Source organism: Cynocephalus volans, chromosome 18 (assembly GCF_027409185.1).
Source record: "Cynocephalus volans isolate mCynVol1 chromosome 18, mCynVol1.pri, whole genome shotgun sequence".
Lineage (NCBI taxonomy): Eukaryota > Metazoa > Chordata > Mammalia > Dermoptera > Cynocephalidae > Cynocephalus > Cynocephalus volans.
In genome coordinates this window covers 17,492,319-17,633,541 of record NC_084477.1, presented here as the reverse complement: position 1 = coordinate 17,633,541, position 141,223 = coordinate 17,492,319, and the positions used below count along the sequence as shown (strand labels likewise).

Here is a 141,223-nt window from a genome sequence, read left to right as displayed (position 1 = left end):
TGTCCCTCCTGGGATTATGTGATGTTGCGTAAGACTCTTTTTGCTGATCAGAGAGGAAGACTCTCCCCCTGGCCTTGAAGAAGTGAAGAGCTTCTTGCCCACCTCTGTGGACAGTGTCAGGCAGCAGGGAGCTGCAGATGGCCTCCAGTCACAGGCAGAATACAGTCATACAGGTGTGAGGAAAGGAACTCTGCCAACAGTCTGAGTGTGTTTGGAAGCAGGGGCTTCCCCAGTTGAACCTGCCGATGAGAACACAGCCCAGCCGACACCTTCATTTCCGCTGTGCATGAGACCTTGAGCAGAAGGCCCAGTGGAGCTGTGCCTGGACTCCTGACATTCAGAATGGTGAGATAATGAGCACGTGTCCTTCAGAACTGCTTAGCATGTGGTTATTTGTTACACAGTAACAGAACATGAACATGGCAAATCCAGGTCCTGGAGCACACAGTGTTGAAAGGTGGGGCAGTTCAGGAGAAGCCAGCATAGAGGACCACGGCAGAAAACAAAGGCAGAGCTAGAAGCTAAGCGAACTAAACACAGTGTTTCAAGAAACAGGAGGGACCGCTGTGTCAATTAGAACTGACAGGTTGAGCAGTTTGAGGTCTGAGGATTAACTGTTGAATTTGGCAATGTGGTGGTTATTAGTGACCTTGACAAACAGCTGTCTCAGTGTGATAGTGGGACTAGAAGCCTGGCGGCAGTATCTGAGATTTAAAAAACATGCCAGAGTTTGGATTCAGATGGGAACAGTCGTCAAGTCTGAGTTCTGATTTGGAGGTAAAATCAATAGGCTTTGCTGACAGATTAGACATGGGGATAGGGAGTGGGAGAAATCACCCCGAGGGTCGAGCTGTGGCCACAGGTAGGTGGGATGCATTTGCAGAGACGGGGAAGACGGAGATGAGCAGGTTAAGGAGTGAGCTGGTTAGGGATGATGTTAAAATCAGGTGCCTCTCACATATTCATGCAGAGAAATTCCGTAGGCCGTTGGATGTATGAGTGTAAGCTCAACAGGCATGTCAGGGTGGGAGATCTAACTTCAGGACCTTACACTGTAGAAAGCACCTAAATCAAAGACCCAGATGGAATCATCCAGAGCAGTGATTCTTAAACTGGAGTGTGGAGGCACAGAGGAAGTGGTGGTCTTGCTTCTAGGGCACATTGGGCAGTGTCAGGACACATTGTTGGTTGTCACCACTGGGGGAAGGGATGCTATTGGCAATTAGTGATAGAGGCCAGGGATGCTACAGTGCACAGGACAGCCCCACGACAAAGAATAATTCAGCCCAAAATGTCAATTTTGCCAAGATGAAGAAACACTGACCTAGAAAGAATAGAATCAAGCTCTAAGGTATTTAAAAATGTAGAGATCAGTTAAGGAAGGGCCGATCCTTAAAGGAGGCTCAGACTAGGGGTCCAGAATGGTAGCAAGAAAACCCACATGACTAGGTCAACCCAAGAAAATAGCAGGAAATGAGAGCTAGAGATCAGGGAGCACACTGCTGGTGCAGACGGTTTTGTTCACTCACTACCCTAATAGATTTTATGTACCCCCATGAACATTTTAAGTTGACACCTAACATTTTTCAACATAAGTTTATATAGATTTTTAAAACTAGTTGTAGAAAATTAGGCATTTCTAAAGAGACAATACAGAAGAAGACTGACTTAATTGGACTCAAATTTTCCTGATACAATTTGATTTTTTAAAAAAGAAAACAATGACCTGGGTTTCAATTATTTCATGAACTAAACCACACCGAATCTGGAAAAAAACCACACTGAATCTGGAGAAAACCTGTGCCTCCACCTTCCAGTTTAAAAAAAATGCTTTTTCCCCCCCTATTGTATCTGGAAATCTTTGGTAGTCCCTCAAAACAATTTAATTTAATGTCACTGACACTGATCCTTGTACAAACCCAAGTGATTCTGCTTTTCTGAGTACAGAGCATTTCCACATCAGCCCAAATATTCTTTTTTAATGCTAAACTTCAATCTTAACAAGAAAGAGAGACAGCTCTAAGACTTGAAGGTCTCAAGATTGACCGCTGAAGGAGATTATGAGTGAAATCAGTGTTTCCACTTATCCCTTGGTAGCACCCCAAGGCGTGCATTTTAACAAGACTTCAGAGGGGAGGAGTATTGTGAACTCTGACTCATTCTGGGCACATCAATTTTACTAAAGAGCATCTACAAAAGTAGAGGATCAGGAAAGGACTTACAACATTATCTGTGCATCAGATTTGCTAGAGCACTTTCAGGCATCTCCAGGGGCATGATAACCCTGCTGGGCAACTGTGGTGCTGACGATCAGGGACAAGATCCTGAGGCACCGATAAAGCATCAGAGAGTTTAATGTGAGCCAATAGGTGTGACTGCAGCCCAGGAAAATGCCACCAAGATTCCCTGGGAAGTGTTTTCCAAAGGACCAGCAGACCTTGAGTATTTTCATAATCACAGAAAAGTGAGGAATGAAGGGGTTAAAGAGGAACAGTCCCTGAATCAGCACCTCAGTTTTCCTCCTGGTGACACAGCATCACGTGGTTCGTGAGGGGCCCTTGGTTACGTGTCACATCCTACGCACAGATGTATGAGTCTGGGTCACAAGATACATTTTTAGCACTTCTCAGGTGATAGGCAGCCTCTTTAGGTACCGGTAGGTCTGGTTTTAGGTTAAATAGTCTTGTGGAAACAATTCCAGAATGTAGCAGAATGCCTGTTGCCCCAAGGATTTTAGAACCCCAAGGATTCCGGGAGTTTAGCTGACCTGAGTCAGGGCAGAGTTCGGGTTTATCAGCACAGTCTGGTATCTTAGAAGTTATACTGTGACTGAGGGGGAGAGACACACACGCAGAGGCTGCTGGGGGAAGACGTAGCTTTAAAAAAGCTTTTTTTTTTTTTCTTTTTTTTCTTTTTTTTTTAAGACGGGAGGTGCTAAAGCTTGTTTGGCTTTCGTATGATGAAGGGGATAGTCCATGAGAAAGGAGAGGCTGATTCCAGGGTGGAATCCTCGCCAGGGCTGCAGAGGATGAATCCAGCACCTGTGGGGGGACCTGTGACAGGTTCTCACGGCTCTTCTCAGCACCTCTGCTTAATGTTCAGTGAACCTTTTACTTTTATTAGTTCATCGTGCATCTGCTCCTCTACAAGCTACACTCCATGACGACAGGGACATCTCTGTAAGGCTCACCGCTGAATCGTCAACACTCACACAGGTGCTTTGTCAATACATGTTCAAGAAATGATATTGATGAATAGACAGGGACTCAGGTGCAGGTACAGATTTGATTTGATGGTGGGAAGATAAGGGGATTCCTGTCTCATTTCCTTTTAATTTCCCGACACAATGAGACACTGGGGCACGAGCCAAGAGTGAGGGGGTGTTGTGGGGAAGAGGAGGGGTGCAGAGGCAAGGCTTGGAGGTGTGATGTGGCCGTACCCATCAGAGGGAAAGCAAGCCACTGCAGACACAAAGGGGTCTGTGGCCAGTGCTGAGCGCCCACCTGAGGTTTGCGGTTGAGTATCTTAAAGTGCAACAGGTTGGCTCAGTTGTGGGATTGGTTCCTGGGTTTCTGGCACGTGCAGCTGGTGATGGGTGGAGCCGTTTATCAAGAAACAAAATGAAGGAGGGTACAGAGGCCTTTCAGGAAGGATAACGAGTTAACTTCTGGACATGCTGACTTTGAGGCACCAGAGGAATGTGGAAGTGAGCAGTCCTAGGGGACTTGTAAAAGTTCGTGGAAAATGCGTACTAGGAAAAAACAATGCGTGGATTTCAAAATGTTTTGCATCGGAATAAACTTGTACTCACTTGTTATAGCATGTCTGAACAGGATCTAGTTGCAGGCACTAAGAAGGATAAGACATCAGTTTGAAAAGAGCCCCTATCAGAGCAGCACAGATTCTGCTAAAATTGAAGCAAGAGCAAACATTAAATTTACAGCAAAGCTTGGGTGGAAGAATGGAGAAATCACTGGTGCTCTACAAAAACTGCACGGGGACAACGCCCCAAAGAAATCAGCAGTTTACAAATGGATGACTCCTTTTAAGAAGGGACGAGAGGATGTTGAAGATTAAACCCATATTGGCAGACCATCCCTCTCCATTTACAAAGAAGACATTAATCTTATCTGTGCCCTAATTGAAGAGGACTGATGAGTGACAGCAGAAACAACAGCCAACACCACAAGCATCTCGCTGGTGCAGCTGACACGATTCTGATTGAAAAACTACAGTTGAGCAAACCTTCCACTCGATGGGTGCCAAAGTGTTTGCACCCAGACCAGCTGCAGACGAGGGCAGAGCTTTCCATGGAAACTTAAACAAGTAACAGCAAGATCCTGATGCATTTCTTTTAAGAATTGTGACAGGAGATGAAACTTGGCTTCAGCAGTATGACCCTGAAGACACAGCACAGTCAAGGCCGTGGCGACCTGGAGGTGGAAGTGGTCCAGTCAAAACAAAAATGGACCAGTCAGGAGCAGAGGTCATGGCAGCAGTTTTTTGGGACGCTCAAGGCATTTTGCTTGTTGACTTTCTGAAGGGCCAGAGAACGATAACATCTGCTTCTCATGAGTGTTTGGAGAAAGTCAGCCAAAGCTTCAGCAGAAAAGCACCCGGGAAAGCTTCACCAGAGAGTCCTTCTACACCAGGACAGGCTCCTGCTCATTTCCTCATCAAACACTTTTGAAGGGAAATCATTAGGCATCCACCTTGCAATCCTAAATTGGCTCCTTCTGACTTTTTTTCATTTCCTAATCTTAAAAAATCTTTAAGAGATATCTATTTTTCTTCAGTTAATAATGTAAAAAAGACTGCATGGACATGGTTCCCAGGACCCTCAGTTCTTTAGGGATTGACTAAATGGCTGTCATCATCACTTACAAAAGTCTTCGACTTGATGGAGCTTATGTTGAAAAATACAGTTTATATTTGTCAAGCTCTTTTACCTGCCCATAATCCTGCCGACCAGGCCAATTGTTGAGCTAGGGCTGGGTCTGGAGCTCACAGACCCCTCAAGCCCATTCACAGACTGGGTCACAAACCCTTCACCTGCCAGGCTGGGTCCCCAGACCCCTCACACACCAGGCCGGGTCACCAGACCCTTCACACACAGGTCTATGAGTGAGGTAACCAGCAAGCAGGTCCTTGGAAGCCATAGGTTGGAAAGCATGGCGCGCGTGGCAGCCACCCGAGGCGGACACCAGCCAAGTCGCATGATCAATGTGTGGGCCTACTGAATGTGCATTGAACTTCCCATCAGTGTGACTGCAGGATTCCCATGGAGGATCACACCAATGATGACTGCTAACCGGACATATGTGGCTAATAGTTAAAAGGACAGAACTACAAGCCTTGAGGCGTATTGAATGGACAATAGATTATGTAAATGTAAGGGTCATTTATTCTCGCTAAGGGAACATCGGGGAAGATTCTGAATGCGTAGATTGTACAGTGAGGGACCCTGAAGGGGTGGATTGTTGGGAAAATAGAATAATTTAATCAGGCCCCTCACCTTATGGACGGTTGGGGGTGGTGCGGTGCATTCTTTGTAAATAAGTTGTTTGTGGGTGGAATTAGTGCACCTGCCCAGCAGCCCCGGTTTGGCTGGTGTTGACTGCCTCGGGTGTCCACCCCACATGGCCATGCTCTCCATCCTATGGCTCCAAGGACCTGTTTGCCAGCTATGTAGCTCATAGACCTGTGTGTGAGGGGTCTGGTGACCCAGCTTGGCATGTGAGGGGTCTGGTGACCCAGTCTGTGAATGGGCTTGAGGGGTCTGTGAGCTCCAGACCTAGCCCTAGCTCAGCAATTGGTGTCATCGGCAGGATTACAGGCAGGTAAAAGAGCTGGACAATATTTTCATCTTTTAATTCCATTTTTCCATGAAACTCCAAGTCCCCTTACACAAATGCATGGCAGGTTGTGTGGGTCTCATGGGGAGGAAAGACGCTTGTGGTGTAGATGCAATGAGAATTGTTAGCATGTGGACAGACGGGAGCTGAAACAGAGCATGTGGCTGAGCTGCTGCAGGAGAGAGTGGCATGGAAGAGAAAGGTTGACAGAACCCGAGGAACACAATGCGGAACAGTCACATTCGTCATGCATGGAGGTCTTGTCTCTGTAGGCAGATTCAGAGCTCCTCAGGGTGAGAGGCCAGGACTGGCGCGTTGTCCGTGCTTAGCCTCTGGCGTACTGCTGGCCACACAGAAGACAGTTCTAAAATTCACTCTGATCTGATTACCCTGCACATTCATTTATCAGAACCCTGGTATAATGCATTACTTGAAATGCTGCTAAGGGATAATTTTAAAAAATCACGACTTTCATACAATATAAAAAGAACCCATGTAAAGATTTTATTTAACTCATTAATTAACCAGGGAACCGGTAAGAAGTTACCACCATTTCAAAGGCAAATACAGAGCAGACACATATAAAATCAGGAATGCACAAATGAATTAGCTTAATGGATGCAAAAACTGGCTTCGGAAACAAAGGGAGGGAGGGTCAATTGTACTTCCATTGGACAAAACTCATTTGCATGTCTATAAACAAATATTATTTGCATTGGTATCAATTATCTACACTTTACAGAGTTATAAAATAGCTCAGAATCAGGAAGGACACAGAATTCCCCATAGGATCACGTAACTGCACCAGGCAATGCCTATGTTTCCTTTGAAGACCTGTAATTTTTTCAGTTTTTTTCAAAGTGATGATTTTCCCTATAACGCTAAAAAGAAAAGGATATGACCGCCCGCATTCTATTCGTTGGGTCTGTTTCGAAACACACCAAGAAGTATATTTGGGCACTACCATGATATTCACTAATTGATTACGGAGATGAGGCAGAATTTGGGACCCGCTAACACTCATCTGTTTTCTAACTGGAATGGGAAATGTTCAGGAATCAAACCAAACCACCTCGGATCCACTCTGGAGTGAAGATGCTGGAACGGCCCTGTTGGTTCATTGCTGTGAGTTTGCCAAGTCCAAGCGGAGGCTCCGAACGTGAAGACTGTCTCTGCTGCTCCCTCCTGGTCCCCACGCCCATGCCTGCCTCCCTCTTGGAACACAGGCCTGTCAGACTGTGGACTCAGCCCTCCCTGTAAGCACGTGGTTCATTGAAAAATGGAAACCCTCCTATCCTTCAGCAGTGAACAAGGCTGCCTCTGGTTGCTGCGGGAACATCTGGCTGCTTTTGTGCAGCGGTTCAGGAGAGGATCAGAATGAGCTGACACTGACGGTCACCAGGGAAAGCGCCCATCTGGGTTTCCTGCGCATAGGATTTCTCTTTGCGATTTTTGAGCGTTCTGCAGCAAACCTGCCGCAAATGTGAAACCTGTAAATAGGAGAGAGTGGGAAGATAAAATGGGGCCTGTCACCAGGCCACCGAAAGCAGGGAATGGAGGATTTTCCAGAGATGCAAAGTCAAAGGGGGGATTCATATTTACTTAGAAATGAGGTAGCAGCGCGTGCTTGATAAGGAAATGAAGACAAGCACGCATGAAATTGGGTAATATAAGACAGGGCCTCAAAAAGATGGAAAAATGTGTCAACTTGAAGTCTCATCCTGCAGAGGGGTATAGATCAGAGAAGCGGGAAGAAGATACTGACGGGTGATTGATTGTTGATCGGTTGCACTCACTGGGTACTTTATATCCACGTGTTAATTACTCTTCTCCCAAATACTATGAAATAGGTATCTGTTTTTTTTATTGTAACATAGTCGATTGTACATACTTATGGGGTGAAATAGGTATCATTACCAGACATGATATTCAAACATTCAACAGCAGACAAATACTTAAAGCACAGGCACGAGCCCACCAGAAGCTGGCCAGAGCACCCCTGCTGAGCCAGGCACAGGCACCCTAATGGCTGGATCCTGAGGCCAAGGCAAGGGCTGAAGCAGCAGCTGTGGGCAGCAGGCTCTGGACAGGGGCTGCTCACCGACCTCTGAGGTGTTGCAATATTTAGCAAGTAGCACTGGATTGGTGAGTGCCCATGGAATATCAGCTCTGAGTGGAAACCCAGCGTCATGCCCTCTGGGCAGGTCTGGGCTTCCCCCCTTGCCTGTGTAGCTAGTTGAGTCTTCCCTGCTGCTCCAGGCCATGGGAGGCTGCACGGCCTCTGGTTCCAATCACAGCCCTTGTGACGACAGGGTCCTGCGGCTCCCTGCTGAATCTTGGGAGGCGAGCAGGCAGCAGGGACCCTCATTGCCCCTCCACACTGTATCCCTTCAGCATCCCCAAGATCAGCACACCTTGCTGCACTAACTAGGTCAATTCTATACTAAAGGACTGGGAATAAGGTCAGAGGGAATTTCAGGCAAGGAAGGAAAGTGTCCAAGTTGTAGTTCATTGGGACGTCCTTTGGAACCACGAAGGAAAAGACAGGTTTCCCAGACATGTTTGTTTCGTCTGCCCGGCATCGTCTCCCCTCCCGGGTGCCGGCTTTGGAGCCAGGCTGCCTGGGCTTGGAACTTGCCACCCATTGACAGCGTGACTTTGGGCTGAAAACCAGGCCCCTCAGAGCAGTGTGGATTGGTTATCAGAACTGTTAATTTTGTTAAATGAGATGAGGACATCAGGAGTTAGCAAATGTCTCTTTTTTCCTTTTTTTTTTTGACATGTAAACTGAGGTACTGGGGAGCAGCAAATGAAGTGATGTTTGGAATTTGCTTCCAGATATATTCTGACAAAAAAAGAGGGTGGTGGTGCAGACAGGACAGAGGAGACCGGGTGATGACCACATGGCTGGGGGTGGGGAGGGCCTCAAGCTCTGTGGACTTCTGTGCCTCTTAGGAAATTTTCATGATGATAACTAAAAAAATCTGCTCTGACCCGGTCAGCTAAAGTACAGTGCCTTGGGAAATCTGGGATGAGTCAGTAGTCAAGTCCCATGTCCTGGAAAACACTATCATAAGACCATTTTGACTAAGAAGCACATGCACTGGCCCCGGACAAGTTATAAGATAACCTGGAACGCTTCTTGTCACCCTAACCCTAGATCCCTGCATGTAGGATGTAACCCAGTAACAATCCCAAATCTATATGCCAGTAGGAAACCTGACGCAGTGACCACGTGGGCTGTCCCCTCTGGTCCCTCCTTCGATGCTGAGCTCTGCTGGCCTGCACAGTGCCTGGAGGACAAACAGGAGAGGCTGGCATCCCCGTCCGAGGGCCACTCACAGCTGGAGGGACGTGGGGGAGGCCGTCCGGGAAACTGGGGTCTCTCCAGCACTGGCCTCAGCACTCAACGTGTCCAGTCCTGGCTGCCACCACGAATGAGCACGACGTGCGTCTGTGAGTCCGCGGTGTCTTGGCTTCGCAGGTAGCGGGGCAGCGCTCCGAGGACCTCGCCCGAGGGTGCGTGAGGCGACTGCACCTGACGCTCCGGGAGCCGGCCGCGCGGCTGCAGCGCCGCCCTCCGCCGCAGAGGGGCAGCAGCGCCCGGCGAGCGCGGCTTCTGCGGCCCCGGCGCCCCTCTTGGCGGCGCGCCCGCGTCTCTGCGCCGTCGCTCATTGGCCGCGCGCAGGGCCGTGTGGGCGGAAGCGGCGACACCCGCTGGGACACGGCCGCGCGGAGCGCCTGCGTCGTTGCCGTGGCAGGCCTGGGCCTGGGCGGTGGTCGGCGGCATGGAGGGGACTGCGACCAACCTGCCCCGCGGGCCGGACTCGCTCTGCTTTGACAAGGACGAGTTCATGAAGGTGCGCGCGGCCGCAGCTCCCGGAGCCGGCCGGGGCCCGCCCTGCGCCCTCGGCCCCTCGTCATCTTGTTCCTCGGCCCCTCGTCCCCTCCGCCCTGCGCCCTCGGCTCCTTGTCACCTTGTCCCTCGACCCCTCGTCTCCTCCGCCCTGTGCCCTCGGCCCTCCGTCACCTTGTCCCTAGTTCTCTCCGCTCTGCGCCCATCGGCCACTCGTCACCTTGTCCCTAGTTCTCTCTGCCCTGCGCCCCTCGTCCCCTCCGCCCTGCGCCCCTCGTCCCCTCGTCCCCTCCGCTCTCGGCCCCTCGTCCCCTCCCCCCTGCGTCCCTCGGACCCTCCGCCCTGCGCCCTCGGCCCCTCGGCTCTCGTCTCCTCGTCTCCTCCGCTCTCGGCCCCTCGTCCCCTTGCCCCTCGTCCCCTCCCCCCTCCGCCCCTCGTCCCCTCCGCCCTGCTCCCCTCGTCCTCTCTGCCCCTGCGCCCTTGTCCCCTCTACTCCTCGCCCCCTCGCCCTTTCTGCCCCTGCGCCCCTCCTGAACCCCTCCACCCCTGCACCCCTCGTTCCCTCCGCTCCTTCTTTGGCCCTCGCCCCTGCGCCTCTCGTCCCCTCTGCCCTGTGCCCCTCGTCCCCTCATTCCCTCCGTCCCTCCTCGTTCCCTCTGTCCCTGCGCCCCTTGTCCCCTCATTCCCTCCGTCCCTCCTCGTTCCCTCTGTCCCTGAGCCCCTCGTTCCCTGCATCTTCGTCCCCTGCACCCTCGTCCCCTCTGCCCCTGCGCCCTCGGGCCGCTGCTCTTCCTCCCGCTCTCTGTCCGCCCTGCGCCGCCGGTCCCCTCGCCACGGCCCCCTCGCCACGGCCCTCGCTGCCCTGCGCAGTGAGTGAGACCCTCGGCCTCGGGTCTGGCAGGTGCAGCCTGGAGAAGGCACTGCTGTAAAATCGTGCGTGTTCAGTGGAAAGGCCCGAGAGTGCTGGGCAGGTGGCTTTGAATCAAATGTAAGAGGCCCTGTGAACTCCGGCCTGTTAGCAGGCAGTGCAGTGCAGTCAGGGTGCCAGTCCTTTGTCAGAGAGAAGCTTGTCCACCGGTGCCGCGGAGCTCCATAAGTGTGATGGCTTCCCTCTACCTACCTACCTAGGGGTCGGGTCCGGGAAAAAAAAGCATTTAAACTTATTGGCGAGCGTTCATCTGAAGCTTCTGGAGTGAGGTGTTTAGAAGCCTGGAACATTCTTACTGGTTTATTGCTGCACAACAAAGCAAAGCATTCCTCTTTCCTAAACTTGTCCTACTTTTTATAAGGTGAGCTTGATGTTGGCTTGCAGACAATTGTAGGACATAAACTTACAGAAGGGAAGTAAAAAGTGAAACGTTTCACTGATGATAAAGATTCATCAAGCACGGTCTTGAAAATGTGCAGGCACTGAGTCAGAGCTGGGAGGAGCTTTGCCTGTCTGTGTGGTGCATCCCTCTAGGTCTGCACTTAAACCATCCAAAAAATGTTTATATTTAATTTCTTAAGGATTGGGATTTTTGGCACCCGTTAGTAGCTGTTTCAGTGTTAAAAAGTTAGGTTTTGGCGAATTAGTTGACACCTAAAATTTTGAGCAATTGAGTTTAAATCTTATTATTCTGCCTTTTTTGGATGACTTTTCAAGTTGTGATATGTTTTTTTTTTTTTTTCTTTTCCTAGGTTAGCCTATCTCTTTTTGATGATTGCATTCAGATCACATCTACAAAGCTGTGTTTTTTTAAAAAAGTACTGCTATCTGGATACTCTCCAGCGCAACCATATTTTTAGTGGATGAGACTTGTCTAGACCCAGGAATAATGTACTTTGTTCTTGTACGGTACTGTTCCTGCTAAACCACTGTAATGAAAGGTGTAACTTGAATGAGGTGGCTGAAAGTGTACAGTCAACTCACTGATCCAGAAACCCTTTGTCCCACACCCTGGCTAAGAGCTCCCCAGAAACAAGGGTAGAAAGAAGGAGCTGAGGATCCGTTATGGGAGAGGTGGGTGTGCTGGCAGAAGAAAGGGCACACGCAGAGATTGCGCTTTCTGACCTCAAGGATCTTGATGCACAGGGAAATCTTCACTTGCCCATCTCTTGCCTTCTTCAGGCCCAACACCAGCCTCCTTTCTGACTCACTAGCCCTGCCGTCTTTCTCACTGAGCCAACAGGATGCTTTTGGCAAATGCAGCTTCAGGAAGTAGAAATCACACAATATAAGTTTTAAAATAGAACTTAGACACAGGAGAGAGCTCTGGGGAGGGACTGGAATGCTGGCAATTCCACATTCTTTCATGGCTCTTAAACCTCTGAATGTCCCATGCAGTTTGTAGCACTAATAAGTGTGACTGACTCATATGCAGAAGAAGATACATAGAACAACTGTTCTTGTGAAATGTTGATTTTCTAGGTGGAACCTGAAAATAAAGGTTATTTACAATTTGTGTGTCCTTCTAAGAGACGTTTTACAAGTTATAGTTCCGTGACAGAAAGGACAGGTGGAGCACTTCCTGTCCAGGTTATATTTCTGCATTTCTCACTGAACACGTTGTATAACTGGCTTTGTGCATGTGGAAAGGTTAGGATGTCAGCTTTGCATTAGGAGAGTTGAGATTTCTTGAAATCCAGTCAGTTGATTGGAAACTGTGTCATGTGTGTGCCTGCTGGTGTAATGGTAGCAATTGTTCATTCAATCAGTGAGCGTTCATTTATCATGTCTGTATGCCAGCCAGCGGTCTAGACAGAAGTGGAAGTACAAGGATACATAAGACATGGTTTTGGCTCTAGAGCATGGTGGGTAGGAAGAGCATGCATGTCAAAAAACTGCATAGTCCAGAGTGGCTGGAGCACGGAAGAAGGGCCCTGAATGAGACTGGGAAGGTAGAAAGGCAGGTGGGCTGGGGTTGCAGGTTGTCATGAGCCTCGTGCACTTATACTGAAGGGTTTGTGCTTGATGCAGTATTCACGGTGGAGTGACAGTCACGTTTAAATCAGGAAATTATAAGGTCATATCTGTAGCCTTGGAGCTGACTGGTGGCAGGAGGCTATTTAAAAAGTTATTTCTGTGATCTTTATGAGATCTACTGAGAAATACAGAGGAGAGGACAGGTTTGTGAAAGACCTAAGTGATCAAAAGGCAGGGGTGGGAGATGGAAGAATCACTTGGGTCCGGGTGGTGGTGGCGTCATACTGTTAGTGTTGTCGGCTTGAAGAAAGTACACACATGGTTAGAGAGGCTGACAGCCAGCTGGTGGAGGAAAGGGGACCTACGATACTGGTAGTGGGGGAGAGGTGGTGTGCTAACAAGGATGCGCTAGAGCCCTTCTCTAGCTGGTGTGCTGTTGGAATCACACCTTTCTCTTCCCAAGTCAGCGTGTGACTCCATCCCGTGTTACAGAAGAAACAGAGGACCTCACACGGGAACTCTTCCATCTTGCACACAACGGTCCTGCTCTTGTGTCTATGCTTGTTCTTTCTCCTGCTTGCCTGTCGTGCAGGGGTCTTCCTTCCTCCCCAGGTCCACCACCGTGCCTGGATCCTGCGCCCTGACTCGCGCCTTCATGCGCCTTCCCGTCGGCTTTCCAGCACACACCTGCACTTGCTGCCCTGTTGCTCACTCCCATATCACAGCCAGATGCTCAAGAGCTGTCTTTCCTTTCTCACTTTTCACTCTTAAACTCACCTCATTCTGGCTGTGGCCCTGTCATTGCACTAGAGGGCCCTTACCGAAGTCAAGTGCATGTCAGTCAGTCCAGAAGACCCTTTTCTGTCTCCTCCCTGGGCCTCTCAGCAGACCACATGCTCTCTTTGTTGGCTTTCTGGTTTCTTTCTGCCTCTCTGGCCTCCTTGTCTGTCTGTGTAATCACTGTCCTCCTCTAGTGGTTAAGGTGGCTGCTCATGGGCTCAAGTGCAGGTCCCCCCCTTTCACACGGTGTATGCCTTTCCTGTATGATCCGCTCTATGCAGCTTCAGGGACCACCTGTAGGCAGGAGACACAGATTCATGTCTCTGGCCCAAAGATCTCCTGTCCTCCAGTCCCACATGCTCAACTCTCTGACGCCTCTTCTTGGGCATGTCTGTGGCCCCTCAGACTCAGCATATTCAAAGCTGAGCTTGTGGGCACCTCCTCCCCTCGACCCAAGCTCTCCCCAGTGCTGCCCCCTCAGTAAGTGCCCCACCGTCCTCCTGGTCAGGCGTCGGCCCGGACAGTGGCTCTCTCCTTTGTGTTTCCAGACTCCCGTCTGCTACCAGGCCCTGAGATTTCACTTCCCGAGTCTCTCCTGAACTCATCCTCTGCTTCTCTCCATCTCCTCTTCCCACCTTCCACGGACTGTTCTCTCAGGCCGCAACGCTGGTCTCCTTGTGTGTGTTTTTCCTGTTTCTTGTCCGCGTCCCGTCTTGCACTCTGGATGCCCTTTTTGCATCCATGTCAGATCTTGTCTGTAACAGGTCAGTCTCTGCCTGGTGATGAGAAAACACTTTATGAGACATTTGAAAGTATTTCAGAGCAGCTTAGTTCACTGATGGTGTTTACGGGTATGCGGTTTCTGTGCCGTGTCAAAATCTGCCTGCATCAGTCTCCTACACGTAAATTGCTTTCTAGAACCGCACCTCTGGGCAGCCTTGTGGGCCCTTTGGGATGGCAAACGATGCCTCTCGAATGAAAAGTCAGACGGGACCCTCCTGGTGACTGTCAGCATCTACAGCTTGGTAGTGAGCCGGGAGGAGACGGGTGGCTAGTGAGGCTCCTCCCTGTTCTAATTGGACGAATTGGGGACACCGAGGCAGGACTTGCATGCAAGATAAGAATGAGCAGCTGCTCAGACCTCTCTGTGTTGTGGTGCTGATTGAATGACAGTGACCGGGGATGTTCCTGCAAATTGCTGGCCTCTGGGGTTTCAGGTGCCTCGTAGTACGATGGGGCGGTGCTTATCTAAGTTATCTTTGCAGTCTCTTCCAGCTCTAGACATCTTATGTCTCTGTAAAAAAGAAACTGGTAGATTTTTTCAGTTTGCAGATAAGAAACTCAGTCCCAGAGATGTCATGAGTCCCTCTAAAGTCACACAGCTAGTAGGGGCAAACCAGGGCCCTTATCTCCTGACTCCCAAGCTTCAGTACTGGAAAAATACTAGTGTAACGCTTTCCTCTCTGGGTGGTGGGAACTTTGGGAAGTGTGCACTCGGCCTGTAATCAAGAACAGCCGAAAAGGTGTCACCGTCGACATGTTGATGCTCCTGTGTTTTCTCAGTAGGGACAAAATTAAGGGCCATCTCTCATTTTGGAAGAAGCTGTAACACGTGTAGTGACTGGACTTTTGCCTGTAGATCAGGTACAATCAATCTGCAGGGGAAGGGTGGGCTGTTTGAGGTAGGCCAGGGACAGCAGTAAGAGATGGTGGAAAAGGAGAAGAGGGAAAGGACGGAAGGAGGTGTCAGCGTGAAAGCAGCACAGTCTGGCGTGGCCGAGCGTCCCGTCAGTGTGTGGCAGTGTTACTGTGCAGCGGCCTCAGTGCTCACTGTGTGGGCTCACAATGTGACTCTCAGTCTTTCTGGAAAGCCTGAATTCTCTTCAGCCTCCTATTGAGACAAGTAATACAATTGCAACTGACTTCCACAAAAAATTCCTATTACCCGTATATGAACCTTAGGCTACACTTCATTTTATGGAAAAAAGTTTCCTTATGTGAAGTACTTTTCTTGATGAGATAAGTAACATTGGACACACACAGTTTATTTAGTTGGCACATGGTAAAAGAAGTTGTTTGCAAAAAAAGTTCTTTGGTCTGTCCTTGCTTTTGATTTCCCAGTTCACTTCTTGCAATGTTATAGAACTTACCACTTGACTAAAATTTTGAATTTACAGACCTTGAGTTATTGGTTGTTACCTGTGATATTTCTTTGTTCAAAATTAGATAGCAAGAAGCATGATGTAAATAGATCTTTTTTGTGGTTTACTTAGTCTTAACATCATATTTCTTTGAATATTTAAAGTTAATCACAGACTAGGTCTTGGGCTTCCTCAGGTGATTCTAATACACATTCTGAGTTGAGCATGTCAAGAATAGATCGTTTTGGTAAATAGCTCAAGAAATTATGTTGGAAAAGTAAACTACACCACCACATTGTTAGTGTTAAGTTGGGGTAAGAGGGAAAAAGAGAAGAAATAGCTGGAGCCGAGCTCAAACATTTGTTAAATGGATGTTGCAGGATGTAGGTTTTCTCTGCCTTTTTGTAAATATGTCACATGCAGGTATAACATCGACCAAAGGAGTTAGCCCTGAAATGGATCCATCCATTCAAACGTAAGCCTTAGAGTTTAAGTGTTATTGTCTCATAATACTTTTAGATCATCTGTCCATCAATGGTGGACAACTCTTCAGCATACCTTTTGAATTTCTCAACCTGGAATAATTTGGTAACTAAGTAAAGGTTTCGAATGAGCTGTGGGGGACACAAGTTCCCGTCCAGCTCTCCTGTGCCAGTGGTCCACCCTCGCTGGAGCCAGGACTAGATTCGAGGGCAGGGGCTGGAGGGTGGAGCTCGGGGACGTTTGTGCACACATGCATCCTATGAGGCAGAGGCTCCCCGCACAGCCTTTTCCGTGGCCAGCTCCTCTGCGTCACTCAGGTTTCAGCTCAGGTGCCTCTTCGCAAGGGTCTTGCCTGGTGGTCTGCGTCACAGTGCTGCCTCTTCATCACGCCTCATCCCGGTGCCCCATTGCGTTTTCCTTGTACAGGTCCTCACTCTTCATTAGTGTCATGTTTGCTTGTTTACGTGTTTAGTTGCTCATTTCTCCATTAGAACATATGCTCCTTGAGGACGGGGCTCTGTCTGCTGTTCATTGCTGCATCCCCAGAACTTAGAGCAGTGCCTGAGTCACGTGGTGAAAATGTAAGTAGTGTTCATTGACTATACAGGGCATTTATTCACCTCTGTTGTCCTTTGGTCTTCAAGAATGGTTTGAAACACACAGACACACACGAGCGCATACTGATCTTCGGTGATTTTCAACCCTCAGTTTATTTGGTGCACAGTGTGGCACTTAATAGTCTGTTATTAGTTCTTGTCCCAGTGAGGTTGAACATGTTTTGAGAGCAGTGGTCATGTCTTCAGTGAGGTGTTCCGTCTTTGTACTACCTCCCATCGTTATGATGGGGGGGTTTGAGTTCTGTCATGGCTGCGGTAGCTAGTGATTTTATAATTCCGTATATTTGGGGAACGTTTTACTTCTTGGCATTCAGCATGAGACAGCTTGGAGAATTTTGATCTTCTGTTGAAAGTGCTATGAAATTCTCTCAGTGTTAGAGATAGTGATGCTTGGGTCTTAGGCAAGCTCTAGATGATTAATTCCCCAGTTCTCTTGTAGTCCTGTGCGTCCTCCCTGAGTGCACCTAATTATTCAAGTAGCTAGACTTCTAAACTACATTTGGTTTTAAATTTGATTGTCACTGCTATTCTAGTTAATGGTTCTTAAATTGTCTGCAGCTGACCTATTTTGCTGACTTATTTCCCTGTATTCCAATACCTCTTGTGATTAGTTGATCACCTTCTAGTTTTTTGAGGAAAAAGTGTGTGTTACCTGACTTCAAGTCAGAAATACCTGAGTATAAAGTTAAAACTGTTCTTCTTATTTCTGGGCTTATAGAGCATAACTCTTGATTCCTTCCATCTTTTCAGACATAGGAGGAAGCATATATTTTTAACAAGAGAAAGAAAAGTCCACTTTTAAAGAATTGCTTTTTAATTAAAATAGTGTATTTTCAAAAAGCTAGTTCTATTCCATTCAGGAAAAGGAAGTTCATCTGTCTTAGAATTTTTGTTTATTAATAGAGTATTTTTAGAGCAGATTTAGTTTTATAGAAAAATTGAGCAGGAAGCACGCAGGTCCCGCATCGCCTCTCTTCCCCACCCTCCCTCAGTTTCCCCTGTTACTAATGTCTTGCATCAGTGAGGTGGGTTTTTTATGATTGGTGTCACTCTGTGTGTTCTACAGTCTCTGGGTCTTGACAAATGCATAGAGCTGTGTATCCACCTTTGCAGCATTGTGCAGGATAGCCTCACAGCCTTAAAATCCCAAGTGCTCCTTTCCTCCCCATCCCAGCACCTCTCTACCCCCTAGCCCCTGGCAACCACTGATTTTTTTTTTTTTTAACTTTCTCCATGGTTTTGCCTTTTCCAGAATATCATTTAGTTGGAAACAGTATATCTAGCCTTTTTAGATTGGCCTGTTTCACTTAGAAATATACATATAGGAGTTCTCCTTGTCTTTGTGGCTCGATAGAGCTCGTTTCTTCTTATTGCTGAGTAGTATTCCGTTGTACGGACGTACCACAGTTTGTCTATTCACCTAGTGAAGGAAGTCAAGGTTGCTTCCAAGTGTGGCAGTTAGAATAAAGCTGCTATAAAGACTGGCATACAGGTTTTTGTGTGGACATAACATCTTCACCCCATTTGGGAAAATACCAAGGGGCACAGTTGGTTTTGTGAACTGCCGAGCAGCCTTCCAAAGCTGCTGTACCCCCTTGTGTTTGCACCAGCAAAGGATAAGCTCCTGTTGGTCCACATCCTCACCAGCGTGTGGAGGTGTCGGTGATAGGTGTGTAGTGCTGTCTTGTTTTAATTTGCCATTCCCTAATGACATAACGCTGTCGAGCATCTTTTCAGATCTTTTGTCCACTTTTGTTAGGTTGGTTTCTTACTGCTTTTTTCCCCCCAGCTTTATTGAGCTATGGTTGACAAATAAAAAATTGTTTGTATTTAAGGGGCACAACGTGATGATTTGCTGTAGGTATATACTGTGAAATGATTACCATAATCAAGCTAATATATCCATCGCCTCACATAGGTGGGAACACTGAAGATCTACTGCCTTAGCAAATTTCAAGTATACGAAACATTATTTTTAACTGTAGTCGTTATGCTATACGTTAGATTTCCAGAATTTATCTTATAACTGCAAGCTGGTACCCTTTGACCAGTGCCTCCCCACTACCCCCATTCCACCAACCTCCCGGCTCCTGGTAAGCACCACTCTGTTCTCTGTTTCAGTGAGTTCAAATTTTTTAGATTCTACATATACATGATATCGTGCAGTATTTATATTTCTGTATCTGACTTGTTTTACTTAGCATAATGTTCTCCAAGTTCATCCATGTTGTTGCAAAAAATAAGGATTTCTTTCTCTTTTAAGGCTGAATTGTATGAATACACCACATCATCTTTATCCATTCATCCGTCGATGGACACTTAGATTGTTGTCACGTCTAAGCTGTTGTGGATAGTTCTGTAATAAACACGGGAGTGCAGCTACCTCTTCGAGACGGTGATTTGATTTTCTTTGGGTAAATACCCAGCAGTGGGATGGCTGGGTCATGTGGTAGCTCTATTTTTAATTTTTCGAGGAACCTTCGTGCTGTTTTCCCCGACAGCAGTGTGATTTCTTGTCGTTTTTAATTGTTCTCCCGGACTCCCGTCCTTGTCAGGTGCGTGCTCCACAGACATTTCTCTCAGCCTGTGGCTCGCTTTTCCATCCTCTTAACAGCATCTTTCACAGAGCAGAAGTTTTTTTTTTTTTTTTTTTTTTTTTTTTGTCATTTTTGTGACCGGCCGCACAGCCCTCAGCCAGCGAGCGCACCGGCCATCCTTATATAGGATCCGAACCCGCGGTGGGAGCACTGCTGCGCTGCCAGCACCGCACTCTCCCGAGTGTGCCACGGGGTCGGCCCCAGAGCAGAAGTTTTTAATGAAGTCAGCTTATGAGTTTTTTCTGTCATAGATCGTGCTTTTGGCATTGTATCTAAAAAACGATTACCAAATCCAAGGTCACCGAGATTTTTTTTTTCTATGTTCTGGAAATTTCATAGTTTCGGCTTTTAAGTTGAAGTCTGTGCTCCACTTTGAGCTGATCTTTGTGAAAGATCTGAAAGGTCTGTGTCTGCGTTTTTTTGCATGTGGATGTCCAGTTGTTCCAGCACATTTGTGGAAGACTGTCTCTTCTCCATCGTGCTGCCTCTGCTCCTTTGTCAGAAATCAGCTTCCCGTGTTTGTGCGGATCTGTTTCTGGGCTCTCTTCTGTTCCAGTGGTCTGTCTGTCTGTTTACCAGTGCACTCTGTCCTAGTTACTGTGGCTCTGGCAGTCAGCCTTGAGGGTGGGCTGTGTCAGTCCTCTGAGTTTGCTTTGCTTCTTCCATGTAGTGTTGGATGTTCTGGGTCTTTGCCTTTCCAAATGAACTTTAAAATCAGTTTGTTGATATCCACAAAATAACTTCCTGAGATTTTAACTGGAATTGCATCGAATCTGTAGATCAGGTTGGGAAGAACTGACATCTTGACAGCGTTGAGTCTTCCCATCCGTGAACATGTGGCATCTTTGCATTTTTTAAGGTCTTACGTTGTTCTCTTTCATTAGAATTTTGTAGTTTTCCTCATGTAGATCTTGTACATATTTTGTTAGATTAGTACCTAAATATTTCAGTTTTGTGTGTACTAATGTAAATGGTAGTGTGTCTTTAATTTCAAATTCCTCTTGTTCATTGCTGGTCTGTAAGAAAGCAGTTAACTTTGTATATTACCCTTGTATCCTCCAACCTTGCTATAATCGCTTATTAGTTCCAGGAGGCTTTTTTGTTGATTTGTGGGGATTTTTTACACCGTCATGTCATCCGAGAACAAAGACAGTTTTATTTCTTCCTTCTCAATCAATATACCTTTTATCTTGTTTTTCCTTATGTCTTACTTCATTAGTTTAGACTTCAGTACCGTGTTGATCAGGAGTGGTGAGAGAGAACATTTTGCCTTGTTCCCGGTATTAGTCTGTTTCTTGTAACAAAATACCTGGAACGGTGACTTATGAAGAAAACAAAATTTATTTGCTTACAGTTTCTGAGGCTGGGAAGTCTATCTGGTGGTGGCAACAGTGACCCAGGGGTCTCACATTGCACGATACTTGAAGCAGAGAGAGAGAGACAGACTCTCTTGTCTCTTCTTTTATAGCCCTCAGAACCAGGCCCCTGACCACCATTATCAATCCATTCACTACTGCACGGTCCTACAGTCTAATCACCTCTTCAAGGCTCCATCTTTCAATGACCATAATAGGATTTCCCACCCTCTTAACAGTCAGAGTGGGGCTAAGTTTCTAATACATAAAAGTTGGGGGACACAATTCAAGCTTCAGTGAGTTGGGGGAGGACATAATTTACCACATTCCTCATCTTGGGGAAAGCTTCTAGTTTTTCACCATTAACATTATGTTAGCTATTTTTTGTAGACGTTCTTTGTCGAGTTGAGGAAGTTCCCCTCTATTCCTAATTTTCTGAAGGTTTTTATCATGCGTGGTATGGATTTTGTCAAGTGCTTTTTCTGCGTCTATGAATAGGATCATATTTTCCTGTTGATGTGGTGGATTACATTAAGAGATTTTCTAATGTCGAGCCAGCTTTGCACGTCTGGTTGTTTGTGGGAATGAATCCCACATGGTTGTGGTGTTTGACGTTTTTATGCGTTGTTGGATTTGATTTGCTCATATTTTGTTGAAGATTTTTGCATCTGTGTCCATGAGTGACACTGTTTGTAGCTTTCCTCTCGCAGTATCTGTGTTTGGTCTTGGTATCAGGGTAATGCTGGCCTCATGGAGTGAGTTAGGAAGTATTCCCTCTGCTTCTCTTTTGTGGAAGAGATTCTAGAGAATTGTATTATTTCTTGTAATTGTATAATTTCTTCCTTAAATGTTCAGTTAAATTCACCAGTGACTGTAGGATCAGTAGTGATGGCCCCTTTTTCATCCGATGTTAGTGGTTACGTCTTTTCTCTTTTTTTCTTGGCTCTCCTGGTTAGAGGTTTGTCAATTTTATTGCTCCTTTCAAAGAACCAGGTTTTGGTCTCATTGATTTTTCCTAATTAATTTTCTCTTATTAATGTCATTGATTATGTTCTGTTTTTAATTTTTTCTTTTCTTCTGCTTGCTTTTAGATTTAATTTGCTCTTCTTTTTCTCGTTTCCTAAGGTGGGAGCTTAGTTTATTGATTTTTATATCTTCTTTTCTAATATTTGCATGGGGTGCAGTTTTTTCCCTTTAAGCATTATTTTTTTGCTGTACCCCACAAATTTTGCTAAGTCGTATTTTTATTTTCATTTGGTTCAAAATGTCTTTTATTGTCTCTTGAGACTTCTTTGTCTCGTGTTATTTAGAAGTGTGTTTCAGTGAGTATTTGGTGATCTTCAGCTGTCTTTCTCTTGGTGGTTTCTAGTTTAATTCTACTTGGTCTGAGAGCATACTCTGTATGACTTCTATTTTTAAGAATCTGTTAAAGTGTGTTTTATGGCCCACGATGTGATGTATCTTGGTGAATGTTCCATGTGAGCTTGAGAAAAAAGTGTGTCCTGCTGCTGTTAGGTGAAACAGTCTAGACATTCATTATATCCAGTTGAGTGGTGGTGCTGTTGAGCTCAGCTCTTTCCCTACTGAGTTTCTGCCTGCTGCAGAAAATAGGGGGTGTTGAGGTCTCCAACCATGACAGTGTATTCATCTGTTTCTCCCTGCAGATTTTGCCCGTGTATTTTGATGCTTTGTTATTAGGCACATATACATTAAGGATCGTATTTCTTCTTGAAGGACTGACGCTTTCAGTATAATGTAATGCTCCTCTGTATCTTTAATGATTTTCCTTGCTCCAAAATCTGCTTTGTCTGAAATTAATATAGCTACTCTAGCTTTTCAATTACTGTTATATGTTTTTAATATATCTGAACATTTTACTTGGTGATATTTAAGTTTTTTCTCATTTAAAAAATGGAGATACAATTCACATAACATAAAATTCGCCATTTTAAAATGTGCACTTCACTGGTTTTTAGTATGTTCACCGTGCTGTGCAATCATCCCCACTGTCTAATTCCAGCACATTTTCCTCGTTCCAAAAGGAAACCTCATAGCTATTAGCAGTGAGTTCCACTTCTCCCTCTCTTCATCCCCTGGCCACTGCTCGTCCACTTTGTCTTCATGGCTTTGCCTGTTTACAATATGTGTGTGGTTTCCTTCACTTAGTGTAGTGTTTTCACGTTCATCCGTGGTGAAGCATGAGATAGTGCTCTATTCCTTTTATGGCTGAATAATATTCCATTGTGTGGATGAACCACATTTTGCTTATCCGTTCATCTGTTGGACACGTGGGTTGTTTGCACTTTTTGGCTTTAGGACTAATACTGCTGTGAACATTCATGTGCAAGTTTTTGCGTGGACATCAGTTTTCAACTCTGTCAGGTGTACGTCTAGGAGCGCAGTTGCTTGGTCATTCAGTAATCCTGGGTTTAACTGTTTGAGGAGCTGCCAGATTGTTTTCCACGTGTACCATTTTACACGTTGACAGCAGTGTATCAGGGCTCCAGATTCTCCATATCCTCATCAACACTTGTTTCCTGTTTTTCGTCCCTCTTATGTTTTATAATAGCGATCCTAGTGGTGTAAAGTGGTACCTCATTGCAGTTTTGATTTGCATTTTTTGATGACTAGTGAGGCTGAACATTTTCTCATGTACTTTTTGGCCACTCACAAATATTCTTTGGAGAAATGTCTGTTCAAATCCTTTGCTCATTTTTAAATTTGTTTTGTTTTGTCTTGTCTTTTTGTCATAGAGTTGTAAGAGTTCTTTGATATTCTGGGTGTTAGGCCCTTGTCAGATTTATAATTTGCAAATATTTTCTCCCATCCTGTGGGTTGTCTTTTCACTTTCTTAATAGTGTCCTTTAATACGCAGAAATTTTTAAGTTCAGTTTATCTGTTGTATTGCTTGTGCTTTTGGTGTTGTATCTAAGAAACCATAGCCTAATCTGAGGGCATGTAGATTTTCATCTCTGTTTTCTTCTTAGAGTTTTATAGTTTTACCTCTTATATTTAAGTCTTTCGTCCATTTTGAGTTAAATTTTGTATGTGGTGTGAGGTTGGTGCCCAGATTCACTCTCTTGTACGTAGAGATCCTCTCGTCCCCTCACCATTTCTTTTCCCATTGAGTGGTCTTGGCACCCTTGTCAGAAATCATTGCATGTGTGGGTTCTAGGTCCTTTTTAAATGTTTAATAAATCTATAATATAAAGTAAAAATGTTTATGACAAATGAAATAAGTGTCTGTTGTTATAAGCTATGGGAGTTTGGGGTTGTTTTTTGTCATAGCAGAAGCTGCCTGAGGCAGTATTCACAGATGTTCTAAGTAGCGTAGTTCTTGTGCTGTGCAGTGTTTGTTTATCCGAGAACAGATACATAAGGGACAAGTCCAACACTAATACTACCTAATAGCATTTGTTCATTGGAGCTGGGTTATACAATTTAAAAAGGCTTCCTGAAGTTCAGATCTGGACAGAATGTCAAAGAATATTTAACAAAGGCAGGTAAAGTAGTCTTGCTTAAAGTCATACAACTGACCAGTGTCAAGGCTGGGACCACAAGCTGAGTCCTGCTCCAGCATTGCCTCTGTGATGTGCTGCATATCTGTGAATGTAGGGTGTTGTTTGAGGTGCTGTCCTCAAGTGCAGTGTCCGGGCTGGTGCTGCCCCAGGTACGGAAGCAGGTGGTTTTTCAGTAGGTTGTTGTGAAACTGTGGAAGGTTGCTGTAGGAAGTCCCTCTTATCTGACACTATCTGGGCTGGCACTGTTTAACTTAAAAATGTTAAACAAACAAGGGTAAAGAGTGGTGCATACAGACCTTAATATTTTAAAACATTTATGTATGTGTTTATTCTCCGTTGATGTGGTGGTGCCAAGCTCTCTGAAAAATTGATCCGCTGATTAGATTTCCCTGTTGTCTTTTTTGTATTCAGTTTCTGTTTGAGTTGAGTGAGAGCCCCAAGGCATTTCCAGAGAACCTGGGTATAGAGTCCCTGTAGATTTTGTGTGATCCTCCTGCCTGGTCCTCCTCCCACGTTCACAGCTGTCTCACCCATATCTAGTCCAACAGAAATTTTCTCAGCAATTTGCCTGTATCAGGTCTTTCCAAAGCATCTGCCTTAGTTTTCATAAAAATAGTCTTTTTTCACCCATGTTTTGTTGATTTACACAATGTTTAGTACACTTATGTAATTATGATAATAAGTTTAAATGGCCTTACAAGTGCGGGCATCATCACATATGACTCTTGGTGACTGAACAGCTCAGCTAGTTGGAGTCAAGGTCACAGGTGAAGTAGACAGTAACCTGCTAGCTGTCAGCATGTCAGCCTGCCAGGGGCATCTGGATGCTCTAAAGGGGAGGCGGAAAGCATGGCCAGTCCTGTGAGACCAGTGCTTGGAAATCACCTAAGCAAGCCTCTGAACATCTTTTAAGTGGAATACTCAACATCTGTACAAAATGTTAGTACAAATTTGTATGTATTATGAGAAGACGTCCAAGTCATATTGCTACATGGGAAAAGCAGTTTACATGACAGCATGTGTTACGGTGCTGCATGTATGTGCGCGCGTGTAGAAAAAGGCCTGGGAGGATGTGAATCACAATGTTAAGTAGTGAAAAAATATTGGTAGTGTTTAGCTCTACAGCATGAGAGTTTAGGTGATTTTTGACTATCTTTTTTACATAATTTTTTGTTGCTGAAAGTTTTACATTGAGCATTCATTACTTTTAAAATACAGGGGGAAAATTTATTTCTATTTGGAGAACAGCCTTATTGAAATGTGTCATTTTATTTTATTTTATTTTATTTTTTGGTGGCTGGCCAGTAGGAGGATCCAAACCCTTGACCTTTGGTGTTAGAACACCATGAACTAACCCAGCTAATTGGCCAGCTCCAAAATGTGTCATTTTAAAAAATAATTTCTCTTGTACAATTTAGGCAACAGGAGAGAATGTTCTTGGTCAGGAGCCACCCTTCTTGGCATCTTTTATAAAGCGAACAAGCACTTTTATGTCATCATGTATAATCAAAGTAACCTTCTCCTGCAGCAACATATCCTTGTAAATGACGGAATGCTATTTTTTTTTTAATTTAGCTGTTATATGTAAATGTGATATTGTAGTAATTTTTCTGTCTTCTGGTTTTGCTTTTCAGGACGATTTCGATGTCGATCATTTTGTGTCGGACTGCAGGAAGCGGGTCCAGCTGGAAGAGCTGAGAGATGACCTGGAGCTCTACTACAAGCTTCTGAAAACGGCCATGGTGGAGCTCATCAACAAGGACTATGCCGATTTCGTCAACCTGTCCACCAACCTGGTAAACGTCACATCCACGCTCCCTGTCGGCCACTGCATTCACACACACAATCTCTCTCTCACTCGTATGTGTTCTGAAAAGTGCCAAGTGGTTTTAGAACCGTTTAGTTCATTCTCCCTAGAAATTTGAAGAGGTCACTAATATCGTTAATAAAAGGAGCAGACTTTCTCGGTACACATTTTTGTTTCGAGTTGTCACTCACATGAGACTGTGCTAGCTAGACTGTGTTTTGAATTAGGCATTAATTGTTAAGAGAAGGTAAAGAGTCGTGGCAGCAGAGTGGCTGTTTCTGTTGGCTCCTGGCTGACTGCCGCGACATCTCACTGGTTTAGGCTAATTTGCAAAACCAAATATTAACTGCTCTTAAGGAAACCTTAAATTTACTTCTGGGTGTATATGCTAGCCAGAGCTAGGCTGAGGGAACACTGGTCAGTATTGATCTTCAGGAGGCTTGGTTTTATAAAATGTAAGAATGGTTTGGAATGAGCCTATCCAGCTGTTTGCAGAAGTACTTTAGATTTGCTTGAGTTTTGAAACTCCCAAAGTTCGCCTTTTAGCCTCCTTCTTCCTATTTTATTTTGATTTTAAATCTGTTTGTCTAAAGAAATACAGGAAGTAGCCATCTCCATGGGACGTTTAAGAAGCATGAAAATTAATGGGCCACATCTGCTTGTGGGAAATGCACTAAGATAAATGTTCTAATAGGATTAGAAACCCAGAAAATTTTATTTCCATTCTATTCAGTTTGGATTTTTCTCAAGCGTTGTGATGTTCAGGAGAGATGTAGTCCTTCAGATTTTCATATCAGCTGGTTCAACATCATTGTCAACAAGTTTTTTCATATTCTATCAACAATATTTATGGCGAAATAACATTTCTGTTATTTAGTTGCTTAGCAATGTGTGGTTGTCCATTTTTTTGTACAGAAAGAACAACCTAAGTCTAATACTGCATTGATCATTATTAAATAGATACTTGGCAGTTACCCTGGTTTGTAATGTGTTTGTGCCAACAAGATTTTTGCTTTTAGGTTGGCATGGACAAAGCCCTCAACCAGCTTTCTGTGCCTTTGGGACAGTTACGAGAAGAGGTTCTGGTAAGTCCCCCAAATGATATTAAACAGTCTACCACAAGGCATGATAAGCTTGTTTGCCTCCTCCAAGAAGAATTCCTTTAGTCTATTGTATTTTTTGCTGCTTGAATGGTCGGTGATTACAGTACTCACCCTTGAAACTATTGTAAATGGTTCTCTGGTTTTTTCGCACATGTTGCTGCAACCTAAGAAACAACTTTGATTTGAAGAAGACAGGTTCACAGAGTAGAGCTTTAAGACATGGGGGGAGGAGAAGAAAGCCGTCTGAAAATCCAGCGTGTTAGTGCCATATCTCTCTCACGTGGGTAGTCACCAACTTATAAATGTCTTATATTTTTAAAATTTGTAACTTCGCCAATATTTTCCCAAACAATATTTTACATGTGGTTGGCTTCCTAGACCAGTCCGCAGAAGCTATTTCAACCCTAATGTAACTAGGGTAATGTAAAATCTATGCAGTACCTACTAAATGTTGTATTGTAGTGTTTCTCTGAGATAATGTCTGCTGTGGGAATGGGGCTCCCTATCTCCAAGCCTTTGGGGACAGGGACTCCATCTGGATGAACAGTAGAGGGAGTTCTGGCACCCCTTGCAATGAGAAACTGTGCTTACCTGGTCCTTTCCCTGGCAGATTCCCCCCCTCACCCCCACATCTCTGTCACACACCCCGACCTCCAGTTCCCCCAGCATCACTGAACGTCATGAGCTTGGCACACTGTATCATCATTGCCTGTGTGTGTCCCACTAGATCATGCACAGCTCAATGGCCTGCTGCACCTGCCCCTGAGGCCATGCCTGGCATGTCGCGGGTGCTCAGCAGATAACATGAAGTGAACATACGATACAGAAAAAAGTGCAGGCAACGGGAGAGTCCAGAGGAGGGAGGGCAAGAAAGAATGCACGAAAGAAAAATCTCGACCTGAGCCTTGGACTAGCAGCTGTTTTTTAGCATTTACATCTTGTTTGGTTTTTTAAAAAGCTTGTTAAAGTGCTTTTCCTGAGAATGGAAGGGAAATGGTTTTGTGGTCTGCGTTGGACTCTGCACAGGGCTCTGTGTGAGCCTCCTGTCTTCCCTGCGGGCACCCCAGTCTTCATTCAGCCTCCTGCGCTTCTCCCTGCACTCTCTCCCTGGAGGCAGATTCGCTCTCCTGCTCCTGCTGACCAGGCACTGCACTGCTCTCCCACACCAGGCTCTTGTCCTTCCTGCCCCTGCCCCTGCCACTCAAGCCCCCGCTCTGCCCACAGCTGTCTTTACAGCCGCCTCTCCACTCTCTGGAATAGCCATAGACCTGTCCTTCCAGAAGCTGCACCGAGAGACTCTGTGACACTGTTTCCGTCTTGTTTATCACTGTGGCCTCACTTTCTGTACAGCAGCTGTCATTTGATAGGAATTTCATAACATTTGTTCAGTGAATGAGCTCACTTTTCTGTGGAATTTTTGTGATTTGTCCAGTTTATTCCGTCACCTTCATTTTGGCCCTAATTCCAACTTATCTCATACTAGGCTTAATTCATCAGCTTCTGGACATGTTCACCTCTCCCTTCACCTGGCCATCCTGTTCCTGACTTCTTGATTCCTACTTTTCCCAAAACAACATTTTCATTATCATATATCAGTGCTTAAAATGTCCGGAATCAAGTCTAAAGACCTATCTGGACAAAGTGCTCCTAAATTAACTCCGTCCCTTTTTATCATTCTCTCCAAAATGAGGCCTGCAGAGCACCCGGAGGTGTGCCTCGCCAGCTCTGAGTATGGGGTGTCCATTCTGTCGTCCTGGCTTTTGTCTTCTGGTAGTCTCCTCTATGCTGGTCCACATATCCCGATTTTCACAGTCAGCCTCCGGTCCCATCCCCTCCTGCAGACGCCTGGGCACTTGGACTCAGGTCATCCTTTCTCTATTCTGACCACGTCTTGGCAATTAATCCAGTGTGACCTGGACTTTATATGTCATTTTATCCTAAATCTTGAGTACCCTAATCAGTAATTGCGTCTAATATTTTATAATTTTGTCAATATCTACGTAATGCTGATGTGTAGACATTAAGTCCCATGGAATTGCATTAAATGTGCAAATTTCTTAACGTTACAAGACAATTTCTGCAGTACGTTTTCTTTACTCTTCTAGAGTCTCAGATCCTCTGTCAGTGAAGGAATTCGGGCCGTCGATGAACGAATGTCTAAACAGGAAGACATTAGAGAAAAGAAGGTATACTCAAGTGTCGTAGCGTCAGAGTGACATCAGTGTAGCTGGCTCACTCCAGCACCCTGCAGTTACAAGCGCTTTCAGGCGTGTGGTCTGATTTGCTCCTCCTGGTACCTTTGCAGGGGAGCGTGACGTCTCCTTTCGTATTGAGGGATTGGTAGCTCAGCAAGGCTAGCAAGGGGCAGAGCCCAGGCCTTCTCTCTCCTGGTCTGATTAAAGTGCGGTAGGATAATTAATATTTTGTAAAAGGCAAAGAGATAGCCTATTCTTTGTGTGCTAATTTAATTTATTCATGGTAGCATTAACGTTTTTAAAGACAGCTATAGATTTCTGTGTTACCTGTCAGCCAGAGGCCCCCCCTCGTGTCTTCTCGTACTTCTCAGGCAATTTGTCTGTTTGAAATAAGAAGACAATTTTAGAGGCACCCGAGTGTTCACTGAATAGAAAATTCCTCATTTTTTCAAAAGAAGACACAGTTATAACTGATAGTGAGGCCTTTAAAGTTTAATAAGCAAAGAGGGTGCCCTCATGCACGCGTTAGAGACCAGGGAGGAGGTGGGCGTTGTGAAGCAGGCTCTGTCGGCATCCTGCCGTGGGTACAGCGGTCTGGAGGGACAGCCGTGTGTCTCTCCTCCTCCTGCCTGCGTGCCCGTCTTTTGATCCCCTTCAAATACGCCTCCACAGGCACAGCCTTTGCCTTTCAGTGGTCCCACGTTTTAATTTTATTTTCTGATTTTTTTTGTAATCATGATTATATCGTGGCAGGATTGGCATTAGAGTTCAAGACTTCTGACTTGAGCCTGGTGCTCTATCCAGTGTTTTCTAAACTTATCTATTACTCTTCTTTTTTAAAATGTCAAGGGAGACAAGCCTGTCTCAAAGGCCTTGTTTTGTTTCTTTGTAGACAGCTTCTCAGCTTCTGTCCAGAGATTCAAGAGTGTAGTGCATTTCCAGAAACGTCGTAAACTTCGTGAGAGCAGGGGCATTGTCTAGAAGAACGTTTGGCTCTTAACAGATGCTTAGTAACTATTTGTTTAATGGACGACTTTGTATCTTTTTGATAATGTTTGCCTTGTATGATAAATGTCTTTACTGAATGGACACTTAGGTATATAGGTGTTTTATGCACATGTAGATGGCGAGGACAAAGATGATTGGAAACTAGAAACATGAGGAAAGGGTCTTGAGAAAATAAATGTAGTGCCCAAAGAAAGGGTAAGTTCAGATGGGGAGAAAGATGTGAGAGAGTGCAGAGTTTGAGGAAGCTGAAAAGTCTGGGTTTGTTTGGGTTTTTTAACTTGTAGCTTGCGACAGAATATTGAAATATGTTTGTTCTGGAAAGCCAAAATTAAGATGTGCATTCTTGGGAATTCAATATTATGTAGAAATATTCAAAACACAGAGCGCTCTAAGCATTTTTCATTGACCATTGGTTCTGTGTGTGCCTGCATTTAGGATGAGGAGATGAGATAATTAAGATCAAACATCATGACATTTTTTTGCTTAATTTTCATTTTTATAGATGTGCGTGTTGAGACTTATTCAAGTGATTCGATCAGTTGAGAAAATTGAAAAAATCTTAAACTCTCAAAGTTCTAAAGAGTCATCTGCACTAGAAGTAAGTAGGTGAGTATTTTCACTAAATAACACGTAAATTAACACTTCATACCCAGGCTAGACAATTTTTCATTAGAACTCATTTCTGAAATGAAAGCACATGTCTGTGGCTTAGTGTCTTCAGATGCAGCTCAAGAACAGCGGGGTGCGTGGGGTGGTGACGTTGAGGACACGTGTCATAAAGCCCTGCCGGTGGCTCCAGCCACGGTTCCAGCACACCACTTTTGGGAATCCGTGACAGTGTGCCTCCTGTGGAAGGTTTTTATCTTCGAAACTGCCTTACCCGTGGACTGGCAAAATCATTATTGATCTTTAAGATGTGGAATAGAATTTATCCTAGACTGTGTAGACAGGCCCAGAGTATTAGAGTTGGTGTATCTTGAGATTAAAAATGCATTAGCATTATATCATCACGAAACAGTACAGGACACATCTAGCTGAAATTCATAAACAGCAAAGAAGCCACTTATGAAGTAGGAAGAAGACACCGTGTCCTTTGTTACACGTAACAGCCTGATTGTCTTCATGCTCCAAATTTAAGGCCAGCCAGGCAGCGGAACGAGTCAGGAGTGTATCGGGTGGATTGCGTCCACAGCAGCGGGAGGTCCCGCGCTGCGGGGCGGGCACAGGCTTTTGCGCACGGGCTGCAAGCAGCCTGCCTCGGGTTATCAGCTCGGTGTCTCAATGCTGTCGTCTGTAGCGCAGGTCTGATAGGAACTGCACAAAGCGGGGTTTGACAGTCCACCAAGCACTGTCAGCCAGCACCTGGCATATCGTGGGCCCTCACACATGTGCAGGCTGACAAAAGCATCTCCTAAGTCCTATCAACAGCTCTTCTGTTCCTTCATCTGCAGTTACCAGAGTCACCGTCAGTGTCCGTTCTGAGGGGTCTGATGGGCCCTGCTGCGCTCCCAGCCCTCCCCGCTGTGTCCTCACTCTGTGCCCCAGCATGAAATGGCCCCTGTTTTTTTTTCCCCATCGTGTCTATTCCTGCTCTGTTCCTTCCATGGACTCTGCTGCTCCCTTAATGCCAGCTGTCCCCTGTGCTCTACTCTGATTCACACTCTCTGGGTTACCATCCAATCTCGTGGCTGTAACTGCCCCTGCCCCGGATGCTTCGTCTCCAGTCCACATCAGTCTGCGTCCTGAGCCTGGCAGGCTGTGGGTGTGCTGCAGGCACCTCGCGTGGGTCTCGTTGGAGACTGGACTCATCTTCTCTCCCAACCCTCTCCATTCGCTGCTCCCTTCCATCCCTGTTTTAGGAAATCTCCCTCCAGTTTCCCAGTACCCAGGCGAGGAGTCGTGAGGGAGTCATTTTCTCTTTTTTCCCCACGTATCTCCTCCCATTCCCTAGGCAAGCCCTGGAGAGTCTGCTCTGTGACATCTCTGACATCAGGGGACGTCTGCCTCCTCCTCTCTGCTGTTTCCCTTGCCCCGCTTCAGGCAGTGGCCTCCGACAGACTGTACTCTGCTGCGCTGACTCTGCAGCTGCCAGACTCTCTTTCACGTTGTCTGATCACATTGCACCCTTGCTTAAAGCCTTTCAACAGTTTCCCAAAGTTTTCAGGATGCATTTTAAAGTCCTCAGCTGCTCTTGTCACTTCTCCTGGGCTCCTCACTAAAGCTGTTTGGAGCTGCTTGTGGTGCCCTGGCTGCTGTAACCGTTGCTGACTTCTATCGCCATCTTCTTACCTGCGGCCACCATCTCTTCTGAAAGCCCTTTTTTCCCACTTCCAAGTCCTCTTCATCTGCCTAATTCCTTTTTGTTCCTTCCAAGTCCAGCTCAAAACATACTTAAATTTTGGAAAGGAGATTATTGGAGACACTGTGCTAAGTGAAAACAAAAGCAGATCATAAAACAATATGTGTATGTTTTTGTATAATTTATTCTTCTCTATTGCATTGGAAACTGTTGACCCTCCTGGTTTCTTTAGACTCTGTCCCACCCAGTTCTGTAATAGAATGTACAAAGAAGGCACTACAGAAGTCACCTGTGATAAAATGTGGTTACAGGACACCTCCTCCAGGAAGTCTTTCCTCCAGGAAGTCTTCTGATTTAGATGCTCCCTCTCTGTGCTCCATCAAGCCTCCAGGCTGTCTACCAGAGAACTCACATGTGGGCCTGGAGCCGCTGATGGACTCGTGTGCCTTTCCCATCAGACCGTCAGGTCCCCAACACCAGGGCCAGGTCTTGCTCCTTATACCTGTAGTATCTGGAACTAGTAGGTGCCTGAAGAAAGGTACCAAACGTCACTCACTGGCGTGGAGTGGGCTTCTGTGACCTCAGTGATTTCTGTTTTGATACACACCCCTCCTGTGGAGTGTCCCATCTTCCCTACGGTGGACATCGCATACTTCCTTGCTCCAGACCAACTCGGAGGAGCTTCTCTTTAAATCACATCAGCAGTCTTGACCTGTCGAGAAGGTTAAACCAGGGTAATGTTAGTGAATATATCATGCTTGTTAGGCCAAGAAACGCTTAGATAATCTGCAAACAATCAATTCACACTCGGTCAGGACAGAATCAGCCTTGGGGTTGGTGGTGCTGGGCCTCCCCCCACCTCCCCGCACTAGTTTAGAGGCTGCACATGTGGGGCCGAGCAGACCCCTCATGACGTGGATGTTTCTCTCACCATTTCTCAGCATCAGGACAGGATGCCTCAGTAAAGCCCAGCAGGGGTTTTCCTGTTGTATGTCCTTTTGAGTGGTGTTGACACTTACGATGTGTCTTAGGGAAAATGTGCAATTTATTACACTTTGTGGCAGATACACAATGAATGTCCTCTCACTAGGACCAGCACGTATAGGTTGATGACTCCTTCAGCTGTTTCGTGAACATAATTTTAAGTTGAGCTATTGCTATTTAACTTTAAAGTAGTAAGGCTGGCCGGTCAGCTCACTTGGTTAAAGTGTAGTGATGATAACACCAGTGTCCAGGGTTCTATCCGTGTACCAGCCAGCCACAAAAAAAGGATGAATTTCAAGTAAGCTACTGTGAGATACTGTATTTATTGCCACTGGAGGGCCAGTCTTACGTACTGAGGAGACAAAAGTATTCAGCGTTTTGGAAATACTAGTGGTGTTTGCGAAGAAGGGAGAGTGAGGCAAGCAGAGAGATTAGAAGAGGACTCAGGTATAAGCTATGGGATGGGGAGTGTTAGGTGGCCAAAGGGGAGAAACGCGGCCACGAACGGGAGCGTGGAGAACGTGGTGGACCTGTGCAGCTGCCAGTGTCTGGCCCTGTGGCTCTAGTCCCGCAGCATCGTAACATGTCCTGAGCTGATGCCCACCACACCCAGGCCTTGTGGGCCTGTGGCTCACAGGGAGGATCAGCCGATGGCAGGGAAGACGCTTTAGCTTCCACCTGGTGGCATGGTGGCCATAGGACAGCCTTCTCTGGTGCAGTTAAGGGGCAGCAGGTGTTGCAGTGTCACATTGCTGATGGCACGAAGTGTTCTCTTGGAAACAAAAGCCCCAGGAACTGAATTTCTATGATTGTCTCTGCCAGCCCACTTTTGACGGGGCAGGTTTTGGAGAGAATCGCCACGGAGTTCAACCAGCTGCAGTCTCACGTCGTCCAGAGCAAGGGCCTGCCTCTGCTGCACAAAGTGAGGCCGGTAAGTGCCGCTCTGGATTTTCACAGCAAGGTGCCTAGGGTTGGTGCACAGTTTTGGTTTAACCAGTAATGGCCTCTTGTTGATCTGCGAGACTTTGAGGCTGGCCTTGGATTTTCCTCCGTTCTTGCCTTGGGGGCCCCTGCTTCCTAAGCGTCACATGTTACGCATTTCGTGTAGAGACTCGATCCCATTCTCCCCATTGTGAGAGTAAAATGAATTCTGAGTGTCATATAATTGGACATGTTGTATGATGTGGACAGATGTGACTTATCAAATCCCTCAACCAGGCTTTGAATCCGTGGTGTTTCAATCCATGATGGATAGTAAACGTAAGAGGAAAATAACTTTTTTCTCATTCTGTAATTCTGTCAAAATTCTTTGATGAAGCAGAGGTTTTCTTATAAAGAGATCATGGAAAGGAGGAGGGGCTCATTGCTGACCTCCAGGAAGTGCTAATATTTTACTCTTACGTATGTTATCTTCTGTCGGGATCAGAGACTTGTTGTGTATGTATCTGAATTTCGAGAAAGAGTTCCGGCCAGAGCTGCCTTTGCTTACCCGCCTTTTCTTGCAGCGTATAGCTGGCATCACGGCCATGCTCCAGCAGTCACTAGAAGGTCTCCTGTTAGAAGGCCTTCAGACTTCCGACGTCACCATCATACGCCACTGCCTGCGGACCTACGCCACCATCGACAAGACGCAGGATGCGGAGGCCTTAGTCGGTCAAGTGCTGGTGAAACCATACATACATGAGGTCTGTGCGCCTTGTCCAGCTGGTGTCGCAGAGCGTCCACTCTGTCTTGGACTCTTTACTGGGTGTGAGGGTAAAAGGAGGTGCCACAGAGATCTTCCTGTGAAGATCCTCCTGGTTACTGCAGGATCGACTGTACGAAAGCATGGTCTCTAGTGTGTTCTAGCCATGCCATGGCTCATGTGTCACCTTGGGTTAGTGGGAGTGGCAGTCTCGCCCAGGAAAGCACATGCAGCAGGACTTTTGTAGGTCAGTTTTATGGTATGTTAATTGTACCTCAGTGAAGTCATTAGGAAAACGTTTTTGAGTCACTGGTCTTGTGGGTGGGGTAAAACAGTTGAGCACATGACAGCACTGCAGTGTAACATGCGGAGGGGAGACGGCGGTGTCCCCACGGGGCTGCAGGCCATAGATGACATTTGGCCTGAGTCTCGGAGAACACAGTGGAGTTTGCTGGGCCAGGAAGCTGAGGGGGGATGACTCAGAGTTGAAGGAGTTCAGAACGTGGCTATCCAGTATCCTTCATCGATGAGGATACATTTGCAATATAGGACAGAGGGACGCGCTGCCTCTGCACAGCACGGGGTTGTGCTGTGTGAAGCGCCGGTACTCAGCAGTTTCTGACATATGACAGCGGCAGGTTCCTGTGGCTCACAGCGTGGAAGTCACAGGGCCATCCGCAGAATCTGGAGGCTGTCCTCCTGGTCCTGAGAGTGTGAATGTGCTTCCCGTCCAGTAGCAACAAAGATTATACCCACCGCGACTTCAGGTCTTCAGTGTCGTAAAGGGGAAAACTGAATGTCAGTGAAGAAAGTAAAAATTACGGATTAATTTCAGCAATCCTGTTGGCTCTGTTAGGCTAACTAAAAATAAAAAAGACCTTGCAGTTCCCTCTGTTTGTATGTTATATTCATAATATTAACGTCCCTGCTATATTCCATAGCTATCTCTGTAGAGTCAAAAAAGACTATTATGTACATTATTTCTTTATCAGTAAGTGAAAATATTTTACTGACTAATTTATTTATGCCTTTGTAATTTTCATTGAACTGAATCCAATGTGCTAAATTAAAGAGATATTTGAAGTTTTAGTGGCAGGTTAAATAAACCATAGCCACATTTTATTTTCCTTAAACTCCTGTTCTTATCCTGTCGTACCAACTCTCAGCTCCCAGCCTTATCACAAGAAACAAAACACGAAGGTGAAGTGTGTTTCCGTCTGCTGGTCTGCGTGCGGGGCCAGGGTGCGGGCGGTGAGGGGCTGTGGAGGGCAGTCGTCAGCTGCGACTGAGTCTTTCAAGAGGAGGGTGCTATTTTACTTCCACACGCAGAAGCAAAGCAGGTGACTGTGCGTGGCTTATCACGTGGGGCCAGTCTCTGTTGCCTGGACTGTGTCCCCCATGGTCAGTACTGCGCAGCTGCCTGCTAAGAGCGTGGCCTGTCACCTCACGTCACTGCTGGGGAGGGCAGGGTGTGAGGAAGTGTACTTTTAAGGTTTTCTTTGTCTTCCATGTAGTGTATCATTCATACTTCTTTAAATGCTTTTTTAAAACGATGTTCCTTTCACCAGGTGATTGCCGAGCACTCTGCAGAGTCCCACCCCGACGGCCTTCGGGTCATGTACAGTAAACTGCTGGAGTTCGTTCCTCACCATTGCCGCCTCCTTCGGGAAGTCACAGGAGGCGCCATCTCCAGGTGACCACATGGCTCTGGCTGGACCCGTGTCTGTGCGAGGCGGTACCGGCAGCCCTGTCCTGGACAAGGACACCGAGAGGAGCTGACACTGAGGCGGCGTCTCTGAGCCCGGAGCCCGTCCTTCTGTCCTCTCTGCTCTGTCCTTTTCCCCAGTCTAGCATGAAGTCAGAGTTGCTTTCCTTCCGTGATTCTAACATCATAATCTGTCTGTACGTGAATTCAGTTTAATTCAACAAGTTTTACACTTGTGGTGAAGTCGTCTGCAATTTTGCCTCCTTGTATTTGGTTTCCATGACTTCCCAGTTCTCTTTCATAAACACCCCATTCCTTGTCACCAGTGCCACCGTCCCAGTCCAGGCCACGTCGTCCAGAATCACAGGATCTCCCCTCCTCTCTCCCTGCCCCGGTCTCTCCTCCCCAGTCCAGCTTTGGACTGTCACATTTACCCAGAACTCTGGGATTTGTAGACTGCCTTCTGCGTGGCTCTACAGTGGCTTCTCGGTGCTCGTGGAGGAAGACCCAGGCTTGCTGATGCAGTGCACACGGCCCTCGGTGGTCTGCCCTGGCGGCTCTGCGCTCCACAGCTTGCACCGTGAGAGCTCCTGTGCACCCCTCGGTGGCCGGCCACATACCCTGCCCTCATGTGCCCTTGTTTTCCTCCTGTGGCCCTGCCATTCCCGTTTCCTTCCGACAAAGGAAACTGGTCACCTGAGCTGCACACAGAGCCCCAGCTCAGATGCCGCTTCCTTCAAGAGGCTGTTCTCTGTCCTGTGGACTGCGTGGTGCCCTTTCCTTCAAGAGGCTGTCCTCTGTCCTGTGGATTGCGTGGTGCGGGCTTCTGCCTCTGCTGAGGACGGGTGCCTCCTCGCAGTGAGACCCCTCCTGTGTGGCCCATACCTTCCCCTCCTCTGCACACAGTGCCTTAAGACAGCAGCCACCCAGTCAGTTTGCAAGATGAGGAACTGAGCCGTTTTCAGTGACAGGAAGGCAGAGAGGCCCCTGTCTTCATGGAACAAGCAGTATATTTGATCTTGGATTTCTTTTCTTTAAAAAAAAAAAAAAAAAAAACTGGCAGAAGAAATATGCTGCTCAACCTTTGATGTACCCTCTCTGTGTCCACTGTCGCATGTCAGATGAAGCCTCATTTTAGCACTTTGGTATCATGAGCGTGTAGTGGTATCTGGATTTGGGGATGAAAATTTAGTAGAAGCCATGATATAAAACTGAAGAAACACAGTTGAGAAACAGATGGTCAGGGGGCCAGACAAGTCTAGTCTTGGTCCTGACATGTTGAGTTCCAGGGTTCTAGAAGTTTTCTTCCACAGGTTTCAGTGTGGCAGCATTCGCGGGGAAGCCTCAGAACATGAGGAGTCTAAGCTGCACCTCTCCAGGTCAGCTCCACCTGCTTCCAGCCCCTCGCTGTGCTCTCGCAGGGTCAGCATGTCCCTGACCCCTGCTCGAGCCCCGGTGTCAGGTCTGCAGAACCCTGGTGCTCCTCGTCTGTCCCTCTTCCACGTGTCCCCCTTCGTGCCAACACAGCGACATTCAGATTTACCCTCCAAAGTGCAGATCAGCTGTTGTAATCAGCCGTCTGTGTCAACGGTTAACCTTGCAGGTCTCAGATTTTCTCTTGGGGCTTTAATTAGACATTTACTTTGGGAATGAAATGTTGTCATTTTATATTGATTATATTATGTGTGTCTGTGGTTGAAACTCCCCAGTTTTGTTCTTTTTGTGGAGTTGGATATGTGGAAGTAGCACCTCTCTTCCATCCCCCTGGCCTCCTTCACTGCCACCAGTAATTTCTTATCAATACTTAGGTGAAACTGTAATGAGATTACTTGATAGCTCTTCCTTGACTTGAAGCAAAGCTTCCTGGATAACCTATCTATCTTGATAATTTTTGCTGAGCAGGAAGATTATGAAAACTTTTTTTTGTTTATTTTGATACTTACCAGAATGTTAAATCCCAATTTGATATGACAGCTTAGCTATAAAACTCTGTTTTGCCAAAATAAGACCATACTTTAAATTGCTTTCCATTTTTAAAAAATATTACCTTAAAATAGAGTATATTACTCAGTGTACAGCAATCAGAGTGGGAAGATCAGTGAGATGTGTTTGATTAGAAGATATTTACAGGTCTTTAAGCTCAAGAGAAACTAAGGAATCCGCCTTGCTTATTTGTTTATGTACTTATTTAGCCATTACTAACACAGGACTTTTGCTGTGTGCTAGGCATTATCCTAAATGCTTTACAAATATTAATCCTTATAATGACCCTTTGAGGTTGGTACTGTCACCACCCGCATTTTAAAGATGAAGAACCAGAGCACAGAAGAGATGGATGATTTGCCTGAGGCCCAGGGTTTGGACTCAAGTATGCTGGCCTGGAAGTTCATGCTTTTATCTCAATGCCACCTCCAATCTAAGTTTGCGAAGTAGAATCCAAAGTCCAGTGCTAAAAAAAGGACAAAATATGCACACGCAGGGAACATTAGTCTGTTACCAGTTTTTCGTATCAAGATTTGTGATCAAGATCACATGAAATCGTCAGAGAATTTTAGAACTGCGGGTAATCTTAGAGGAAGCTTAATAAGAACAAGGCTGTTGGTAGTTGATAAATCAGCATAATCTACAGTACTTTAGGGCTTAGTGGTGTTCAGGTAGAATGCAAAGATTACTTTTCTATGGTATTACCCTACTTCTTCTCCGAGATGAGTGTAAAGGTGGCAGCCTGTTTTACAGGGAAGGTTGTACCACCGCGTATGTGGTTTGCCTTTTCCTTGGGAGCAGGTTCAGGAGTTGTGATCCAGAAGACCTGTCAGGTGCAAGGTGGGACTGCAATCAAGGAGTGAAGTAGGCACTTGAGTCTAGAAACAAAATGAAAAATATGGTTTAAAAAAAAGTTTGAAATAAGGTTTAGTAGAAGCAACACAGTGGAAATGTGCTCTTTGTGAGTAGAAGATTCGGTGTATTTGCCTGAATTTCCACTCCTGTCTTGCAGTGAAAAAGGCAGTGCTGTTCCTGGATATGACTTTCTGGTGAATTCTGTCTGGCTGGAAATAGTACGAGGATTAGAAGAACAGTTGCCTTCACTTTTTAATCCTGGGGATCCAGATGCATTTCACGAGGTAACTTCTCCTGCATCATCTTGATTCTTAACCTGAGACTTTAGAGAAATTGTGTTCTCTTCTACGGTCTTGGTTCTGTGGTTTATTGAAAGTAAAAATTTGAGTTGCTAAGTGAACATTTACCTTAAAACACAGACGTTGTTTTATTCAAGCTGTAGTCTATGATACTTTGAGGAGTAAGGACATTTTCATTTTAGAGGTAAAGTATAATTCAGTCTAGATACAGATGTGACCAGATATGTAGCACATTTTCTAACTTTCTAAAAAAAGTCTTAACGACCATAAAAAGCCAGTATCTTCCCAGGTGTTTTTCAGGAAAAATTAATTTTGTATTTCTCTACTTTAAAAATCTGAAGGAAAACAAAAATTAGTGATTAGATTTAAAACGTGCTATACAAGGGTACTTCAAAAAGCTCATGGAGAAATTGAATTAAAAGATAATACAAATCCTGGGGTCCTGCCTCGCTGCTTCCTGGCTTTGTCTTTTGGGCAGGTTCTGAGTCTAAACAGAAGAGGAAATGTCATCTGTAAGACTACCTTGTAAGGTAGTCTGTGGGTTAAATTAAATACTACAGTCGTAAGCACAGTGTATAGACAGTAAATGCCCAGGAAGTATTGGCTGCCACTCTGAACAGGGCTGGAAGATCCCCTGTCGGCTTTCATGGCATCTCATCCATAGAATTGATGTGGTTACTCACATAGGCCGATTCTCTCTCTCTCTCTCTCTCTCTCTCCTTCCTTTCAAAAAATGTTGCCCTCCTCTTCCTCCTGGAGAGGCAGTGATGAATTCCAGCGGGCTGGGTGAGGTCGCCCTGCGGCATCAAAGGGCAGTGGACGCAGAACACCCGGGTCTCTGAGGGGCTGTGCGGCTTGCAACCCTGAGCGTGCAGCACAGCCGCCCGGGGACTGCCTCGTTTTCACGTGGGACCCCGGGAGCAAGGTCTGGAAAGGGCCCGGCCGGTGGGCTCCAGCACGGCTGAGCTTCTGTGTGCCGGCCTTCTGCATCTTGACTGTGGTTTGCAGTGTGTGCCCCCAGTTCCGATTAGTTCGCTGGTGATGAAAATGCCACCTGTTTGTTCTTATTTTAGAAATACACCATAAGTATGGATTTTGTAAGAAGATTTGAACGGCAGTGTGGATCACAGGCCAGTGTAAAAAGATTAAGAGCACATCCCGCCTATCATAGCTTCAATAATAAGTGGAACTTGCCTGTTTATTTTCAAATCAGGTTAGTCATTTACCCACCCTCACCTCCACCCTTCTAAAATAGAATTGGGACGCCAGTTAAGGGTGTTGCTCCCAGTGAACAGCTCCTCCTCTGTGATCGTCATGCTGTTCTCGGGAGACCCCACCAACAGCGGAAATGTACAACAAGTACTGTGGTGGCCAGAGGCTCTCTTGCATGACAAAAAGATAACGTTTCACTTTTGGTAACTGAGAGCCCAGAACACTTGACTTGGATCGAGCTGGACCCCAGCGTCCGCTTCTGTCACTTGCTGTGTCTTTGTCCACTGTGGAGAGAGAGGACACAGGAGTCACGCAGTGGACCTCTCCCCTGCCTGTTGTTTCTGCTCCTCTGCAGCATCCCCAGAGAGAGTGGGGAAGCCTGGCTCCGAGCGCTCTTTGCAGCCGTCCATCGATCAGTTTGTTAGAATCCTTGTCATGATTTTGGCTCCCCTTATAATAGTCTTTGTGACATTTGTTCTCCGTGTTCTGGAAAACAATGACGCTGCTCTTCCACATTTCATGGTGATGTCATCTATGTTAGTATGTGGCTCTCTAAGATACTTGGGGAAATTTTAGGATAAGGCCTAAACAGTGTATGTGCACCAGAACAGTTCATGATAATAGCCATTTTTGCAGATTCTCTTGAATGAGGTCATGGTAGGTTCCTCTGTAGAATGGCATTAACTTAAGCATTTTAGTTTAAATACTCTTTGAACAGTTAGTTGTAGGCTTTTTGCTGAAGTTGCCCGGTGCTTTCATTAATTATGATGCTGTCCTCTCTCACGGAGCTGTGAGGAAAAACTGCAGAGAGGGAGATGTATCATGGACCAGGCAGCTTGATTGTGGTTGCCTGACGCGGTTGAGAATGTGCATAGTCATCTGATAATGAAATCACATCTCTCAGCACGCAGCAGCAAGGAGCCCTCTCACAGCACTGCTTTACGCTCAATTTTCCAAGGTTACGGCATCATGCGGTTTGTCTTTTAGTGGGAAATTAAGGATTTGTTCATCTACTGTATTCATGGACGGCACTAAAAATGGTTTTTGTATGATAATCAAGATCAAGCCAGGGCAGGAAGCCTTTTTGATTCTTGAGCAGAATTTAAAATAGCGGAGCATCATTTTATAGAAAAACACTGTGAAAGAGATACAGTGTTTAGATTTCCCCATTTCTTTTGTAGTCCAGGTTTGGAGTTCGATTGCTTCAGTCACCTGATGCTGTCGCGTGCAGACACACTCCTCTGTTCTCCTGAAACCCTGTGACCACACTCAGTGACCCCCACCCTGCCAAGCACACCGTCCCTCCTGGAGCCCCCAGGCCTGGGCTCTGCGGGCTGGGCCCCAGCGGCATCGTGTCCTGGCCTCAGCCTCGTGTCCTCCACCCCAGTCTCTCGCAGAGCTGGTGATCAGGCCTGCAACTGTATCAGCCCGTTCCCTGAAAGATGTTTTCACCTTCCCCAGACTTGAGCCTTAAGCATTCAAAGGAGCTGGTTATGTCCTTCGTAAACTATTTTATCTAAGATTTATGAAATTTTTGAAAATTAGGTTTGAGTTACGAAGTGTGGAAATTGTTTTTAGTATATTTGTTTTTCCATCTAAAAAGTAAGTTCAAAATAAGACTGTGTGGAACTTTCTATTGATTTTTATCAGGTGTTGGATTGTTTGCTCCAAGGGGATGACAGAAAGTTCTGCAAACACAGTCAGGGACAGGGTTGTGCTGCCGTCGGGGTTACTGCAGGGTCGTGTAAAGTAAACCTGGAGACAGTGGGGTGGTGATGTTTTGACATTTTCCTAAGAAGACATAGTAATGTTGCACTGCCAGTGACAGATTTGCACTCCTGGAGCTGACTGTGTGCCTGCACCCCGCCCAGCGGCCCCCTTTCTCATGGACACATTCATGTCTCCTCACTGTCCCTGGGGCCCTGCGGTGTCTGTGCTTCATCTGCTGGCCTGGGCCTGTTGGGAAGTAGGTTTAGGACTGGATTTCTCACAGGAGGAAAGTAAACGCAAATGTGACCAAAGTAGCCCGTGCTTGAGCGCTTGGTGGCTACCTGGAGACTGGGATGGACGCTAGCCCTTTAGATGCCAAAGGCTAAGTTCTAGCTTGTTGAATGTTTTTTAATTGAAGTCTTTCTAGAATGTTATGTACTCCCAGAACATTCACAAGTTCATACTGCATGTGTTATATTCAGTATGTGCTGAACATAATAGATCTCATCTTTTTTTGGCAGCTGGCTGGTATGGGGATTCAAACCCTCGACCTTGGTGTTATCAGCACCAGCACCGCGCTCTACTGAGTGAGCTAACTAGCCAGACGGCCCCGATAGATCTCCTCTCATGATGTAGGATCTGTATACACATAGCACAGTCATGCATCACTTAACAATGGGGATGCATGCTGAGAAAGGCATCATTAGGCAATTTCGTCACCGTGCAAGTGTCATAGTGTCCTTACACTCTGAGACATTGTACCTGCTGCACACCTAGGCTGTATGGTACAGCCACCGCAATCTTATGGGACCACTGTCACATATGCGGTCCATCCTTGACCAAAACGTTGTTATGCAGCGTGTGGCTATGTTCAGGTGCAGGGGGCTCTTTGCTTCTCTGTCCCTGTTCACTCCCCACACATGCACACCCACAGTAGAGACAGGCTTTACGGTGTGTCTGATGCCAGGCAGAGACAAGAGCAGCACCCGTCTCTGCTGTTACTGCCATCGCTATTTCATGTAAGTTACGCTATCACAGACGTGTGCCCTTCATGCAGGAGTATGTCTAGAGATCTTCCCCAAACCCACTTGTAAGAATTCAGGAGTGTTTGTGTTTGGGTCTGCCTTTCTCACGCATGTCCTGCTGAGAGCAGAGTGGCATTCCCGATGCGTATGAGAACATAGCATGGCTCTTCAGGTTTCACCCGAGCACTCTCTCTCGCTTCTTGCCGTTTTCCAAGGAGACACACAATCTGTTGCTTCCCTCCTGGAAGTTACTCACAGCAAAGCCCCATGGGTGCAGGCCCTGGGCCCCTGACCAGGGAGGCGCGGCCACGTTGGGTGCTGTGGGCAGCCTCAGTGTCACGCATCTCTGCACTCGCTTACAGACGGAGACTCTGCTGTGCTTGTTTCCTGTTCTTTTCATTTGTATGCTTTTCAGAACTATCCTAAATGTGCACATAAGTTTGTATCCCGTGTCTTTGCCTAACACAAAATGATATCTGCTTTTCCTTATCGCTTTACAGTGTCAGGCTTTCTGCTGTCACTCTGCATACATCTCAGAGTCCCCTGAGTGCCACCATTGCATAACCCTGTCCTCTCCTGTGGCCTGTCAGGTTTCTTCCAGTCTTCCCCTGTTACAGACAGTGCTGTGCCAGCTTTCAGGCCTTTCCTGTCCTGGGGCTGAGGCTGAGCTCTGGGTGCTGGTCGGCCCACCTGGCTGCAGAGCCAGGCTCTCTCCTCTGGTCGTCATGCTCAGGGCCACTGTTTCCTTTGCTGCTATTCTTGGCTGAGCCCACAGTGCCTTATCCCCCTTTCCTGTCACTCTTCTGTGCCACTCAGTTGCGGTGTGGAAAGACTGGCTTTTTGCAAGCTTCATGAGGCAGGTAGAGACTTCCTTTCCTTCTGTGGACAGGCAGGAGAGCTGCCGGACACTGCCGGCTGCAATGGCCCAGTCCTGGAGTCTCAGTGCTTAGCTGTGCCGTAAAGGGCTGCTCTGTCTGAAGTGCTGTTCTGTTTACTCTTCAGACAATTTTCTTTAGCTCAGTGTCTGCACCGCTTTGTACAAGCACATGTATACTATCAAGAAACCTAAATTATCACTTAGATAAATTGATCTTAGGCATGTGTCAGAATTTATTGCCAGCAAGGAAGTTAGCAGGTGACAAAAGAATGTGCTGGTGCAGAGAGGTTTGAAAGTGGAAGAGTTATATAGTTGGAAGACCGAATGTCCACGTAAGCGAGCTAGTTAGAAGATAAATAAAATGAACACATCACACAGTTACATTTCACAGTTCTGAAGACCCGTCCACATGCTATAAAAACAGAAGTCTGTGACAGGATGCTCTGAACTGCCAGTGACTGGCTGTCATCAGGGAGAAAGGAAGGCACATCGAGGGGGCAGTGGTGTCAGCAGGGCAGTAGTGACCAGCAGGGTGAGGGACCCAAAAGCAGGAGAGCGGGCCAGCAGAGAGTGGCGGGGCGCTGGGCAGTGGGTGCTGGTTTTCACTGGCTGCTGCTGGTGGTTTTTCTCAAGCTGTAGCACAGGTGCAGAGCACAGCTTCCCCACTTCTTAGTGTGCGGATGTTTACTTTCCGAGGCCGGCTGGCATCTCTCAGGACGCTGGGCTTCTCGAGCGAGGGGCGGGAGGCAGTGCCTGTGACACAGGAAAGAGGGGGTGTGCAGGGGAGACATGGAGCAGTCACAATGCTGATGTGTGTTCTCCTTTTGTCTCAGATTTAGCGAAATCGCAGGGTCCTTAGAAGCAGCACTCACAGATGTACTGGAAGATGCCCCAGGTAACTTCCTTAACCTGAGAAATGACAGTGAGTTAATTAAGCTCACCAAGTTGTCTAGACCTCGAAACCCCAAGGGTGCTTTTGCCTTTTCCTATCATGTAGCAATTGGACCTTAAAGATGCTCAGTTTAACTTTTTTTTTTTGGTGGCTGGCGGGTGTATGGATTTGAACCCTTGACCTTGGTGTTGTAACACTGGGCTGTAACCAAGTGAGCCAACCGGCCAGCCCCTTAACTTCTTTTTTTATAAGGTAAAGAGAGACCAAATTTTTTATAGAGATAACAAAAGGGGTGCTTTAAGAATACAGGAAGCAGACCTTATCCTCGTTCCTGATATAACATGGCGAGGGGCGGTAGCCCCTGGCGTGATGATCAGTTCTTTCCACAGCGCGTCGGCAATGCTCTGCCTCCTCCCAGGCTGAGAACCGGTCTGCGTGGTGAAGGGTCAGGAGACTCCTGTCCTTCTCTGAGGAGATGCACAGCTGGAGCAGGCCGGCCCCCGGTCCTGGCTCACATGCCCTGGCCCCTGTCTGGGACACTGGGCAGGTCACAGGTGGAGGTGTGCAGACTTACAGTGCATGTGTGCCTGCCCCGTGCTGTATTCATCACTTGTGACTGCTGCAGGGTCTGGGTTCCTCGACTTAGATGTCGTCTCTTTGGTATGCATCTAAGCCCACTGTCCATCTGAACCACACAAAACAGTGGTCAGAGTGAGTTTTCATCTGTCTTTATCAGACACGGCCCTGTGTATTTGACCTCCCCTGTGTCAGTATGTCGAGGAAGGGAAGACAGGAAAGCTAATGAAACAGGACAGATTCGAAACTAATGTTAAACCCTGGCAAGTGACTGCCACTCGGCTCAGGTTGGTGGATTTGGTGTAAAGCACCTATTAAAAAATGGTTTCTGAGGGCCATGTGTGTTTGGTTTTTATCCAGACACCGGGGAGGTGGTGTCACATAAAATTATAAAATACGAGGCATGGAGGAGGTTGTAGAACATGGTGCGACTGTGTGGTCACAGAGCTGGCCACGTGCCGTCCTCCAGGGCACCACTGTCTTTGCCTTTGAATCACACATTGCAAGTCGACAATTAGATGTCCGCCCGTGATTGACCGGCGTTCCTTACACGTGTGGTCTGTTCCCAGCTGAAAGCCCGTTCTGCCTGCTGGCCTCCCTGGGGGTGTGGCGCAGCCTGGAGCGCTGCTGGTCCGATGCGCTGTTCGCGCCGGCGCTGGCACCCCGCCTGTGGAGGCTCACGCTGCAGATCCTGGCGCGCTTCTCTACCTTCATCCGAGAGGTGAGGGCCCCACGTGGGTGGCAGCCGTCGGTGCCTGGGAAGGCTAAAGAGGCGCTGGGCCAAGCATGCGAGTGAGCTTTTAAGTTCTGCACGCTGTCGTGGGATGGGGGTGACTGCAGGCTGGCCTGGCAGGAGCACACCCTGTTCCGTTTCCGTGTCCTCTCTTACTCTGGCGAGCGTCGCCGTCAGTGGCACCTGCGTGGACGACACCCTGACAGGCTCATTTCCTTTTCTCAAAACCAGAGTCTTTGCAGGGCTCCAGATTAAAACAGATGCTCATTTTAATGAACATGATTAGAAATCAAGATCTATGTATTTTTATACTTATTATCTGGACATTTAAAACAATCATATGATATTGAGATAAAAAGGTAGCAAAATTAATTAACCTTTTCTACTTAGAATATCCTGCATTTTCCCTTTTCAAATAAGCAGAGATATTAAAAATCCACGTGCTGCTGATGGCTTATTAATGTCGCAGTAAAGTCAGAACCTCTCGATCCCAGAGCCTGGGTGCAGCTTGGCGCCGAGCACCAGCCTCGCCAGGGCCTCCAGGAACAGCCCGAGTGACAGACACGCCCGTAAACTGTCATTGCACGATGAGGAGCATGACAAGGGTTAAGACAGTGTGACGAAGGTAGCACACGTTGAAAGGGATAAAGCCTGTGCTATCTGGAGTGGGAGAGAAACCCGGTCGCCCGCGGCAGCGTGTCTTCATGGCAGGAGCGTGGGCTGGGGAGGCAGACACAATCCAGCCTCAGCTCTGCCACTCCTTATTCCGTGGCCGTGGGGAGGTGAAGGTCTGTGAGTCTCAGAGCCTCTGTCTGAAAGTGGGAACACGGCGTGGCTGCTGCGGCGCTGGGCTGCCGGCAGTGCTGCTCCTGGTGCGTGTCTGGTGACGGCAGTGCCTCGCACGCTCACCCCCTGTGCTTTTCTCAGTGCTCCCGCGCTTCCGCTGGGTTCTTCTCTTGTAACAGTACTGTACACAAGGACACTTTTTGTTATTTGAACCATAACAAGGTTTGGATTTTTATTTTTTTACCCTTATTATTAGTTCATTAACTATTTTGGTAAGTTATTACCTAATACAGTTAGTTAATTTTTTTAAGGCTGTGATGTTCCAGAGGTTAGTTTTCCTATGGTTTGGGGATGTATTTATTGTTTATTTCTGCACGTTACCTTCCATCCCAGAAACGAGACATGGGTTCGGGGAGGGTGGGTATACACGGGGTTGTAGTTCGTCTTCTCGCCTGCCTGGAGAGACACGATCTGCTGTGCTTTCAGCAGCTAATTTTTACTGACTGCTTTGCACACAGCCAGCATTTTATGGTGAGTTGTTGACCCACATATGTAGATACGTATCTGCTAAGGTCAAAATGTTTAATCACTGAAATCCCTTTTCAAGCTTTCACTCAGGCCCATTTCCAATGAAAGTGCCAAGGAGATCAGAAAGCCTTTGGTGACTGGTAGCAAAGACCCTTCTGTTAGCCAAGGAAACAGTGACAACGCAGGTGGCCCGCCAGAAGCCAGGCCTGCAGCCTCCATCTCCAGCACGCAGCTCGCGTACGCGGTCGCAGACCTGGATAGGCTTCAGGAGCAGGTGAGCCGTGTCCCAGGAGGCTTTTCACAGATGGAGTGTGGCCTCCTGGCGCTTAGAATTGGGGCCCCTGGGTCTTGCTTGTCTCCCATGCCGGGTGTTTCTCCAGCTGGCCCTGACAGACCACCTCCGTGTGAGGTTCTGAGGCTTTGTTCTCGCCCCCCTTGCTCATGAGTGCACCCCCGGGTTCTACCCACCGTCGCCTCCGCTGCCCGTTCAGCGGTGAGGGCACGAGCTGGGAGCGAGGTCAGGCCCCTCTCTTTTTCGTTAGCTCAGTGTATTCTGCTCAGGCCTGGTCTTTAGCGGGTTGGCTTAGTTCACTTACCGAAATATTTTCTGTTAATGTTTAGTCTTCAGTTGTACCTCAAAAGTGCTGAAATATGAAAACTTTTTCCTTTGTTTTCTCCATATAGGCCCTGTGTTTTTCCTTTTAGTGTTAGAACTTTGTGTGATGAATTTAGAGTTAAGTCCTCTGATACGTAATTCTGCTTTCCTTGACTTTAAATATTCCGTGGTGCTTGGGTAAATACAGTGGTATGTTTTAAGCAAGGATATGGTCTTTACTGTGAGCCTCTTTTGCATCATGGAGAACCACAGAAGAGAAGATGTTTTTGCTGATTCCTTGGGCCTGTGAGCAGCCAACAGGCTGTGTGGTTTCCCATGTTGTCAAAACCTTTTACGGTGAAACCAGTAAGACTACTGCTTTCCTACGACAAACTTACTGAAAGTTCTGATTTTAGTTTCGCCGTTCATTAACAACATTCCAGAGTTTTTAAATGCACATAGAATTGCCTTTTTCTTTGATTAATAAAAAGTAGCTGAATATGTAAAATGCATATTTATTTCAGCTTCCAGAACTCTTGGAAACAATCAGGCCAAAACTCGAAATGATTGGCTTTAAGAATTTTTCTTCGCTCTCAGGTAAAAATGAATCTTTAGACTCAGCAAATCTTTGAATAAGAAATAATTTAAAATAATATTTCAGAGACTGTAGTATATATTTAAATTAATGTTTCCCTAGTTGTAAATCCTTGGTTGTTTCTGTACTCTGTTCTGTGATTATAATTTCCCTGAATAAGATATTTTATTTAATTCTAATAATTTGATTTGATTTATTATAGTACACACTCTAAATACTGCCAGTTTTTAAAATGAGGTTTACATCTACTCACAAACAGAGTGGATGAGTCCAGTCCTTCTATCTCAACAGCAGCCCTCGAGGACTCCCGGAGCTCTCTGTCGGCCTGTGTGCCCTCCCTGAGCCACAGGATCGTCCAGGACTTGAGTGAGTCCTGCTTCAGTTACCTGAGGAGTGCCCTGGAGGTTCCCAGGCTTTACCGGAGGACCAATAAGGTCAGCACCGTGCACCAAAGGAATGTGGAGACGGGAAAGTGTGTTAGGAAAGCCAGAGAGGTGGGAGGGAGGGACAGGGACGGGTCCCCAGGGGGAGCCTGAGACAGACTGGACCCACGCCGTCCCAGGATCGTGCTGTGAAGAGGGGCTTCTGCAGGTGGGGGTGTTCAGACGATCCTGTGCACGCGTTTTACAGAGCAGCAACTTAGGACACTCACTTTTAGCAGTTTTTAGTTGTCTCTGTTTAACTCTCATTCTCATGCATTTATTCTCCTTTCGTTCTTGCTAGATGTCACATAATTCTGCCTCTGATTTCCTTTTTTTCTTCCCAGTTGTGGAGTTAAGATTTTAGACTTAGTTTAAAATCCTTTAGTTAGTTTACCACCAAAAATTATTCTCAGAAACTGTGAAGACGTCCTCAGGCGTGGCGCTATTTTGGAACATCTCTGGGGCTCCCATACGCAGAGCTGGTTTGGGGCCGGCCATTTGCTGGTGGCTGAGTGTGGGGCCCTGTCTGCTGTCCCTCCCTCTTCCCGTCTCACATGGGCTTTGGCTGCAGTCGGGGCTCTTCATAGCTGAGCTGAGATCAGTGCTGAGCTCCTCTCTGGCTCTTCTCTTTTTAAGACCTGGGACATGTGATAGAATTACCACTTCTAGCAAAAGTACCTTGTCTCATCTGCTTTCTGGTCTGCTTGAAGCTCTCTCACTCGGAAGTGAGGAAGAGAGAAACCTCTTTTGTACTGGCCAGTACACTGTTTCTCTTAGTAATCTACAGCTCTGTCTTTCTGTCCAGCTGGCTGGACAGAAAGACACGTTTATTGAGAGTTTGTGTTGTGAGCCAGACACTGGGTGCTCTGTGCCGTCTCTGCTCCTCCTGTGAAGTGGGCGCTAGTGTCTTTACTTAAAGATGAAGAAGTCAGAGCTGAAAATGGTTAAATCCCCAGATCCTTGCTGCTCCAGCAGTGGTCTGTGGACTGGCAGCATTAGGAATGCAGTCTCAGAGCTCAGCCCTCCCCTCACCCACACAGACTCTGAACCTGCGTGTAAGGAGGTCGCCAGGTGATGAGCGTGGACGTGGCCCTGGGTCCCTGAGCTGTGGGGCTGGGCCACACTTGACCACAGCCTGCACCTCTGCTCGCTCTCACTCCCTCCCCCAGCGTCTCTCTCTTTTTGGGAGGGACGGAGGTTGCAGGCGAGTCAGAACAGGAACACCAGTAGTACCTTTTGAGCTTGAGGTTTGAGTAACTTATTCTCTCTTTTCTTTCTTTCCCTTTTCTCCCCCCTGCATCTCTAATCCCTAAAATCATTATCCCAGGAGGTCCCGACTGCTGCTTCCTCCTATGTGGACAGTGCTCTGAAGCCTTTGTACCAGCTTCAGAGCAGACACAAGGAGAAGCTGAAGCCAGCGCTGGTGCAGCAGTGGCTGGCGGGGGCACTCTCAGAGAGCACGCACAGGTGAGCACCTCCCGGTCAGCCCAGGGGCTTTGCCGGGGAGGGCCCAAGGCAGATCCCTGAGGCCATTGCAGGGCTGCATGCAGATGAGGTGGTGACAGTGTCATAGCACGTCGTATCCTCCCCTCCCACCCCTACCTGTGCTCAGGGTGCACCTGCCTCTCCCAGGCCACACCTGCCTTCACTGACGGTACACATCTCCCAAATCAAGGTGCCGCTCTCCCAAATCCAGCCTGTTCCCCTTCAGGGCCCCGCCCCTCCCCAGGTTCCTGCTGTGCAGAACGGCTCTAACCATGCGGGTGGTCAAGGGCTAGAAAACATGATTCTAAAGGGACAAGGAATTGGTTTCTAAACCCTGAAACCCTTGAATATCTCTTCATTCCTAGTTACCAGCATTGAGTTACATTAAAATCTGTATTCTTCAGTTTTATTATCGATTTTAATTAATTACTAATAATTATTTATTTGCGGTAGTGTTTTGTTATTTCCATTACTTATGAGCTAAGCAACTTGCTTGTGGGTGAGTTTAGGACATCACGACGTGTGATGTGTTTTTCTGGGCAAATGTATTGCAAAAGCCAAGAAACCAGCCAACAGACAAAGCTTTGAAATATAAACTCATTTATAATTTGAAAATTATGTCGAGACTATTTTGAAGGCAATGAGTTTTATTTCAAATTCTGAGATACTTTTACACGTTAGAAGATGAACCACTCGTCTCTAGAACTGGTGGGGAATGAGCTACAGATATCCAGCCTCGGTACGTAAAATACAGACTGGCCTGTGGCTTTCTCTTAGTGTTTAGGCTTAAAATTGTAAACAGAGTCTGTGCACATATTTCTTAAGTTCTGTGGGAGTGCCACGCTGGAGACTTAAGACCCTGTTTTCTTTCACAGTCTTAAGAAACACTGAATACTTACCATGGCTGGATTTTTTACTAGAAATGAATTTTTATCTTAAAAGTCTTTGTTATTCTCTTTGGTGCCACACACACGCCTCTGTTTCACCCATGCACGTGTCTTGTGCTCAAGGTACTACGAGACTGTGTCGGACGTGCTGAGCTCCGTGAAGAAGATGGAGGAAAGTCTGAAGAGGCTGAAACAGGCCAGGAAGTCCACTGCCACCACCCCTGCCGGCCCCAGCGGTGGCACAAGTGACGATGACAAGATCAGGCTGCAGCTGGCCCTGGACGTGGCGTACTTAGGAGAGCAGGTAACCCCTCGTGCCGGCAGCTTCTGGGCTGAAGAGGGGGAGTCAGGGCCCAAGTGACCGTGAGGATGAGGGTTTGCACCCAGAACTATGAGAAAGCGGAGGCGGAGCACCAAGCAGTCCTTCTGGAAGCCCGATGGATGGATCTGCTCCCCGGCTCCTGCTAACGGAGCCTGCTGCACGGGAGCTCCGCAGAGGCCGTGTCCTTGTGGCCCGCTGCCTGGAAAGTGCTGAACGGAGTCTGCTGAGGCAGGACAACTGTGGAAGCGTCACCTTCCCATGCTGCGTGTAGATCGTCGGGGCACACCTTCCCTGCCTGGGACTTATAGGCTTTCTATAAAGCACAGGTTTCAGAGCCCTGACCCTGGCCAGATATGAGCGTGACAGTGGGTACCACCTTCTCATTCACGCTGAGCCAACGTGCTTGTGGCGTCCTAGAACTTTCAGACGCTCAGAACCGGCTTCGGAACTGCTCAGGTTTTCCACATGGCAGCAGGTCCTCGAGGAAGACCTTTGCCAGAGAAAGAGAAGGGAAATCGTAAATTCCCAGCAGAAGGCGCCCGGTTTTGTAGCTGATCAGGAATTTATTTTACGTATCCGGGTCTTCACTGAAAATCAAAGTTTTTCTTGTTTAGAAGTGAACTTAGAGATATCTGGCAAAAGTCAATTTTTTTATGCTTTATTTCACAAGAGAAAACTTTTTTTGCAAGCAAGAAAGTTTTTATAGAAACACGAAAAGTAAGTAAGCAAAAGAGAGTAAGGCGGAAGCAGGGGCAGAAAGACGCAGCCGCGCTCTCTGTGCCCAGAGTGGCCACAGACGTGACAGTTCCTGGGAGTATGTCTTCCCAGATACTCATGTACGTGTGTGTGGTTGTTTTCAAACCCGAGTGGGAACACAGAGTGCCATGTTGTGGTTACCAGGACAGTAGTCCACAGTGGTGGCTGTGCCAAAGTGTTTGCGGCTCAGGCCAATACTTTTTAAAAAATTCTCCACTTAAAAAATAGTTCACGTTTTTATTTCTTTCAGTGTGAATTTTCTTTCCTAGTATTTTTTTTTTTAAAGTCCACAAAAGAGGCTTTTATTCTGGTGAAAGTCTAATTTGATGGACCGAGATAAATTAGCATACTAGCTTTTCAGCATGCTAAGCAACCCCAAAAACTTTCAATACGTAAGTCCTTTGCTCTAAATGGAAAAAATCTCCTCCAAGTCTTTAGGGAGCTGTTTCTGGTTCAGCAGAGGGTGGAGGTGGATGGTTTTGTTCTGTTTTTGTTAGTCTTTTTTGCACTCAGCTGGACCGCAGTAGCATGATTTGTTCCTGTTCCTCCACAGATACAAAAGATGGGCCTGCAAGCAAGTGACATAAAAAGCTTCCCAGCCCTCGCGGAGCTCGTTGCTGCTGCCAAGGACCAGGCGGCGGCAGAACAGCCTTAAGCTTCTGGGAGGACTCGTGGGGTGGGAGGCAGGGCTTCGAGCCCAGGGAAGAAAGTGGCTCTGTGTCCGTCCTTCCTTCCGGCCTCGCAGCCCAGCAGGCTTCCAGCATTGCCCGGCAGTGCGCCATGTCTGCTCTCAGCACGTGTGGGTCTCCTCTCACCCAAAAAAGAGCTCCAAAGCCTTTTCCATTGTATGGAAGATAGTTTTTAAGAACCTTTGAAACTTTCTACTATAGTTTACAGAACAAAGTATTTTATTTTTATTGTAAATCTTAGCATGGAAGAGCTGATTTCTAAAACAGGGTTAGGGTAAATGCGTTTGTGTGACTATAACAGTGGTCCCTGATGCTGCGGTTGGGAGCGCGGCTGCAGTGGAGTGACTGCATTGGAAGGAAACGTCCTTCTCTGGCATGGAGAGGCCCATCCGTTCAGGAACAGCGCTTCTGGTCACATGTGCCCCCAGACCTCTGTCAGGAGCTCGACCCAGAAAGAAAGATTAATTTCCTAAATAAAAAGTGTTTGCCATGTGTGTGTGTGCCATGTGTTTGTGGGTGCAGCAGAGGTGCCAGAGCCTCCCTTCTGACGGTGGCATACTGTCCCATGGCACTCAGCAGGACCCCTCCCTCAGCCTGTGCGTGTGTGGGGAGGAAGACGACCTAGCAGGCAGAGCTGGGAACATTGGCAGGAGGCCCTGAAAGATGCTGGGTCACTTCCCACATGCTGACTCCCGCGGCCACAGCGCCTGCGGGCCTCATGCTTGACTGTGGTGTTGGTCCTTGCAGCTCGATGGCTCCGAAGCAGCGACATTGATCCTGCCGGCCTGGCATGTCTGCTCCTCTCAGTGTCTTCTCTGGTCACAGGCTAGCTATAGGGAGAGAGAGGAAATACACAGTAGGTAATGAAAGCAGGTCCTGGGGTTAGCAGGAGGGATTGTGACAAGGAAGGTGGAGAAGTTGGCACGGGTGGGAGAGAGCCCTGGAGCCTGCATGAGGAGTGGTGTCCCCTCTGGACCGCGCTGCGGGAGTGTCTGCCTTGGGCTGAGTGGCAGAGGCCCTGCCCCTGGGAGGAAGGGTCTGACTGAGCTCAGTGTGAGAGGTTGGACAGAGAGTCTGCAGGAGAGCCGTGCAGAGGGGTGTCCTGAGGGCTTTCCCTTCCCCAGGCAGGAGGGCCCGCCAGCCTGCGGTGCTGTGTGGGGCTGTGCCTGCGGCCAGTGGGAAGTGCAGGGAGGAGAGATGGAAGCCACGTCTGTCGGGGGCCACCTCCAAGTTCAATGACATGGTGGCCTGCAGAAGAAGCTGCCCTTCTGGACACTGCACCTGCACCTGGCCCAAGACCTGCGGAAGCTGAAGAGATCCCAGGGCAGCCGTGGTGGTCACGGGACTGCCTGTGCCCTGCACCGATCGGAGCTGCAGCTCTGCAATAATGTGCAGCGGCTGCCCGGGCACCTGGCCCCAGGCATCCTGCTGGTGTAGACGGGCCACCCCTCCCTGCAACCTCCCGCCTCCCATGGCCAGAACGGGGCTGTGGGGCGAGGATTTCTGGCCAGGCATGAAGCCACGCCGCTTCTCCAAGCCAGCCTCTGTCAACGAGAGGCTCCAAGTGTTTGTCACCGTCTCCTTGGCTCTGCGAGCCCCTCCAACTGCAACATTGTTACTCCCATTTTACAGATGAGAAAACTCAGACAAAGTAGGTCATGGAGATAACTAATGTGTGGGATTTGAACCCAGGCTGGCAGTTCCAGAGCCCAGTTTATTAACCACTGGGTAGTTATCCCTCCCTGCTGTCAGCATGAAGACAGAGAGGCCAGCAGCCTGGGACTGGAGCCCCCAGGCTCAGCCTAGAGGCAGCCACGCCACCTCTCCAAGCTTGTCTCCTGGTAGCCACAGCCTCGACGTCATTATGTCTGTTTCTGGGCTAAAGAAAGAAGATTTTCAGGGAAAAGCTAAAGGTTTCAGAACGCGTCTCCCTGGCTCCCCGGATGTCTCTTCATTGACGTGTGTTCTGTGAGCTTTCCTTCCAAGATCACCATTAGTGAGTGAAGGTTAGAGATGAAGTGACACCGTCTCACTGTGAAACTAACTCCTTTCAACTTGGTTGGCAATAGACACACACAGTAAGGGGGTCTGTGAGGAGGCCACCTCTGCCCCGCAGCTCCCAAGTTCACCCTGCACAAACCTCCTGCATTCATCTCCCAGCGCCCCCTTGACAAACGACACACATGCGGTGGCTTGAATCGACAGAAACGCCTTCTCTCGCGGTTCTGGAGGCAGAAGTCCAAAGTCAGGGTGTCGGCAGGGCCGCACTCCCGCTGAAGGCCTGCAGTGGATACTGGCCTCCCACCCCTTGTGGCTCGAGGTGTCCCCAGGCCTGTGGCAGCGTCACTCAGGTTCTGCCCCAGATTTCACACAGCCTTTCCTCCACGTCTTCCCTCTGACTCTTTCGAGGACCCACCCAGTTAATCAGTGTGATCTCATCTTGAGATTCTTAACGTAAGTACATCTGCAGAGACCCTTTTCCCAAATAACGTCACATTTGCAGGTTCCAGGGGTGAGGACGTGGATGTATCTTTTTGGAGGCCACACCTGCTCCATTGCAGCCATCCAGAAAGGGAGGAGAGCGTGGGGATGCCGCGACTGGCTGTGGCCCCAGCTCCATGAGCACACAATCCTCCACCTGCTTCAGTGGCCGGAGCCCAGTCGCAGGGGCTAGAACTGCAGTGTAGCTGCATGTCCGGGACAAAGAGAAAACGACGCATGCGGAGCTCCTTTAGTTGTGCAGATTTCTCATCTCTCTGGGTCTTTATCAGTCAGTCCTCACAGCTCCTGGCAACAACTTAGTCCACGGAGCTGTCCATGGGAGAACCACAAACCCGCCTGTTCCAGGGCCACCCCAGCTCCCATACCTGGTGGCGGGATTGCGGGGCTAACACAGGGACTCTGTGCTGCAGGAGGCACGTGTGGGCCCCTGTGGGCCCCAGAGGAATGCACCGTGAATCACAGCACCGGGTTCTAGATGCGGCTCCAGTGGCACAGCAGCTCTGGCCCTGCAGTCATCATGCCAGCGTGGCTGTGTCTTTGATGACATGTGCACCTTCATGCTGTGTTCATGCTGCAGAGCTCCAGGATGACGGTGAATTCAGATGCCGAACTCTCCTAAGCTGAACGTTGGGATGTGAGGATCTTCAGCAGCGGTGGTCAGGGCCATGCTGGAAAGCGACCGTGACAAGGTGGGCCTTTGCCCCCTGAGCCATGCGTGAGTCGTAAGACCATCTCAGCAGCTCCAGAGGAAACGCTGGCCGTCCTGTGAGATGTGCCCACCTTCCTGGAACTGCCCTTCAAAGCGCCTGCCTCCCTCGATCAGTGCGTGAACTCCAGCTGGATGGCAGAAAATATGTTACCTCCCCAGCAAAGCACGCGTCACCTTCCTCTGACTTCCAAAGTCCCTCCACCTCTCATCCAACCCTCCCTGAGTTTTCACTCGGAGGCCGAATTCCAGGACTCTCGTTTTTTCTTAGTTCTCACGGATGTTGAGCTAAAGCATATTATGACCTTTGAGGGGCATTTTCACGTTTCTGGTGTGAGCCAGCGTGATGGGGTCTGGGACCTGCCTTACCCTTTCATCCTCCATGACTGGGGAAATGAGACAGCATATGAAACAGCGCTGCTCAGATGCCGATCGTGGTCTTTCAGGGTCCCAGAGGGAGGGGCGCAGGCAGGGGGCACACCCAGAGCCAGCCACCCTGGGTGGGGGATGCCCAGGACGCCAGAGCCGGGGGCAGAGTACAGAGAGGAGAGGTCTGCAGAGATCACTCATTTCTGTAGCTGGTCAGCTCGCCCCAGAAAGGAGTGGACTGAATAATCCTCAGAGCTCAGAGGGTCGGGAGCGAGTGCACGTCCCCCAGCCAGATGGACAGACTCGGGACAAGCCCCACAGGGCTAGACTTGCAGATAAATGAACAGAGGAACAAGGCACCTCGACCCTGAGCCCCCCCTGTGATGGAGTCACCAATGTGTCGGCACGTGCAGCGTTTGTGAGCCCATCCGAGCAGCCAGGACGCTTCTGATCGTACTGCGACTTTCAGAACTGCGTGGGGAGCAGCCATGCCACCCACAGTCCCGCACACAGATGTCCACAGCAGCTTTGCTCATGGTGCCACAACTCGGAGCAACCAGGACACCCTCAGCAAGTGAATGGGTAAGTAGACAGCATTAAAGATAAACGAGCAGCTGTCCAGTCATGAAAAGACGCAGAGGAAACTTAAAGACATGTTCTAAGTGAAAGGAGCCAGTCTGCAAAGGCTGCACACTGCAGGATTCCAACTATAGGACCTTCCGGAAAAGGCAAAACCACGGAGACGGTAAAAAGATCAGCAGTTTAGGTCGCTGCAGGCCTGTGCCCAGCCGACACCTCGACTGGAAGTGATTTCAATTGCTGAGTGATCACCGGGTCCTGTGGACAGGCCCCGGCCAGCCCGGAGGACTTCAGTGAAGCGTGTTTGAGAGAAACAGAGCCCTAGATTCACATTTTCTGTCACATAGTCTGAGAAATGTAGGTATTTTTTTTTATCCCTGTAACATCCCAGAGGCCTGTGCTGACCTGGCTTGCTGTTTGTGACTCTGCCCTGAAATATGGCCAAGGACGCGGAGGCGGCAGCTGTGTCCCCCACCCAGAGCTGGCCACATGGGAGAAGTTGGCCAGTCCACTGACAACCGCCTTTCAAAATAAAGCAGAAATCGCACATGATCTGCTTCTCCATCGTGGGCCAGCACCGTCTCAGGTCACCACAGGCAACTTCAAGGTCACGGTTTCCATCTCAGGATGACCCTACTGGCAGTGACCCCAGGAGCTACAACGAACCAAGGCTCTTGGAGAACTGGACGTCACTGTTCCAAGTGAGGCCCTTGGGCCAGCAACAGAGCCCGGGAACTTGTTGGGACGTGAACCTCAGCCCGCCCAGGCCTATGGAGCCAGTCTGCATTTTTACGGGAAGCCGGGAATGCACATCGGAGGGCAGGTGGCTGTTGGCTCCCAAGGGGTCCCCGGTGCTGTCCCTGGCAGCACCTCACGACTGTTTGTTAAAGGAAGGGAGGCGTGTGCTGCAGGCTGGAGACGCAGCTCTGGATCCAGCTGTCCACACACACTCAGTGTTTCCCGTTCGCAGCTGCTTTAGGAACTATGTGGAACGGCTGCAGTTACAGTTGTCGGAGATGTGACCTCCCCTGAGAGCTGTACCCTCCACTCATCAAGGGTGGGATGTGACCGACTGGGGCCACGGCCCGCTGGAAGCCTGCGCTGGAGCAGACACAGCACAGCAGGGACAGTGGCGCCTCCCAAATGCCTCGTGCAACCCTCGGCCTCCTGCGAAAATGGGGACTCTAGCTCACTAGTTCTGGGCGGGGCTGAAGTTCATGTTCCCGGGCTCTGCTGCTTGGCAAAGGGCCACACTTTGAACAGCCAGACTGCAAAGTACATCTGGTCCCTACGTCCTGTTCTGCCAAGAAACCTGGCATCCCACAGCCATTTCGGGGGAAGCTGTGTGCCAGTCCTTTGAGGGCAGAGCAAACCAGGGGTGCTGACAGTGGGCTGAAGGGCAGGCCCAGGTACAGCTGGTGACGGTAGGTCAGGACAAAGCCACCCTAGGTGCTGCCGGGGCCAGCAGAGGAGGTCTGTGCACCTGACCAGGCTCCTCTGCTCTCTGGAGGGAGGGGACAGGCCACACGCATTAGAGCTGCAAAGCATCCGTGATTGTGTGACCCCGTGTCCAGGGGTCCCTGTGCAGCTGATCTGGGGAAGGGGGTGGGAGGAGGAGGAAGGAACCTGGAACCCCGAAGTACCCGCAGCAGAAATCTTCACCTCCAGCTTTAAAAGCAGGGAGAGGTGATCCTGTAGCCCAATGGGGCTGCAGACGTCCGAAGCCCCCCGGCCTCTTACCTCCTCTGCTCCCCTGGGGGCAGGCCTGTCCTCGTCTGGGCAGCGTCCTCCTGAGGGGGTGTCAGGAGCAGCAGCCCCTGAAGCTGGTGTCTCAGGGAAGCCATTGGGGAGCAGCTTTGGAGGACGCTGGAAAGCGCCCCTGAGTGCCTGTCAAGGTTGCTGCGACAGATGGCCTCAAACCCAGTGGCTTAAAACAAGGACCCTTCTGATTACATGCAGAGCCCACCAGATGCTCCAGGGTGATCTGCCCATCTCAAGTCCTTAACGCGTCACATCTGCAGAGTCCCATTGCCATGTAAGGCGACATGCGCAGGTACCAGGGATTCGGACCTGGACATCTTTGGGGGCCGTCGTTCAGGCCACCGCAGATGCCCGCGGGTACACGCCTGCATTCCCCTGCTCCTCCGTGGCGGAGGGTGGAAGCCTGGGTCTCCCTCCCTGGCGGTCTTCATTCCTTTGTTCATCCCACCATCTTTCCTTTTACGAATAAGGGCCGCGAAGCCCAGAGAGGCTGAGCAGTTGCTTCCAGTCACACAGCAGTAAGTGGTGGAGCTGGGCTCTACCCGGGCCCGTGTGACCCACCAGGCTGCCTGGCATGTGTCCGGCACACGGAGCAGGAGCCTGGCCAGCCCGGGCCACACCGGCAGTGGTGGGAAGGACGGCGGAGCCGAGGAGACGTGCTCAAGATTAGAGGGAGACGCTTGGGAATGGGAGGGGACAGGCCGCGATCGGAAGGGCGTCATGGCTCTTTCCTACACGGGGGTCTCCACCTGTCCCCAGCACACTGTGTCAGACCCCGCGCCTGCAGGGACAGTGGCCCTGTCTGGGGGAGGCTGAGGCCTGGGCCTGAGTGGGCAGGTCCATCGCGGCACCAGCACTGCAGGGACACTTCAGCTCAAGCCCGGAGACCGCACCCAGTGGGGAACTTAGAGCCCCCGCGCCACCCTGGCCGCTGCCACCCACCCGCGCAGCTCTCTGTGTGGCTGTTGAGGGCCAACACTCTGTGTTGCCGACTCAGTTCCGTATCTATGGCAGGGAGGGAGGTCGTTGTCATCAGCCCACAGCTGGGGCTGCGGGGTGCCCACTCCCTCCCCTAATCTCGAGGCTGTGGGTCTGATCCCACCAAGAGGGGACAAGTAGAGACACTCGAGAGATGGAAAGGGATTTGCAGATACCGATTTGTGACGATTTATTTCTCTGTCTTCCTCCCCTGGGCACAATATGGGTGGCAGCATGACCCTGTGCCGCCAGGTGGGAGACGTGCCTGTCTGCCTGCTCCTTTGCCAGGGCCGTGTGATGCACTCGGCCGCTGCTGCTTACGGACAGAAGCGTCCAGAGAAACACATCACCTAAAACTTCCCTGAAGGACTGCTGGGCACCAGCCCGGGCCCTCTGGGAAATTCCAACCAAAGTCCGCGAAAGCACTTTCGGCTGCACAGTCAGCGAAATTGCATGTGTCTGCTCTGCCCTTAAGTGAAAGACGGAGTTTCTATTTTGGTTTATGTTGCAAGACATTTATTGCTCCCACAAGGGATAATCAGCCCTGGCGTCACATTCTAACATAAATTCGGGCGCAGTGTCTTTCTTTAAAAATCACAAGTTAAATGGGAGAGAAAAGCTAAGGTATTGAGGAAACTACACGAAGCTCATACTTTTACGTTCAGGAAGCTAAATATAAACCCAAGGCAATGAAAAAGTGTATATTTTAATTTGAAAACCCCATTTCTGTTCTCATTTTAAGAGGGAACCTGTTTTGGTGTCAGACAAGCGTGTCTGTTGGAACTCTGCAGGGAACAGCAGTCCTAACCCCTCTCCAGACACAAGCCAGCAGCCCGGCCGGCCCGTGCATGCCGAGGAAGGACACCACGTTGACCAGTGGGAGGAAAGATGCAGACGTGGTGGCAGACGGTTGGCCGTGCCAGGTTGTACACGCAGCAGCCTGGCAGTGCCCGCACTCACGCCGTGCTCAGCGGGTTGGCCACGCGGCCCATGAAGTGCAGGGCGGTGGACTCTCGCTCGTGCACAGCAAACAGGAACGGGCTGTCCAGGGTCACCTCCAGGGCCACGGGCCCGGTGGGCTGCTGGACAGACTCTGTGGGCTGCACTCTCTCGTCCGCCATGAGCTCAAACAGGACACTGTTCAGCACCTGCAAAGCAGTGGGCGTGGGATCCTTGCTGAGGGCGCCTGCACAGGCAAGGGCTGGCTGTGGCTGTGCCCTGCTGTCCTGCAGCAGCACGTCTGACCAGCTGCCTGGGACAGTGCCCCGTACACGCCTGCCCTTCAGTGCAGACGTGGGTGTGGCTGTGGAGACCACTCTCACCCATCCAGTGTCGCCCGACGCCCCCACGTGCCTCACACTGTCCCGTCTCCAGCCTCCCCGCTCCCCAGCTCAGCTAACTCAGCACAGGGGCTCATATCCCTGTGGTGGCCCCATGGTGGCCCCAGCACTTAGCACAGAGCCTGAGCATCCAGGGGCATCGCTGCACATGACCGCAGACGGTCTGTCCACTGCCCAGCATCTCCCTGGGTGGGGAGCAGCATGAAACGCCCAGGCCCCGGTCCCACCCTTCCTCCCAGACCTGACCCTGCTGCAGCGTCTAGGTGGCCTGAGGCCAGGCCAAGAGGGCCATGACACACGCCCGCCACAGGAGGAGGCAGAGCAGGCCTGGGGAGGGAACTCTGCAGGCCTCCTGTCCCTGGAAGCCCCAGATGCTCGGCCACTCCTTGCCCACCCTCAGCCCACCCCACCTGGCCCTACTCTGCTCTCCCTCCTGCCCCGTGGGCCCCACTCTCCCCGCGGAACACACGGAACCCAGGGCAGACTCCAGCCCGGCCCGCACAGTACCTGGCCCACTCGGAGGTCGGCGTCATCACTGATTCTGCCCAGGTTCGCCTTGGTGCCCAGCAGGGTGGGCAGCTTGGCCTGGGCGAGCAGGTCTTGCAGGTCGTAGGAGCCTCGCAGCACCAGCTGGGGCAGGGTCAGGCGGATGGCCCTGGGGAGGTGACGCACGGTTAGGAAGGATCTGGCCAGACTCCCTCTGAGAGGCTCGAGGCCTCACGCGAGGGCTCGCCAGAAGCCAGGTGGGCGTGTGCCCCCTGCACCTGTCCCTGAGGGAGGGTGCCTGCCCCTCTCCCAGCTAGGTCTCTCGTGTCCTCTGGAATGTCACAAGGAGGAAGCAGGATGTTCATCAGCAATGATCTTGGGTGACCGACTGTGAGGAGCTATCTGTTCTTTGTTCCCTTCTGTTTTCAGGTTGGCTGAATTGAGGTGAGTTACCTGATAATTTAAAAATGCTGTTCTCTCAAATAATGCATGTGTCTTACTAGAGACGTCCCAGGGATGCTCCTGATGGCGTGATGCCCACGGAAGGGAGGTGGCACGTACAGTGTCGGCCTCTGTGCTGGGCACACCACACACCCCAACACCACACTCACCAACACACAGACCATCACGCAGAGGTTAGAGGTCCTTCTACAGCCTCCTGAGCACCCATGGACGTCTCCAGTGACTCCCAGCCCTCGCCTAGTGACAGCACACACCTGTACACACACAGCAGTGACGGCGCACACACAGACACTGCAGCGATCACACACACACTCACAGCAGTCATCACACACACACACTCACAGCAGTCATCACACACCCACACTCACAGCAGTGATCACACACACACCCTCACAGCAGTGATCACACACACACACTCACAGCAGTGATCACACACACACCTGCACTCACAGCAGCGATCACACACACACCCACACTCACAGTGGTGATCACACACACACACACACACAGCAGTGATCACACACCCACGCTCACAGCAGTGATCACACACACACCTGCACTCACAGCAGCGATCACACACACACCTGCTCTCACAGCGGCTATCACACACACACGCACACACACACAGTGGTGATTACACACACACCCACACTCACAGTGGTGATCACACACACACACACAGCAGTGATCACACACACACTCACAGCAGTGATCACACACACACAGCAGTGATCACACACCCACACACACTCACAGTGGTGATCACACACACACACAGCAGTGATCACACACCCACACACACAGCAGTGATCACACACACACCTGCACTCACAGCAGCGATCACACACACACCCACACTCACAGTGGTGATCACACACACACACAGCAGTGATCACACATCCACGCTCACAGCAGTGATCACACACACACCTGCTCTCACAGCGGCTATCACACACACACACACACAGCAGTGATTACACACACACCCACACTCACAGCAGTGATCACACACACACACACAAACAGCAGTGATCACACATCCACGCTCACAGCGGTGATCACACCCACACACTCACAGCAGTGATCACACACACACTCACACTCACAGCAGCGATCACACACACACCTGCACTCACAGCGGCTATCACACACACACACACACACAGTGGCGATCACACACACACACTCACAGCAGTGATCACACACACACTCACAGCAGTGATCACACACACACGCACACAGCAGCAACCACACACCCACACTCACAGCGGCCCAGCGTGGAAGCAGCCCGAGTGTCCGCTGATGGGTGAACGGTGGTCACGATGTGGCCTGTCCACACAAAGGAAAATCACTGGCACTTAAGCAAGAAGGAAAATCAGACACAGGGTACGGCGTGGGTGGACCTTGAGGACATGCTGGGTTTCCAGGGGCTGGGGGAGGGGACTTAGAGGGTGCAGACTTTAGTTCAGCCAGATGAAAGCGTTCTGGAGATGACAGTGGCGCAGGCTGCACGGCACTGTGAACACACCTAATGCCACTGAACTGGACACTTGACATGGCCAAAATGGCAAATTTTACATTACGTATATTTTACCACAGTTAAAAAACCCAAAAAAACTAGAGTTGACATCAGGAAGCCATCGTGTCCCTCAGCACCTGTGTCGGGAACGGATCTCTGGGCCCCTGATCTGGACCTGCTCGTGGGTCGCGTCACGTGCTCTGCTGAGGAAGCCGCTTTATTTCCGTCACAGTGGGAAGAGGGCCCTGCCACCCCTCTCCTCGGCCCTCCGCAGCCACCAGCCTCCCACAAAGGGGTTCCTGGAGTCGAGGGGAGCTCCCTGAGAAAGCCGCACCCCCAGGTCTCAAAGGAGCCCAAACCCTCCTGGAAGCCTCCTGGGGTGCTGTGGTTGTGCCAGGAGTGTCAGGAAGGCCCCCCGTAAGAGGGTGGGTGACAAGTTCTCTCTCCCTACAGGACAGGCGAGTACACATGAGTTTCTCTCTCCTTGACTGCACCTGCCCCTGAAGCACAGATGCTGGCTCTGAGCCAGATCGATGGACAGATGGACGCATGGCCACCTGCCAACCTGGCGCCACCTCGACCCTTCCCTACTGCCCGTCCAAGGCTCAACTAACCCGCCCTGTGTCACCCCCTGCCCTCCGACCCTGGGCAGTAGACCCGCGCCGTTCCCCACCTTCCAGGGGAAACCTGAGGTTCCTACCGGGGAGACAGGTTCTTCACCCAGCTCACGAAGTCGTGCTGGAAGGCGACAGCCTCCACCCTGTCCAGGTCGGAGGCGCGGTGGGGCCGGACCAGCAGCAGGCCGGCGCTCCCGCTCAGGGGCACGCGAGTGACCGAGAAGTTGTTCTGGGCGTCGCTCCAGTGCTGGAAGGTGCCCGCGCCTGAGAGCATGGGGACGGACACCGACGTGCTGTTGTCCACCCAAAACTCCTGGGGTCCAGCCAGCAGGGAGAAGCCCTTCATCTTCCCTGAAACCCAGACGGGAGACAGGAGGGGACAGTCAGCAAGCTGGGTGGGTGGCCCTCTCTCCCCGGCACGCTGCGGGCCACACCGTTCTCCTGGCCACAGGACCTCACTAGCCCCAGAACCCCCAGGGCAGCCCAAGTGTCCCTCCTGCAAAATCTAGTCCCCAAAGCACTGGAATCTCAGACAAGGTGGCCGTGCTCTCGTCTGCTCACCCGGCACATACGGTCACCCTCTTGTCCAGAGGCCACGTCAGCCAGTGTCAGGGAAGCCTCGGGGTTGCACCCCCAGCTCAGAGCACAGCAAGTGCCCGACAAGGGGTGCCCTGGAGCTCAGCGCTGCCTGCTCCTCAGGACAGCCCTTGGGGGGCAGGACGGGGGAGGGTCTACCGTGTGAGGGACACTGAGGCCAGTCAAGGTCAAGAAGCCAGGCAGGTCAGGACAAGGTGGTGCAGGCAGACGAGTCACCTGTCATCTGCAGTCCCCTTCTCCCGCCTCCTCTCCCGGCCCAGCTCTCCAGTCTGGGCCAGCGGGCGGGCACGCTTCCAGAGTGAGACCATTTCTCATGCCGGTGGCCCCCTCGCCTCTGCCTTTTGGGAGCAGCCCTTCAAAATGGGCTCTCCTCCCAGGTCCCTTGTAGGGACAGTGGCTGAGCTGCCACCTGGGTGATCATAACCTGTCCTCCACGCCATGACCAGTCAGCGCTGGGGCTCAGCAAGTCCTGTCTGTCACTCCCCTGCACTCAAGGGCAGGGGCCAGGTCTCGCCCTTTATGAATTTGCAGAGACTTGGGAACATCACCCCAGTCACATCCCCGTCACATGCTTGCAGCCTCTCTGTCTCCGCAGCGCCGTCTCCCTGCTGTCTGCCCGACTCTGTCCCCGTAGGCTGCACATCCTCCTGAGTGAACCCCAGCAATGTCCCTCAAATGCACCCGTCAATGCGGAGCTGCTCGGCGCACGTGCTCCCGCGACAGCGCACCCGGACTGTTGCACAACCTTTCATTAACACCCAGGCACCGCGGGCTGCCCCTGGCCTCTGCACAGAGCCTTCCCCGCTCCGGCGCCCTCCGCGTGGCTTCACGGTCTCTGATGTCCCCGGCCCCACCTCGCTGTGTGCTCCGACCTCACTGCCCCGGCCTCGGCCTCGCACTGAGTGCCGCAGGCTTCACTCACGACCTTTGCTCTCTTGTCCCCTGGCTGCCCACCTCAGGCCGTCCCGCCTCTCCCAGCAGTCCCGAGGCCTTCCCACGAGCCTCATAGGGCACTTTACCTGCCGCTCTGTGTCCCAGTGATATAGAACAAGCACCCTGGGGTCCGGGTCACACGTCCTCCTTTGCACCCCAGGACACCTGGCCCAGAGTCTTATGTAGCAAACCCTTGGCGAGTATTTGTGGAGTGAATAAGCAGCCTTTGTAGTGGGGATTTCTTCAGAATGCCACCGCCCACCCCTACGTGGAGGTGATTGAATCAAGCCACAGGGGCCAGTGATCCTAGTCCTTGACCTTCTCCAGGCAAAAAATACCTGTCCCTTCTGTGCTGTGGGGCCAGAAGATGTGGGTGTGAATTCTGGGACCCTGCTGTGACTCTGGCACCTGGGTCGAGGCACTCGGTCTCTCCGAGTCTCTCCTTCCCTCATAAACCAAGTCACCATCCGTCCTCACCGCGTAGTAAGGGGACCGAGTGACAGAGGCAGGAGGGTGTAGGGTAATAGCTGCATGTAGTAGGGCAGCAGGTGGCCGCTCACCCGAGGGCCCAGCAGGCAGCCCCTCCCCTCCCCCTGGAGGGTGGTCTCCAGGCACGTCCTCATGGCTGCCCCAGCCCCTCCCAGGCCCGGCCTGCCCAGCCCAGCTGTTCTGTGAGTCCACAGGGACAGAGGACGGCCACCGTGTGGCACCGCCCAGGGCACAGCTGCCCGAGGACTTGCCCTACCTTGGAAGTGGACGTAGGTGTTGAAAAGCAGGGTGCTGTCTGCGCTGATTCCCGACGGGGGCCTGTGCATTTTCCACCCGGTCACGGCCTGCACGAACCTGTCCATCTTCTCGGCAGCGAGGTCCGGGTCCACGGACCAGTCCAGAGAGCGCGGGAGGACGACGGGGGTGTGCAGGGCCAGGCCCTGCATGAAGGGCTGCTTCAGGCGCAGGCTGGGGGCCGTGAACAGGCCCACCACGGTGGTCAACTGCAGCTGGGCCCGGCCACCGGCGCCACCCGAGGCGACCAGCAGGCCCTGGATGGTCTGCAGGGCAGAGAGGACCTTGTGCCCATCCAGCCGGGAGGTGCAGCCCAGGTCCTCTCCAGGAACGCCCAGGAGCGCCTGAAGCCTGCTGGCCGTGGGGTCCAGGGCCCCCAGGTAGAAAGAGGCCAGGGTGCCGAAGAGAGCCGTGGGGGACAGGACGGCCCCGCCGGCCCCGCTCCAGGTCTCGCTCAGCATCTTGTACATGCGGAAGCCCATGAAGTTGACGAGCATCCCAACCTTGGTGGCCCGCAGCCTGTCTTCAGTCCCCAGCTTCTCGGCAGCCAGTGCCAGCTGGTGGCACAGGGCCTCCTCGTCCACGGGGGGCGTCTGGGTCTGAATCGGCACCGGCACGAAGGTGGGGTCCGTGGGTGTCTCTGCGCTGGCCTTCTCCAGCTGGTCGCAGCTGCTCTTGCTGTGGACGAGGAGGTGGAAGGGGTGTATGTACACGCGGTCACCCGCAGCCAGGCCGGCCCAGGCCAGGAGGCAGAGGACGGCAGCCCTCAGGGTCACGCTGCCAGGAGCCATCTCTGATGGGGCGCTCACTTCTGAGTACCTGAAATACTGTTTTGTGAAGGGCGAAAGGTGATTGTTAAGGGACCATTCAGTGCCCCCAGCTAGACTCTCAGTTGTCCCTGCCACCGTCTAGCCCAGGGGAAATCCACCATGTCTACAAATGATAAAGAGAGGACATGGATTCAAAGCTCCAAGGAAAATGTCTGTAGGACCCAGGTGCAAAACATGCCACCACCGTGCCCCTGCCCAGTACGGACGGTGAAGTCCTAACCCCAGGACCCCAGAATGGGACTGTATTTGGAGATAGGGTTTTACAGAGATAATCAAGTTAAGGCGACATCATAGGGTGGGCCCTAAACCAATCTGCCTGGTGTCCTTATAGGAGGAAGAGATCAGGACACAGACACACACAGAGGGACGGCCACGTGAGGACACAGGGAGAAGACACTGTCTGCAGGCCGAGGAGAGAGGCCCCAGGAGGAGCCAGCCCTGCCACGCCTGGATCTCGGGCTTCCAGCCTCCAGGGCCCTGTGTTGTCGGAGTCCCCAGCCTGTCGTGCTTATTACTGTAGCAGGTAAGACATACAGCTGCCTGTGACACCGAGCGTGTGCCAGTCAGCAGGACTCTGTGCAGTCCCCCTGCCAGATGCTAATTAAATGGCCCTGGGAGTGGCCTGGGAACATATTTTTAGCTTCCCGTGGAACTAAGTCACTCCTAGGATTGATCACCACGGGCTCAGCCCGAAGCCCAGACATTTCCTCCGTCTCCACCCCAAACCCACTCTCAACTGTCACCACGTGGTGGTCTCTCCCGTGGACTGCCACCGTCACGCCAGTGTGCGCACTCACAGCCAGGTGGATTCACAGGTCTGTGCTGGGGCCAGATATGGAATATTTTCTTTAAACTTCCCAAATGACTCTCATGTGCAGCCAGGGTTTAGAGCACCTGCCCTAGACATGGGCCATCAGGGTGGCTCGGAGGAGCTCCGGGGCCCTTCACTCTCAAAAGCCGGACGGGGCCCCAGCCTCGACTGCCGCAGCGGCATTGGGGGCTGGCCTGAGATCCTGGCTGCTTCACTCCATCTGACTCTTCTCCAAGGAGGGGATGGAAGTTCATTCTGTGGGCTCGCTCAGTTCCTAAAGTTTGCACCACATGTCACCCACCTCTTGCAGGGGAGTGTCATGCAGCACCCTGTTACTTCTCGGCCTTTGTCCCCTGCCCCTCTCGTGTCCCTGCCCTCCCAGCCCTGGGCAGGGCTTCCTCGGAGCTGTGCTATGTCATCCCCGACTCAAGGTCACCTTGATGCCTAAACTACCTGCCTCCACATGCACAGCCAGCATCCCTCTGGCACTGGCAGCTGGCGGCCTGTGTCCTGGCCTGGGAACCAGCAGGGCCCCCAGCACGGCTCACCTGCTGACAGGCCCGTGTGCTCCGTTCTGCTCTAGTCATCGATCACCAGGAGGGACCTTCGACCTCCGACCTCGGCCTCCACCGTGCCCTCCCCTCCTTGCATTTGTCTCTCTCCACTGCTCTCATGAAACCCACAGGACGTGGAAAAACGGAACAGAAAACGCTCCCTGCTCCCGGCAGGCTGTGCTGACAAGCCGAGTTGCCAGGTCACAGCAGTGGAAGTGGCCAAGTCCAGTCGCATCATTGGGGACGGCAGGAGAAGCCCCACCTGGCAGGCTCCGTGGGCCCGCGGGGGGCCGAGGCCACCCAGCCGCTCTGCTGCTCCCGCACAGCACGGGCGCCGTCCTGGGGGACACAGTGTCGCACCGCTTCCCGAGGCAGAGGTGCTGTCTGTCACAGCAGGGGTCTGCTGCCGTCTCCCACGAGGGTCCTGTGCCCCCCGCCACACTCTCCTCCTCTGCCCCCGAGGACCCCAGCTCTGCTGAGAGGCAGCGGAGCACCCGGCCCCTGCCCTATAGCTTAGGACTGGCAGTTTCTTTGGTGAGACCCAGAGCAGGGGCCTGGGGAGGACAGCCCCATGTGGATGTCTAGTCTTACGGAGGAGACGTCCCCCGTGGTGCACGGCCACCACCAAACCCTGACTCCTTGTTCCCCACAGCCGTTTAGCCCCTTCCAGCAGGTCTCCCCTCCCCCTGCCCCAGAGCCCCTGGCCTCAGACTCCCAGCCCAGAACTCAGCTGCAGCCTGATAAACGGGGGAGCTGCTGGGGGCCAGGGAGCTGCCGGGGCTGGGGGAGCTGCTGGGGGCCCACTCACCTTCCGCTTCAGTCCCAGAGCAGGGGCCGCCTCTCCCCGGCCTGCCCCGGGGCCCTGTTTATATCTCGGGGGCGGGGATGGCACCGTTCCCAGGCCAGTGCTGTGCAAGGCTGGAGGGTTACATCACTTGGCCAGACCACGGGGATGGGGCTGCTGGCAGCCAGGCCTGGCTGGGAGGACGGACAGACGAACTCCAGAAGTGATGCTCATGCTGGGACCCTTTCCAGGAAGCCACGGTGATCGAGGCTGTGTCACCGTGGGACAGAAAGAGCTGGCCCGGGGTCGAGTTACACATTGACTGAAGTTCACGGGAGCTGGGCCTCGGTTACCGGACATGGGAGCGTTCCCCACGGTGTGTGGCCTGAATCCACCACTCTGTGACTGCGTCTGAGAGGCCACAAGTACGTGCCCCCTTGGGGGCCGGCGGGCAAGCAGCCTGGGGGCCCTGCTGCTTGCTCACAGATGGCCCGAGTGGCTCCAAACAGCACCAGGCAACTGCTCCATGCAAGAGACTCTAACAGACATTGGGAGGATCATAGAGCCCAGTGAAAAGCGCCTTCTAAGCACCAATAGTAGTGCAGCCAGGTTGAGAGGCACAGACACGCGCTGTCGGTTCGTGGACAGGAGCGCTCTGCTGCCACTGGGCCAGGTTCCAGTCGAAACACCCCGGGGGTCACAGCTTGGAGATAAGGAAGCAGGGCTTAGACGCTGCAGAGGGGCTCCCAGAGGGAGAGCTGTGGGTGCCAACAGACGAGGACAGCTTCAGGGGTCACAGCAGGGGCTGGCCCAGCAGAGACCTTGCAAAACTGCCCCTGTGGGCGGAGATGAGGTCACGTGGCCTGGCAGCCTTTCCTGCCAGCCCCCAGGACCCAGAGCTGCAGGCCAAACTCTCGAGGCATCAGGGGACACAGGAGAGGAAACCTGCCCACTGTGCATGCGTGGGAAGGGAGTGGGACAGAAAGGAAGGTTGGTGGGAGCCTGGGACAGAGCCTCGGACCCCAACGCTCGGGATGGCAGATGGTGACATGCCACTGGCCTGCAATAGCACTGACTGTGGTGAGCAGCAGGCTACAGGGATGACACAGAAGAGCGCGGTCCTCTGTGTCTAAGCCCAGGCACAGAAGGGGGAAGCCAGCAGCCAAGGGACACAGGGCGGCAGAGAGCCGTGGGGAGGGAAGCCCGGTGTTAAGTGCATCGTGCCGGGAGCCGCGGGACAGGTGGCCGTGTTGCTCCAACACAGACAGGCTCAGAGGAGCCACGGCTCACACTGCGGCACATGTGAAATGACCCAGGAATGGAACGTGTGACAGTAAAGAACGGGAGATTCATGTTTACTGGACGATAAGCAAACGCGTTAGCTCCTTCTCTGCCTGCCACTCTAAGCCTTCATTTAAGAGTCACTGGTTCACATGCTCCTGTGAACTCTGTAGTGCATTTCTTAAACTAATTTGTTCATATGGACAGGGACGCCTCAAATATTGCTTGTCTAGGACCCACACAGCTTACAGGAGGGCCTGCCTCAAGCCACCGTGCCAGGCGCCCCGTCTGTGGGTGGGTTCGGTGGGACACTGGGGGCTGAGGCCTGGCTGTGCCTGCAGCTAGCACGTTGTTTAACTACAGCAACAAGCAGACCTGGACACAGAGGGGAGCGGAGGATTTAGCATTTATTGAGCACCTACTATGTGCCCCGTGTTCATGTATTTCTGCCCTTTGCAGCCTCGGTGTGTATCTCATTCATTCATTCCTGGTGCTCAGGGAGCTTTCGCTGTGCACGGACCCCACCTCTTGTCCTGGGAAAGTCCACTCCATCCAACAGCAAAGACGTTCCTTAACCAACATGGGGACGTGCCAGAGGTGACACGTGCTATGGAAAAAGAATACAGAGGTGGGAGGGAAACTCATGGCAATCCTGGGTGCTGGTCAGGACGGACATGTCTCTGCCATGTGCAGAGACGGGCAGGAGGGGAGAGAGCCCTGCCAGTGTCCCAGCAGAGGTGACGGCGACGCGGAGACGTGTGTATGATGGTGGGGGTGTCTGTGTGCTTCCCTGCACATCAGCATCCCCACCCCAAACACACACACACACACACACACACACACACACACACACACAGAGGGACGGGAAGGACGTGTGTTGAAATAACAAGAGTACGTGATGTCGAATAGGAGGATCGTGGGGCCTCGTTTTCTCCTGTGTGTTTTTCAGATTCTGCGCCAGTTTTTTTGTTTTACAATAAGTCTGTTTACTCTTGCAGCAAATTGTTCTTTAAAATGTGAGCAAACAAACAAACAAAAAAAAATGTGAGCAAACAATCCACAGATTGTGTCTGCAAGATGTCAAGGGCCAATGGAAGGACAGGCGGCTGCAGCCCAGGACAGCCTCCACGGTGAGGGCTGGTCCGTGGGGGTGTGGGGTGCACTGTCTCACAGGCCCATGGAGGTGACCTTCGACTCACGCAAGCCAGACGTGGCTGCTCTGGGATGTCTTCCCGTCCCAGCCCCATCTTGTCCAGCTGCATTGCACAAGAAGCCAACAGCCCTGCAACACCAGGGAGCTGCGCGTTGACTTGTCTTATCTTTTGTATTCCTGATATCTGGCCTTGATCCTGGAGGGGCTGCCCCCTCGCCCCCCACCATGGCCAGCTAATTCCTGGAGACAGCAGACGACTCCCTACGAGCGTACCTTTGATGTACAAACCCACCACTTCCCGCATCTAGCTCTCACACCCCGAGCCAGGGTTCCTCCTGCCCCACATCACCCCAGGGCCAGGTACTGGATAATGGGGGAGCACCCCAACAGCCCAGCGCCCACCCAAAGCATTCAAGCCGTCCCACCCGAGCTTACGCAGCATGCCCACCCGCCTTGCCCAATCCTTTCCCCGGGAACCCCAGCAAAGGCGCCGGCCTGCTCTGCCCCCTCTGCCTCCAGACCTGGCTTCCCCGCATGCCCCCACGTGCCGGGCCTGTTTCTAGGGATCTGTCAGCATAAGCCCCTTCCTTGAGGACGAGCGTAACCGTGTCTGCGTGTCTCACCAGCCCTGATCAAAACAAACACCAGACATGTTTTTAACACGAGCTGGAGTGACTTGGCCTAGTGAGGGCAGCTGGAGGCCAGCAGGGCTTGCCGAGCAAAGCCACGCAGAGGCTCCTGGGTCGGGGCTGCTGGCCTGGGCTCTTCCTGGCTGCTCTGTGGGGGTGATCAGAGCCCTGCAGTCCCCACGGTCGCCATGATCGCCCATCCCTGCAGCACCCAGGAAGGCAGCGGTCCATTCCACCCACTCTGCAGCCCAGACTGTGTTCTGCTGCAAGCACGACAGTCGTGCCACAGGCCTGTTCTTCTATCATGTGTCACCAGACCTCACGCTGGCCATAAGCCCCTGTTGTAGACTGAATGTCCCCCCAAACTCACTGAAGCTTGAATCGTGTCCCCCAAATTTTATGTATTAGAAACTTGGTCCCCACTGTGACTGTTAAGAGGGTGGGAAATCCTATTACGGTAATTGAAAGGTGGAACCTTGAAGAGGTGATTGGATTGTAGGACCGTGCAGTAGTGAATGGATTAATAATGGTGGTCAGGGGCACGGTTCTGAGGGCTTTAAAAGGAGAGCATGAAGAGCTGCTCACGCTCACTCTCTGCTCTCTCTGCTCCACGGTTTCACAATGTGAGACCCCTGGGTCACTGTCACCACCCCCAGATGGACTTTGGACTTCCCAGCCTCAGAAACTGTAAGCAATACATTTTGTTTTCTTTACAAATTACCTGGTTCCGTGTATTTTGTTATAAGCAACAGGGACAGACTAACACAGATCCCATGCCTGCTGCCAGAGGCCAGCGTCACCCACAGTCTGGGTCCTTCCAACAGCAATCTCGTTCATCTGCCCGTGTGGGCCATAAACCACCAGCACAGACAGAGCTTCTTCCCTCGTGGGGTCACGCCCTCTTCAGAAGCTGCTGAGACCATAGACCCACTCCCCAGGGAGCATACAGGCACCCCCACGCACACACACAACTCTGCTCACAATTGCGGGGGCTGCACACACCCCTGCAGGTCAGTGGGTGTGCAGTTGAGAGCCCTGCACAGGACAGAATCAAACAGGCTTTTCCTTCCCTCCTAAAGGAAAGTACATTCTGGAGCGTGTGTGAGTGGTTTGTACCTGTGTGCATGTGTGCGTGGTGTGTGTGTGCATGCATTTGTGCATGTGTATGTGGTGATGTGTGTGTCTAGTTTGTTCGTTCATGTCTGTGTGGTATGTGTGTGGTTTGTTCATGTGTGTGTGCTGTGTGCATGCATGTAGGGGGTGGCGCATGTGTACACATGTGTGTGGGGGGTGAGGTTTGTGTGTGTGGTGTGTGTATGCATGTGTGTGTGGCGTAGCGATGTGTAGTTTGTGCATGCATGCATGTGTGTGGCTTGTTCGTTTGTGTGTGTGGTGTGTGTGGCATGTGGGGTGTGTGTGGTTTATTCATTTACGAGTGTGTGGTGTGTCACGTGTGGCATGCATGTGTGGCATGGGGAGTGTGGTTTGTGCATGCACACATGTGTGTGGTATGTGCTTGTGTGCACGTGTATGTGGTGGTGGCAGTGGTGAACTAGGCATACAGACTCATGTTCTTGTCCTGCTGAGTCAAGCCTGAGGTCCCCCTGTGGGGGACAGCACGTGTGGGCCCTGGGGGCGGTCTCTACCTTCGTGAATTTGACAATTTCTTTTTCCAATTCCGCGTGTAAGTGAGATCATGCTGTATTTTTCTTTCTGCGTCTGGCTTGTTTCGCTTAGCATAAGGTCCTCCAGCGTCATTCACACGGTGGCAAATGGTAGGAGCTGCCTCTTCTTTGAGGCAGAACGGTATCCCGTAGTGTATATTCAGCACATCTTCTGTCCCCACTCGTCCATCCTGCAGACGTCTTTACGAAGTGCTGGTTTCATTTCCTTTGGGGAGGTGCCCAGAAGTCTGCTCCTGCTGGTGAGCCCTTTTAGACATCACGCGATGCCTTGGACAGTGCCCTGTGGACCTGGTATACGGCCTTTGCCTGGTGGAGGTGCAACTATTGATCCAGACACAGCCAACCGTGGTCTGCAGGGTAACAGTGATCTAACAATGTTCTAGGAAATTTGGCGATCGGAGCATGTTTGAGAAGTTACAGCCAAGCCAATGGCTTTTCTTGGGCACCGGTTGCAGTTGTATAAACAGGAAATGGGTTGTTTGCTTCTATCCATTTCAACAGTAGTGAATCCAGTTCCAGGGTCTTGTGAAAAGTGGTAGCAAGCTTATGCCAAACACCGTTGGACGATGACCCTCCCCCACAATTCCCACCCACCCCCCTTTTTTTTGTCCACCTCTACACTGAAACTGAGAAAACGAAATACTTTCCTGCTCTCCCCTGTAGCCAGTGGTGGTCGAGTAAGACAGGTCTGGCCAATGTGACATAAACAGAAAAGTGTCGAGGGCTCTGGGAGAGCTTCTGCTGCCCTTTCAATAGCAGAGCCAGTGGCTCGGACCGCCTGCCTGCCTCCTTCAAATGTAGTTGTGATGGCTGGAGACACAGCAGCCACCTTGCAACCCTGAGGAAACACACGCAAGGACCAAAGGCAGATGAGCTAAGAATGACAGAAAAAGCCTGGGCTTTTGATTGGCACGTAGAGCTACTAAACTAGTACCATCAGGTGCCCATCACCGTGACCTCTACCTGTCTAAGCACTATCAGCAGCCATCTCAGATGGCTAAGTGTAGCTGTGTGTAGCTGAAAACATTCCTAAATTACACAACCTCTGTGCCCACCCCAAGGCCAGAGGAGCATTCGTCAAGAATTCAATTCCATTAAGTACAGCACATTTCCTGCTGAATTTCAGCTTCTTTGTGATGGGTTTTGCTTTTTACATTTGTTTTAGCTGCTTTCATGTTTAGGGGAGTACTTAAGATGTAGGGTAACAAAATGTGACATTTTCCCAATCAAGTCCAGAACTCGTCCACTATGCCCAGATGGGGTCCGTGTGACCCAATAGCACTGTTCGTGTCTTGCTTTGCTCTGCCCTCAGTTTTTATTTTATCGTATAATGTGCTCTGACGTAATCAACCCGGTGATGTGGGTCTGGGTGAATTCTGCTTCCATTTTTAGTAAGAGAGGAAAATGGTTCTCCTCTCATTATTAATTCCCAGGGGGTTTCATGGGTCTGCATTTAAGTCTGTTGAGCTCCTCCAAGAAAACCGTGTATGTCTCTGATGATGGATGCATTGGGGGTGTAACGGCTAGATCCTGAGAAACCGATGGAAAGAAAAACTTTCCAGGAGCTCTCTGTTTATGGTAGTCCATGGTCAACCCTGACCAGCAGAGGATATTTTATAAAACAAATAATAGAATAAACATTCACCTATTCCAGGGATTGGACAAATACAGCCCATGGGCCAAATCTGGACCACTGTCTGTATAAATAAGGTTTAAATCTGATTGCACCATCTGTGTAAATAAGGTTTTATTGGAACACAGCCGAGCTCATTGGTTTACGTATAGTCTGTGGCTGCTTTCATGCTACAACAGCAGAGGTGACAAGTTGCAACAGAGAACCTATGAACCGTGAGCCTAAAATGTTTATTATCTGGCAATTTACAGAAAAACCTTGCTGACCTCTAATCTATTCTGTTAATTCAGCTTGTCAACGACAGAGGTGCTAGATCTATACCTGTGCATTGTTCTTTCATGTAAAAATTAGGTTGGGAAATGTCTACAGTATTTACAGTACTAATTTAACATATAATTTTATTTATTATTTATTCTATTCCTGCAGGAAGGAATGACTATCCGGGGGATTCTGAGCATAATGATGCCAAAACATTAGACAATGCATTTTATCCCATTCATAATAAGCATTACAAGTAGAAATAATCCACATAGCCTGTCTGGACAACAGCTAGAACTGCACATTACAAACTTTGTCACCAGCCAAAAATCAATTTAAAAGATATTGCTGGCAAAATTTAGATCTGCAGAATTTGAGCCTTGGACACTGGACTTGACCACAGGGAAGGAAAAAAGAAAAAAAAAAAAAAAGATAAACAGAAGGAAACTTTGGATCTGGCCAGAAAACAGCTCTCAGCGACAGGAGCTATAATCAGGAAAATCTGATGAGGAAAAACCTAATTGATTAATCAGCTCTTCATCATTAATGTTAAACGGAAATGAGTTTCTCCTGATGAAAATTACTTTTGAGAAATAAAAATGGAAGTGTTTCAGGAGCTCACTTTTAGGAAAATAAAAATGATGTATCTACCATAGAAAAAATGATGAAAGAATTAAATTGCTTTAATGTCTTTCATTCCAGAGAATATTTTTTCAATGGAAATTCATCCGTTGTCACATAAACCTGAAAAAAAATTCTTACTTAAAATGGCAGATTCTCAGGTGTCCTTGGTTGGTTTGTGGGTGTCTCCCTAATTCAGGGACCTGGGGTGCTAGTTCCATGTCAGGAGGGGGAAGCCCTATGAAACCAGAGACACGGTGCTGTCCCCAAGGCTGTTTCCGCAGCGGTGCGTCAGGGGTCCGGACTCGCGTGTTTGCTTTGGCACTCGTGGTTGGGAAAAGTCAACCACGGATGGTTCTGCTCGCCTCTTAGTAAGTTTAGATAAAGTGTGGCTGTCTACATGGAAAAATGTTGTCACCCTTTTCCCACTGAAGCCCCATAGCTGTGAAGACATAAATGATGTCCTTGTCGGCTGAGATCTCTTGCGAAAACTGAGTTCCAGAAATGACATTTACCTAACGTTCACTTCGTCTATGGGAAACATCGCAGACACTTGGCCAGAGAAATGTCAGTGAGTGCCTTCCTACTGCAGTCGAGGAGAGGGGACTTCACAGGGCAGTAGGGAGGACAGTGACAGTAGGAAGCACCCGTCCACCCACCCTGCACCTCCTGTCCCTCTGCCCCGCCCTGTCTGCTTCATGACGATTGTCATCACATGAAATTGTCCTACCTGTGTCCTGGCTTACGTAGAGCCAGCTCTCTGAGGGCTGCTCCTGCCCCCTGCAACACTCCCTGTGTGCCCACGCAGGGCAGGAGGGGCTGGGGGCAGCCCCGGCTTTCTTGGGGAGCTATCTGAGGAGCACGCTGAATTGGCACAGCTAATGGGGCCGGAACCCACAGCTATCCTGGGCATGGAGGACCGGCTCAAACAAATAATTGATGTATTAAAAGTCAGTCCCTTTTTGTAAAAATCCCTCCCATTTGAAATGATACAATATTGCTGTAAACTGAAACTGAGCTCTTTACCAGTTGTTTCTAGATACACTTTCATGTGTTCACTTGCAAAAAAAAAGCATCGAAAGGCCAAAGCCCATGAAAGCAAGCACCATGAAAATTCCAGAAGGAACCTCAGGGAGCCTTTGGTCACAAGGCTGATTTTGTCACTGAGCGATTTGTTTGCATTTACCTGCAACCCAAAGGCTGCCTCGTCTGCTGCAATCTGATAAGTCAAAGTGTCATACCTGCTCATGGTGTGAAAGGAGGAAACACTTGAAGGACTGATTTCCCCTGGAAAACTTGGCAGTGAAGTTCAGGGGGGGAAACGGCCAATCATGTGTTCTTATGAATGGATTTCCACGACCTGGTCGTTAATCCGGTTTGACAGGCCACATGACGGCTGCCAGGAGGGGACAGGAGCTGGCCTACCAGTTAGCTGCTTCCATGTGGCTCTCTTCTGCACAGAGACTGTGTCAGGGACTTTCCTGCCAATCACTCAGGGACCACCCCCACCTGCAAGAGGAGACCGACAGCAGCTTGGTTTCCACGTTTGCGACAGCACAGAAGCTCAGCTCAAGCTTCTGGAGGCTTCCCATCGCTGCCCGACACGGCACATGCATTCTCTCTCCTTTCTCTCAAGCAGGGTCCCCGGCGCATGCTGGAGGCTGCATGTGAGAGGCACGTGTTCTGCTTGTTTTATTTAAATCCCTGCATTCAGCTTGTTGTAGCCAAAATGTGGAGGTAACCCAGGCGTCCCTCTGCAGACAAACAGATAAACAGGACGTGGTGTGTACCTGTGACGGATGTTATTCAGCCTGAGAAAGGGAGGAAGCTCTGACACACGCTCCAACACGGATGAAGAGCAAAGACATTACGTTAAGTGACATAAGCCTCACTAAAGGACAAACGCTGTAGGTTCTGGTCATATGAGGTACCCAGAGTACTTGGAAAGTAGAGACAGGAGGGAGAACAGTGGCTGTCAGGGGTGAGGGGGGGACGTGTGGAAGTTACCGCTTGACGGGGACAGGCTTTCAGTTGGGGAGGAGGAGAGAGTTCCGGAGACGGGTGGCGGTGTATTCGCACAACATGGTGAAGGCACTTAGTGGCACTGAACTGTGCAAAAATGGTTATGAAGGCAAATTTTATGTTATGGGTATTTTACCATAATTTGCATATATATATATGTATCATGTATATTTTTATATATCATGTATGTATATCTCACCCCTATTGCACAGGGCAAAACCGTGTGCGTCCCCAAGATGGGAAACCCTAAAATACTTTCAGCTACTTGCGTTAGGAATGACACCCTCAGATGGGAAATGTAAAGGCTGTGCCAATCCTCTTAGAGGAAGACCAGAGCATCCAGGAGGGGAGGACGGGCCACAGCGAGAGAGCCCTGGGGGCTGCGTGGGGAGGGCTGTGCTCGGCGCGGGATGGGCCTCCCGCCTCCCCGGGCCTCCACCCCTTGTCCCCCAGGATGGGGTCCTGCTGCGCTACTGCTAATGTCTGGAATCCTGTCGACAGCGCCAATTGTAGCACTCTTAATCTTGTTCGTGACGCCAATTGTAAAGCTACATGACCACGCTAATTGTCGGGCTCTTGCTGGAAATCCTGCACCAACTGGACCAGTTGCCAAGCTAGGGCTGGGTCTGGAGCTCCCAGACCCCTCAAGCCCATTCACAGACTGGGTCACAAACCCGTCACATGCCAGGCTGGGTCCCCAGACCCCTCACGCAGGTCTATGAGCTAGGTAACTGGCCAAAAGGTCCTCGGAGCCATGGGTTGGAAAGCATGGCTGTGCCGGGCGGATGCCCAAGGCATACCCCCCCGCCTGCTTCACTAAAACTCCACAAGAATAGCAACAAAGCTAAAAAGATACATTGGCTCTCAGGTGCACTAACTACACACACACACACACACACACACACACACACACACACACACACACACACACACAATTTGCTTACAAAGGATGTGCTGAACCACACCCAACCGGACCTGAGGCAAGGGCCCTGACCAAACTATTCTATTTTCCTAACAGGTCCCCTCACCCTGACTGCCGGCCACGGTGCTGTGCCACATTCCTCTCCTTGGAGTGGGTTAGCAACCTGGTTTCACCTTCTGATGTGTGCCAGTTATCTCGAGAAGGGTCACCCATATCTCATCACCAAGTCATCTTTAATATTTTTACATTTTTATTTCGGAATGACTGTAAAACCCAATGCATGGTCTTGTTTAAAATCTCCATAGGGAGCTACATAAAGTTGAAGTAGCCTCTGCTCTCTTCCTGAAGGAGGCCCGGGCTGGCTGAGGGGTGGTCCCTCTGGACCCACCCGCCACCCTCCTCTTCCCTGATTCCCGTCCCCTCAGAGTGGCCTCAAGTGACAACATTCTCCCCTGTCAGCTCCCCCTGGACCCCCATTCTGGATTTCTCTCTCCCTTCCTTCTGTCAGACCTGCAGTTTCTGGGGGAGCCCTGCTGCTCCCCAGGGACCTGCAATCTACTGTGGCTTTCCTGCCCATGTCTTTGCAAATGGTTCATTGATTTAACTCGCCCCAAATTGCCCCATTCAAGTTATGTGTCCTTTACTGTACTTTATAGCTATCTCATATACATTCATACTGCCCATTTCTTCCCAGGACCCTGACTCCACTATTAAGAACATCGTCCTACCCTTCATTTAGGGGGGGTTGGAAAACAGTGTCAAAACCCAGAGAAATATAATATCTGAATCCAAAGAGATTGCACATCTTTGCTGTAACTCTTGGTACAGTTGGCAAAACACAGGTTGTTTGCTAAAAAGACTCTGCTCCCAGAATAAGTTTTTGCTCCCAAGCTTGTGAAACAGATTTGTTTCTTTACATGTAAGTGTTTAATGCAAAGTTTGGCATTGTTGTTTTTAACCTGAGTGTTGTTTTTTTTAACCTGATTGACCGTGGATCATTTGGTCTCCATCATGAGAATTATTTTGAACATTTTTGTTTCTCAGCATTCTTGCAACACCCAGGGCATGAACACGGTGCCTTTCCCACCCTGCTGCAAGAACACCCCGCTCCTGCCCTCATGTTCACACCCGCTTCAGAGCCTCCCGGTCCATTTTCTGGGTGCCCCAAACCCTTTCTGCCTAATTTGCACGGGTGGCGACGAGAGGTCATACTGGCACATACAGAGGTCAACAGCACGCAGCACCAGGTATAGAATAATATCCAGCTAAGAATAATATCCAGAGACCACTTATTATTGTTAGTATTGTCATTTAAACCTAAATCACATTTTTAGCACTTTACAAAACACTATAGGAGGCAGAATTAGGCACAGAGCTCACTTGTTTTTAAGAACAGATTTATCACATATAATTCACCTTCCATCCAATTCACCTATTTAAAGTGTATAATTCAGTGATTTTTCAGGATACTCAGGGCTGTGCCACCATCACCATGGTCAACTGTAGGACATTTTACCATCTCAAAAAGAAAGCTGTGAACTGTCACCCCTACCCTCCCACCTCACCCGCTCCAGCCCTAAGCACCCCCCAGTCCGCCTTATGTCTCTGTAGATTTCTCTCCTCTGGACTTTCACATGAATTCAGTTACGCAACGTGTGGCCTTTGGTGACCGGCTTCTTTCACTGCACGTTTTCAAGGCTCTTCCATTGTGTAGCATGTTTTAGAACTTCATGCCTTTTTATGACTGAATAACGTTCCACCGTGGGGACAGACCACATTTTCTTTATCCGCTCCTCAGCAGGATCAGGGTCATGAGTGACCACCAGGGGATCTCAGCTGCAGGATCAGGGTCATGAGTGACCACCAGGGGATCTCAGCTGCAGGATTAGGGTCATGAGTGACCACCAGGGGATCTCAGCTGCAGGATCAGGGTCATGAGTGACCACCAGGGGATCTCAGCTGCAGGATCAGGGTCATGAGTGACCACCAGGGGATCTCAGCTGCAGGATCAGGATCATGAGTGACCACCAGGGGATCTTACCCGCAGGACCAGGGTCATGAGTGACCACCAGGGGATCTCAGCTGCAGGATCAGGGTCGTGAGTGACCACCAGGGAATCTCAGCTGTAGGTTTCTCATAGAACAGACTTCCTAGAGTCATCTGTTTGGGCTGGTGGAAATGAAACCCTAGGTGGATGGGAACACTTGGAATTGGCACCTTGAGGGCAGACAGGCAGGTGGCCTGCAGTGGCTACCTGTGACCATCCATCCTCCCACATGGCGGACAATGCACGGAGCCACTTCCCCTTGGCATAGTTCATGCCTGTAGCCATGTGACTTGTCTCAGAATCGCCTCCTGAAGGGCTTCCTGGAGCCCCAGGCCCCCTTACTCCAATCACCCTGGGTGTGGGGATCTAAACAAGAGAAGGGTCCAAAGGTCTTGCTTCATTTTAGGGTAAACTTAAGGGCTCTCCTCAAACCTAGGCTGGACTCTGATCCCGGGACCCTGGGACAGGTTGAGTAATTAGGAAGCCCTCTGGATTCGGGAGAGTTCTGCCTGGATATTCTGGGATATTCCCTCTGGCATGTCAGAGGGTGCTTGAGATGGCCCTGCTTGGGTTTGGCACGAACAGATCCTACAGACCCCACAGTGTCTCCAGGAAGGAAGGAGCGGGTCTCCTAGGCCCACCCAATCTATGTTTCCTCCAGGTGATCTGGGGGAGGACTAGAGGCAGGGACAGGACACCTAATGTAGGAATTAGGGTCAGGGCAATGTGCACCCTCACAAAGCCGGTGGGTCGGTCCCAGGGGTGGCGGGAGCATCTCCAGCTCTGGTTCTCTGCTTTCTCACCAAAGCAACGGGTCCCCCACAGTGGAAGTCCCACCCCTCCAAGGTCTGCCTTTGGAAAAACAACACTAGCAGGGCAGAGCCCTTCTGAAAGCTACCAACGTGCACTTTGACTCGGCCCTGGAGGCCGGGAGCTTAGACCAGACTTGGTTTAGAAGATGGTATGTGACAGGGATAGTATTTAGACACTAAATCTAAAACCCGAGTATCTTTATACCTGGTATTTTTCCTAGCTGTCTCATGATTTCTCTCCCATCAATTCCAGAATATTTGCTGTTTCATGGGGGAGGTGTGTCAGTCAGCTTTTGCTATGTGACACACCACCTGGAACCACTTTACACAGCCCTGTGCTGTTCTCAGCGCTCTGTGGGTGGCATGTTGCGCCAGGGTTAGCTGGCCTGTCCTTCTGCCCTGAACCGTGGTCCGTGGTGCCCACTGGAGCTTGCTCAGGTGTCTGGGGCCTGGCCTGGGCTGGGGTGGCTTGGGAAGGCCGTGAGCCTCTCTGCCTGGGACTCACAGCAGAGCCCTGGCCAGGGCTTGTGGGCTCGGTGCTGGAAGCATTCTCAGGACGAGAGCTGAAGTCCAATGGCACCTCGAGGGCCACACTGGGACCCACGCACGATGACTTCTGCAGTACCATGGTGATCCCAACAAGTCCCAACCAGGAAAACACACTCCCCTGTTACTGGATGTGCTGGGGAGAATTTGTGGCCACACTTGCGATCCACTTGAGAAGGACAGAAACCAACCAAGGGTTCACCATGAGTTTTGAAATAGTGATTTTAGGTCCATAGGGAGATGACACTTTGAAGGTAAGGACATTGCATTTTGCTGGGGCAGACGTTAGTGAGAGAGAAAGAATTTTCTCTAAACTTCCCAAACTGATACTTTACGTATCTGGAGCCAAACCTGCCATAATGAGCTCATCAGGCATCCTTTTAAGCCAAAATGTTGGAGAGAAGGGAACGTATGGGGTAAGAAAAGTTCCCACCAGACACAAAGACAAACAGGAAATGGCTCTGGGGGCAGCTGCGATGGGTCAGGATGGTGACTCTGTGCCCGCCTGCACCCCGCACCCCTCGTGGTTGAGGCTGGGGGGAGAGCAGCGGAGACTCCCGGACGCCAGCATGGGCCTCGGGAGCGCAGCCAGGACCGGGACACAAGTGCCCATGATCGCGCTCACGTGCGACACGATCCAGGTCACGCAAGCAGAGAGGAGGGGTGGGGTGGGGCTGAGACTGCGGAGATGTTCAAAGGATGCAGGTTTCAGTTAGACAGGAGGAAAAGTCCTGGAGACCTACTGCACGCACGGTGACTGTATTAACAGTAGCGGGGTACATTCCAAAATGTATTTCAAAATAGCTAAAAGAGTAGTTGTTTTAATTTTTAAAATTTTGATGTATTTTTTATTGGAACACAATTGTGCACATCTGTGGGGCACCGCGTTGAATATCAATACGTGCGTGCAGTATGTGATGCTCACACCAGGGCAATCAGTATATTCAGCATTGCACAATGCAGGCATTATTCGTGGCCCTTTATCAATCCTCCTTTACCCCTTTCACCTCCCCCTCCCACCTCTGGTGGCCTCAGTTCTGTCTAAAAGAGTAGATTTTAAATGTTCTCACCACAAACAATAAGTATGTGAGGTGATGGATATGTCGGTTGGCTTGGTTTATTCATTCCACAGTGTAAATTCCTATCAAAACCTCACATCGTAGCCCATCCATGTATACAATTATTTGCCAATTAAAAATAAAAGTAAAAGTAAAAGAGAAATGGCACCAGGGTTGTTCAGGTGGCGGAGGTCTGCAAGTCCCCCAGTTCACCTGTTTATAGAGAGGTGACAATTTCAAGGGAGGCCAGGAGCGATGCTCGACCCCCAGGAAGCTACTTTAGAGAGACGACAGTCAGGGCCACTGCGGCTCGCGCAGACTTTGCTCCTCCCAACACTGTGGGGCACTCGCACGGGACGCTGACGAGTGGATCCTCAGACCGTGACGACTCCACGCGCCCCCCACACCTGCACACACGCCACCCACCTGGGTCCCCTCTTTCTCACTTCTCTGTGAATCCATCTCATGTGGGGGCATCTGTTGGGCACAGCCTGGGCCTGGCCAGCCTGTATGGTGGGAAGGAGCCCTGCATCCATCCTGGGAATGGGGCTTGTAAAACGGGCACTCTCGAGGCAGAGGAAGCCTGCTGGAATGACCATGTCCACCGTGGGGGTGGGTGGCCGAGAATTTAGAGCCGCTTGGTGTACCAGGGTGCAGCCCCAACAGGGTGGGAGACGTGGCCGGGACACAGCGCTGGGAAGCCAAAGCTGGGCCCACTGGGAAGACGGCTGAGTCTCCGAGGTCCAGCAGCCGGGTGACCTCAGAAGAGATGTTGGAGCCACGCTCAGACCCCCAGGGGACCCACACGCATTGTCCACGACAGGAAAATGAAACACAAGCTGTCCTAGCTGTGACCCTTCGGCTGCAAATACGGTGGGGAAAGAGGTGGGTTCCCAGAGGCCCCAGAGGGCCAGAGACCCCCACCCCAATGCCTGGATCTGTAAGATTCCCCCGACCAGATACACAGAAGAGGGAGGGAAAGGAAGCCCACCTGGGTGGGTAAAAAAAGGACCTTACAGTGGGTTTGAACTTTGAAGTGACTGCTCGTTGACAGGAAGAGAGATTGAGAGAGAGACACAGAGTGAAATGCAAATTCATAGTACTGGGTGGGAAAGGGGCTTCAGAGCAAGAGGAGATAAAATATAGTCTTTAAAAATTAAATTAGGATTTTTGTGCCCAAACCGTGGATTCTTGTTCTGCTGGCCCAGGGTCCGGGTGGTCCTGAGGTCTGTGCACAGTGTCACTTGTAGCCCCTAGATGGGGAGGAAGTCACGTCATCTCGGGCTGAGGCCACACTCCAGACAGAGACCTTGCAGAGTCAGCGGAAGGAAGACAGGACATTTAGTGTCCTTCAATACTGAATTTTTAAGGAGCAAAACCCCTTCTCAGGGATGGGGGGCAATTTCCACAGTGTCGCCTTAGGCTTTAGGGACAGGCAGGGGGCATGGAGCATATCTGGAGGAAACATTGTCCCACAATCCGCAATCAAGGCAGAAAGAAAGCCCATGGCTGAGGGAGCTCCAGGCTGCATGAGCAGTTCTGGGGGGCCAGGGGGGCCACCAGGTCATCCATGAGCCTGTGCCTAACTGGGACCTTCCTGGAGTCAAATGGCTGAGGCCCGAGGCCGGGCAGCACCGTGCAGACTCAGCCCACAGAGGAGACGCTGTGTTCACAGCTGTGTGTCCACTGGGACGAGGGTGGACAGGGGTGCTCTGGGAAGGACAGGTCCCGGGGGAAGGAAACGAGACTTGCCTGGTGTCAGGACACCAGCAACCATGGGAAGGTGGGTGGAGGCGCATGGATCACTCACCTTCCAGGAAATGGGGTGCTAGCACGCAGGAGCCCTGGGGGGTGGGAGGCAGAGGCCCCCTAGAACAAAGACGTCATCGTGCAGCTTTACAAGGCTGGGCTTTCGAGAGAGCACGAAGGATTTCTCAGAAGCCACAAAATGAGATTTTTCTTAAAATTCAAGATCAAAGCTTGGGAGAGTGACTGTAGAGTAAATCATAAAGCAAATCACCAGGCATCTGAGAGTCCGTCCCCGCTCAGAAAGTCCCTGGGGCTAAGACAAGGGAAAGGAGGGCCCAGGCCCCCAACAGGCTGGGACCGAGGGCCTCTGGTCTGGTCCAGGGCACAGAGTAGGCTGTTGCAGACATGGCCTTGCTGGGCTCTGCAGGACAGTGTGACCGGTGGAGGGCACGCAGACCACCAGTAATACTTAGGACTGACTGAAAACTCATTGCACTGGAGTAACTCCCTGCAACGGGATGGCACAAGGAGGGAGGGCTCAAGGGCCATGCTGAGGAAGGCTCTAGGAAAGACAGAACTACATTTCTGCATGCATGGGACGCAGGGTGCGGATTCTGAGACCACCCCTCCTGCTGGCGCTGCTGCCGACGCCGCTGCTGCTCACCCACTGCCGACGTCCCCAGGGCACAACCTGGGGTGAGGGGCTGTGTGGCAGTGGCGGGGGCTGAGAGGCTTCTGGGCACAGCATCGGGATCCCCAGCCACAGGGACTTGGGCCTGCTGTCTGCCCACCTGGCCTCACCCTCTGACCCTTTCATGGGCACCTCAAACTTAAAGAGAAATTCAGCCTGTTAAGTCTATAGGGCTAACACTGAAAAGTATAGAAGGCGTGCAGACATGTCTCCCCAACACGCCTGCACCCCATCTGCTCAGTCCACCCCAGAGGAGAGAACCGTTGTTAGCAGCACCTTGCTAGCTTCCGAGTCTCTTACGCAGATGTGAGTAATCGTCCCTTTCCCTCGCCCCACAGACGGCAGCGTCCACAGCTGCCCCGCACCGTGACTTTCTGACTCAACGGCAGGCCCTGGAGACCTTTGCACTCAGCAGGACGCTGTCCGCGTCCTGTTCTACCGCTTTGTGATTAGCTGTGTCCTAACTTTCTGACCATCCCCCCATAGTGTTTTCCAGCTTTTTCCTAAAGTGAACAATACTGCAATGAAATAAATAGACAGGTGCACCGTTCACCCTTCGGGGTGCAGGTGTACCTGCAGGATGGGTTATCAGGAGCGGCTCGGATGGATCGGAGAGCACATGCATCCGTCCTTTTCCTAGATGTTAACAAACTGCCTTCCAAAGGGGTTACACTGATTCACACTCCCTCCCGCACACAGGAGGGCTCTTTACTCTCAACATATCCCAAGTGTTGGACTTTTCTTCCAAGTCTGCATTCCTGCTGTTACCACCATGTTTATTCACTGGAGCCCGAAGGCAGGAAGCCACCTGACACCTCTGTCCCGCACCCCATGGACAGCCCTGACTGTAGTTCCAGGAGAACCCAGGTGCAGACTGCACAGGTGACGCGCCCAAGGTCACCCCAGGCAAAGCTGCGACTTTGTCTGTAACCAAACACTCCAGCCTGGGCGGCTTACGAACAACACACATTTATTCCTCACAGTTCCAGAGGCTGCAAGTCTGAGATCAAAGCGTGGCAGAGTCAGTGTCTGGTGGGACCTGCTTTCTGGTTCATAGATGACACCTTCTCGCTGTGTCCTCACACGGGGGACGCGGTGAGGAGCCTCTGGGGCTTCTTTCATAAGGGCACGAATCCCACCCATAAGCTCATCCCTCCTGATCCAATCATCTCCCAAAGGCCCCACCTCCTAAGACCATCTCCTTGGGGTTTAGGGTTTCAACAGACAGATGTGGGGAGGGACACAAATGTTCAGTGTATAGCAGAGTTAAACCCGAGTGTCTCCAACTCTGATGTCTACCCCTTCCCTGTAAAACGACGTGCAGGACCCTCTGGACAGAGTGTGTTGGGCGGGTGACCATTCCTGGGAAGCATGAGGCTGTATGGAATTCGTGTCACAGTCTTTTAACCGCACCCACCGACTCAAGACCCCAACTCTGACCAGTCAGAGAATCACACAGAAATCACCGTAAGTGCTTAGGACATCAGGGGTCCCGCGTGGCGGCCGATGCTCTCTCTAAACTGCCCCATCCTCTGACTTTCACTTTCTCTCGGATGTGAGATCCTACGTGTGTGGATTTCCAGGACAAGGACTACGCAAATGTGACGTCAGGAGAAGGGAGGAGCGTGTGCCCTGCAGGAGGAGCTGATGTCCTCTGCAAGTTCATCTGCATCACGGTCAGGTTGGATGAAACCTGATCCCACCGCTGTAGTAAGGAAAGTCTCACTGGGACTCAGCCACACCGGCTTGTCCACGTAGCATCGGTGGCTCCCCAGCACTGCCACGGCAAAGCGGAGTCCTTGCAACCCAACCTATGGCCCGCAAGGCTGAAAATACTTGTTCTCCGGCCCTTTACAGAAAAGCCCTGCTGAGCCCCGCTCTAGGTCACAGCGTGATGGCCCCCACGTGAGCTGTGCACGCCACGCTCATGGGAAATGCACCACTGTGACTCGCCAGGCCCCACAGAGCCATAGGACTCTGCCATTCTCTGATTCAGAAGACGTGACCCAAGACCACTCAGTGCACTGTCCCCGCAGCCACCTCCTGCACCAGTGTGGCCTCACTGTTGCTGCACAAAGCTGTCCCCTCGCCCCACAGGTCCCCCCCAGTGCACTGAGCTGAGGTGCTGCCTCACCCGGAGTGGCCCAGAGCTGTCCCGGGTCTTCAGGGGCGCTGAGCGCAGAGGGCTGTCCCACGTTTGTCATCAGGGCGTGTCCCCCTCCGTCTAACAGGGAGGTGCCGGGAGCAGGTGCAGTGACGGCCACTCAGCCCCTGAGCAGCTCCCACAACTCGTGCGTCCACTTTCTTTCCCACCCGTCTCTGACCCGTGCCGGCCCCAGGAGCCGGCCATGCCGTACCTGTACCGGCCCCCAGGGCCCCAGGCGCACCCGGTGCCCAAGGACGCCCGGGCCACCCACTCCTCGGGCCAGAGCTTCGAGCAACTGAGGCAGGGCTGCCTGCAGAAGGGCATCCTGTTTGAGGACGTGGACTTCCCCGCCAACACTGCGTCCCTGTTCTACAGCCAGAGGCCCCAGGTCCCCTTCGTGTGGAAGCGCCCAGGGGTGAGTGCACGAGAAGGGGTGGAGGGGGGAGCAAGCTCCTGGGGACCAGGGAGGGCACAGGAACAGGGGCTGGGGGCGGCTACACTCAAACCGATGGAGTCTGCTGCTGAGCCCTTTGCAGTTTGAAGACAGGGGTGATGCGTAGGCCTGAGGTGCTCTGGGGGTGTCCCGGGTGCCTGGCCGCACCCCTGGCCTGCTCTGAGCTCACTGACTCCCACCAAGGCCAGGGACCTGGAGTCAGATGGTCTTGCCAGCAGGTGGGGAGTCAAAGCTTTATCCCGAGGACGAGGCCACCAGACTCAGAGCATGTGCCACAGTGTTCCCCCCTGTGCTTGGTGGCTCTGAGACTGTGTGTGCACGGTGCCCTGTGGCTTCTGCTCTAGAGCTGGGTGCTCCGTGAGGACGGGAGTTTGGCTCTGCAAGTCCCCAGCAAAGGTGTGATGGGGGCCACCAGCAGCTGGAGCAGGGGTATGCCCTCCAGAACACACACCCACACTCTTGCAGGAGAGCCAGGTCAGTGCCACCCTACCCCACGGTCTGCCAGTCCAGGTCCCCAAAGGCAGCAGCCAGTGCCTGGGACCTGGTCAATATTTGCCATGTGGGTTAGGCAGGGCTCCACCTCTGACCCGGTGTCTGCCTGCTCCACTCCCACTGGGTGGGCACCGGCCTGGGCGCCACTCTGTGGGCAAGAGGGCAGTGCAGAGGACACTGCAGCCAAGGTGAGACCCTGAGCATGGTCCCGCCCTGCCACTGACTGGTCTCAAGCCTGTGGCCACCTCACTTCACTTCCTCAGTCTCCCCACCTGCAAAACGGACCAGTGATGACAGATGGAGGTCAATGTTCTCAGTCCCCCTACCTGCAAAATGGGACCAGGAATGACCAGTGTAGGTCAATGTCCGGGACACAGAAGGTTTTCCATTCACAGCAGCTACTGTCATGATCACCATTGCTGGCATGTGAACCATAGGCATTCTGCAGTGTCATTCTACTGCTGTCATTGCAACCCAGCCGTCCCCCTGCTAAGACAGCCCCAACCTTGTCTGCACTGACATTACCTGGTTTAAAGCGTCCCTCAACTAGTCTTTGCCAGAGTTGGAATTCTCCAAGATAAAAGCTCGAGGCTCAGGCCAGGGTGGGGGCGTCTTTGCTTCCACCTCAGAGGCTCCCCCCCTGGAACGAGGCCTGCCAGGGACCTGAAGTCTCAGATCTCAGTTCTGAGAGGTGTCATCTGTACCTTACCCCCCACCCCAACACCAGTGGCAAAACACAGTAGTTTTATTTCTTACTTACATCACAGGTCAACAGCCCAAAGCAGGTCAGCGGTGGTGGAAGGAGCCTCTGCACCTCACAGAGTGATTTGGGGACCCTGGTGTCTTCCCACTATCTCTTTTTTCATTTTTTTTTTTTTTTACATTATGCAATACTTATCATCACGCAGTGTCACCCTTTTTTGTGGCCCTTTACCAATTTCTCGCTGCCCCTCCATCCCCCTTTCCCACCACTGGCGGCCTCGGTTCCGTTCTCTCCTTTTGAAAGTTCAGTGAATTGCTGTGATTGTTGTATTTTTCTTCCTTTTATTTATTTTTTAACTTCCACTTACGAGTGAGAGCATGTGGTATTTCTCTTCTGTGCCTGGCTTATTTCACTTGGATTTTTCTCTAAGTTCATCCATGTTGCTGCAAATGGCAGAATTTCATTCCTTTTCATGGCAGAGTAGTATTCCGTTGTGTAGATATACCACAGTTTCCTTATCCACTCATCTGATGATGGACATTTAGGTTGGTTCCATATCTTGGCTATTGGAAATAGATCTTTGATGAATATGGGGGTGCAGGTGTCCCTTCGACATGATGATTTCCATTCCTTTGGGTATAAACCCAGCAGTGGGATAGCTGGATCGTGTGGCAGCTCTATCTGTAGTTGTTTGAGGAACCGCCACACTGTTTTCCACAGTGGCTGCACTAACTCACAGTCCCACCAGCAGTGCAGGAGGGTCCCTTTTCTCCACATCCTCGTCAGCGTCTGTTAGTCTCTGTCCTGTAATGGCCGGTCTACCTGGGGTGAGATGATATCTCAACGGGGTTTTGATTTGCATTTCCCTGATGCCGAGTGATGTCATTTTCACTCGATCTCCTGCCAGTATTGCCCCAAATGCTGGGTGTGACCTTGATGCACAGGCCCTGCCACTGTGCCCTGCCTCACGCCCCCCTGCAAAGTGGCCCTGCCAACCCGGCCCTCCTGTCCCTTCCACATCCCACTGTCTCCTCCTGGGCTGCACAATCGTTTTATTCATCTTAACTCAAGTCTACTGTGTGGCTGTCCTGCCCTTGGGCCACTTTCAGAATCTGTTGTGCTTTTTCCTTGGTCTGCAACTCGGATGGTCCCCCTGGTCTGGTCTTCACTCCCGGAAACACATCCCATCTGTCTCCTATTCAGAGGGGCCAGGGGCTTTGCATTAAATTTCATATACTTCTGCAAAATCCAGAGCTAATGGGCTGGGGTGGGCACCGAGCTGCTTCTTGCAGGGAAGGTGCAGGGTCTCTGCTAGAGGACGGGGGCAGCAGGGTGGTCATAAGAGTATCTGGTCTCCCTCCAGAGGCCCCCGTGGCTTGGGCATGTTTGCATTTCTGCTCGGCATTTACACAGTGGCGCATGTCTCAGCAGCAAATGCCGGGTGGCCGCAGGACCATGGGTGGGGTGGCCCTCCCCAGCTCCACCTTCTTGTCAAACACAGCTGTGCTTGGAAGGTGAAGCTTGAAGCCAGGGAGCCCAAAGCAAGGAGAGGGGTGACCGGGGAGTGGGGGGGGCAAAGTGAGGGTGACAGGCTGAGCTTGAGAGAAAGCAAGGTCACCCCTGGGGCTGTGCACCTGCGTGTAAGTGGGTGCACAGGCAGGGGACAGGTGTTGGGGGACCTCCGCCAAATGGGGAGGCAGCCACAGTGCTGTCAGCGCTGACCCTGCGGGCTAGCCCCTGTGGCACGAGTGACAGCCTCCTCTCCCCACACCCTGTCTGCCTGCCCCGGTGCTGTCTTCCATGGGTTCCTCCCCAAACGTGCCCATGCGTGTCACGTGGCCATAACCCCTCCTGTACCATGGGCTAGCCCACTGCCCAGAGAGGCCATCAGTGGCTCTGGGACAGGCCCAGAGTCCCCAAGGCCTCCACCGGGCTGAGCACACGGCTTTGGACCGTGGCACCCAGCGTCTCCAGGCCTTGTTGGAAGCGTGGCCTTTCTCTTTTACATCACTTGCTTAGTAGAGGAAAGTCTGCATCTTAGGCTGAGGCTGGATCGTGTGCAAGGTCAACAGAACAGGCCCTGAAAGCAAACATGCCGGGTGGTGCTGGGGCCGCCTCCCAGGGGCCTCCCGGGGTCCACAGGCAGCAGTCTGGGCTCAGTTCAAGACCCCCTGCGACTGACACCCCTCTGATCGTCCTATCACAGGACCGTAGCTGCAGGTGACCCTATCCTCTCTTCACATGAACAAACACACATGAGGCCCCACACGCACGCGCAGGGCACCCACACATACACACAATGTGCCCGAGTGCACATGCAACCAGTGTACATATGGAGCACACACACGGGGCCATGCACACCACATGTGCAGGCAGGTCACAGGCATCTCACACATGCAGGACCCACACACCCATCCATGTATACCACTGCGTGGCTCCCGGGGGTCCCCTGGCCCACAGCACTGCTGTCCCTCGACACATGTCCACAGACCTCCATGGCCCTCACAGGACCGGCACACGTGTGCAGCGATTCACAGACACACCAACCCACAGAGGCACACCCTGGCACTGCCCAGTGTATGCCTGATGACTAATTTGTGCTCACTTGGAGAGAATTTCTGAGTTTCCTCCTGTTGGGTTTTTCTTCTGGTTGGATGTGATCTGGTAAAACTCTCTCTAACAAAACAACCCATAGCAAGACGAAGCTGAGGGGCCCCGTGTCACAGTTGTCAGGGCCAGGCCAGTGGGAGGCTGGGGCAGACAGGGACAGGGAGGGAGGTGAGGCCCCCACATGCCTGGCACAGCCAGATAGGCAGGGGCTGCTGGCTCTCGGAGCCTGTCTTATGTCCACTGCAGGCACGAGTGGTACCGGCAGTGCGAGCTGCTCATGGGGGCAGTTCTCCTGGTGGGGACTGGGCAATCCAGGTAGGGAGGGTTGTGGGGGCTCCTGGGGCACCCTTCAAGGCAGGGGCCCCAGCACACATTCTGCAATGAGCCCAGAATGTCCGAGCTGGTGACAGAGGAGGACACATCCTGAGATGTTCAGTGGCCTGCCCAGAGCCCCTCTGCTGAGAAGGCAGGATACTGCTGGGCTGTTTCTCAAGGCCCTCTGACATTTTCCTGGTTTGTGTCGTCCCTCTGAGCTCAGCTCTGAGACACCTGCAAACACCTGTGCTGGCCGAGGGTGAGGCAGGACAGCAGTGACGTGCTGCTCCGTGCAGATGGAGAGGGTCCGCGTGGCAGCCAGGACCCTGGCCCGAGGACAGACTCCCTGCCACATTTGAGATTAGGGTCACTTAATGCAAAGACTCTGAGGCTCCCTGGAGCTGAGGGTGGGAGTGTCCTCACAGAGGAGGGGCTGCATTCGGGGTGTCCTGCCTTTGCCAGGTCTGGATTTCTGCTGCATCTGATGGCACGGCCCTGCGTCTACCCGAGTGCTGGAAAAGATAATGTGTCCACTCAGCCCTCGCCAGGCAGGTGCTCTGGTGTCATGGCTGCACCAGGTGGGGACATCTGGAAGGTGCACAGACAGTGCCATCATCTTACCTGCGTCATCCCCAAGTCCCCTTGGCTTCAAACAAATCCCCGTCCTCCTGCTGATTCTCTGAGACACAAGACCAGAGGAGAAGTAGGGTCCTGGGACACTTGAGAATGACAGGGCAGGGGGCTCTCGGGGGAGTCAACAAGCTTGTGCTGCCCCCACGGCATCGGCCCAGATGCTGCTGGGACCTTCCACCTCCAGCCCAGGCCCTGACTCAGTACTAGTGTCTGCAGAAAGGTGCAAAAGCCCCTACTCACCTGCATCACCCTGACCCGGTGAAAACAGCCGAGCATCCATCCGTACAGTGGGCACACGAAAGAGGCATGACCTCTCCCTAGGGGACAGGGCTCCCAGGGAGGGCCCAGGTGTGTCCAGGACATAGAGCCTCCTCAGGGCCCCCCACAGAAAAGTCAAATACAGGGAGAAGCCAGCCCTCTGCGCTGCACAAGGCGCAGACCCTGCCCCTGCTCTCTCACACTGGCCCGCTGCGTGGGGGCTCACCTCACTGATAATGCTCTTGTTCCTCCAGGAAATCGTGAAAAACCCAGAATTCATTCTCGGAGGGGCCACCAGGACTGATATCTGCCAGGGGGAGCTTGGTGAGTGTGAGGGGACGGAGCCCAGGGGAGGGCGGCTGGGCAAACTGGCCCTGGGCAGCACGGAGGGGTGGGGGCTGGGAGCGGCTGCTACCACCCCTGCTCCCCGTGAATGGAGCCCTCGCCTTCTCGGGGCTCACAGCCCAGGAGCTTACGGAGAGCAGCGGCACCCTGCTGCCTTGATCCATCTGTCACTCATGTCGACTGCAGCCAGCACCCACACGCCAGGCACTGTCCCGAGCACATGCTGCTCTGTTCATCTTCCCAACCCCCCTCCCGATGTTACAGACAAGGAAACTGAGGCTGAGGGAGGCTAATCTGTCCAAGATCGCAGAAGTGATAGATGTGCAACTGCGGTTCACTCGCAGACAGTCTGACTGCAGAGACCTAACCATTATACACAATGCCTCGCTGGGGGCTTACCTTGGGGGAGCTCCCCGCACCCCCAATCTCCCTCCCACAATTGACCTGAGTGTGCCCCCTCACCAGTTAAATCGGGTCCTGCATTTCAGGGTTAGTCCAATTGGGCTGGGTTTACCTTTAATCTATCTATGAAAATGGAGAGGCCTCTTTAAAAAGTACCAGTGGAACCCGCTGAAGAAAGCAAACCACTGAAAACTCATGCAGACCCCGATTTAGTCACAGCCGAGGTTGTCACTGTGGTCTAAGGGTTGAGGCAAGCCATGCTGGGACCTCCCTGGGGAGTAACTGAGCTGATGATGGTTGATTAAATAGACAGGTGTACAGATATAGGTAGGTAGATAGGTAGGTAGCCAGATGACAGACGACAGGTATGATAGTAGTTTAGATAAAGAGATGACAGAGGCAGATCGTGTATTAGTCTGTGTGTGCTGCTGTAACAAAGATCGAAGGCTGGGAAATTCATAAAGAGCAGGAGTTTGTGTTCACACTTCTAGAGGCTGGGAAGTCAAAGAGCAAGGTGCCAGCAGGTCCAGCGTCTGGTGAGGGCCTGTTCCTCATAGATGGCCGTCCGGGTGTCCTCACATGGAGGAAGGGACAGAGCAAAAAAGGCCGAACCCTGTGTGAAGCCTCTTGTGTGACGGCCTCAATCCCATTCATGGGGGAGATGCCCTGTGACCTAATCACCTCTTAGAAGCCCAGCCTGTTAGTCCTGTCACGTCGGCCACTAAGTTTCAACACATGAATCTGGGGCGGGGGGGGCCACAGACCATTGTAGGTTGACAGAGTGAGAGAGATGGATGCATGGACGGATGGACACACGGATACACAGCAGACAGATGACAGGTAAGAAGGTCTGTAGGCAGATATGGATGGATGGATGGATGGACGGACGGACGGACGGACGGACGGACGGACGGATGGATGGACGGATGGACGGATGGACGGATGGATGGATGGATGGACGGATGGATGGACGGATGGACGGATGGATGGATGAATGGATGGATGGATGGACGGACGGACGGATGGACGGATGGATGGATGGACGGATGGATGGACGGATGGACGGATGGATGGATGGATGGACGGACGGACGGATGGACGGATGGATGGACGGACGGATGGATGGATGGACGGATGGATGGATGGATGGATGGATGGACGGACGGACGGATGGACGGATGGATGGACGGACGGATGGATGGATGGACAGACGGACGGATGGACGGACGGATGGACGGATGGATGGACGGACAGATGGACGGACGGATGGATGGACGGACGGACGGATGGATGGATGCATGGATGGATGGATGGATGGACGGATGGACGGATGGCTGGATGGATGGACAGACACATGGACGGATGGATGGATGGATAAGTAGAGACAGATGATGGATAGGTGGATGACGGACACACAGATATGCAGCAGATAGGTGACAGGTAGGAAGGCGGGTAGGTAGACATGCACGGATGGATGACACATGGGTAAAAGAAGACAGAATTATCTGTTCCAGATAGAACTTACCTAGACTTCTCCAAAACCGTCCCATTCACATGGGCGTCCTTTACTGAGGTCAGGCTTCCTCATTACTGTTCAATGGAAAATCATCGTTCAGGCTCCTCTGTCTGTCAAAGCTTTGGCTTGTCACATTGGTGTAAGTGTATATCTGGAATGACAGCCTCTTATTGAACCTCAGTGGATCGTTGTTTCTACATATTATTTTGTAGCACTGTCATTACCCCCAAATACTATGCACAGCGTACGTATAAGCCATGAAGAATACCCAGGAAATGAACGGCACGAGCTGCTGCCCCCCACGATCAGGACCAGAATGTCACCGCCACCGTGGGGCATGCACTCCCGCCAGACCGGCTGCAGAGGGCGTTCCTCCAACCGCAGCACAGGGTGGCCAGCCCGGCCCGTCCGCCCCCACTCAACAGAGACAAAAGCAATCCTGTGTGGGGGTTGAGGGTTTTTTAAATTTCTTTTAAATTGTGTACAAAACATTGGCTTCGAGGTCTCCTCCTCCGAGAGCTCAGAGCATTTCTGGCTGACTAGGTAGGAGCCACTGCACCCTCTGGCCAGGTAAAGACACATGATACCCTCAACTGGGCAAAGTTGTGACTCGGAGGAGAGGGTGCAGGAGGTCAGCCTGCAGCAGCACCACTCTGTTAGACTCCGCCGGCCCTGGCCACCCTCCAATGGAAGCAGGGACCTTGTCTTTCCTTGTCTTTGCCCTTGGCATGACACAGTGCCCATGCCCAGGGGACACTCAGTCCCATCTGCAGAATGAGTGGTCTTGAGAGCCTCCAGCCCTGGAACTTCCTATCAGCCAACCCAAGTCTCCCAAAGGCCCGCTGGCACATTAGAAACCAGTCCTTCTGTGCCTCAGCTGAGGCTGGGGGTGGCCTGCGGCCCACTGGTGACACCCTCAGAAAGCCAGAAGCAGCAGTTCGAAAGTTGCTTTCCTGGTGTTAGGCTGTGTGAGTCTCCCCTGTCTGCATGCAACGACCAGAAAGGGGTCATACTGCGACATCCTGAGTCCAGCAGACACGGTACTTTCAGGAAATGTGAACGCTGGGGAGCCACACTGAGTGTGACGGGGTCTTAGGTCCCAATGACGGGGGTGTTGTCTACTAAAAACAAACAAATCTAGATAAAGCTGAGAGGTCCTGTCAGATAAGTGGACCCTCCTAAATATCTGCTGTCATGCACTGCACAGGCAGTGGCTCACTGCGGCCAGGCACTGGGGCGCTGGTTCCATGCTCAGCGCGGATGAAGGATCGTAGGCAGCATCTGGCACGATGCAATGAGGTACTGTTTGGTGTTCGACTCCACTTTGTAGTTTTCCTCCAGATGTGTGTTAATGCAGAGACACCGCTGGAGAGTTCTGCAGGTGAGGCAAGAAATCTTGAAAATGCAAGATAATTTGAAACAAGCGGAGCTACCACACAGTCCCGCTATCAATAACTAACCTGAGTCTGGGTTGCAGAGAGACATCAGCCCTGGAAACAGGTTCCCCAGGCACTGCAGGGGCTATTTCTGAGCTCCATGCGTGTGCACACACACGCACGCACACACACATGCACCCCAAGTGTGCAGAACAGCGTGGGCTGGAGCCCATGTGGCCATGCTGACGCTAGCATGTGCAGCCTTGGTCCTCTGCAGAGGAGGTTGTTGGAATGTCACAGAGCTGAGGCACGGCAGGGCCACATGTCAGAAACCCAAGTACGCATCTCTCATGACCGTGCCGAGAAGGCGACAGCTGTGTGTACAAGACCGAGCAGGATCGCCGGCAAGGAAAGCAGGAAGGAGGACAGGGTATTCGCGGGTCTTCTGCTCACTGTTTAAAATGCAGAAAAGATGTGGCCACGTCTGGCAGTCCCCACATCCCCTTCTGACCTGGAGGTTCCCCGTGTGCTGTGAGTTCGTGATGAGGACCGTGACCTGTGCTTTTGTTCTGCAGGAGACTGCTGGCTCCTTGCCGCCATCGCCTCCCTGACACTGAATGACAGAGCGCTGGCCAGAGTCGTGCCCCAGGACCAAAGCTTCGGCCCCGGCTACGCTGGGATATTCCACTTCCAGGTGAGATGGAGCCGGTCTGGGCTCACCGCTCGGGCCCAGCGTGGCTCGGTGCAAATGCACCGCCCCGGAACCCTGGAGGGAAGGCGACGGTGTCTGCGTGAGCGCTGTGCTCCTAAACCGTGCTAACGCCACGCTTTGCCGTGAAATAACATCTACATGTTTCAGAAGAGCATTGAGGGTGTTGCAAGGTGGGTCCTTGCAGACAGCGTGGCTTCGGGTGCTGTCCTGGCAGATCTGGAGGTCTGTAGGCGAAGGGTTTCATGATCCGGAATTTCTGGCGCTTTGAGCATGAATGGCCTGAGATGATTGTGCCTCTGGGGAACTGGATTATTTCTCATAAGCAGAGATGGTCTCCTCACTGGAGGAGTGAAACTCTGGAGAGTGTGAGTGACTTTAAAACATAAAAACTGAAGAAACACAGAGCTGACCCCAGCTGGAGTCCTGGGGCCCGCGGCCCTGAGACCTGGCTCCCTGCTCTCCCATCTCCCCTTCCATCCGCGCCCTTCCCCACCCCCAGCCCTTGCACAGGGTCCCCCTGGACTTAGTTAAGTGGGTGGCCTCGGGCAGTTCTCTCCGTGAAACTGAGCCTTCCTTACTAATCAGAGAGAGGGAGAGACTGGAAGCCACCCATGGGTCGCCCAGTGCCAGGCATGAAGGACATGCTGTCACCTCCTTGCACGCTTGGCCAGCCCCGTCCCTTTGTCCCCGAGGCCCGCAGTCTGCTAAGCAGAAGTGCGTGTGGGTCCAGTAACTGACGGCACAGAAGCATTCGAGGGCAGGGACAGCAGAAACATGAGCTCAGGGCCCTGTCCCCACTCCCAGCTGTCGGCCTCCTGTGCCTGCGGGGCATGGAGCTGCTTTGGGGCTGGGGGACTCTACCCTTGCTCTCCCAAGGACCCACCATCCCTGTCTCCCCTCCCTGCGTGTGACTTCTGCCCATAGCACAGCCCTGGCTCACCTCTGACCCTGGAGAACCACCCCCGGGCGGCAGGGTGGGGGGTATTTAAACTCAGCAAACCCAGCAGCACTGCTGCCTTGAGCTGACACCACTACCTGACCTCAGGCTCCCCAGGGAAGAGCGTCCTCCTTTGTCCCATGGAGTGTCACAGCCGGGATGGGCCTGGGCAGCTGCTCCCTATTTTGCCCCTGGGGACATTGGGTCCCAGGGAGGGAGTGTGGCTGACCCAAGCTCACAAAACAATCCTTAGCCCATAGGTCGAGAGCCCCAGGTTCTGGCTCCACTGCTGCCCTGAGTGGGTGGGGCCGGCCCTGGAGGGGGCTGTCAGCCCCACGCTCACAGCACTCCTCATGGGAAGTGGAGCGTTGGAAATGACCCGCTGCTGCACAGTCCTCTCTGTCCCTCAGCCACAGTGCAGGTATGCAGGAGCTGAGACATCAGCAGAGCTGTCTCTGTCACCTGCAGGCCCCCTGAGCCCTCCCCATGGGAGGCCAGCCCTGCCCCTGCCCAGGGAGCCCCAGCCCAGGCCTGGACATCAAACCCCTGTCCCAGAAGCCACCAAAGGCCCAAGAGTCTGAAGTGACACTGGGTCAGGGGGAGAAGGGCCAGGGGAAAGCCCCCGAGTGGGTGTCAGCTGATCCAAAAGGAGGGGAGGAGGCGGGTCCCTGCAGCACACCAGGAAGCTCAGAGAAACCACGCATGGCCCTCGCCCTGTTCCCACCTCCTCTCCTGTTCCCTGCAGACCACATACAAGCTCACACGCATGCATGCATGTGCTCAAACAGCACACACCTGTGCACACGTGCATACAAGTGCACTCCCACACACACCCTTGCACAGTGCAACGTACAAATGAGCACAAACAATGCATATGCACGCTCACACCTGCACACATGCACATGCGTGTGCACACACATGCACACCTGCACTCTCCTCACGTGTCCACAGCTAGCTAGCACGCAGGAAAACCAAATCACCTGCCTCTCTCTGGGTGAATGGCCAACAGACCAGGGCTCCACCTGCGGCAAGGAGGCGATGAAAGTTTAGAGGACATCAGAACTGGAACTGGGTGGAGAGGGTAACAACAGGGCAGTGCCGGGGCAGACCCCACACTTCCATCCTCCCCTGCCAAAAAACTTCCTTGTGAAAAGAAAGATTAATTCACAGCACCAGAGAGCGTCCACGTGTGGCTCCTGTCCTTCCTCCCCCACCTGAGACACTGAGTCTAGGAGCCGAGGTCGATGGCAGACGGAATGCCCAGCATGTGGCCCCGAGGACAAAGTCCAGGCGGCCCCACCACAGAGCACACGCGTGATTCCTTCGAGACTATTCTGGCAGTTTGTTCACAGAGAAAAGCAGTGGGACCAACGTGTACACACGGGGCCGGGACCTCCTGCGTGACTCACCTTGTGTTTCCGTCTCCTCCCGGTGACAGTTCTGGCAGCACAGCGAGTGGCTGGACGTGGTGGTCGACGACCGCCTGCCCACCTTCAGGGACCGCCTGGTCTTCCTGCACTCTGCCGAGCACAGCGAGTTCTGGAGCGCCTTGCTGGAGAAAGCCTACGCCAAGTGAGCGTCGTGGGCCCGGGGAAGCCCGGGTTCCATTCCCGGCGGGGACCAAGGCCCTGGGTCTGCGGGCGAGGCATGTGGGCTCAGGCAGGGCTGAGGGTGGAGAAAGAGCTGCCAGAGCAGTGTCCCTGCGGTGGCCCCGGTGTGCCCTCCTCAGGCACCCTGGCCACACCTGTCCCCTCTCTCTCCCTAAGTCACGGGTCTGGCCCTGGGAAGAGCTGGTGGAGAAGCACTGGGAGGGCAGGAAGAGGGACGTCCCGGCTAAGCCAACACTACTCGGTTCTCCAGGCTCCCCCCAGACGCTGCCAAGGCTCAGACTTCTAGACGTCCAGGCTAGACCACGAGGGTGCAGAGACATGAGATGAATCTAGAGCATCTTGTGATGCCGGAAAGTGAGAACACACACACACAATACACACACACACAATACACACACACACACACTACACGCACAACACACATACAACACACATACAACATGCACAACACGCACACAACACACACAACATACACACTACACGCACAACACACACACTACACGCACAACACACACACTACACGCACAACACACATACAACACGCACAACACGCACGCAACACACATGTACAACACAACACACACGGCACACATGCACAACAAACACTACATGCACAACACGCACAACACACACAACACACATGCACACAACACACACACAACATGCACAACACGTACAACACACACACACAACATGCACAACACACACAACATGCACAACACACACAATGCACAAAAAACACAAAACACACACAACACACACAACACACACACTACACGCACAACACACATACAACACGCGCAACACGCACGCAACACACATGTACAACACAACACACACGGCACACATGCACAACAAACACTACATGCACAACACGCACAACACACACAACACACACAACACACACACAACATGCACAACACGTACAACACACACACACACAACATGCACAACACACACAACACACACAACATGCACAACACACACAATGCACAAAAAACACAAAACACGCACAACACACACGCACCACACACGCACCACACATGCACAACACGCACACAACACACACAACATACACGCACCACACACGCACAACACACATGCATTACACATGCACAACACACACACAATATGCACAACACACACACACAACACATGCACAACACATATGCATGACACGCACATACACACACAACACATGCACAACACGCACAGTACACACACAACAAACACATACCACATACACAACACACATACACAACACACACATGCACAACACGCACACGACACACGACACATGCACACAACACATGCACATGCATACGCACACACCGATGGGGTACATCGAAAGCACACAGAGGCCTGCTGACTCAGTTCCAAGCAGCCAAAGCTAGAACAATTTGACCAACAAAGTAAGTAAAGCAGCTCTGGATTGTAAACCAAAGTAGAAAATAAGTATCCACGAGCGCACGCGGATGTCAATAAATCATTGAATAAATAAATCAGGGACGAGGGACAAATCTCCCATGCAGAATAATTCCAAATGAATTGTGTGTGTCTCCCACCCTCAAGGTGAACTCCCGCTCCTTAAATGGGGGCCCACATGGTGACCTCCTTCCCAGGAGCACGGCCAGGAAACGGGAGGGGGGAGGGACTTTTCAGTGGGAACCGTCAACACGACCTCAGCGTCAGGTGACCGGGGATAGGTCACAGGAGAGCGTGCAACCTCGAGCGCTGTGCTGAGAATTAAAGAGCAAGTGAGAAAACTGGGTGTCTCGGTGCAAAGTGGCTGGGCCCGCAGTGGCGGGGCTGGGGTTTGAACCTGGAGCCCGTCAGGGCAGAGCCCCTGCTCCATGCAGCACTCCGGGCTGCGTCTTCGGGGCCTCCTTCTTCCTCCAGGCTCCTGCTCCGTCCCTGTCCCCTTTCCCAGCCCAATTAGAGCCTCTGTCTGGGACGCCCTGGGCCCTGTCCCCACACACCCCGCTGGCTCCCTGCCGCCTGCAGACTGAACGGGAGCTACGAAGCGCTGAAGGGCGGCAGCGCGCTGGAGGCCATGGAAGACTTCACTGGGGGCGTCGCAGAGACCTTCCAAACCACGGAGGCCCCCGAGAACTTCTACGAGATCCTCGAGAAGGCCCTGAAGAGGGGCTCTCTGCTGAGCTGCTCCATTGACGTGAGTCGCTGGGGCCCCCGATGCCAGCACCACATGAGCCAGGGTCTGTGCAGGAGCTCTGACCACACACAAGGAGGGGCACAGGACACAGGTCTTGGGCTGGCCAGTTAGCACAGTTGGTTAGAGCAATGCCTTATAAAACTAGGGTCAAGGGGTCGGTTCCCCATGCCGGCCAGCTGCCCAAAAAACCACACAAGTTTCTATTCAAAGTGCTTCAAATTGCAAAGTTGAGATCCACGTGCTGTATCAGGTGGTACAACCCTGAAACCTACAAAGGCATGTTTGTACCCTCTGCATCCAGCAGCCTCCCCACTCCACCCCCACCCGCAGCCAGGTCGCCTGGCGCATGCCCAGGGTCACGGCTCTGTCTTTGCTCACACAGGCACACACATGGGCACACGAGCAGAAGGAAGGTTGGTTTGATTTTACTAAGATGGAATCTTAGCATATAGTTTTCCAAAACTTGTCTTTTTCATTTTATATACCATGAAAAAATACGTCCTATCAGCAGGTAGGAAGCTAACAGGGTATTTTCTAAGTTCCCTGTGCACACAAGCACACACACGTGTAACTTTACCTTGTTTATCTTTTGAGATCTTTTCAAGTTTTCTGTTTCCCCTTGGAATGATCTTGGGGAGCTGTTCTTTGCTGACGGATTACCCATGTCCTCTGTAATTTCCCGTTTGGGACACGGAGTTGCATGTCCACTGCCACATGCCTCTCTTCCTCTGTGGTGTGTGTGATCGTGTTTTCTCTGTCGTGCCATACGAAGCTCAAGTTGTTCTGTTTGGGGGAGAAAATGTAAATCTTTGCTGGAGTCTGCACTGAGAGCGCGGGTCTCCCACCCTGGGAAGAAACTGGATGTCACTGCTAAACATCTTTGGGGTGTCCCATGTACCTGATCTCTATGACCCGTGTGCGTGGCTGCACCTGCAGGAGCAGAAGGGGCCGGAGGACAGGACTGGCCAGATCTGGAGCTGGGCCTGGCCAGGTGGGAAAGGCTTGACTTAGACAATGCGAATGACGTTTCTCTTTTCCTGTTTCAGACCAGAAATGCTGCAGAATCTGAAGCCCGGACACCTTTTGGTCTCATTAAGGGTCATGCCTACACCATAACGGGAGTTGACCAGGTAGGTGAGGCAGAGCCCTGCTGCAGGGTGCAGGGAGAGGCGTGGAGATGCTGGCGCCTGGTGCGCTGTCTCAGTGCACCGTGGTTTAAAGCGCCATTCTGACACGTCAGAGAGCGTGTCACCTGGAGGAGGCAGGCTGGGATTCAAACAGCAAACCAGGAGAAAGGGACAGTGAGGTCCCACCACAGCCTGGCCTTGTCTAGCAGGCGTGAGAGCCCGGCCTCTGATCGTCTGGCCTCTCCTTTCCTTTCCTGCCTTCCCAGTTCTACATCAGACCTGCGGTAGTCAGGGCGCTCCAGAGAAACGAAGCACAGAAAGTTTACATTTGTGCTCAGAGCATCGGGCAGAGAGACCCGATCCCCTTCCTCCACCTTTTTGTTCTGTTCAGATCTTCAGCAGGTGGGATGAGGCCCACCTGCACCGACCGGGAAGGCAATCTGCTTTACTCAGTTTACCAATTTAACTCTGGCCTCATCCAGAAACACCCCAGTGACACACTCAGAATAATCTTTAAGCAGATATCTGGGCCCCCATGGCCCAGTCAAGTTGACACAGAACATTGACCATCATGAGTCCCATCCTCTGCAGCCGTGGTCAGGGCGGAACTCACTCCCGGGGCCACCTGAACACACACGGCACCACCCTGGCGTGGCTGCCTTGGAGGCTCGAGGGAGACACAGGCAGGAGAACAGGTTGAAGGGTGGCAAGAAGCCCGAGGTTTCAGCCTCCCGGATCCAGCAGTCAGCTGTCACCCACTCCGTGAGATGCCACTGGGTTCTCTAGATCTTGTAGGTCAGATCTGTCAGTGTCACCCTGAGTGACTGCAGAAGCCTCCCAGTGGCTTGGCTCAGCGCTTCACTTCCCGTCCACCTGCAAGGAACTCACCTTCCCCAAACACCTCAGATCAAAGAGCCTCCTACAGGGTGACCCACGAGCCCCGTCTGTTGACTCCAGACAGTTGATATCACTTGAATGATTCTTACACATCAAAAATACAACTTGTGCCAAATGCACGAGGATAAAGCATCCTGCGTTCCTGGTTAGTTGGCGAACAGACGTCTGTGACCTCCAGTCTCTTTCCTCAAAGCCTCTCTCCAGTGCACGGCCCCTCCCTGCCCCAGGGCACGGCGGGACCCTCTTTCTCTGCTGGCTCAGGGTCATCAAGGCAAACAGCAGGAGTCCTCCTATGACCCCCGACAGTGGGAGATACCAGAGTTAGAAGACCTAGAGATGGATCCGATGGCTCCTGTGTGTGCTCTCCCGGCGTGTGCTCGTGCTGTCACGTTCATCTGTGAGCAGGACGCTGAGGGTGGAGAAAACGCAGCAAGCTGTGAGCACTGGGCAGAGACAGACACGGGAGGCCCGGCCTGCTCCGCGGAAATGCTGCTCTAGAGAGAAACTCCTGTGTCTGAAGATTCACGTGGACTAATTTCTGATTCACTCGATTTCCCAGATGTGGCGTGACCGTTCTGGGGTGACTGCCACGATATCGTTGGCAAGTATACTCAGCAGGAATGAGACGGCTCGTTGAGAACGGATGCGTTTTTACTTACCTTCCACGGTGTTTTAGCCAAGAGGCTTTCGGTAAAGCCCCCCTGGATGGGGCTGACCGCCCGGGGCTCAGGGGTGGACAGGACCAAAGCTCCCAAGCGTGACTGGTTCACATTTTCCTGGTGCTTTTCCCTTCTAGGTAAACTTCCAAGGCCGGAACATGGAGCTTGTCAGAGTCCGGAACCCTTGGGGCCACGTTGAGTGGAACGGGTCGTGGAGTGACAGGTCAGTCCCCCGTCCCGTCTCTCCAGCTGGCTTGTGGTCTGCGATCCTCCCGGGCCCTGTCCTGCCTCTGGGGGGCTGACTTCCTTCCCTTCCGTCCTCGGGCCCACCTTGCAGTCAGACTTGAATCTCAAAAGACTCTTACAACAACTCTGTAACTTTCACCGAATTGTATTTATGGCGATGAACGTCTCACCTGCCCTGGTGACGTTTTATATCCCCACGACCCTGTGACAGTCTCTGTCTCCCCTCGTGAGTGGCTCCGGTCAGTAGTGTGCACGTGCGGAGGGGGGCGCGTGCACGTGCAGAGGGGGGTGCGTGCACGTGCGGAGGGGGGCGCGTGCACAATGGGCATTTTGGGTGTGGGAATCCCTGAAATGTCACCAAGTAGCTAAGTGCGGGGTTCTCTCTGATGGTCACTGACCACCGTCCGAGGCCCTGAGTGGAGACCTGGATGGGGTGCAGGACACTCAGCAGGCGCGGAGCAGTTAGCCACGGCTGTCCACCTGGCCCCCGGCTGTAAAGAAAGAGTGGCCTTTCCGTATGTGTCCTGCACCCCCACCCCTGTCCCTCAGAAGGTGGCCCAGGTGACTGGGAGCTGGGGACATTTGGGCAGGTGCATGGCAGGGCCACCCAGAGCTGTGGCTCCTGCTTGGCCATCTCGGGCGTGCAGCCCTTCCCTGCCCCACCCATGGCCCACAGGTCTCTGGGGGGCCCTGAAGCTAGTCTAGAACTTGAGGAAAACTGAGCCAGTGTTTGTCCTCAGTCCAGACAAAGCCACCGGGTCACCAAACATCAGCATGTGGGTGGCTTTACTAGACAGATCCCAGCGTGAGGGCAGAGCACGCACACTGCTCAGACGGCCGTGTCCCCGTCAAGACTCTGGTCCTGTACTCCCTGGCCTGTCCCTGGCTTCACCTTCTCAGAGCTGAGGCCCTTGGAGGAGACGGATTCGGATCAGACAGATTTCAAAGGAGAGAAGAGATTGGACTTCCTCTCCTGGCAGACACGGAAAGGACAGAGACATAATGAGACAAAATCAACGAGACTGCACCATGTCCTAACACACGCAGTGCCCCTCGATTTTGAGACAACTGTCTAGAAGGAGAAAGGGCCATTTCCCCCTTTTTCTGGAATTACACAGAGGGAGAAATAAGGTGCACTTTGATGGGGAGTCAAGGCTGGAAGGACACTGGCCTCCCACCCACACAGCTGCAGGGGCCGCGGCCACCCTGAGGTCCCATGAGAGTTGAGGTGCTGTTTGGTGGGTCGTCTGATGATCTGGGTGTGAGCCACTTAGAAGGTGATGGCTCGAAGGGCGGATGGTGGCTCTTGGTTCCAGTCCTCCGACTCGGGCACAGCTCCTGGAGGGAGGATCTGCAGGATGTGGAAGAAGCCACCACATTGAGCGTAGCCCCACGGTGGCGGTCACTCCATACGAGCTATTTGCAGGTGGCTGTGGGGCTTGCAGCGTGAACACCAAACGTAGGTCCCCACTCCTGAGTTTGGAGGACACAGGCCCACCTGGGCCCTCTTTTACGTAGGACAGCCGTGCTCACCTCACATAGCCCTGCCTGGCCTCCTGCGAGGTCACGCAGAGAAGGTGCCTGGCAAACGTAGGACATTATCATCGCTTTGCCAGGCGTCAGCTTATCACCTAGGAGGAGAGGCCAAGCACGGCTGCAGGTGACACTGCGAGCTGGAAGCCAAGGACAGGAGCGCATCAGTCTGTGGCTTCCAGCTTACCCTGCAGCTACCCGTGGGCACTCAACTCCTTGTGATTGTCCCGCAACAGTCTCCACCATAGGAGGTCCAGATGGCCCCGAGGGGTATTTTCCAGCACGGCACTTGGTGATGGGCTTTCTGAGCGGCCTCATGTGGGGCCAGTGGCTCTGCAGCCTCTGCCTCCCTGGGCGCGTTTCTGGGGTGCAGAGAGCAGACACCGGGTGCACTTAACTCCTGACATAACACACATGTGGGTGCTGGGGGGACCGTCTGTCTGTACCACGACCCCTGCCTAAGTGCCGGCTCTGTTTGCTCCTAGCTCTCCTGAGTGGCGTTCCATCTGCCCAGCTGAGCAGAAGCGTCTGTGTCACACCACTCTGGATGACGGAGAATTCTGGTACCGTGCCTGTCCCTGTTTTTACCTCTGTATTAACTGCATAACAGGCCCTGGGCGTAGGGAGCTCTCTCTCTCTCTCTCTCTCTCTCTCTCTGTCTCTCTCTCTCTCTTTCTTCCTTTGATAAATCAATTCCCTCTGTCTCAAACCCCTCATATCCACCCCGGTTGGCAGGGAATTAAACCTCAATCGTGTTTTGATGGGGACTCACCCCTCTGTAGGTTTGTTTCGGAGTCTCCAGGGAGTTTCCAGTTCAATCCAGAAAATGCAGGGCAGAGCCTCTAGTCTCCAGCTATTCCTCCTCTGAGCCATTCCACCTCCTCTGAGCTGTCGGTCGTCCAAGTTTGCACAGTGAATTTGAAGACAGGCAGCCCCGTGGCTCACAGGCCCTCTCCCTCCATGCCCAACTTGACCCCGGGGACCTTAGATGGCAGCTACTGAGAGCATCTAAAATTATAGACTTAAATGGGAAGGAAACATGTCTACTCTGGACTTTCCACAGGGCTGAATCTCTTAGTTTAAGTAAAACTTTTTAATGGGCTTTCATCTCTGGAATCTTTTAAAAATGATATTTCTTTCTGTTTGGGATCCAGAGGCAGATGGCTCTTCCAACCCTGCAAAAGCACAAATTTCCGATGTCCATCTCTCTTCCCTCGTGTGCGCTCCAGCCAGTGAATTCTTGCCTGAGCTCATCGCTTCCTTGTAACATTTAAAAAATAAAACAAACAAAAGCCGTGATACACCAATATTCCAGGTTTTTCCTTCTTTCCTCCAGAGCACAGCTGCAGTGGGCATTTGTCCTGCCTTGCATGTTTTTTTAGATGTCTTAGTCCGTTCAGGATGCAATGACAGAAAACATAGACCGGGCGGCTTATAAACACAGACATTTATTGCTCACAGTTCTAAAGGCTGGAAGTCCAAGATCAAGACACGGCAGATGCAGTGTCTGGTGAGGACCCCCTTCTGGTTCACAGACGGCACCTTCTCACTGTGTCCTCACAAGGTGGAAGGCGTGAGGGGGCTGTCTGGGTCTCTTTATAAGGGCACTAATCCCCTTTATGGGGGCTCCACCCTCATGACCTAACCACCTTCCAAAGGCCCCACCTCCTAAGACCATGTCCTTGAGGACGAATTTCAACGTATGTGTTTGTGAGGGACACAAACTTTCAGACCAGAGCAAGGGGCAATAGATGTATTAAATGTCTCACCACTGAGTAACATGGATGTCTCCTTTCCAGCTCCAGTATTTTCATGTTCCCTCCTGCCCAACTGTTGAGCTGATATCACATATTTCAGAGTTCTGTGACTGAGGGTAGCAGCAGCCGCTATAACAAATAGGCCCCCAAATGTACAAAGACTCAAACACGGTAAAGTTTATTTCTCACTCATCGTAACAATCTGAGGAGGACGTTCCGATTCTGTGGATGGCCCTCTCCATGCAGTGACTCAGGGACCCAGGGTCCCTCTACTGTGTGTCTGCACCATCCTCTGGGGTCACATGGTCATTTACATGCAGCCAGCAGAAGAGAAAGGAAAAAGGAAAGTTGGAGAAGACTCCCCCACTTCCGGAAAGCCTTGACCTAGAAGTAACACACGTCACTTCTCATACCCCACCCCTAAATAAATGGGGGGTGGGGTGCAGTGCCCTGTGCTGGTGGACACCAGCCATCTCTACCTCAGGAGCATGCAAGTCCCCCCAAATTTGTGGAAAACACACAAGCTGCTTGAGAGATCTACAAGCTGTCAAACTGGAAATTACAGACAGTTGCACACCTTGAATTTCGAGTGCAGAGAGGCTCTGGTTCATGATTTACACAAGAACTGCAAACCGCAAGAGGAAAGAGGTCTGGAACTAGCGCCATCACGAGTTCCGAACACAAGGAGGGGCGGAAACCAGAGTCTGCGAGGATGTCTGAGGTCCAGCCCGTGGGAGCAAGGTCTGGTGCAGAGGGAGAAGCTGGGTGGAGGAAACCTGAGGTCCATAGTGCTCCGTCATCCTGCCTGTCGCCAAGGAGCCACGCCTGCCACCGCAGCCTGGCACGCCAGGTGACGTGCTGGGTGAAGCCATCAGGCCTCTGCAGCGAGCCTTGCTCTGGGCATCTCGGCTTGGAAGCCTCTCGTGCTCCACTCCCACGTCCAATCCAGCAGCGGGTCCTGGAGGACTTGCCTGCAGCGCTCGAGCACATCTCGATCCAGCTGCTGCTCAGAACCTCCCGAGCTACCTGCCCGGACTGAGCACCCTCCTCTCACCTGGATGACAGCTCCACTTGCCACCTGTGCCGCCGCGGTCTGTTCTCAGCACAGCAGCCCTGCACTCAGCACCCCCAGAGCTCTCCACCTTCTCAGAGGCAAAGCCACAACCTGCTGCCTGCCTGACTCACGGCTGCCCGTGGATCTTACCCCTCTCTGACGCCTCGGGCCAGCCCCTGTGGCCTTCCTGGGGTCCTGTGAGCACAGATAGCACCTGTCTGCCTCAGGCCCTTGCTCTCATTTGCCTGGACCCCCAAGAGCAGCTCTGCCCCTGCTCCTGGGCTTCCGGTCTCCACTAACAGCCCACCTGACCAGTGAGGACTCCCGTACCCCGTTTAAAGCAGCCGCCCACCCTGCACGCCCATCCTTCAGCCTGGCTTCATTCTTTCTCTAGCACATATCGTGTGCAATCGACCTTTCTTGTATCTCTTTTCACCTCACCTCTTTTCTTTAACCTTTTCTTGCTATTTTCTCCCGCTCGTCACCCCCAACCCCCCCTCACATGTCCCCCACTTTGTTGCAGGATGGCGTTTAAGGACTTCAAGGCCCATTTCGACAAGGTGGAGATCTGCAACCTCACTCCCGATGCCCTAGAGGAGGACGCTCTTCATAAGTGGGAGGTGACCGTCCACCAGGGAAGCTGGGTGCGGGGCTCGACGGCTGGGGGCTGCCGCAATTTCCTGGGTAAGTGGTCCGCCTGTCACCCCCTGCCACTCCCACACATCCTGTCCAACCCAGGGACAGCAAAGGACCGGGGAATGCCTGAAATGTGGAGTTAGATGGCAGGACTCCAGGGTGACTGGGTAAAGAAGGCTGCAGAGATTCAGGAGGAAGCTGGGTGAGGGTTGCTCAGGGAAACGCTCCTGTTTGACCAGTTAGGTTATTTTCCACCATGAATAATAGAAAACCCACCTCACTGCAGTCTGGCAGTAAAAAGGTTTATTGTCCTACACAATTGAAAGCTCAGAGGAGCAGAAGGGCGGCCTTCCGCACAGTGCCAACGGGGCTCCGGCTCCACGCGTCAGTGAGTCTCTGCTTGGTCCTCTTTCCTGTGTTGGCCCCTTGCTCGGTCTGGCTTTCTCTGCAGTCACAGGAGGGCTTCCTGACACACGCAGCAAGAGCTCCTGGGCCCTCAAATGACAGCCCTCAACTCCCCTCCAACCGGGGAGTCCCTGAGCCGTGTTGCCTGTGACTGCCGTGGACAGATGGGCTTTGTTCCAATTCTCTGTGGTGGGAGGGACTGGCCTAGACCCATTGCCGTCCCCCCTTGGAGTGGGGGTGAGGTCTCCCCTGCTCAAGTTGTGACAGCCACACGTCCAATGTACTCTGAAATGCCAAGTGGGAAAAACCAACACGGAACACACTTTAGCAGCCCAGACCCAGGACAATGTCTAAAAAGCAGCGTGGGAACCGTTCAAGAGAGGGTGGAAATGAGAGAGGACGCTTCACATTGTCGCTGGGCATGAGGCAAAGAAAGCAGGGGGAGCACTGATGGAAAGGGGCAGAGGAGGAATTGTTTTCTCATGTTTGGGAGGATTTGGGGTGTGTGTGTGTGTGTGTGTGTGTGTCCTCTTTGCGTCTTTTTTTTAAGGAAGGGAAAATAATCTGTCTCTTTCAAATGACAGATACCTTTTGGACCAATCCACAAATAAAATTGTCCTTGACCGAGACAGACGAGGGGCAGAAGGAATGCACTTTCCTCGTAGCCCTGATGCAGAAAGATCGGAGGAAACTCAAGAGATTTGGCGCCGACATGCTGACCATTGGCTATGCCATTTACGAGGTGGGTGGGAGCCCAGCTGGGGGTCCACCGTCACCGTCCACATCCTAAATCATCAAGAGAGAGACTCAATGGCCTGTCCCCAAGCTGAGTCCAAAGCCAAGACCAACGCACCCCCCCACCCCACCCCTTCTCCCTGCAGTGGCCAGACAAAGGCAAACGCCTGGACAAAGACTTCTTCAGGTACCATGCTTCCCGGGCCAGAAGCAAAAGCTTCATCAACCTGAGAGAGGTGTCTGACCGGTTCAAGCTGCCCCCTGGGGAATACGTGCTGATTCCCAGCACGTTTGAGCCTCATCAGGAAGCTGATTTCTGTCTGAGGATCTTTTCGGAGAAGAAAGCCATCACCCAGTGAGTCACTGGAACAGGTTCCAGAATCTCTGCTCATTTAGTGGTCCTGGAGCCACGACCCCACTCCTCCCTTCACTGTCTACCTGGGGGCTCATTTGCAAAGTGGGGCACATTTCTGTTTTAGCTCTGCTGTCCCCTTCCCTGAGCAAACTGTGAAAACGTCACTCTTAGTGACTGCTCCCAGAATCGTGCCCACAAGACCCTCTCAGGTGGAGCCCTTCCTGTTTCAGACCCTGTTACCAGGGAGCATCTGGGCTAGAGCCACATGTAGGGATGCTAATTTATTTCTGGGCACGATGCTAGGGTGGCGGTTGCAAATTTCAAAAACGACATGTTCTCTCAGCTCCGGTATAAAGAAATGTTGACACGTTGGCCTACCATTGTGCGTACCCAGCATTCTACATCTGTCTTAGCAAAATTCTTTTGTGCCAGTCACTTCTATGGAAAAGATTTCCCATTACCGCCCTATTTGCCACTGGCTGCTCAGTGGCAGAGGGAAAAACTGGTCCCCCGTGGAATGAGACATTTACGTCTTGGGGGAGGGGAGGGCGGGCATAAGGGACACAGCCCCAGGGGGTCTTTTTGATTCTGACTCAACTTACTCTGTCATCATTTAAACCCCCACCCCATGAGTAACCCTCACTAGGCTGAGTGACTGGTCCCCAGTGAATGTGTGCCTGTGTCCCCTTGGAGAAGCAGAGTGCGTGGGGCAGTGTGTCATGGAGCTGCTCCGTGCTCGGGTCCTTGGAGGCGCCGCTGCTCTACATAGTGCTTCCACGTGGTGCCTGTTAAGGAGCATCGAGGAATTGGACTAGGGCTGATCTAACCTCTCCCACTTCTGAAAGTCCAGAAGCTGCAAGCCCACCTTGGTGTGCCTGTCACTTGCACGCCGGGCAGGGCCTGAGGGACAGGGTGGGGGTCCGCGCATGGGGTCTGCACAAGAGGGCTTCATGGTTCAGCACCGCCCGTAGCTCAGGGTCCCTTAGCCCTGCAGATCCCCGTGGGAGTTAACGCCCAGCTGAGGCTGCATCCCTTCCACCCCTGCAGGGACATGGACGGACACGTAGACTTTGACCTTCCTCAGGTGAGTCCTCTGATGCTGCTCTGGAGGATGAGGTTCCACTGAAGGTTCCAGAAACCTTCCTTCTGACCACGGTGTCACTTAAAACTCTCAAGATCGGAGAGTGGGTACTTGGGGGCAGGTAAGCACCTGTGATTGTGACCCCCTGGGGGCCAAGGCCTGTGCCTCTGGTCATGGCCCAGCGGGACGTGTGGGAACGAAGAGGGGCTTGGGACAAGCTCTGTTAAGTCACCTTCGTCTCTCTGCTGCCAGCTCCAACTGAGAGGCGGCTGCTGCTTCTGAAGGGGGGAATCTCTTAAAAGAGTATTTCATTTTTAAAATAATCCAAAAAGAAGAAAGCTAGAGAGGCAGGTGTATTCTTTCACCGTGGACTCGAGGGGACACATCCTCCTCCCCGACACAGTGTGTATGGCGGGGGAGAAAGGGGCTGGTCCCACCGCCGTCCGAGGGCTGGGAGGCTGTCACGAGGTGCCGAGATGTGGCGGAGCAGCCCGACACGTCCAGGCTCAGCAGAGACTTGCTTTTAGGAGGGGACCCCTGCCCCCAGCTGCCCTCTCTGGGGCGTGGTTTTTTAATGGTGCCCCAAAATGAAAACCAAAGCAACACCCTGAACACTGACTGGCCTGGTGCCAGAAGCAGACCGCCGCCCCCAGAGACTCTACTGTCCATCGGGACAGAGGACCAGCGCGTCCAGCCCCGGGTGGTGAGAGGTTGGACGGGAGGGCGGCGACCCCCGCTGGTAACGTCCTGCCAGCTTGCATTGGAAAGCGACCGCCCTCGCCCACGCTGAGGCAGTGGCCCGCCACGTTGAGAGGGTGACATACTGACCGAGGCTGGGCACGGGAGGTCTTGCTTCCTTCCTGTTAGTTTTGCTCAGTCTCTTTTCTGCAGGTGCTTTGGTGCAAGTTCCTCCTGTTGTCTTCTAGCCTGCAGAGCCGAGTCCACCTGGCCAGGAGACAGAGGAAGAGCGACAGTTCCGGGACCTGTTTGAACACATCGCCGGCGAGGTAGGGTGCACCCTGCCTCAATCTCCCCAGCGGGCTGCGGGTCTGGGCCTGGCTTCCCGGCGGAGGGCTGTGGTTGTGGGGTGGGTCGGCAAGGCCTCCCTGAGGTGGGGTTTGTTGCAAAGTGAGACCAGCCGTGGTCATTTGAGGCCCGACGACCACCTTGTCCACACTGTCTCCTACCCTGGTCTGCCCCTGTCGAGGGGCAGAAGAGCTCAAAGCAGCCCAGAGCCGGCCCTGGGAGGCCAGTGAAAGCCTTGGAGAGGGTGCTTCTTTGAACTCTGCCCAGAAATCACTGCATTCGGTCACTCTCTCTGCTCTGGCTGGAGGTGGTGGCGTTCGGGGGACGGTACCTGTCTTGTCTTCTGTCCTTGGTCCCCCAACCCAATCCCAGCCCTCTCAGTGGCTCAGCTTCCTTGTTGGGGGCCCTGGTATTCCTGGGGGTCCTGGGTGGAGCCTCACACAGCTCAAGGGGGGCCCTTTCTCCCAGAAACCAGTGCCCCACAGAGCCTCTCGATTGGTGGCAATAAAATGAGCCCGATAAACTGATTCATGTCAAGGTGCTAGTGACTATATCAGCTTCCCGTGTTTCCCCAACTGGGGCCCCTAAAGTATAAAAGGCGCCACCTGGGGGGTGGCACCTAAACCTAGGGGATGCGTCTCCTGTGGTGGCATTTCAGGCACTGCCACAGACAGGCAGGACAGGGAGACTAGGGGACCACAGGCCGGGGTGGGGAAAGGTGGGGCCCGTGTGACTTTAAACCACAGCAGGGGGAGAGGCCACCTCTCTTTCTTACTGGAGGGAAGGAGATAAAATCCCAGCCTCAGGTGCTGTCTGGAGGATGCTGGGGGAGCTCAGAGGGGCTGACAAGGCACGGGGACAGGGACAAACGTCGGAAATAGAGATCCAAGTTCGGAAGGGAAGGGGGTGCTGCAGGAGAGTCATTCAACCTGTATGAACGACAGAAAGGCACCTCCAGGGGAGAACTCAGGCCTGCCCGGTCCGCCCCCCTGTTCTTCCCACCAGCGGGCACGTGGCTCCATCTCTCCTCTGCTCAGTGGAGGCTCGGGCTGGATTCACGCCTTCTTACCAGAACCGAACATCCCAAACCCCCTCCCTGGGCCCACAAGTATCAGGGGCAGAACCTGGGCAGGATGTGTTAAAATAACTCCATGGGTGACTGTGTTCCATGTGCTAGTTCAGTGCCAGGACAATGTGAGCCCCAAGGCAGTGACACTCCACTTCCATGTACAAATCACCCGGCATCCTGGAAAAAACACAGATTCTGAAACTACGTTTCTAGCAAGCTTCCGGAGCTGTGGATGCTGAGATTTAATGGAGATTTAAAGGCTCCCTGGAGCGAGCTCCAGATGTGGGAATCTCTTAAAGCTCTCTAGGTGATTCTACTGTGCAGAGGCTCGAGACTCTCACCAGTTTTCCAAAACTCCCCCTAACATTTAAGTCTCATCTGGGAAGCTTTACAAACAACTCCACCGGCGTGTCTTATCCGCAGGAAAGGTGGGCACGCACCACCTGGCCCAGATTTCCAAGCCCTCTCCCTGGTAGACCCTCTGCCTGCTTAGACCCTCTCCCTGGCTAGGCCCACTCCTGGGGTGGGCTGGCAAGCCCCTGAGAAGCCGGTGGGGCACAATCCCGGGAAGGCACAAATGTTTGCAGTGGGGTCCTGAGGGGCAGCCACCACTTGAGCCAAATCAAGGTCAGAACTGATAGAAGCTAACAAGTACAGCGCTGAGGGTTACAAAAGGCCACTGTCTCCACTTCCACAGGACCTGGAGGTGACCGCAGAGGGACTGGAATATGTCTTGAATGCTGTGCTGCAGAAGAGTAAGTGCTGCTCCCACGGGGACACAGGCTGCGTGGGGACCAGTGACCATGCTGCCCAGGCCCGCCTGCCCCCAGGCTCCCAGCACCTCAGAGCTGCAGTCCCGCTTCCCAGGGCAGGCGTGCAGGCAGACCACACAAATAGCTTTTGTTGCTTATTTCTTGATGACGACCATGATGCAGGTTGATGGCAGAAAATTCTAAAAACTGCAGAAAAGCCTAATGACAAAGATAAAACCCACCAACAATCTCATACCCATGAATAACCCTATGGCAACATACGTGCATCTGTCCGTGTGTGTCTGCCTTTGTGTGTGTGGCGTGGATTCTGTGTGTGCACATGTGTGCACAGAATCCATGTCGGAACATTTCCTCACTCCGCGGTGAAACCCTGCACCACTCACAGACACCCCCATTTCCCCAGCCTCCCCCCGCCTCCAGCAGCTACTAAACGACTGTTTCTCCACAGACTTGCCTGTTCTGGATAATGTCATATAAAAGGACTCATACAGCATGTGGCCCTTTCTCTATGGCTTCTCTCACTTAGCATGACGTTTCCGAGGTTGCTCCGTGCTGTAGCGTGTGTCAGGGTTTCATTTCTTTTCATAGCCCAGTAGCATTCCCTGTATGGACAGACCCCGCTTGTCTACACATCTGTCCATTGATGGGCCTTTGGGTGTTGCTGGGTTTGGCTGTGATGATAATGCTGCTGTGAACAGTCTCGTACAGGTTTTTTGGGTGGGCACGTGCTTTCGTTTCTCTTAGGTATATGGTTCTGAGAGTTGCTGGGTCACATGGCAACTCGATGCTGAATGTTTTAAGAAACTGCCAGCTGTTTTCCTATGTGGCTATTTTACATTTCAACCAGCAGCATGAGTGTTCACATTTCTCCAACAATTTTAAATCTTGCCTTTAAATTTAATATTTGCAAGCATTTCCCCAGGTATTGAATAGTTTCAAAAACATGATTCCTAAGGATCGTGTGATATTTCATTACATGGACATAGTCTAATTGATTGTCATTTACATTATGTTAAAATTTTGCCATTATAAATAGCCTCGTGATAAAACTTCATCTGTAATTTTCTGCTTGGGATTCTTAAAACTAGAATAAATGGATGAAAGACTACTCCCATTTTTAAGGCTCTTCTCACATTTTGCAACTTTTCCTTCTGAAAGGCTTTGTCAACTGCTATTCTCAGCAGCATACGAAGAGATCGTCCCGTCACGTCCCCCACGAGCCCAGAGCCAGCCACACTGTTGGGCTTTCAGCAGATGGGGACATGGGGTTATCTCAATTGAACTCTCGTGTGTGATTTCAGGAAAGGACATCAAATTCAAGAAGCTAAGCTTGATCTCCTGTAGAAACATCATTTCTCTAATGGACGTATCCTTCCAAACACTTGTGCAGAAATAGACACGGAGGCCGGGCTTCAAGTACAGGACAGCGATTTCCTATGCCACAGGCTCTCCAAGAACAGGACCTCCTTAACCAGTAGGATAGTCCTCTGCACAGAAAGTAACCAAAAACTGGGGCCCCTGGTGCTAGAATTGGACCAGAAGCAAGAGACAAAGGATTGTCTAGGGGGGGAGAGTTTTTGAAGGGATCTTGCCCATCCAAGGGAACAAAGAGTTCTGTTTTTCCACTTTTGCAAACCTGCAGACACCACCCCATCCCACCCCTGCCATTTCCCCTCCTAAGAGATTCATGGTTTCATCATTAAAACCCCCTCCCTAGGAGCTGGCCGGTTAGCTCAGCTGGTTAGAGCTCAGCCTTATAACCCCAAGGTCGCGAGTTCAGATCCCCATACCAGCCAGCCAGAAAAACAAAATACAAAAATACTACCTCCCTAGGGCTTCAAATCTGGGTCCCCCAGGACCACCTCCCCACCCCCCCACCCCCCGCCGAGGTCCCAGAGCTGAGGTCCCATGAGGAGCCTGGGTTGGACACGGTGCTGACATCTCCTTGACCCATGTGGCACAGGCCAGCGGCAACGGGAAGCTGGAGTTGGATGAGTTCAAAGTGTTCTGGGACAAGCTAAAGCAGTGGATTGTACGTGACCCAGCGCAGAGTGAGGGGATGGTCAAGGCCCAGTGCTGCAGGCTAGCGGGGTGGATCCGGGAAGGGGACCAGGGATGACATTGTCGCATAAGCAGTGCTTCTCCCAAAACAAGGAGGAGGGCAGGAAAGAGACCGGCTTCCTTGGAGGGCCCCCCTGACCACAGCCTCTGCGGCCCCCGGGAGGGACCTCTCCTGGGCCGGCTGTCACCAGGTGCTGCAGCTGCTGGCGCCCTCCACCTGCTCTCCTGCTAGCGCCTCTGCCCTTCTCCCTGCAGAACCTTTTCCTTCGGTTCGATGATGACAAATCCGGCACCATGTCCTCCTACGAGCTGCGGACCGCTCTGAGAGCCGCAGGTAGGGAAGGGCCTGGGATGCAGGCTGACTGCGTGTGTGGGTGGCCCTGTTCTGTCGCAGCCCTGGCAGGTGGCCGGTCTTCTCCCCACTGCCCGGGAGGAGGGTCTTTGAGTTGGTGCTTCTTGAGGTCCCAGCCTCAGACCCAGGACTCCCTCAGTCCCCCCAGGGCCCTCGTTTTGAACCACTGTGAGTGTTGGTGGGAACTTCTCAAATGCAGCCACTGAGAGTGAACTTGACCCGCCCACAGAGGCCTCTCAAACTCGGGCCGTGTCTTCTGGCCTGGCAGTTGTGTGTGACTCTCCAGTGGCGAGCTGTGGTGCTTGTGGATGTCTAACTTCCAAGGGACGAGACATGGCACGCTGCACCCGTGCTTTGGGGGCTCCTGTGTCCCTCTGCCCCCTGTGGCCTTGTCCCCAGCTTTCTCAGCACAGACTCTGAGTCTAGGCCCGTGATTCAGTCATGGTTATACCACGCTCCCCTTCCCGAGGGACAGGCTCCAGGCGGTGGCTCTGACCGTCATCTGAGTCCTGTGGCTCCGTGTCCTGTGCACACAGTCGTGGCTCCGATGGGCACCTGCAGCCAAGCCTTGCCGGCTACCCCACCCTTCTTGTAAAACATGTGTCGTAGATAGGGCCTGCTGACGCTTAGCACGTGGTCCCTCCCAGGGAACCCCAGCATCTGAAACACTTCCAGAATCACGGTCTGATACAGGGACAGAAAGCACACAGTCAGGACCATCTTGGGTCTCATGTGAGCAGGAGAAAGAAAGATGGGTTGTCACTGTGGAAGGTCCCACAGCTGAGATGGTGCTGGAGGCTGGGGACCCTGTGTCCAGGGCAGAAGGAACTGAGCAGGGTACACTGGGAGCCCTTCGGAGAGGAGGGCTGTGACCAAGTCTTGCCTATCTCGACTTGATGTGGGTGAAGGGATTGCTGCCCACCCCTTCCTCCAGCCCCATGGAGGGCAGATGCCGGGATTCCTGCGTGGCCAGCAGCCAGCCTGCTGTGCAGCCTCTATGCTGTGCCCTGCATGTGACCGGCCTCCCCTGGCTAGACACCCCACAAACACCTCCTGCAAAGGGAGCATGTGGACTGCAATGAAGGGGGAAGAAAATTACTCTTAAGGGCATTGATTAGAAATCAAAGCATTAAATATCGGATCTAGAAGGTACATCGCCATGTCTAAACCCCTTGTATTAGTCCATTTCTGATGCTTATAACAAAATACCTGGAACTGGGTACTTGGTAAGAAAACAAACTTTATTGCTTAGTTTCACAGGCTGGGAAGTCCAAAGTCCAGGGAACACATCTGGTGAGGGTCTTCCCCGGCAGTGACACAGGGTCTCACATGGCAGAATGGCAGAGCAGAGACAGGAGAGGCTCTCACGGGCTCTCCTTTGAAAGCCCTCAGAACCACGACCATTATTCCAAGAGTGTGGCATTCACAAGGGTGCAGTCCTCACAGTCCAGTCACCTCCCCCAGGACTCAGCTTTCAACTACCACAATAGGATTTCCCACCCTCTTAACACTGCCGCAGTGGGCACCAAGCCTCCAACACGTTAAACTCTGTGGGGGACATAATTCAATCCCTAATAGCCCCCATTTGACAAAAGAGGAAACCAGAGAAGTGAGGCCATGTGCCCTCGGCCTCAGCAGCACCAGGGCCAGATCAGGTCCCCCTGGCTCCAGCCCAGTGTCCTCACTCCTCCTGGGTGGTGGGAACGAACCCCTTGCATGGCTCCATGCACTGTGGGTGGCAGAGTCCTCTCTGAGGAACGTGGCTATGGCCCCCAATACCTCTGGGTCAAATGCCCCTGAGAAATGCCCACTTGCTGCAGGCGGCACAGCTAGACTCCTCCGAGGCCCGCAGGGACATGTGCCAGTGGCAGGGAGTGCGGACAGAGCTAGAGGGGAGGCTGGAGCGGGAATGCGTGTGGGCTCGGACACTGTCCCACGTTAAGTTCCCCCAGTGGAGGCCCCTGAAAAGTCAGCAGGCCCGATGGGCGATGCTGGCGTCAAAACCAAGACCAGGAACTCATTAAACTCAGAAGCCGTTACTTTGTGAGGTCACCAGCACCCCGCCCCCGCTATAGGTGACACTCTCCTTCCACATGCAAACTGAAGACAGAGCCCCGGGTCTGGGACACACACGTTCCAGGGAGGAACCCCGGCTGCCTTTTGCGGGTTCTCCCCTGGGCTGGCTGGGGCTCCCCCGAAGGCGCGGACTCACCTTGGGGCTCAGACGTGGCGGGCGTGGGTCTCCCCTGCTCCCACAGGCTTCCAGCTCAGCAGTCACCTCCTGCAGCTGGTGGTCCTCAGGTACACGGACGAGCAGCTCCAGCTGGCCTTTGATGACTTCCTCAACTGCCTGGTCCGGCTGGAGAACGCGAGCCGTGAGTGTCCGGCGGGGCTGAGGTCCCGGCCCCCGGGTGTCTTCAGTCACCCTCCATGAGCACGTGAGAATCACCCTGGCAAAGATCACAGCAAAGACAGACCATGGCGAGCGCTGGTCTGATCTGTGCAGACAGGGCGCGTGTGTGGTCAGCCAAGGGGGACTGTGAGAGTCTTGGTGACGCATCTCTCCTGTCACCGTTCTCTGTGCGTTCATGGTGTCTCCGTGGAAGGAGGGTTTGGGTGGGGTTCATGCCTATTATCTGAGGAAAAGTCCAGTTTTAGGTCAAATCCCATCACAGAGTTCAGCATCAAAAAGTCTCAGCCCCCCTTCCCGCCCCTCTATACGAGGGGTTTTCATGGACAGACTCCTTGAAGTTCATTTATATTATCTTCTAATTCTGCCTTTCACAAACTTTTTGAAGTATGCTTGTAAATCCCGACACTGACCTGGTCATCTCGAACGAGATTTGCTACACCAGGAGCAGAGAGAGCTTAGGTGTAGGTGTCCTTAGCATTCGTGGTCCATCATCGAATCCACCTGCCCCTTCCAGGGTGGCCATAAAGGTCAGGCTGAAAGGCATGGTCCAGGGCCTGTCACTCAGCACCAGGCAGCTGCAAGGGCTTGGCTGGGTGGAGGGTGTCCCGGGGGGTGGAGGGTGTCCCGGGCTTGCTTTAAGGCCCTGCTGTTGCCATCTTGACAGTCAACTTTTGAACATGGGGCACCACCTATTCATTCTGCGTTAGGCCCCACAAACTTTGTGTCCAGTCCTGCTTAGCGTTTTCTAAAATATGTTTGGTTGGCACCTTGAAGGCACTTGATAAGGAAAGGCAGGGTCTGTGACCCTCCGTTCCGCAGTGTGACAGCTCTCTCTACCTGCGTGAAGTGCCCCCCAACTAACCTGTGAGCCCCGGGAGAGCTATGCATAGCAGGCAGTCAGTGAATATGTGTTAACTAGTAAGTGCTGCGAGAGGTTTGGAGAGAGGTGAGCAGACCCTACAGGGCCTTGTCTGTCAAGCCAGGAAGCAGGCTTTCTCCAGGTAGATACCAGAAGCTGGGACAGGTGCATTCCCGAAAGACCCCTCCTGAAAGGTAATCGCATATTAGTTGTATAAGGTGGCCAGAGCTGCTAGAAATAATGAGATTTGATAGCTTCTCTTCTCCAACAGCTCTTTTCAGACCTTGCTGCACATTACAGTGCCTGGGGGAGCTTAGAAAATTTTGATGATCAGGCTACACCACAGACCAATTAAATTAGAGTCTTGGGGACAGCATGCAGCATCGGGAGCTATAAAAGTTCCCCAGGTGGCTCCGGCACTTCCCACCCAGCCTCAACCATGATCATCTTGCTATTTTTTTCCTATGTTCCCCCAACACATACTTTTTTCTCCTGAATTACTTAATAACAGCTCTCAGAAATTCTGTCCTTTCATCTGTAAACATCGTGAACCGATAGACTTGTTTTTAGCATAATCGCCGGGACATTTGTGCACTTAAGAAAATTCTCGGTAAATCCTCCCTGTGTCTCCTAATGTGGGGTCCGCTCTGGAACTCCCCAGGTCGCCTTTGTACCATGGCATGGTTGGCTCAGGATCCACTCACTGCAGTTAGTTAGCAGGTCTCTTCCCAGGCCCTCCACCCCCTGTCTCTGGTGTTGTTGAAGCTCCCCAGGTGATTCTCAGATGGAGCCAGAGCTCACGGGCTCGACCTCTTCTTAAGGTGAGGAGACAGAGGCCCCCAGAGGAATGTCACTTTCTCAGGTTCCATGGTGCACAGACTTGACACAGAGAGAGACTGAGCAGCTTTCAGACCGTGCAAAACTTCAGGCACATGCTTTCTTTCTGGCATCTATAGATTTTGAGGGATCTGTAACCCTCAGCAGGTTAAGAGAGAGAGATGTTCTGGACATGTTTTGCCAGCCAGCCGGCATCTTATAAATGACTGCACCGGTGACCACCCCAGGCCCTGGCTGGCTGCAGGAACCCTCACTCAGCACCAGAGGGAGCAGCGTCCTCACGCCTCGCAGAAAGGCCTGCGGCTGCTGGACACTGTCCCTGCAGTGATGCCTTTCTCATGTCTCTCCTCTCAGGGGTCTTCCAGGCTCTCAGCATGAAGACCAAGGAGTCCATTCGTCTCAACATAAACGAGGTATGTCCCAGCCAGGCCTCCTGTGCAGGGGCCCCACGAGCGAGCCCTGCGTGTGGGGTTTCTCTTGAGCGTTAGCATTCAGCAGGGATCACGGATAACACAATGTGTTTTCCAGGCACTATTCATTTAGTAATCGATGTGATCATTGCAATAACCGTCTGAGCTAAGTACCGATAGTGCCCCCATCTTGCAGAAGTGGACACTGAGGCACAGAGGGACGGGTCGCCGTGGAGGAGCGAGCAGACTCTGCAGCTCTGCTGTCTGTCTGATGTTCGGGCCCCTGGGCCCGCCTGCCTTCTGGCTCCTGGCTGTCCCCTTCCCCCTGCTCACGTCATCCCATGGTTCCCATGGCGTGTGTGCATGTGCGTGTGGTGTGCGTGTTCATGTGCATGTGCACACACACCTCAAAAGCCCTGAGAAATACAAACCTTTTACCAGTTACAGGGCCGTGGCAGCACAGATGCAGGGGGTGGGAGTGCATGGACCAGAGCATCAGACGCTCGGAGGATGCATTCCGGGGGGTTCCAGGACCCTTCCCCAAGGCATCGCTGTTGGCCCCTGCGTCTCAGAGTGTGTGGCTGCCACAGCACATGGCCATCATCGAGGGGAGCTTGTTAGAAATGCAGAGTGCCGGCCCGGCCTGACCTGCGGAACCCAAATCTCCTTTTCACAGGCTCCCCAGTGATTCCTGTGCCCGTGAAGTTGGGGTCACGGTTTAGACGTCCGTCTGCCCAGAGGCAGAGGAGAACCCGCACTAAGCTTTCCTCCGATGGTTTCTGGCTTCTTTACTTCCCTTTTTTCCATTTTCTTCCTGCGACTTCCTGTCCAGGTCTGCTGTTCCTTCGACCTGATCATGCTACAGCCGGGCAGCCCGGGCCCGCTCCCCAATCTCTGGGTGTCTCCTCCGTTTCCACCCCCAAACTGCACACATCAGCTCGTTTCCAAACTCAGTCGTGACTCTGGGTTCGGATAACATTTCTCTGACCATCTATGATGAAGAGGTTGATGGCAGCGTGGTTTAGGCAGGGGGGCGGTGGAAACTCCTCCCCCACTTGCACTCCGATCAATCAACCTACTCTGTGCCTCAGTTTCCCACCTGCAGAAAGAGATCCAGACCTTAATCTGACACCAAAAGTTTGGTTTATAATAATATCACATAATTTGGCAATTTATTCTGCTGACTCGTCACCGATCTTCTCACGTGTGTATCTTGGATCCCTGGATGCATTAGGATGTCATTGAGAACAGAAACTGTGCTCTTTGACCTTTAGCATGTAGAGCACATTCAATAAATGTAACTCCTGTGATTGATGACTGCGTGAAACGTCCCAGGATTCTGATGAAAGATGTACTCAAACTGTTCTCCCGTGAAAACAAGGGGGGGGCCCTACACCCGTCTTATTTCCCTTTTACTTTAAGGTTTTGCCACTAATAAGCAGGAAGAAATATGCCTCTTGTCCATGGAGGAAGGGGACAGCAGCAGGTTTGTCACTCAGCAGCCTCATGGCTGGGCAAAGGGCCTAGAACACAGTGGCATGGAGGGAGCATTTCATTGCTCAGTCCCCAGTGTCACTTCCAACCCAAGTGGCCTCAGGTCCTGGAATGAGCTCCTGCCCCGCCCCACAGTGACCACTGTCCAGGACAACAGGAAAAACCTGAATTCTCTGCCTTTAAGCCTGCCGTCCTTGACTGTGCGTGCAGGTTACATGACCTGGGGAGATTTTAAAATCTTGATGTCCCAGCCATGCCCAGGACCGATTAAATCTGCTTCTCCAGGGGTGGAAGCCAAGCACTGGTGTTTTCTAAATGCCCCCGTGAGTCCAGCACGCAGCCAGGTTGGAGCCGCCACGTCCAGCCGCCCTTGGGAGCTTCCCGGGGCTGCACTGCCTGACCTGCAGCTGCTCTGCCTGCCTCCCCCTGGTCACCAGGCCATGACAGGCAAGCTGGAGGGCGAGCGGAGGCACGGTGGCCCCCAGAGAGGAAACCACCTGCTACTCCACCCATTCACTTGTGAAGGCCCCGGCCATGGAACCGTGTCCCTTTCCTGCCGTCCCTCTGTGTTGGGAGGTCTCTTCTCTCCCCAAGGGGAGGAGACCCCTCGCCAAAGAGGAAAGGCTCTGTATGCTGCCTTGCCCGGGGCGCCTCCGTGAGCTGTGCCTCCCATGGGACAAAGCTCATTTTACCATCTCTCTCTGTTTTGCCGGCTGCATCTGGCGCGAGCTCCCTTGGGAAGGGCTCAATGCCCCTGCAAGACCTAAAGCGCTGAGAATTCACTTATTTACTGAAGTGGCTTCCTGTTGAGCAGGAGTCCGAGTGTGCAGGCAGAATGGTTGGATGTCAGAGCTCCGGCGACATAAACGAGCCGGGGCTGCTCCTGAGGCCGGCAGGGACGTGGAGGGACGATGCCCGCATCTCTCTCTCTCTCTCTCTCTCTTTTTGTTCCCAGTTCATCATGGTGACAATGAACATTTGAGGCTGCCCCAGGGGACACAGCCTGTCCAGCAGAGTCTCGGCACTTGGACCATGAACTTGGGAGCTTCTCCTGGTGCACAGCCCTCACGCCCAGACTCATTCCTCTTCCATCGTCCCCGCTCCCCTCCCCGTCTCATCCATCTGGGAAGAAAGAAATGGACTCGACTACACCCTCTGATTGCGCTGCTTGCTTGTGAAATCACTGCCTTAAGCTGGTGACACTGTGCCCCGTGTCCACGCTCAGACTGGCCGCCCTTCCTCCATCTGCTTTTCCGACCTCCTCCCATGAACCATTATTCAGCGTCCTAGTGCCCGGGGTCCTGGCTCCAGTGGTGTTTGTGGCGGGGGCATACTTTCCCTTTTCCCAGCCCTGTGTCCCTGGGAGACTTACTGCCCTCTCTGAGACTGGGGTCCCCAACTCACAGGTATGATCATTCCTGCTTCACGGAGATCTAATGATGAATAAATGAAATTGTGAACAAAAAGCACCTGCCTCGGTACTTAACACATGGGCTCTCGACACAACCAACACCCACTGTCTTTTCTCATTCCCCAAAGAAGCAGTGTTTCCTTAAACACCCAAAAGAGTTGGCTACTGTCAAATGCTTTGGTTTTGCCTCTGTCCCTCATTGCAACAATGTAAGGATTACAGAGCCATCAAACTTGAACTCTTAATGGAGTTCTACAGATTGTTTTATAGTCATGAGTCCAGAATCCCCCCAAAAAGTGTGTGCGTGCATTTTCTATTTGTTTCTGAATTATATGGTCTACTATTGACTCTCAGAAGCCAAAGACGATGCTTCATATGCATGAATTTTATTGACTATAATTAGAATGATTCTACAGCTTATAATTCAAACCAGAAACTTTTGAGTGCAAAAGGAATAATATCAGTTATTACATCAGGACAGTAGATGTAAACCAGAACTATCCCAGGAAAATCGGGATTTATGCATCATCCCCTGTGTGATTTATGCTTGAGGTCTTGGCAGCTAAGTCCATGCCCTGCTACCTTTAAATCAAACAGTACTATAAATGAGCCACTGTGCTACTGACAGGTATGTTGCTTTGCACCAAAATCACACAAGATGCAAAGAGATGCACACATCTAGACACATCAGGGTCAAATTTTTGAAAGAAAAAGGAAAAATGTGAAAGCAGCATGAGAAAAAATGACTTATCATGTACAGAGATAATGCAATTAGCAGCTGACTTCTCATCAGAAATAATGGGTGACTGATGGAGTTTGGATGTGTTGTCCCCTCCAAAACTCATGTGGAAATCTGATCCCCAATGTGGCAGCGTTGGAAACTGATTGAGTCACGGGGGTGGATCCCTCATGAACGGATTAATACTCTCACTGGGGGAGGGGGGATTAATGAGTGAGTTCTCGCTCTATTAGTTCCCGCAAAAGCTGTTTGTTTAAAGGACCCTGGCACCTTCTCTCTCTCTCTCTTGCTTCCTCTCACCATGTGATCTGCTTGTACCCACTGGCTGCTGCTTTTCTGCCATGAGTAGAAGCAGCCTGAGGCCTGTGCCAGATGCAGCTGTCCCAGAACCATAAGCCAAATAAACCTCTGTTCATTATAAATGACCCAGTCTCTGGCATTGTGTTATAGCAGCACAGAACAGACTAACACAGTGAAAGAAGGCACGAGATCGACATTCAAAGTGCCAAAAGAAAAAGTTTCAACCAAGAATTCCATTTCTTGAGGGCTGGCCGGTTAGCTCAGTTGGTCAGAGCACAGCCTTATAACACCAAGACTGACGACACTAGTGTTGGGGAGGACGTGCAGAGACTGAAGTCTCCTCCTCCGCTGGTGGGAATGTAAATGGTGCCGCCTCTTAAAAAAAATAAACATACATGTTCCAAATAAATTAGCCATCTCACGTCTAGGCATCTATCCAGGAAAAATGAAAACAGATGTCCACACAGATTTGGATGTGAATATTCATAGCAGCATCATGTATAAAGCCGAAACTGAAAACCATTCATTGACTGGCAAAAGATAAACAGAATTCTTTACAATGAGATTATTTTGCAGTAAAAAGGAACAAACTACAGACAGATGCGTCTTCCATTCACATAGAACTTCCAGGAGAGTCACACCTGTAGACACAAAGAGCAGATCCGCGGTTGCACGGTGCTGGCGGGAGGACTGGGTGGACTGAATGAAACAGCACGTGGAGCACTTTTTGGGGGGTGGAATGTTCTAACATCGGACAACGGTGCTGGTTGCACAACTCTATAAATGTACTAAAAAGCATTCAATTGTATACCTATAATGGGTGTGTTTTGCTTTGTGCAAATTATACCTCAATACAGCTGTAATAAAAAGTACGCGGCCTATGAGCTAAGAGACAGAGATATGAGAGAGAAATAAACAGATAAATAATATTGAAGTAAACAACATCCACCTTAGTGACTGGTTTTTGTTAATCAGTCAAAATGAAATCCATGTCTGTGGGTTATTTTCCTTAGTTTCGAGAATTATTTTCGTTTTCGCTTATCTTTTATGAGACGAGAGCTCTTATTCAGGAGCGTAGCCAGCGATTCAACAAAACTCAATCTGAGCTGAGCTTGAACACATCTAAGTAGACTAATCTGTCTATTAATATTCAATTTTTTAGGGATAGGGACATCACCCTGGTTGAGTGAAATACGTGTATATCTAGATTTCATCCCCGACTGCGGGATGTTGTTGAAAATCGTCAGCGACCCATGGACACCGGTCACGCCACGTGTTCAGTGGATCCAGACTCGGTTGCCCATCCAGACCTTGGAGTGGGCGTTTTCATTGTGTTTCTCGACTTTCGGTGTCTGGAGATCTGTCTGTGACCCAGGAAGGCCAGGGAAGGTGTGAGACCTGCTGACTTTTATCCAGAGCTGGGGGAGAAAGAAGCCTTTTCAGTGAATTACGGGGGAAGACAGGAACAAGGTTGCTTTCTGATCTCAGCCTATTCGCTCAAAACATCAGGTGTACTTCAGTATTCAGACGATCTTACGTGTTTGGTTTTCTCATCTCCATAGGACAGATTTCAAAAAACAACCTGGATCGGGGCCAGGGGGCCCATGAAGCTTCTGCAGAACCATGTGGACGCTCTCCTGTCTAACACCTGTCCACGCAGAACCTGGATAACGGTGTTCAAGGCTTGGTTGGAGGGAGTAGAGTCTCCCAGTCTTGAGATTCTGTGATGCTATGAAGCAACCTGAAAATTATTCTTATAATACCATCCATGACCGATGACACTACTTTTTTGTTACACTTTCCTCTGCGTAACCGAGACGGAGAAAAGAGAAAGAAAGAATTCGCTGAAAGTGCCATCCATGAGGCCTGGAGGGACTGTCACCCATCAGGGGAGCAGTCCCCATCCCAAAGCAGCATTTCTGTTTATTGACAAGACAAGGGAGTTTCACAAGAAAAAATCAGTGGATTCAATCATCAAAGAAGGACATAAGGGCATGGGCAGTGTTACAAAAGTTGCCCATGGCTAAGTACAGCTTAACAATGGAAACTAGCAATATCAGTAAATTAAAGTGACATTCCAAAGTACAGTTAGTAAAGAGCTAAATTGGTCAAACTGGCTCATCATCTAAAGTACGACCTCTCCTTAAACAAAAGTCACACTCTTATGATAAAATCTAAATACAATTGTCTCTAAGGTTTCCCCCAACAGACAGCTTACCCCTAGCAAACGTTTTTTCCACAACGTTCCCTTCAGCAATTCTTAAAATCTCTTAACAGGATCAGTATGACAACGACCTGTCATCTCTAAAATAATTAAAGTGTACAATCCCGTACCAATAACCAGGGATTAAGAGTTGATTAGATGGGCTTTGGCCACGTTATCTATGGGCGGTGGCCCCCTGTCCGAGGGCTTTTGCCCCATACATGCCTTTACCTAAAAACCTTATGCTAAAACCAAATGAGAATCAAGATTTCTAACCCACTACCTTTTAAAAAAAAATCTCCTCCCCTGTTTACATTCTGAAGGCGGATCGCAGCTTTAAGCTTAAGGAGTGGTGTTCCAGGGTGGGGTTTCAATTCAGAGAGGAGCACAGATGTCACTTTGTCTGTTTGCCTGAGCCAGCTAAGCACACTATGAGTGGACATTGATATCAGTAAATCTTAACTTTCCTGAGCTCAAACTGTACATGGACAACAAATTGAAATTCGTGTAAGTGACAGCGCCATATCTGACACATGGTAACACTGTACATCTTCAATAAAGTGTGATATAAAGGGAAAAAATTCTCTAAGCAGAGGACTTCTGGTGGCCTGAGAGTGGTCACTCTGGCAGGCTCGTTCTGTCAGGTCCTAGAGACGACCCCCGTCCCCAACATCTCTCCCCCAGGGCGGTCCCCAGGCCCGACGCCCATCTCAGTCCTGTGGTCAGATCCAAAGAGCTTGCACCCAACGGAGCAAGTGGAAATCTTTCCCTACAGGCCTCAGACCAGAGTCCCCGGGCCCTGCCTGGAGGGAGCCACCAGCTGCAGTCACCTCCATATGAAATGCGGAGCCTGCTGGCCCCTCTCCACCCGTCCTGTGCAGAGATCACGGGCCCGGCTTCAGAAAGACCAGCGCATGTGAGCTGGTTGGCAAGGTCGTTGGTGACAGCCCCGTTCTGTGCACTGGATCATTTGCAGAAACAAAGCACTGTTGTACTGAGAGCCAAGACTGCCTGCCAAGTCCCAGTGTGGGGCCTGCCTGTCGCCACAGCTGCAGGCAGCAGCAGGCTGTGCCGGCTCCCAACGCCGGCTTGAGGCATCTCCCAGCCCCACAGTGCCTTTCCAAGAGGGGAAGAGGGGGACAGAAACAGAAAGAGAGAGACTCTCCTCCAAACCTGAAAGTGCCTCTGGTATGAGCTCACGGTGCTCCTGCAGAGGAGGTGCATGGGTGCATCATGGGCAGGACTTGGCTCGGAGGAAAGGCCACTGTCCCTCCAGGACAGGGAACAGCCATAGTCCAGCAGCCGAGCCACATGGAGCAGAGGCAAGATCGTGGAATGGAAACGGCACTGGATGTGGAGTCCGGAGCTGACCTCCGGCTGGCTGTGTGACCTCGGCCGTCTCACTCAGCCTCTCTGGGCCGCCTTGCACCGTGCAGCACAGAACGATCCTCCCTCCCTCTGGGAACGTGAAGGCCGAGTCGAGCATGGCTCAGGCCTGGTCTACCTGAGGCGTGGGTGCAGGCAGCAGGGGTGGGCTGGCGAGCCTGGGATTTATCCGATTCCCAACAGAGCTCAGGGTTCTGAGAAGACTGGGGTGGTCCAGAGGACGCTCTCTAGGCCCCGGCAGGACGTGGCTTCTAGTGAACACCCTGTGCTGCTCGTTCCTTTCAGTGTCTCCACACTCTTGGCTCGGCCTCCTTCCAAACTCACCAGAGCCCGACTTACCCATACGGTGTGGCCCTCTCTCTCGGCCCTGGCAGGCTCCCTTCTAGATGCTAAAAAGAGTCACCCACCTGGACAGTCTCCCCATGGTCACTTCTCAACACACCAGGCAGCTTCCTCTGTTGGGACAGTGCCAGCCCAAATCCTGGGGACAGCGACCACCACCCGCTGTGTGGGGTCCCCCCAGTGCCCAGTGCCACAAGCCGCATCCCTCCCTGCGAGGCTGCCCCATTCGCTCTGGGGACATCTCGCCCGGCTTTTTCACAGCCACGTTGCTGGGGTCTCCCTGGTGGCTTCTCATCTCACACCGTCACTCCTCCTGGTTCATGCTTTCTGTTCTTGTGGCTCCAATCACCATCCAGCCACTGACTCCCAAGCCCCGGCCTCCCCGGGATCCCCCACAGCCTGCACCCTGCACCCCGAGGTCTCTTCGTGCCACAAACACCAAGCGCCCACTCTGCCCCCAACCACCCCGCACAACCTGCTGCCCCAAACCCGCTCCTGCCTCTCCGCTGCTCCCAGGAAAGTGCCAGCAGCTCTTGCCCCGCCCCGCTCTCCACACACCATGCTTCTTGTCCTGCTAAACATAGCCCACAGTCTCCCTGTGGAACCAAGGCCCTCAGCATGCGGGGTCACTGCAGTCCCCCACGCTCCCCCATGGACTGCAGCAAGTCAAATCAGCCTCACCTCTGCATGTCCCAAGAGCCCAGCACAGCCTCTGGTCCATGACAGTGCCTGGTTAATGGCTGTGGAGCAACAGCACGAGGAAGGGAAATCCTGGATCTGGAATATGTACCCCTGTGCCCGTGATCCCTTTGAAGGGTCAGACTAGGCTCGTTTTCTTGTGGATCTGTGCAAGGCCCCCAGTCGACACGCATCTGCAGGAGTGTAGACCTGGCTCTGTCACCGCTCCTGAAGCATCCAGTGTTCCACTCCAAGGTGGTATATGCCTTCCAGGTAGGAGTTTCAAGCACACAGGTGGCCTCACAGAGACAGTGAGCACAGTGTGTGGTAAAAACCTTTGCTAGAAAACAGGTGCCAGGCCCTCTTCCTAAGCAAAAGAATCATAGAGCAGTTTACGGAAAATGTCTGCTGTACTCAGTTATTACAACTTTAAAAAATCACCCAAGCCAAGCAGCATGCAGTTGGTCTACAGTCCCTGAAACGTCAGAACATGTGGGGCTGAGATTTCTACAGAAATCACATATTCTGTTTACTATTATCTATTATTTCATTTGCTAGAAATTTAGAAAAAAAATCAGTTTTTTGCAAAGCCAATATTTTGGAGGGGTGGGCTGGCAATTGGTCATTACATTTAATTTGTCTTGACATATTTTCTAATTTCCCTTGTGTTTTTTCTTTGATATAGTATCTTGATGACGGGTATAGATTTCTAGATTGCCTGTTCTTTTTTCTCTTAACATTTTAAAGATGTCCCTGCACTTTCGTCTAACTTACAATATTTACAATGAGAAATCTGTTGTCATCCTTATTTTTGCTCCTCCGTATGTAACATGTCTTTTTTTCTGGATTCTATTAAGGTTTTCACTTTATGACTGGTGGCGAGCAGCAAGAATATAATGTGCCTCTGTAGTTTCTTTGTGTTCTTGTGCTTGGTGTCCATTGCATTGATTGGATTTGTGAGTTTGTAGTTTTCAATAAATTTGAAAAGTGTTCACTCATTATTCTTTTAAATATTGGTGTTCCCCGGCTTTTGCTTTCTGCTTCCAGCAATTCGATTACATGCCTATTAAGCCATTTGAAGTTATTCAATAGCTTACGTGTCCTCTTCATTTATTTTCAGTCCTTTTTCTCTCTGTGTTTCATTGGGTAGTTTGTTTTGTTGATTTTTCGTCTCTAATGTTAATCCCATCCTGTGCATCTTTCCTCTAAACTATTGCAGTTTTCAACTCCAGGAGTTCAATTTGAGTCTGTCTCTTGCTTGTCTCTACCTAACATGGTCAGTCTTTTCTCTAGCTCCTTGAACACATGGAATACAGCTGCAGTAACCATTTTTACATCCTCGCCTACTAAATCTGATATCTATGTCCATTCTGGACCAGTTTCAAATGATTGATTTTTTGCTCTGATTGATTTTTTTTTTTTTTTTTTTTGGCCTCATTATGGATTGTGTTTTCCTGCTTCTTTGTGTGATTGGTAATTTTTGATCGAATGCCAGACATCATGAATTTTGCCTTGGCTGCTGGATATTTTTGTACTCCTATAAATATTCTTGAGCTTTGTCCAGGGACACAGTTAAGTCATTTGAATTCAGTTGGATCTTTTGAGTCTTGCTTTTAGGTTTTATTAATTTGAGATCACAGCAGCATTTAGTCTACGGTTAGTTTCCCCACTACTGGGCTCATCCAGAAAACCCAGAATAACTTTCCTATTTCAAGGTCTGCAAACTTTAATTGCATCTACAAAATCCCTTCTGCCAAATAACATATTCACAGTTTTCTGGGATTAGGGCATGAAGATCTTTAGGGGGCCATTATTAGATCTAACACAGTTCACTCTGTCCCCCCCCCAAATTCATGTCTGTCCCACATACGAGAGAGACTGGCGCTCATGAGCCTGTACCTACTGCTGCATGATTGGAGACACTCCAAACACTAGAAACGTCATAAAGAAACTTCCAGTGTCCAGATCAGCCCTACCTCTGCTCCAGTGCTGCCCCACTCTGCCATTCCAGCTGCCCGCAACTACCGCACTGTCAAACCAGAAATAGAAACTTCTCTCTTCCTTCTGTTATGTGATCTTCTGCCAGGGCCTCTCTCCTATTGGCAGCCCCTAATAACAAGCTGGTTGGCAAGGTGACTGTAGCATGCGCACACCTCACCTGGCAGTACAGAGTACAGGAAGGTGAGAGAGGGGTGAGGTGGATTTGACCGCATTCCCCTCTCCTGCCCCCTGAGGCGTTGGAATCAATGTGCAAAGAGCAATAGCCAAATGGCGAACCAGAACCAGTTGTGTTCATCTCTGGACTGCTAAAATCTGGGTTGCAGAGGGTGGATTAGGCCCAAGGACAGTATAGTGTCTCCAAAGAGGGCGACTGTAAGCTGGCTCTGCAAGAGTTGGAAAGCTGCACACTGGCTTCTGCTGCAGCTCTGGGATGCACTGCTGCTGGGCTGGAGAAGCATCCGGGTGATAGTCCCAGGAACAGCTCGTGGACAGTAGACAGACAGGACGGAGTGGGTCCCCTCTCCCTCCTCAGGACTCCTCATCTCACTGGAGGCCCTACCGGCTGGGCCCACGAGGAAGCTGCTGGCGAAGCAGGAATGGGTTTTGCAGAGAACCAGCCTCTGAGCCGCAGAGCAGGGCATGCAAAGGTGAGTGAGTGTGCAGTTGAGAGATGAGAGCCTGAGAACTGGACACAGGCGGTGCCAGACACTCAGAGAAGACACCGGGGCTCAGCGCAGACCCCAGAAGGTGCAGCTGCCAATCAGCCGCCTCCCGGAAGGAGAGAGCCTGAGCCTGCAGGAGATGGAATGTCCTCTCCAGTGTGTCTCCACGAGGGAGCGAGCAAGGGCGTCCTCCCACCACTGGGCCAGGGCAAAACCTTCCCTCCCCTGCCCAAGGCACTCAGCCAAGCGACGGTCATGATTGCTGGGGACAGGGCTTACACAAGGTCCTCCCACCCTCAGAAAGTTAAACTGCCATTTATGTCACAAGAGTGGGCTTCTAGAGGTAACAGGACCAAAGGGTGGTTTCACTAAAAAACATAAAACTTCAACCTTTATTTCTCATAGAAAATGGATACAATTGTTGTTTGTGGTGATGAAATTCTTACTGAGAGCCTGATACAACTCTTATCAGCACGACCAAGTTTTACACCTGCACATGGCACAGAATAATCTTTCGAAAGAACATACAACTCAGATGAATGAGCAGTCAATCGCCTTAGACATGTTTTCAAAATAGGAGGGTTTTCCTCTGAATTAATTCGTGCAGTTTTCCACAAAAATCAGCAGGTACCTATAAAACGGTGCAACACAAAGAGTGAGCCCTGACATAAACTGTGGACTTCAGTACACAGTAAAACCTCACGTTGGCTCATCGACTGCGACGTGTATCAGCCTGATGCAAGGTGTTCATGCCAGGAGAAATGGAAGGAGAAATTCTCCAGGCTTTCTGCTCAATTTCTCTGTTAACCTAAAGCTGCTCTAAAAATAAAGTCTATTTAAAAATTCAGAAAGCAAAAGAACACCTTAATCAGGGGCAGGAGATTCAGAAGAGCACTTGTGGGCATTGGGGGGAAGATTTTGAAAAACATCTTCGAGTGGAATTTTGGGGAGATTTAGGGCCAACTTCTGAGAAACCGAGTTAAGGGGATTTGACTAATTATCGATTTTCCTCATACTGATAAAACCTTACTCGTTCCTTTCTCCTATTGCTTTTAACCTGAAATCACTTCCTTAAAAGTCGCCATCACTGCGTTCGGGTCTTTGACTCCTCGGCTGGCTCCTGCCCTTTGTCTGCAGGTGGCCGTGCTCACCGCTGGGTGGCTTCTGAGATGGAGGCCATCAGCCCTCAGATGTCCTCCATTTCGGCTCGCACCTGTAGCGGGCTGGCCAGCTCTCTCCACCTGGACTCGCCAATCTCTGGAAATCAAGACTGAGCTTGAGCAGAGTTTCTTCCTAGCACCACCGAGGGTGAATTTTTAGCCTCCTTCCAAGATGTGTCCCTATCCTTCCCTGAGTCCTGGGGATTGAAAGCTTCCCAGAACCTCTTCAGTGTTTGTTGTGACCTTGGATCGTGGTCCTGACAGGTCTGGCGAGCATCATTTTAAAAATGGAAACAGCAATGCCATCCATCGAGTTAAACTTTCCTCTCCTCGTTGGCAAAGACTCTCTCCTCCACCAAACACTGGTCAGGAGCTTCTGAATCCTCTTCCCAGCAAGGCCTCGACGATGGGGCTTCCGTATTCCTCTTGCTACGTCAGTTCAACCCAGATTGTTCCCCCTGGATGCTGACCGTCCTGATATCTGATCGGGTCCTCATCCCCCAGCATCCCCAGGTGACATGTGACCACCCTGGCCTGCCTCCAGCAAGAATCCTCTTAGGTTTGCTTAGCCGGGATCCCCCGGACCCTTGATGTTCCCTCTGAGTCATGTTCCATCCACTGACGCCCCCTGCTCCTGGACTGCAGATTTCCACTTTCCCTTGTATTCAGAGTTGAGCCCAAACCTCTCTCCCCCACTGCAAAACCTCCTTGCTGCGGGCCCTGCACCTGTCATGACGGTCCTGAATAAAGTCCGCCTCCCCCCTGACCGTCTTCCACAGGTGTCACTGAATAGTGTTTGCTTTAACGTTGTCTCCGTCCCTGCCCCTTCTGCCTGGCCCTGGCACCGCCCGGTCTGACTGTATTTGGGAAAGCAGGCCCGGGACCAGCTGCTGCAAGGCCGCCCTCGCAGCCCCTGCCCCTAAGTCGTGAGGCACGGATTTTCCAGACTCGAAATTTTCCTATAACAAACTGAACCGCAGACACGCATTGCCCAAAGTATTTTAATTACTGTAGGGCTGAAAGAACTACATGGAGATTTTCAAGGCGCGTATATGAATTGGAGCAACACGTACAGTCCCCGTGTATGAAGTCACTTGGAAGGAAGCTGGAGACATTATGTGTCCGTTAAGTAATGGAAAAGGAAATGTGCACTTTAAAAAGGAGCCTTTCATGGGATGCGTGAGATCACTTCTGTGGAAGGAAGGGGCCAGGAGGGGAGAAGTCCCCGCCCCGTGATGCTGGGGCCTCTGGGCTGTGCACGGGCGGGGCCGGGCTCCCGATGCACCTGCCCCGGTGTGGGGCTGGCACTTTTTCCAGTGCCGCAGAGGCAGAGAGAAGCGCAGAGTCTGCTCTCTCAGCCGTCACTCCCTCCCTATATCTGAAATGCCCAGACCCTGCCCCAGGCATGCCAGTGAGCAGGTGATCTGTCTGCTTGTGCCATAAACACAGGGATTCTGACGTGGCCTTTGAGAGAAGGGGGAAGGCAGAGAGAAGGGATCCCTGTTCCTGTCCCCACCCACGGGCCAGCGGGCAGCTGACGGAGGCAAGAGGAAAGAACAGGCGCAGCAGAGGAGGCTGAGGTGTGACCGGCAGCAGAGGGGACAGGGGACATTGCTAGCCAAAATGGGTGACTGCGATGAGGAGCGGTTGCAGGGTGAGATTTGAGGTATTTATGGAATAGAGATGTGAAAACGTCCTCACAGGGAAGGGGACAACGGAGTGCGTCCTTACTGAGATTTGGGGGCTGGTGCTGATTTGAATTTGGAAGGTACCCATTCAGATAAGTTGTTTAAAGTTGAGCTTCCCCAGGACGATCCGTGTCCCCTCTGGGGACAGAACCTCAGCGGAGCCTGATATTAGTACACAGAAGGAAAGAGAAATTTGTAAAAATAGTAGAATAAAAAAGGAGATGTCAGAGAGAAACAAGAAGTGTCACACGGCCCAGGGTTTTGCTGCAGATAAGCCATGAGTTGGACCAGGTGCTGCCTACGGGACTGGAGCCTGGGCAGAGGGGACTGACCGCGTGGCCTCCCTCACCCCGCTGTGCCCGGCCCTCTCACCGTGGCACCTGCCCTGGGACTCTGGGCCAGCACGGGGCTGGCACCATGCGGGCCAGTGTAGCGGGCCAGTGTGGCGCGCAGGAGGATTGAGCAGCCTTGTGTGCTCTGCTTGTCCTCTGTGACCACCCCCGTGACAGCGACTCACCTGCCAGGGTATAAGAGAGACGTGGCCAGTCACCCCCACGTCCCAAGGCCAGCTGACCGCAGACCAGAGCGGTCCTGCCGACGGACCGCGTCCCTGACCCACAGAGGGGAGCTAAGCAGACGCCCGTTGCTCTGGGCCACGGGCCCTGCTGTCGATCTCACGCTCTGCTCCGTGGCAATAGGTAAAGATACAGCAGCTGGATAGACAGGAGGGAGCTTTGCTTCAGTTCACTTTGGGGTGGTGGGGAGGACAAAAAAGAGTAAGGAAAAAGAAGGGATTCAAGGCTCCACAAGCAGGAGCCCTGGGCACCAATGGTCAGGTCCGGCCTCCCAAGAGTTGGCACCATCCCTGTCCCCACCATACAGACGAGAAGAGCCTGGCCCTGACCTGCCCAGATGTGACCAACAGAGCCACAGCAGGAAGGACGGCTGGGGCCCACTGGGGCCCCAGTGGCCAGAGACACCAGAGGAAGGTCCTGCAGGCGGAGGGCTGAAGAGGGGTAGGGTTTCTTTGTCTGTCCCCACATCTTGGTGGCTGCCTGACCAGGGTCTTCTCCCAGAGGGTCTGAGAAGGAGGCACGTCCTGTCGGCAGAGATGGGCTGTCCCCACGCCCAGTCTGGGAGGCCGGACTCCCCACGCCCCAAGCTGCCTGCTCGTGGATTCCCACCTGAACCAGAGACATCAGGAACAGCAGGGTTTGCAGAGAAAACTGACAAGACTGTGCGAGCATCTGGAAGCCAGATGGCCTGTGGCCGCCACCCCACAGCTGGCGCCTCTCTCCTCCAGCGAGTGGGCCTGGGGGCTTAGGCAGCAGCCACCAGACCCCAGCCAGACAAGGACACCCGAGGTGCTAAGCTGGGGCAGCTGCCTGCCCAAGGAGATGTCCAACCCTGGGGACCAGGAGCCACAGGAAAAGGCACCTGCACCCAGTTACTCAGGAAGAGCAGAGCCCTTCGGAGAACACAACCCAGGAAGAAACACAGGGGACACCCAGTCGCAGCCCTAAACCACTCTGCCTTGAGTCACACCACTGGGAACCAGGCGGGACAGGGACAGCGCCACCTCCATCAATCCAGGGACCCACAGACGGGACCGAGATGCCTGCGATTTAGAATCATAGAGGCCATGAGAGCCAGAACCTCCTGTACAGTGGTTCTTATTTTTCTGGGTCAGGGACCCCTTTGAGAACCTGGGAGAAAAAGGGTATGAGGACTTTGCTCTAGAAAATGCACGTACACGCAAGAATTTGCACGGGGGTCCCCGACGTCCCGTGGACTGCAGGCAAAACTCCCGGCTCCTCTGTTTCCCTGAGTCATAGATCAAGGTCAAGGCTTCGTGGCCATGTGCAGAGCAGGACTAGGCTTCAGTCCCCCTCCACCCCCATGTGCCTGCGGGGTTCACAGCCTTCTGAAGTCCCTGGGAGAGCAGGAGCGTCCCTGTGTCTATCTGACCTGGGCCTTGTCCACCAGGCTCGGAGGACTCTAGGAGCCTCAGCCTCTGGGGAAGTGCTGGGGGGACAGAGAGCAGCGGCTCCTCCCTCAAGGCCTCACCTCAGCCCAGCCATGGGGTCCCCAGAAAGTTGCAAAGTTAACAGTAGGGGTATTTTACACACCAAATCGTAGCCTGCACTAGACAAATGAAACTGGATCATTAGGTCAGATGAATTCACTGGGGACAACCAGGAAAGGCTGTTTTTTCCTCTAACCACTGATTTCAGTGACACTACCTGTGCCAAACTCCTCTGCCCTCCTTGGGACACCATTCCCACCACTTCCCAAGGCCTTCTTAGGGCACTTTCTAGCACTAAGTGTCCAGCCCAGGCAGGTCTACACTCT

General features: G+C 51.7%; 3 protein-coding genes across 8 annotated transcripts; 2 read left to right on the top strand and 1 right to left on the bottom strand.

Annotated features, from left to right (window-relative positions):
• Positions 1-9,559: 9,559 nt before the first annotated feature.
• On the top strand, positions 9,560-54,616 carry COG2 (component of oligomeric golgi complex 2). 4 transcript variants are annotated; one of them, XM_063082737.1, is made up of 19 exons: positions 9,560-9,715; positions 25,745-25,906; positions 26,937-27,002; positions 29,126-29,206; positions 30,726-30,829; positions 34,329-34,437; positions 35,012-35,191; positions 36,759-36,883; positions 38,209-38,274; positions 39,891-40,017; positions 41,106-41,245; positions 45,690-45,751; positions 46,894-47,045; positions 48,451-48,645; positions 49,491-49,563; positions 49,856-49,995; positions 51,311-51,450; positions 52,479-52,659; positions 53,987-54,616. In XM_063082737.1, exons 1-19 carry the CDS (start codon positions 9,644-9,646, stop codon positions 54,086-54,088), a joined length of 2,277 nt encoding a protein of 758 aa, XP_062938807.1. In that variant the 5' UTR covers positions 9,560-9,643; the 3' UTR covers positions 54,089-54,616. The 4 variants fall into 4 exon arrangements, with proteins under 4 accessions (XP_062938807.1, XP_062938806.1, XP_062938809.1 ...); XM_063082736.1 differs by having other exon boundaries at positions 49,853-49,995; XM_063082739.1 differs by lacking the exon at positions 38,209-38,274.
• Positions 54,617-61,707: 7,091 nt separating this feature from the next.
• Positions 61,708-70,792, bottom strand: AGT (angiotensinogen). Its single transcript, XM_063082845.1, has 5 exons — positions 70,758-70,792; positions 67,717-68,581; positions 65,525-65,792; positions 62,865-63,012; positions 61,708-62,165 (listed from the first exon to the last, which is right to left on the bottom strand). The coding sequence occupies exons 2-5, from the start codon at positions 68,543-68,545 to the stop codon at positions 61,974-61,976; spliced, it is 1,437 nt and encodes a 478-aa protein (XP_062938915.1). The 5' UTR covers positions 68,546-68,581; positions 70,758-70,792; the 3' UTR covers positions 61,708-61,973.
• A 19,396-nt stretch (positions 70,793-90,188) lies between these two features.
• CAPN9 (calpain 9) lies at positions 90,189-127,283 on the top strand. 3 transcript variants are annotated; one of them, XM_063082792.1, is made up of 20 exons: positions 90,189-90,401; positions 95,706-95,775; positions 99,666-99,784; positions 102,178-102,311; positions 104,354-104,522; positions 105,569-105,652; positions 107,343-107,428; positions 109,470-109,547; positions 112,319-112,479; positions 113,421-113,578; positions 113,718-113,926; positions 114,974-115,010; positions 115,934-116,014; positions 117,800-117,857; positions 119,177-119,241; positions 119,839-119,907; positions 120,192-120,270; positions 122,547-122,663; positions 124,752-124,810; positions 127,257-127,283. In XM_063082792.1, the coding sequence occupies exons 1-20, from the start codon at positions 90,189-90,191 to the stop codon at positions 127,281-127,283; spliced, it is 2,073 nt and encodes a 690-aa protein (XP_062938862.1). The 3 variants fall into 3 exon arrangements, with proteins under 3 accessions (XP_062938862.1, XP_062938863.1, XP_062938864.1); XM_063082793.1 differs by lacking the exon at positions 109,470-109,547; XM_063082794.1 differs by lacking the exons at positions 95,706-95,775; positions 99,666-99,784.
• The last annotated feature ends 13,940 nt before the right edge of the window (positions 127,284-141,223 follow it).

What these genes read in the sequence shown, in the direction of transcription:
- AGT (XM_063082845.1), bottom strand. Translation starts at nt 68,545, where the DNA reads ATGGCTCCTGGCAGCGTGACCCTGAGGGCTGCCGTCCTCTGCCTCCTG. An exon ending in CACCTACGTCCACTTCCAAG is followed by an intron (nt 65,793 to 67,716) that starts GTAGGGCAAGTC and finishes TCTGGGTTTCAG; the next exon opens with GGAAGATGAAGGGCTTCTCC. An exon ending in CCGACCTCCGAGTGGGCCAG is followed by an intron (nt 62,166 to 62,864) that starts GTACTGTGCGGG and finishes ACTGCTTTGCAG; the next exon opens with GTGCTGAACAGTGTCCTGTT.
- COG2 (XM_063082736.1), top strand. Translation starts at nt 9,644, where the DNA reads ATGGAGGGGACTGCGACCAACCTGCCCCGCGGGCCGGACTCGCTCTGC. An exon ending in AAGACATTAGAGAAAAGAAG is followed by an intron (nt 29,207 to 30,725) that starts GTATACTCAAGT and finishes TCATTTTTATAG; the next exon opens with ATGTGCGTGTTGAGACTTAT. An exon ending in TCTAAGCTGCACCTCTCCAG is followed by an intron (nt 38,275 to 39,890) that starts GTCAGCTCCACC and finishes CCTGTCTTGCAG; the next exon opens with TGAAAAAGGCAGTGCTGTTC.
- CAPN9 (XM_063082792.1), top strand. Translation starts at nt 90,189, where the DNA reads ATGCCGTACCTGTACCGGCCCCCAGGGCCCCAGGCGCACCCGGTGCCC. An exon ending in CTGGGATATTCCACTTCCAG is followed by an intron (nt 99,785 to 102,177) that starts GTGAGATGGAGC and finishes TCCCGGTGACAG; the next exon opens with TTCTGGCAGCACAGCGAGTG. An exon ending in GAATGCTGTGCTGCAGAAGA is followed by an intron (nt 117,858 to 119,176) that starts GTAAGTGCTGCT and finishes GTGTGATTTCAG; the next exon opens with GAAAGGACATCAAATTCAAG.